This window comes from Pristiophorus japonicus, chromosome 1 (assembly GCF_044704955.1).
Source record: "Pristiophorus japonicus isolate sPriJap1 chromosome 1, sPriJap1.hap1, whole genome shotgun sequence".
NCBI lineage: Eukaryota > Metazoa > Chordata > Chondrichthyes > Pristiophoridae > Pristiophorus > Pristiophorus japonicus.
In genome coordinates this window covers 387245606-387367501 of record NC_091977.1, presented here as the reverse complement: position 1 = coordinate 387367501, position 121896 = coordinate 387245606, and the positions used below count along the sequence as shown (strand labels likewise).

The 121896-nt window shown below is 45.3% G+C and overlaps 1 long non-coding RNA gene across 1 annotated transcript; it reads right to left on the bottom strand.

Moving 5' to 3' along the window:
- Positions 1-4294: 4294 nt before the first annotated feature.
- LOC139259697 (uncharacterized) lies at positions 4295-67819 on the bottom strand. Its single transcript, XR_011592636.1, has 3 exons — positions 67705-67819; positions 60239-60294; positions 4295-4650 (listed from the first exon to the last, which is right to left on the bottom strand). It is a non-coding gene; the product is annotated as an uncharacterized lncRNA (long non-coding RNA).
- Between the last annotated feature and the right edge of the window lie 54077 nt (positions 67820-121896).

The following is a 121896-nucleotide window of genomic DNA, read 5'->3' as shown; positions in this document are numbered from 1 at the left end:
GTTCAGCGGGGGGAACCCCAGTGAGTGAGTGGGGTCTTGTGCGGTAATTAAGCAGGACTCGGGATAGGCGAATCTGCAGCGAGCCTTCAGTTACCCTCTTCAAGCTCTGCTTGATTGTTTGCACGCTGGTTTGAACGGGGCAGAAGTGACATGTTTGATCTCATTGCGGGTCATGAACTCTTTGAATTCGACACTGGTGAAGTACGACCTATTGTCACTCACAAGGACATCAGGCAGGCCGTGCGTGGCAAACATGGCCCGTAGGCTTTCAATGGTGGCAGCGGATGTGCTTGCCGACATTATCTCACATTCAATCCATTTGGAGTACGCATCTACAACCAACCACAAGGAACACTTTTCCCAAGAATGGACCTGCATAGTCGACATGGACCCTGGACCACGGTTTGGAGGGCCAGGATCATAAACTTAGTGGCGCCTCCCTGGGTGCATTGCTTAACCGAGAACATGTATTACATTTGTGCACGCAGGATACTGGGCCACCACACGTGGGATCTGGCTATCGCTTTCATCATTACATTGCCTGGGTGAGTACTGTGGAGGTCACTAATGAAAGTGTCCCTGTCCTTTTTTGGCACCACTACCCGATTACCCCATAGGAGGTAGTCTGCCAGTATGGACATTCCATTTCTGCACCGCTGGTACGGCTTTATTTTTTCCTGCATCTCTAACAGGACACTAGACCAACTCCCGTGGAGCACACAGTTTTTTATTAGGGACAGGAAGGGGTCCTGGCTCATCAAGGTTCTAATCTGTCGGGCGGTAACAGGTGATTGCTCACTCTCGAATGCTTCCATTATCATAACTAAATCTCCTGGCTGTGCCATCTCCACCCCTGTGGTGGGCAATGGAAGCCTAATGAGAGCATCGGCACAGTTTTCTGTGCCTGGCCTGCGGCGGATGGCATAGTTGTATAAGGACAACGTGAGCGCCCATCTCTGAATGCGGGCCGATGCATTCGTATTTATCTCCTTACTTTCAGAAAAGAGGGATATAAGTTGCTTATGGTCAGTTTCCAATTCAAATTTGAGCCCAAACAGATATTGATGCATTTTCTTTCCCCCATAAACACGCTATCGCTTCTTTTTCGATCATGCTGTAGGCTCTCTCAGCCTTAGACAGACTTCTGCATGCATAAGCAACCAGTTGCAATTTCCCAGATTCATTAGCTTGTTGCAATACACATCCAACACCGTATGACGACGCATCACATGCTAGTACCAAACGTTTACATGGATCGTACAACACAAGCAATTTGTTTGAGCGTAACAGCTTTCTAGTTTTCTCAAAGGCATTTTCTTGGCTTTTACTCCATACCCATTCATCTCCTTTACACAGTAAAGAGTGCAGTGTTTCTAACAGTGTGCTAAGACCCGGTAAGAAGTTACCAAAGTAGTTCAGGAGTCCTAGAAACGCCGGCAACTCCATCACGTTCTGTGGTCTCAGTGTGTTCTTGATTGCCTCCGTCTTCGAATCAGTGGGCCTGATGCCGTCCGCCGCGATTCTTCTCCCCAGGAACTCCACTTCAGGCGCCAGGAAATCGCACTTCCAGCGTTTTAACCTGAGCCCCACATGATTGAGCCGACTAAGAACCTCCTCCAGATTCTGCAGGTGCTTGACGGGGTCCAGACATGCAACCAAGATGTCGTCCTGGAAGACCACGGTGCGCGGGACCGACTTCAGCAAGCTTTCCATGTTCCTCTGGAATATCGCCGCGCTGATCGAATTCCAAACGGGGATCTGTTGTAAATGAAGAAACCTTTGTGCGAGTTGATGCAGGTGAGGCCCTTCGATGATTCCTCCAGCTCCTGCATCATGTAGACCGAAATCAAGTCCGGCTTCATGAAAGTTTTTGCTCCCGCCAGCGTCGCAAATAGGTCGTCTGCTTTTTGTAGCGGGTATTGATCCTGCAGGGAAAAACGATTGATACTTACTTTGTAATCACCACAGATTCTGACGATGTCGTCTTCCTTGAGGACTGGAACAATCGGACTGGCCCACTCGTTGAATTCGATCGGCGAAATGATGCCCTCTCGTTGCAGCCGGTCCAGCTCGATCTCCACCCTCTCTCTCATCATGTACGGTACCGCTCTCGTCTTGTGATGGATGGGTCGCACCCCGGAATCAAGTGGATCTGCACTTTTGCTCCTTGGAACTTCCCGATGCCTGGTTCGAACAGCGAGGGGAACTTGTTTAGGACCTGAGCACATGAAGTGTCGTCGAAGGATGAGAACGCTCGGACGTCGTCCCAATTCCAGCGTATCTTTCCCAGCCAGCTCCTGCCGAACAGCATGGGGCCATCGCCCAGTACCTCCCAGAGTGGTAATTTGTGCACCGCTCCATCGTAGGAGACCTTTTCGGTAGCACTGGCGATTACAGGAATAAGTTGCTTTGTGTACTTTCTCAGTTTAGTACGAATGGGAGTCAGGGCTGGCCTTGAGGCCTTGCTGCACCACAGTTTATCAAAAGTCTTTTCGCTCATTATGGACTGGCTCACCCCGTGTCCAGCTCCATTGACACCGGGAGTCCATTTAATTCAACCTTAAGCATTATCGGGGGACACTTTGTAGTAAATGTGTGCACCCCATATACCTCTGCCTCCTCAGTCTGAGGCTCTGGTTCGTCGTGATCCTCCGTGGATCTGTCCTCCTCTGCAACATGGTGGTTTGCAGGATTAGCAGGGTTTGCAGCTCGCCTGCTCATGCGTTGGAGGTGTCCCATTGTTCCACAGTCCTTGCAAATGTATCCTTTGAAGCGGCATGAATGGAAGTGATGATCACCTCCACAGCACCAACAAGGTGTTAATGGCCTTGCATTCACCACCCTTGATGGTGGACTCTGAAACATCTGCGGACGTGCAGCTGCAGGCATGTGGGTCCTGCCCTGTACGTTACGATTTGAAAACAACATTACTTTGTTCACAGTACTAGCCATTGCACTGGTGTGCTGAGAGATTTGTTTGGTATTGTCACTGGTGGCGATGACCGCCTGGGCTTTCGCTATGGCTTTACTCAGGGTTGGGATCTCTACAGTCAAAAGTTTGCGAAGTATCACTTCATGGCCAATGCCAAGTACAAAGAAGTCCCTGAGAATGTTCTCCAAGTATCCTTCAAATTCGCAATGTCCTGCAAGGCGTCTTAGCTCGGCGACGTAGCTCGCCACTTCCTGGCCTTCAGACCTCTTATACGTGTAGAACCGGTACCTCGCCATCAGAACACTTTCCTTCGAGTTCAAATGCTCCCAGACCACAAATCATCACACGACTTCTCTGTGGGTTTCGCTGGAGTGAGCAGATTTTTCATGAGGCCATAAGTTGGTGTCCCGCAAACGGCGAGGAGGATTGCCTTTCGTTTGGCAGTGTTCGCTTCTCCTTCCAGCTCATTGGCCACGAAGTATTGGTTGAGTCGCTCCACGAAGATTTCCCAATCATCTCCCTCTGAAAATTTCTCCAGGATGCCCATGATTCTCTGCATCGTTGCGGTGAATTTCATTATCTGTATCTAGTCACCAGTTGTTATGTCCTGAGTAAAGAATTTGGCCAGATACTGTAAGTTCAAAGTAACGTGTGATCGTAGTCCTTTATTACAGGTCTCCAGAGTGCCTCTCCAGCCTGTGAGGCCTCCTTATGTACAGGTGCTCTCAAGGGATTGTGAGATCCCTTGGGACTCCAGGGGATGAGCCCTCTGGTGGCTAAACATGGTATTTACAGGGAATCAAGGAATATGGAGACAGGGCAGGAAAGTGGAGTTGATGTAGAAGTTCAGCCATTATCTTATTGAATGGCAGAGCAAACTCGATGGGTCATATAGTCTACTCCTGCTCCCATTTCTTATGTTCTTATTTTACCTCAATATTTCTTCCTAACTCATCTCCTAAAAGACCTATAGGAAAGCAAAATACTGCGGATGCTGGAAATCTGAAATAAAAACAGAAAATGCTGGAACCACTCAGCAGCAGGTCAGGCAGCATCCATGGAACTGGCAAAAGGTCATCGACCTGAAACATTCATTCTGTTTCTCTCTCCACGGATTCTGCCTGATCTGCTGAGTGTTTCCAGCATTTTCTGTTTTTACTCCTAAATGATCCATCTGTTTTAACACATCATCTATTAAAGGGTCTTGGATCCCCGTTATGTTATCTATAATTTGCCTTTCTAATGTTCTACACACTTCTGTAATTAATTTTAATTTTTAAGAAACCATGGAGAAGGAACGTATGACTAGAAGTTGAAATAGAGATAGGGATGTGGACACCAAGCTGAATTTCTGCTCTGAACCGCATCATAATGAAAACTTTATTACATCAGTGTGTACAGCAATATACATTTATTATTTTTTGTAAGGTGCAGGTAAATATAAAATCCTGACCAGATAGCTTAGTTTGGCAAATTCAGTTGCTTCTACTGAGTTATATCCATCACATTTAGTTACTTCTTATTCAATATTGTTTTGTTTTAACATTGAAAAATGTGACTGGAAATGGCACAATTTAAATATCTTCAGCAGTCTGATCTCTTCTTCAGCTTGCGTGTTCTTTCTTGCCGAATAGTATTGCATTCCAAACTAGCTATTTCTGTCAGTCGATGAATGAACGCGACTGATGTATCTTGGAGAGGGTTCTGGTAACTCTGTACTGTATCAACAAAGAAAATGCAAATGAATTAAGATCACAGAATTCTTGAAAAGTTCTATATTCAGCTATATTTACAGCATAATTTGATGTTTCTAAATATTTCAAGCTGCTGTTTTTACAAGATAACCACAAACCTGCTATTGTAACAAAGGGATCCTGTTGTAGCTCGAAGAAAAACACAATTTCTATGCCAAGGTTACAATTTTCAACTTTAAATTACATTATGATTGGAAAAAAATGAATCCGTTTTAATGTTATTGAATCCATTTGTACATTCCTTTAAATCTATTTCAGTATTCGACATGTATAATTAATGCGGAAACCCATAATGGCATGTAATGAAGCATATAAACTAAAGAGGCCCCAGATTCATCCTCTGATCTGTGCTGATTTCAGTTGAGGGAGCATGAAAAAGCTATCATTGGCCTCGGTGTTTCCAGGTAGGGTGAGGAAAAAATAGCCAGGCTTTCCATACCTGTACAGTAACCCCTGCTAGAAAGTACATGTCAGGTTAGACTGTATCAAGCTTAGGTGTTAAGTCTCCTATGTCTCCTATGGCAAAGGCAGTTGGTGCTCATGGAACCAGCATCAGTTATTACTTTCAGAAGAAGAAGGAAGGAAAAAAGAGTATATTATCTCTGCTACAGATTATGTATTGAAACCTATTATGGGACATATAGTAACAACTATACTGATGTGCTGGTTCCTATCCAGGATATTCATATTTCAAATTTTGTCCCATCTCATCGTCATCATAAGCAGTCCTTCAGGGTTGAGGATGACTTGCTTCCATGCTAAAAATTAATACTCAGGTGACTGATGAACTCATTTTAAATGGTGGAAGATGCCTGTCCGTGAATTCTTTCAACATGGGGTGACCGTTGCATACCAGCCACCACATGGTCTTGACGGAGTACGGTCTTAGTCCAGTGGCAAGGGGATCCAAGACGACTGGAGACCAGGCTCCACCGCATGTGCCAGTACATACATACAAACTCAAACATACTCTTACTGTCCTCCTTCCTTCTCACAGGAATTCATGGAATTCATAGTACGTGTGATGTAGCAAATAAGCACCATCACTATAGAGGAGAAGCAAGAATCAACTTTGATAAACAGATGGAAAGGACCCACATAACATAATACCCACCAGTATATAATGATATAAATGGGTACCCTGCTCACTGCATGTTAATATAATTGGATGCTGTGAAATTGTGTGTATTGTTTCTTTTTATTGTTACAAATGGGCATTAAAATAGCACTTAGCAAACAAAGGTGAATAGACCTTCCTTTACGGAAGGACATCTGCCGTCCTTACCTGGTCTGGCCTAGATGTGACTATGTTAACTACCCTCTGAAATGGTTTCGGACATGACAACAGCACACCCAACCAAGTTGATGCTGCAAAGTCCTCACTAACATCTTATTGAATGGCAGAGCAGGCTCGAGGGGTCATATGGCCTAATCCTGCTCCTATTTCTTATGTTCTTAAACTGAGGCCCTATCTGCCCTCTCAGGTGGATGTAAAGGATCCCATGGCACTATTTCGAAGAAGAGCTGGGGAATTCACCCCAGTGATCTGGCCAATTTTTATCCATCAATTAACATCACTAAAAACAGATTATCTGGTTATTATCACGTGTTGTTTGTGGCAGTTTGCTGTGCCCAAATTGGTTGCTGCGTTTCTTGCGTTACAACAGTGACTACACTTCAAAAGTATTTCAGTGGCTGTAAAGTGCTTTGAGACATCCGGAGGTCATGAAAGGCGCTGTGGAAAAAGTCTTTATCTTTTTTTACCAGCATTCGCTTATTGATTCATTCCAACCACCAACCCACTGGGCCCAGCCAGTTGAAGGAACGAAAACATAAGGGAAAGTTTCTTGCTGCTGTCACAAAGTGAACAGGTTACAGTAGAATAGTAATTATGTTACTGTAATGTATGAAATGATACAATGAACTGTGAGCCAGTGACCAGGTGTAACAAAGGTGAAGTTCAGGTTATATACCGGGCCCAGCACGAGTGTACCTATGACCCTAGGACCTCCGACGGTAGTGCCCCCTAGTGGTGGGAAGACCTTCTGTACATAGATTACATCATTTCCCCCCAGTTCTTGGCACAAGTCCATATTACAAGTTCAGACGATCCAGAGCCCTTCGCTTCCTGGTTGACTGTCTCAATACAATCCCAGTGCTTTCCGGGTCTATCACGACTTGGAGCAGGGCGTTGACCACAGTGGGTTCTTCTGATGGCTGGACGTGAGTTGGTTGGTCGTCTAAGCTCGCGGTGTCTTCTTCCAACTGTTCCGGTTCGTCAGTGTGTCTTAGCTTGATTTGATCAATGTGTTTCCTGCACATCTGCCCATTCTTGAGCTTAACCATATACACCCAGTTACCCTCCTTATCCGTAACATTGCCCGGGAGCCACTTGGGCTCTTGACCATGTTTAAGTCATTTACAGATATGTCGCATGACACTGCGGTGTGGTCGTGATACCATTGCTGGCATTGACGTCAGGTTTCGACATGATCGTTAAGGTCAGGATGGACTAGAGAGAGCCTGGTTTTGAGGCCTCTCTTCAGCAATACTTCCACAGGCGGGACCCCGGTGTGTGTGTGTGGACTTGTTCTGTAACTGAGCAGTATGCGTGACAGGCATGTCTGCAAGGAACCATGAGTTACGCGTTTCAGGCTCTGCTTGATGGTTTCAACTGCCCGCTCCGCTTGACCATTGGACATAAAAACTTAAGAATTAGGAACAAGAGCAGGCCATCTAGCCCCTCGAGCCTGCTCCGCCACTGAACAAGATCATGGCTGATCTGGCCATGGACTCAGCTCCACTTACCTGCCTGCTCCCCATAACCCTTAATTCCCTTATTGGTTAAAAATCTATTTATCTGTGATTTGAATATGTTCAATGAGCTCGCCTCAACTGCTTCCCTGGGCAGAGAATTCCACAGATTCATAACCCTCTGGGAGAAGAAATTCCTTCTCAACTCGGTTTTAAATTGGCTTCCCCGTATTTTGAGACTGTACCCCCTAGTTCTAGTCTCCCCGACCAGTGGAAACAACCTCTCTGCCTCTATTTCGTCTATCTCTTTCATTATTTTAAATGTTTCTATAAGATCACCCCTCATCCTTCTGAACTCCAACGAGTAAAGACCCAGTCTACTCAATCTATCATCATAAGGTAACCCCCTCATCTCCGGAATCAGCCTAATGAATCGTCTCTTACCCCCTCCAAAGCTAGTATATTCTTCCTTAAGTAAAGTGACCAAAACTGCACGCAGTACTCCAGGTGCGGCCTCACCAATACCCTGTACAGTTGCAGCAGGACCTCCCTGCTTTTGTACTCCATCCCTCTCGCAATGAAGGCCAACATTCCATTCGCCTTTCTGATTACCTGTTGCACCTGCAAACTAACTTTTTGGGATTCATGCACAAGGACCCCCAGGTCCCTCTGCACCGCAGCATGTTGTAATTTCTCCTCATTCAAATAATATTCCCTTTTACTGTTTTTTTTTCCAAGGTGGATGACCTCACATTTTCCAACATTGTATTCCATCTGCCAAACCTTAGCCCATTCGCTTAACCTATCTAAATCTCTTTGCAGCCTCTCTGTGTCCTCTACACAGCCCACATTCCCACTAATCTTTGTGTCATCTGCAAATTTTGTTACACTGCACTCTGTCCCCTCTTCCAGGTCATCTATGTATATTGTAAACAGTTGTGGTCCCAGCACCGATCCCTGTGGCACTCCACTAACCACCGATTTCCAACCCGAAAAGGACCCATTTATCCCGACTCTCTGCTTTCTGTTAGCCAGCCAATTCTCTATCCATGCTAATACATTTCCTCTGACTCCGCGTACCTTTATCTTCTGCAGTAACCTTTTGTGTGGCACCTTATCGAATGCCTTTTGGAAATCCAAATACACCACATCCATCGGTACACCTCTATCCACCATGCTCGTTATATCCTCAAGAATTCCAATAAATTAGTTAAACATGATTTCCTCTTCATGAATCCGTGTTGCGTCTGCTTGATTGCACTATGTGGGTTTGAACGGGGCTGACCTCACGTATTTTATGCCATTGCGTTTCATGAACTCTTGAAACTCCAGACTCGTGAAACACGGTCTGTTGTCGCTGACAACGATGTCTGGCAGACTGTGAGTGGCAAACATGGTTCTCAATGGTGGCAGTGGAAGTGCTGGATGACATGATCACACATTCTATCCATTTAGAGTATGCATCCACCACCACAAAAAATATTTTATTGAGGAAGGGGCCCGCAAAGTCGATGTGGATTCTAGACCATGGTTTGGATGGCCATGACCACAGACTGAGCGGAGCTTCCTTTGGGACATTGCTTAACTGTATGCAAGTGCTGCACTGATACACACATGACTCTAAGTCCGAGTCAATGGCAGGCCACCAAACATGGGACCTGGCGATGGCCTTCATCATGACAATACCGGGATGCGTACTATATAACTCCCGTACAAATCTCGCCCTGCCTTTCATGGGCATTACAACACGATTACCCCACAGTAAACAGTCGTACTGGATGGAAAGCTCATCTTTGCGATGGCTGTACGGTTTGGTTTCATCGCCCATTTCCTTGGGGATGGTCGAGCAGTCTCCATTAAGAACACAACATTTTACAACCAATTGGGTCGGATCCTGGCTGGTCCAGGTCTTAACTTGTTGAGCAGTGACAGGCGACCCTTCACTCTCAAAGGCATCCATGACCATGAGTAGCTCTGCGGACATTAGCGTTTCCACCTCCGGTGTGGGCAACGGTAACCGGCTCAATGCATCAGCGCAGTTGTTGGTGCCTGGTCTACGGCAAATGACATAATCATAGGCAGATAATGTCAGTGCCCACCTCTGGATGCATGACGATGCGTTGGTATTGATACCTTTATGTTCCGAGAACAACGATATAAGTGGCTTGTGATCGGTTTCCAGCTCGAAGCGAAGCCTAAACAGGTACTGATGCATTTTTTTTACCCCATAAACACATGCTGAAGCCTCTTTCTCTACCATGCCGTAGGCTCTTTCTGCCTTGGACAGGCTTCGAGATGCGTATGCAACTGGTTGTGGTTTGTCTGACTCATTGGCTTGTTGGAGTACGCAGCCGACCCCATAGGACGACGCATCACAGGTCAAAACTAGATGCTTACATGGGTCATACAGTACCAGTAGCTTGTGGGAACACAACAGATTTCTAGCCTTCTCAAAGGCTCTGTCTTGAAGTTCACCCCACACCCAGTCATCTCCTTTCCTGAGCAGCTTGTGCAAAGGCTCGAATACTGTGCTCAATTTGGGTAAGAAGTTACCAAAGTAGTTGAGAAGACCCAAGAATGAACGAAGCTCCGTCACATTCTGGGGCCTGGGCGCATTTTTGATGGCCTCTGTTTTTGCATCTATAGGCCTGATTCCGTCTGCAGCAATCTTTCGTCCAAGGAATTCGACCTCTGGTGCCATGAAAACGCACTTTGAACGTTTCAGCCTGAGTCCCACTTTGTCCAGACATTGCAGAACCTCTTCCAGATTGTGCAGGTGCTCGGCGGTGTCACGACCTGTGACTGGGATGTCGTCTTGGAATACAACGATCCTGGGGATGAAATTTCAATAGGCTCTCCATGTTTCTCTGAAATATGGCTGTGGCGAACAAATGCATGTTGATGCACGTAAGTTTCTTTGATGGTTCAACCAGTTCCTGTGTCATGTAGGCCGCCATTAGATCCAATTTGCAAACAGGTCATCAGCTTTTGGTAGCGGGTACTGATCTTGTTTTGAAATTGGGTTGATTGTGATCTTATAGTCTCCACAAATCCTGACCATGCCGTCGCTCTTTAACATCAGAACAATAGGACTGGCCCATTCATTAAATTCGACCAGTGAGATGACCTTCTCGCATTGTAGCCTGTCCAATTCAAGCTTGACCTTTTCTCTAATCATGTGTGGAACCACCCTTGCTTTGTGATGGATGGGCTTTGCGTCTGGACTTAGGTGAATCTGCACTTTGGCTCCCTTGAAGCTGCCAAATCCCAGTTCAAACAGTGAGGGAAATTTGCTCAGCACTTAAGCACACAAATCATCATCCGCTGATGACAAAGCTTTGATATCATACCATTTCCATTTATTTTCTCGAGCCAACTCCTGCCAAATAACGATGGGCCATTGCCCGAGACAATCCATAATGGTAGATCATGAACCGCTCCCTCATATGACACCCTTACTGCTGCACTCCTGATCACTGGTATGAGCTCTTTGGTGTAGATACGCAACTTCGCATTTATTGGGTTCAGATTCGGTGTCTCTGCCTTGATTTCCCACAGCTTTTCGAAAGTCCAATGGCTCATTATCGATTGACTCGCACTCATGTCTAATTCAATTCATACCAACACGCCGTTTAATTTTGCCTCCATCATTATCGGTTGGCTCTTTGTTAGGAACGCACATATGCTATACACTTCCTCCTCGGAGCTCTCAAATGCCTCGGGCTGCATCACCAGATTCACACTGGATTGACCGTCATCCACGTGATGTGTCACAGCTCGCTTGCTCCGCTGCGGATATGTCCGCTGAAGATGCCCCGTCTTCGCACACCCTCTGCATACACACTGCCTGAAGCAGCACTGATGGGGTCAGTGATTGCCCCCGCAACGCCAACATGTTGAGCTCAGATTTGCGCCCGATGGCGGGCTTTGAGCGGCTCCCGTTCTCGCATACGCAGTCGAATAGGTCCTCGATGGCGAACTTTGAGTGGCTCCTGGTCTTGCAGACGCAGTTGAGTAGGCCCTACCATGTGCAGCTTTGCCGGCCGTCGATACAATTTTGTACACAGTACTTGCCGTGGAGTTCCTGTTTTGTCGCAATATCTGCTTCGTGCTTTTCTGCGTGGACATGCAAGCCTGAGCGATGGTGATGACCTTGCTGAGGTCCGGCGTCTCCGCAGGCAGCAGCTTACTTAAGATCGCCTCGTGGTTGACCCTGATCACGATAAAGTCACACAGCATGTCTTCCAACGCAGGCCCAAATTTGCAAGGCCCTGCAAGACGTCTCAGGTCAGCAACAAATGCTGCTACGTCCTGGCCTTCTGGACGAACGTGCGTATAGAAGCGATATTTGGATATGAGGATTCCTTCCATGGGTTTAATGTGTTCCTGCACTAGATAGAACACACAGTTCTTTGTAATCCTCTTCTGTAGGAAGAGTGGGTAAGAGCAAATTCTTGATGAGTGCATAGATCGTGAGGCCACAGACGATGAGAAGAACTGCCCTGCGCTTCTCTGCATCCTCGTCTTTGTTTAGGTTGTTTGCCACGAAATACTGGTCAAGACGATCCGTGAAATCTCCTCAATCCTCTCCCTCATTGGATCTCTCGAGAATTCCAACAGTACTTGATGTGTTGTGCTCGAAATACTTTTGCATGGGTTCGTATTTGCCTCGTCGCCAGTTGTAGTACATGAAATGATACAATGAACTCCATATTGTGAACCAGTGACCAGACCTGGTCAGTCTTTAATGGCTTCCAGAAGTGAAGATACAAAGGTGAAGTTCAAGTTATATATCGGGCCCAGCACAAGTGCACCTATGACCCTAGGACCTCCGATGGTAGTGCCCCCTAGTGATGGGCAGACCTTATGTACATAAATTACAGTTACTAGACAAGTAACCCAGAGGTTGTTAGTTCAAATCCCACTAATGAACATAAGAAATTGGAGCAGGAGTAGGCCATTTGGCCCCTCGAGCCTGTTCCGCCATTCAATAAGATCATGGCTAATCTGATCTGGCCTCAATTCCATTTTCCCACCTGTTCCCCACAACCCTCGACTCCTTTATCAATCAAAAATCTGTCTACCTCCGCCTTAAATATATTCAATGATCCAGCCTCCACAGCTCTCTGGGGTAGAGAATTCCACAGATTCATGACCCTCTGAGAGAAGAAATTCCTCCTCATTTCCATTTTAAATGGGATACCCATTATTCTGAAATTATGCCCCCTAGTTCTAGATTCCCCCACGAGAGGAACCATCTTTTCTGCATCTACCCTGTTGAGCCCCCTCAGAATCTTAAAAGTTTCAATAAGATCACCTCTCAGTTTTCTAAACTCCAATGAGCATAGGCCCAACCTGCCCAACCTTTCTTCATATGACAACCCCTTCATCTCAGGAAACAACCTCGTGAACCTTCTCTGAATAGGTAAAAAAACGGCATGAGGTCCTACAAGACGAATTTAGGGAGCTAGGAGCTAAATTAAAAAGTAGGACCTCAAAAGTAGTAATCTCAGGATTGCTACCAGTGCCACGTGCTAGTCAGAGTAGGAATCGCAGGATAGCTCAAATGAATACGTGGCTTGAGGAGTGGTGCAAAAGGGAGGGATTCAAATTCCTGGGTCATTGGAACCGGTTTTGGGGGAGGTGGGACCAGTACAAACCGGACAGTCTGCACCTGGGCAGGACCGGAATCAATGTCCTAGGGGGAGTGTTTGCTAGCGCTGTTGGGGAGGGGTTAAACTAATATGGCAGGGGGGTGGGAACCTATGCAGGGAGACAGAGAGAAGTAAAATGAGGGCAGAAGCAAAAGATAGAAAAAAGAAAAGTAAAAGTGGAGGGCAGAGAAATCCAAGGCAAAAATCAAAAAGGACCACGTTAGAGCAAAATTATAAAGGGGCAAAGTGTGCTAAAAAGACAAGCCTGAAGGCTCTGTGCCTCAATGTGAGGAGTATTCGTAATAAGGTGGACGAATTAACTGCGGAGATAGCAGTTAATGGATATGATGTAATTGGCATCACGGAGACATGGCTCCAGAGTGACCAAGGCTGGGAACTCAACATCCAGGGGTATTCAACATTCAGGAAGGATAGACAGAAAGGAAAAGGAGGTGGGGTGGCGTTGCTAGTTAAAGAGGAAATTAACGCAATAGTAAGGAAGGACATTAGCTTGGATGATGTGGAATCGGTATGGGTAGAGCTATTGTCGAAATCTCGACCTCCGAAAAGAATGACTCCGACACTTACAGCTCCGATGGAAGTTTCCCTTTTAATTTACTTGCTCGCAAGGGGTAAGTTTCACTCAGTCAAGGGCCAAATGAAACCTCCGCAATGGTACAGCTTCACAAGATATTTATACAGTAAAACCCAAGTTCTGGCCTCTCCCTGTGTATTGCTCTGTCTCACAGTCAGTGAATACAGATAAAGAGTTAATTACTATATCCTGGACTGAAATGGTGTCAAGATATTTCCTTTTGTGAGGGTTATCAGAAAGCCAAACGGCCATTACTCCATGAGTCATAGGTAATGGGCTATCACCTGTCTTGTATTGTATCAGGATTATCCAATTTCCTGGTCAGTTTACCTGTTTGCTTCAAATGGATGAGGTAAAGGAAAGAGATAATGGCTAGAAGATAAGGGTGGGGTGACATGGAACTCCTGTAGTGTAGACAATAGGAGAGCACCATGGGGGTTACTTGTCTCAGCATGACTTGTCTCCTAGCTGTCTGATAACCATCAGCCATCTAACAGCAGGTTTAGCTGTTTAAAATAAGCTGGCTGCTAAAATGCAGAAAGTTCTGGAAGGGCCAGGACTCCATTTTAATAAAAAGGCACACAAATACCGTTTGGTATCAGCTTAGATAAAAATACATTTCCACACTATGGAATACCAAAGGGCAGAAAAAACTAGTGGGAATTGTGTACAGACCACCAAACAGTAATAGTGAGGTTGGGGACAGCATCAAACAAGAAATTAGGGATGCGTGCAATAAAGATACAGCAGTTATCATGGGCGACTTTAATCTACATATTGATTGGACTAACCAAACTGGTAGCTATGTGGTGGAGAAGGATTTCTTGGAGTGTATTCGGGATGGTTTTCTAGACCAATATGTCGAGGAACCAACTAGAGGGCTGGCCATCCTAGACTGGGTGATGTGTAATGAGAAGGGACTAATTAGCAAACTTGTTGTGCGAGGCCCCTTGGGGAAGAGTGACCATAACATAGTAGAATTCTTTATTAAGATGGAGTGACACAGTTAATTCAGAGATTGGGGTCCTGAACTTAAGGAAAGGTAACTTAAAGGGTTGACGGTGAATAGGCAATGGCAAACATTTAAAGATCACATGGATGAACTTCAACAATTGTACATCCCTGTCTGGAGTAAAAAATACAACTGGGAAGGTGGCTCAACTGTGGCTAACAAGGGAAATTAAGGATAGTGTTAAATCCAAGGAAGAGGCATATAAATTGTCCAGAAAAAGCAGCAAACCTGAGGACTGGGAGAATTTTACAATACAGCAGAGGAGGACAAAGGGTTTAATTAGGAGGGGGAAAATAGAGTATGAGAGGAAGCTTGCTGGGAACATAAAAACTGACTGCAAAAGCTTCTTTAGCTATGTGAAGAGAAAAAGATTAGTGAAGAGAAACATAGGTCCCTTGCAGTCAGATTCAGGTGAATTTATAATGGGGAACAAAGAAATGGCGGACCAGTTAAACAAATACTTTGGTTCTGTCTTCACGAAGGAAGACACAAATAACCTTCCGGAAATACTAGGGGACATAGGGTCTAGTGAGAAGGAGAAACTGAAGGAAATCCTTATTAGGTGGCAAATTGTGTTCAGGAAATTGATGGGATTGAAGGCCAATAAATTCCCGGGGCCTGATAGTGTGCATCCCAGAGTACTTAAGGAAGTAGCCCGAGAAATAGTGGATGCATTGGTGAGCATTTTCCAACAGTCTATCAACTCTGGATCGGTTCCTATGGACTAGAGGGTAGCTAATGTAACTCCATTTTTTAAAAAGGGAGGGAGAGAGAAAACGGGTAATTATAGACCGGTTAGCCTGACATCAGTAGTGGGGAAATTGTTGGAATCAATTATTAAAGATGAAATAGCAGCGCATTTGGAAAGCAGTGACGGGTTCGGTCCAAATCAGCATAGATTTTTGAAAGTGAAATCATGCTTGACAAATCTTCTGGAATTTTTTGAGGCTGTAACTGGTAGAGTGGACAAGGGAGAACCAGTGGATGTGGTATATTTGGACTTTCAAAAAGCTTTTGACAAGGTCCCACACAGGAGATTGGTGCGCAAAATCAAAGCACATGGTATTGTGGGTAATGTACTTACGTGGATAGAGAACTGGTTGGCAGACAGGAAGCAGAGAGTCAGGATAAATGGGTCCTTTTCAGAATGGCAGACAGTGACTAGTGGGGTGCCGCAGGGCTCGGTGCTAGGACCCCAGCTATTTACAATATATATTAATGATTTAGATGAAGGAATTGAGTGTAATATCTCCAAGTTTGCAGATGACACTAAGCTGGGTGGTGGTGTGTGCTGTGAGGAGGACGTTAAGAGGCTGCAGGGTGACTTTGACAGGTTAGGTGAGTGGGCAAACGCATGGCAGATGCAGTATAATGTGGATAAATGTGAGGTTATCCACTTTGTTGGCAAAAACACGAAGGCAGAATATTATCTGAATGGGGGCAGATCAGGGAAAGGGGAGGTGCAATGAGACTGTGGTGTCATGGTACATCAGTCATTGAAAGTTGGCATGCAGGTACAGCAGGTGGTGAAGAAGGCAAATGTTATGTTGGCCTTCATAGCTAGGGGATTTGAGTATAGGAGCAGGGAGGTCTTATTGCAGTTGTACAGGGCCTTAGTGAGGCCTCACCTGGAATATAGTGTTCAGTTTTGGTCTCCTAATTTGAGGAAGGACGTCCTTGCTATTGAGGGAGTGCAGCGAAGGTTCACCCAACTGATTACCAGGATGGCAGAACTGACATATGAGGAGAGATTGGATCGACTGGGCCTGTATTCACTGGAGTTTAGAAGGATGAGAGGGGATCTTATAGAAACATATAAAATTCTGACGGGACTGGACAGGTTAGATGCAGGAAGAATGTTCCCGATGTTGGGGAAGTCCAGAACCAGTGGACATAGTTTAAGGACTATGGGTAAGCCATTTAGGACTCAGATGAGGAGAAACTTCTTCACTCAGATTGTTGTTAACCTGTGGAATTCCCTACCACAGAGAGTTGTTGATGCCAATTCATTGGATATATTTAAGAGGGAGTTAGATATGGCCCTTACGTTAAAGGGATCACAAGTTATGGAGAGAAAGCAGAAAGGGGGTACTGAGGTGAATGATCAGCCATGATCTTATTGAATGGTGGTGCAGACTCGAAGGGCCGAATAGCCAACTCAAGCACCTATTTTCTATGTTTCTATGTCTCCACTGATAGTATATCCCTCCTTAAATATCCATGCTTCCTTAAATAAGGAGACCAAAACTGTACACAGTACTCCAGGTGTGGTCTTACCAATGCCCTGTACATTTGTAGCAGGACTTCCCTACTTTTATACCCCAACTCCTTTGCAATAAAGGACAACATTTCATTTGCCTTCCTAATTATTGCTATACCTGCATGTTAACTTTTTGTGTTTCATGCCCAGATCTCTCTGTACCACAGCGTTTTGTAATTTCTCCCCATTTAAATAATAATTTGCTTTTTTATTTTTCCTACCAAAGCGGATAATCTCACATTTTCCCACATTATACTCCATCTGCCAAATGTTTGCCCACTCACTTAGCCTATCTATATCCCTTTGTAGATTCTCTGTGTCTTCCTCGCAACTTGCTTTCCTACCTATCTTTGTATCATCAGCAAATTTGGCTACATTACACTTGGTCCCTTCATCCAAGTCATTCATATAAATTATAAATCGTTGAGGCCCCAGCAAAGGCAAGTTGTGAAATCAAATATATAAATTATAAATCGTTGAGGCCCCAGCAAAGGCAAGTTGTGAAATCAAATTCATAAAATCTAGTAATTTGTGTACTTTGAAAGCTGCAACATTGTTGTAAAAACCCAATGAGTTCAGCAAAAGCCCTTCAGAGAAGTGAACCTGCTTCCATACTTGATTGGCCCAAACATGACTCCAGTCCGATACTATTGAGGGAAGTGCCTTAGCAAGCTATTCAGTTGTAAAACCAATTACTAGAAGATCTTTACCACCACCTTTTAAGGACAACCAGGGATGGACAATAAATGTGCAGCACAGCACACATCCAAGAACACATTTTCTAAAAAACATGTGTAAAAATTTTCTTCTCACCTCTTCATTGTTTTGATGATTTTCTATGTGCCCCCTCTAGTTACCAACTCACTTACCAGCTTATCCTGAGTTAACTTATCAAAACACTAGCATAAATTGGAACATCTCTTTTGGATCTCAACAACAGCAACTTGCATTTATGTAGTGCCTTTAAGGTAGTAAAACATCCCAAGGCACTTTACGGGAGCGTTAACAAACAAAATTTGACACTGAACCACATAGAGATATCAGGACAGGTGACCAAAAGCTTGCACAAAGGGGTAGGTTTTTGGGAGCGTCTTAAAGGAGGAGAGAGAGATAGAGAGGTGGAGAGTTTTGGGGAGAGAATTCCAGAACTAAGGGCCTAAGCAGCTGAAGGCGCGGCTGCCAATAGTGGAGCAATGAAAATTGGGGACGTGCAAGAGGCCAGAATTGGAAGAGCGCAGATATCTCGGAGGGTTGTAGTGCTGAAAGAGATTAACAGATATAGGGAGGAGCAAGGCCATGGAGGCGATTTGAAAACAAGGATGAGAATTTTAAAATCGAGGCGTTGCCGTACTGGGACTCAATGTAGGTCAGCAAGCACAGGGGTGATGGGTGAAAGGGATGGTGCGAGATAGAATACGGATGAGCTCAAGTTTATTGAGGGTGGAAGATGGGAGGCCAGCCAGGAGCGCATTAGAATAATTGAGTCTAGAAGTAATAGAGGCATGGATGAAGGTTCAAGCAACATCAGATGAACTGAGACAGGGTGGAGACAGGCGATGTTACAGAGGTGGAAGGAGACAATCTTGGTGATGGAGAGCCTATTTGTTTGGAATCTCATTTCAGGGTCAAATATGACACCGAGGTTGCAAACAGTCTGATTCAGCCTCAGGCAGTGGCCAGGGAAAGGGATGGAGTGGGTGGCTAGGGAACAGAGTTGTAGTGGGGAGTGAAGACAATGGCTTAGTTCTGCCCAATATTTAGTTCGAGGAAATTTCTGCTCATCCAGTATTGATTGTTGGACAAACATTGTGACCAATCAGAAGCAGTGATGAGGTCAAACTGGAGGCTGTCAATGTAGTGTCAGCTGTGGCTCAGTGTGTAGCACACTTGCCTCTGAAGGTTGTGGGTTCAAGTTCCACTCCAGGAACTTGAGCACATAAGTCTTGGCTGACACTGTAGTGCAGTGCTGAGGGAGTGCTACACTGTTGGAGGTGCCGTCTTTCGGATCAGATGTTGAACCGAGACCTCTCCTGATCTCTCACATGGACGTAAAAGATCCCCTGGCACTATTTGTACGGTGAACCTTTGTTGCACTCCCTCTATGCTAAGTATATCCTTCCTTAGGTAAGGAGACAAAAACTGTACACAATACTCCAGGTGTGGCCTCACCACAGTCCTATATAATTGCAGTAACATCTTTACTCTTATACTCAAATACTCTTGTAATAAAGGCCAACATTCCATTTGCTTTTTAATTGTTTGCTGTACCTGCATGTTAACTTTCAGTGATTCGTGTACAAGGACATCCAGATCCCTATGTAGGTAAAGTGGTGAACACGTTACTAGTGATCGATCAGGTGTCACAAACATTTAATGCATACCCTGGGTGTAAAGTCCTGTCCTCTCAGTACAGATTCACACGAGGCAAGTAGTGAAGTCAAGGTCACTCTGGACCTGCACCTTTATTTCACAGCTCTGGAATGCTGCACTTGCCTGAGACCTGTCCTTATATACCTGTCTCTTGCAAGTGCACCCCTGGTGGTAAGGTATGCTGGTGGTTACAGGTCATATCTTATTACAGTCATGTATAGCATGTTAGGATACAGTTATATATAATAATGTAAGATACATGACATGGGGGTTAAGTTATCCCTGTAGTATGATTTTGCTGTAGGTCAACTTACAGCAGAACTCTTGTGACATAATTAACAAAGACAGATGTCTAAGAAGATGTAGCAGAATCAGTAAGCAGTCCTGGAGTAGTGTGTGGATAAAATCACTCGAGCGTTATTCTAGTTGCATTTGTTGGCACCTCAAGAATTTCTCTTCCTCATCTAAATCAAGCAATAGCAAAGGTGTAACCATCCTCACCAGTCTTACACAATGTTATTTAAATGGCAGCAGCAATTACAGATTGTTTGGGATTCTTGAGATATGGGCATCACTAGTAAGGCCAGCGTCTATTGCCCATTCCTAGTTGCCCTCAAGGTGGTGATGGTGAGCTGCCTTCTTGAACTACTGCAGTCCGTGTGGTGAAGGTACTCCCACAGTGCTGCTGGCTAGGGTGTACCAGGATGTTGACCCAGCGACAATGAAGGAATCTCCTCCTCCTCCTCCTCCTCCCCGTCCTCGTCCTTGTCCTCCTCCGTCACAGGTGGGGCAGATGATGATTGGAGGGACGGGTGGGTGGGGTGCTTGATTTGTCATGCACTCCTTCTGTTGTTTGTATTTGGCTTCCACATGCTCCCGGTGAAAAGACTCCAAGTGTTCAGCGCCTTCTCGGATGCTTCTCCTCCACTTCGAGGGATCTTGGGCCAGGGATTCCCAAGAGTCGGTGGGGATGTTATATTTTTTCAAAGAGGCTTTTAGGGTGTCCTTAAAGTGTTTTCTCTGCCTTCCTGGGACTCGCCTGCCATGACATAGCTTGAAGTAGACTGCTTCTTTTGGGAGTCTAGAATCGGGCATGCGGACAATGTGACCTGTCCATCAGAGCTGATCGAGCGTCATCAATGCCTCAATGCTCAGGATGTTGGCCTGAAAGAGAACACTGACGCTGGTGCACCTATCTTGCCAATTAATTTGCAGGATTTTGCAGAGGCAGCATTGGTGGTATTTCTCCAGTGCTTTGCGGTGCCTACTGTGCACAGTCTATGTCTTTGAAGCATATAGGAGGGCAGGTATCACTACTGCTCTGTAGACCATGAGCTTGGTGCCAGGTTTGAGATCCTGGTCTTCGAACACTCTTTTCGTCAGGTGACCGAAGGCTGCACTGGCATGATAAAGGTGGTGTTGGACTTCGTCATTGATGTCTGTCCTTGATGATAGTAGGCTCCCAAGGTATGGGAAGTGGTCCACATTGTCAAAGATTTCAACATGGATCTTGATAATCGGGGAGCAGTACTGTGTGGAGGGGGCAGGTTGGTAGAGAACCTTTGTCTTACTGATGTTTCATTTAAGGTCCAGACTCTCGTATGCTTCAGTGAAGGTGTCAACGATGGTTTGGAGTTCGGCCTCCAAGTGTGCACAAACGCAAGCGCATCTGCATATTGTAATTCAGTGACAGAGGTTGGAACAACTTTGGATCTGGACTGGAGGCGTCGGAGGTTGAACAAATTCCCGTTTGTCTTGTAGATTAACTCCAATCCAGAGGGGAGTGTGTTAAAGGTGAGATGAAGCATTGCAGCGAGGAAGATTGAGAAGAGCGTTGGTGCGATGACACTTGTAGTGGGTCTGTGGTGGATCCGATGGTAAGAATCACAGCTTGCATATCATCGTGAAGCAGGCAGAGGTTGGTGACAAATTTTTGGGGTTGTCCATGAGAGTCCTGATGTTCCTTGTCCTGAATTTCAATTTAAAGGGTGGAAGATGCCTGTGCGTGAATTCTTTTAACATGGGGTGACCGTTGCACACCAACTACCACACGAACTTGACAAAGCAAGGTCTTGATCCAATGGCAAGGGGATCCAAGACAATTGGAAACCAGGCTCTGCTGCATGGGCTTAGCGCACACGCACACACGTTCCTACTGACCCTCTCCCTCCCTCCCTCCCTCCCTCCCTCCCTCAGGTCCTCTATCCCTGGTTTTCAGAGACCACAGTGTAGGTGAGCGCGTTAATCTTGGAGCAGCTTGCGAATTTATCCACAAAATACTGACACTGTACCCCTGGCTCCAGCTCCGGCTCCAGCTCCAGCTCCAGCATGCTGCTCTCCATGCGCAGGCTCTGCTGCACTTTTCCGCTCTCTCTCCAGTAGCTCACGCTTTGGTTGTTGCTTCTTTGCTAGTGACCATGCGGATTCTGGCCTCAGGTCCTGACCTCACTACTGGCCTCGTGTCCCGACCTCCCTGCTGGCCCGTGCTGTACCTTCCCTAGGTCCCGGCCTCGCTGCTAGCCTCATGTCCCGACCTCCCTGCTGGTCCGTGCTGTACCTTCCCTGGGTCCCGGCCTTGCTGCTGGTCTGTGCTGTACCTTCCCTGGGTCCCGACCTCCCTACTGGTCTGTGCTGTACCTTCCCTGGGTCCCGACCTCCCTGCTGGTCTGTGCTGTACCTTCCCTGAGTCCCGACCTCCCTGCTGGTCTGTGCTGTACCTTCCCTGGGTCCCGACCTCCCTGCTGGTCTGTGCTGTACCTTCCCTGAGTCCCGACCTCCCTGCTGGTCTGTGCTGTACCTTCCCTGCGTTCCGGCCTCGCTGTTGGTCCGTGCTGTACCTTTCTTGTTTTGTAGATTAACTCCACTCCAGAGGGGAGCATGTTAAAGGTGAGATGAAGCATTGCAGTGAGGAAGATTGAGAAGAGCGTTGGTGCGATGACACAGCCTTGCCGCCCGCCGATCCTCACCGGCCGCCGATTTTTGCCGATCTTCCGATTCTCGCCGCCCGCCGATTCTCACCGCCCACCGATCCTTCGGTTCTCGCTGCCCTGCAATTCTTGTCACCTGCGGCCCCCCGGCCTCTAGAGCAGCATTTATTACTGGTTTCCTTACCACTCGCCGCTCGATATCGTCAGATTGGAGATGCCCGGTGGCTGTGCCACCGCCATCTTGACCGCATGCTTGGACACCAAACTGACACCCGCAAAAATTATATAGACCGTATAACTTCATAAAACACCAGTTTATTTAATTAGTTACCAACAGATTTCACCTCTTTAGGTAGCTGATTTTGACTATTTCAAGTATCAATATTTGTCCATTACTTGAGCCCTTGTCAGGTCAGATATTTTTGAAGGGCTGTCATTCTGGCATTGTGTTAAATTCCCTTGGTGTCGTCTTTTCCTCCCTTTGAATGACCTCTGTAATCTGCTAGCTGTATCCTTGGAGAGACACGGAAAATTGTACTAGGAGTTGGTGTGTTTTTTTTAAGCTGGTTTACAATTGCAGCAAAAATACTCAGTGTTCGCCTAATTCTCTGAAGTTACCTGTTTATAAAGGAGTCGTTATCAACTGCCCCAGTCTCTATATATAATGAAGGAATAGCGATATATGTACGTCAGGATAGTATGTGATTTGGAGCAGAACTTGAAGGTGGTGGAGTTCCCATGTGCCTGCTTCCCTTGTCCTTCTAGGTGGTACAGGTCGTGGGTTTGGGAGGTGATGTTGAAGGAGTCTTGGAGAGTTGCAGTGCATCCTGTAGATAATGCACAATGCAGCCACAGTGCACCAGTGGTGGAGCTAGTGGATGTTTCAAGCAGACTGCTTTGTCCTGATTGGTGTCGAGCTTCTTGAGTTATTGTAGCTGCGCCTGTGCAGTTCAAATGGAGAGCATTCCATCACACTACTGACTTGTGCCTTGTAGGTGGTGGAAAGGCTTTGGGGTGACAGAAGGTGAGCCATTCACTGCAGAATACCCAGCCTCTGACCTGCTCTAGCACCTACATTTATGTGTGTGGTCCAGTTGCATTTCTGGTCAATAGTAATCCCCCCCCCCCGGCAGAATGTTGATCGTGTGGGATTCGGCAATGGTAATGCCATTGAATGTCAAAGGTCGGTGGTTGGACTCTCTCTTGTTGGAGATAGTCATTGCATAGCACTTGTGTGGCGCGAATTTACTTGCTATTTATCAGCCGAAGCCTGAACGTTGTCCAGGTCTTGTTTCATGCTGGCATAAAATGCTTCATTATATGAGGAGTTGGCAATGGAACTGAACACTGTGCAATCATCATCGAACAGCCCCACTCCTGACCTTATGATGGAGGGAATGTCATCGATGAAGCAAACAAAGATAGCTGGACCAAGGGACGCTGACTGAAGAACTCCTGAAGCAATGTCCTGAGGCTATGATTATTGGCCTCCAACGACTACAACTATCTTCCTTTGTACTAGGTATGAATCCAGCCTTCAGAGAGTTTTCCCCCTGATCCTAGTTTTATTAGGACTCCTTGGTGCCACATTCTGTCGAATGCTGCCTTGATGTCAAGGGCAGTCACTCACATCTTATCTCTGGAATTCATCACATCTGTCCATGTTTGGACCAACACTATAATGAGCTCTGGAGCCCAGTGGTCCTGGCGGAACCCAAACTGAGCATCAGCTAAGTGAGAACATTGTGAATAGCAATATTTCCTTTTATAAATTTCTTTAAAAAAAAAATCCCAGTATGGAGAAGTTTAATTAATGTATCTTCATTGTGAGCCATGTAACATGCTCAAAGTAATGTTTAAATGTTCTTTTATTTTATGTTTAAGTGTTTAAAAGTAGTAAAGTATTGAAGGTTTGTCATACCTGGTATAAAGCAAGATGGTTGTGGCCAATAATCATAGCCCCAGGACATTGCTTCAGGAGTTCTACAGGACACAGGCCTTGATCCAACTACCTTCATCATCATCATCATAGGCAGTCCCTCGGAATCGAGGAAGACTTACTTCCACTCTTAAACTGAGTCCTTAGGTGGCTGAACAGTCCAATATGAGAACCACAGTCCCCGTCACAGGTGGGACAGATAGTCGTCGAGGGTAAGGGAGGATGAGACAGGTTTGCCGCACGCTCTTTCCGCTGCCTGCGCTTGATTTCTGCATGCTCTCAGCGATGAGACTCGAGGTACTCAGCGCCCTCCCGGATGCACTTCCTCCACTTAGGGCGGTCTTTGGCCAGGGACTCCCAGGTATAAGTGGAGATGTTGCACTTTATCAGGGAGGCTTTGAGGGTGTACTTGTAACGTTTCCTCTGCCTACTTTTGGCTCATTTGCCGTGAAGGAGTTCCAAATAAAGCACTTGCTTTGGGAGTCTTCAATGCTTCAACTACCTTCAGCTGCTTTATCGATGACCTTCCCTCGATCATAAGTTCAGGAGTGGGGTTGTTAATGATACCTTCCATCACTTTGCTGATGACTGAAAGTAGGTTGATAGGTTGGTAATTAGCCAGGTTGGATTTGTCCTGCTTTTTGTGGACAGAACATACCAGAGCAATTTGGGTAGATGCCAATGTTGTAGCTGTACTGGAACAACTTGGCTCAGGACACAGCTAGTTCGGGAGCACAAGCCTTCAGCACTACAGCCGGGATGTTGTTGGGAGCCGTAGTCTTTGCTATGTTCAGTGCGCTCAGTTGTTTCTTGATATGTGGAGTGAATCAAATTGTCTAAAGTCTGGCATCAGTAGGGTGGGGATCGCAGGGGGTATCTGAGAAGGATCATCCACTCGGTACTTCTAGCAGAAGATGGTTGCTGTAATGTATGCACCTGTGAGTATGCTTACAGGTTTGTAGAGCTGTTGACCATCTTGCTGTCTGGCAGAGGCGGGGGTCCCCACGGAGGGCTCTCTATGCGGGAGTTCCTGCCTTTATCTATTAGGGACTTGGCTTGGAGGGAGTTGCATGGGGCAGTCCTGTGCAATAAGTTTTTAAGTCGGTTCACCTGATGGCTTGCAATCCAGGGTCTTAAGGGAAGTCGCGGCAGGGATTGTGGCTGCTTTGGTTATAATTTACTAAAATTCTCTAGATTCTGGGAAGGTCCCAGCAGATTGGAAAACTGCAATTGTAACACCCCTATTTAAAAAAGGAGACAGACAAAAAGCAGGAAACTATAGACCAGTTAGCCTAACATCTGTGATTGGGAAAATGTTGGAGTCCATTAATAAAGAAGCAGTAGCAGGACATTTGGATAAGCAAAATTCGGTCAGGCAGAGTCAGCATGCATTTATGAAGGGGAAATCATGTTTGACAAATTTGCTGGAGTTCTTTGAGGATGTAAAAGGGTGGATAAAGGGGAATGTGGTGTATTTGGACTTCCAGAAAGCATTTGACAAGGTGCCACATAAAAGGTGAATGGGCAAAAATTTGTCTGATGGAGTATAATGTTGGAAAGTGTGAGGTCATGCACTTTGGCAGAAAAAAATCAAAGAGCAAGTTATTATTTAAATGGAGAAAGATTGCAAAGTGCTGCAGTACAGCGGGACCTGGGAGTACTTGTGCATGAAACGCAAAAGGATAGTATGCAGGTACAGCAAGTGATCAGGAAGGCCAATGGTATCTTGGCCTTTATTGCAAAGGGGATGGAGTATAAAAGCAAGGAAATCTTGCTGCAGCTATATAAGGTATTGGTGAGGCCACACCTGGAATACTGTGTGCAGTTTTGGTTTCCATATTTATGAAAGGATATACTTGCTTTGGAGGCAGTTCAGAGAAGGTTCACTCGGTTGATTCCGGGGATGAGGGGGTTGACTTATGAGGAAAGGTTGAGTAGGTTGGGCGTCTGCTCATTGGAATTCAGAAGAATGAGAGGTGATCTTATTGAAACGTATAAGATTATGAGGGGGCTTGACAAGGTGGATGCAAAGAGGATGTTTCCACTGATGGGGGAGACTAGAACTAAAGGGCATGATCCTAGAATAAGGGGCCGCCCATTTAAAACAGAGATGAGGAGGAATTTCTTCTCTCAGAGGGTTATAAATCTGTGGAATTTCCTGCCCTGGAGAGCTGTGGAAGCTGGGACATTGAATAAATTTAAGACCGAAATAGAAAGTTTCTTGAGCGATAAGGGGTTATGGGGAGTGGGCTGGTAAGTGGAGCTGAGTCCATGATCAGATCAGCCACGATCTTATTGAATGGCAGAGCAGGCTCGAGAGGCCGTATGGCCTACTCGTTCCTATTTCTTATGTCCTTATGTTCACAGACTCCCAGGCTGCCTGCATTTTCTGTTGTCTGGAGAAGTCCATGTCCCATGTATATATTCAGTGTGTGAAGTTGCAGCCCCTCTTCCACTATTTGAAGGAGCTGCTCCTCAATTTCTGGCTGCACTTCAGTCCCACACTACTGATCTTTTGAGCACCCGGTACGGAGGGGAGCGGACAGGTCAGAGGGCCTACTTGTAGGACTACTCCTGGGTCTGGCCAAGGTGGCCACTAACAGGTTCAGGCAGTGGGCAGTCGAGGGTGTCGTTCAGCCTGACTGCCTGCCTCTCATCTGTCGCTACGTTCACGCCAGGGTGTCCCTGGAGATGGAACACATAATGTCTACTGGTATGCTCGCAGCCTTTCGCGAGAGATGGGCACCAGAGGGATTGGAGTGCATCATCACCCCTGGCAACCAAATTTTTATTTGATCTGTTACGGTTCCTTTAAAGTTTATTTGGTAATTCGTGGGTTCTAGTGTCCCTATAATAAGAAGCGTATGACAACCCAAGCACCCCGCCTACCCGTCCCTCCAACCACCATCTGCCCCACCTGTGACAGAGACTGTAGGTCCTGCATTGGACTCATCAATCACCTGAGAACCCATATTACTGTGGAAGCAAGTCATCCCCGATTCTGAGAGACTGCCGAAGAAGAAGAGAAGTAATAAGGGGGCATTTGGCTTTATCTGTTAATTAAAATAGTTGTAGAGCTGTTGAGTTGTGAGTGGCTTAGCCAGTCATGTAATGTTCACAAGACTCAATAAAACCCCAGCCAGTTGTGATTAGGGGATCCACAATGAGGCAGGTGGTTGTGAGCCTGGTGGATGAACTGGTAATGTGTAGTGTGAATGTTAAAACTTTGCTAATAAACCAACTAGTTCTTCATGGCAATGTGTTGCTATGAATTCTTAAGCAAAGAACCCTTGAAGAAAATACATTACAAAATGGCGACAAAGATAGGACTTTCTTCATGAAGATATTTTTGGTTGAATCTCCTTTTATGAGAAGGCAAGTGGAGCACAGCAAGGAGATATACCAGCAGTATGATTCCCAAATGAGAGTCTGGTAGTACCATTTTCTTTTTTGTGAGCACTGAACAGTGTTGAACTGACAAAAAGAGCTTGTGGAAAGCCAGTTAGAGTCATTGAAAAGCAATTCAAAATTATTGAGAGTGATTAATGGCTATTAAGCTAAGAAAGCAATATGGATGTGACAATGCGTTATGTCAGTAATTTGGGAGCCTTTGACAAGAATAAGGAATAGTTTAGTTCCTACAGTGAAAGATTGCAAATGTTCTTTTAGAGCTAATGATGTCAATGAAGTCCGAGCAGGTATGGCAAATTCACAAATGAGGAATCAAGCAGTGCATGAGAAGATGAAAACTATTCTGTTAGTTATGATTGATAGAGAGAATTATGGTATCTTCATGAATTTGTTAATTCCGAGAAAGGTTAAGGATGCTTCATTCTCAGATATACGACAGATATTGGAGAATCATTTTGATCCACACCTTTTAGAAGGTATAAGTTCACATTAATGATTTAGATGAGGGAATTGAGTGTAATGTCTCCAAGTTTGCAGATGAACTAAGCTGGGCGGCGGTGTGAGCTGTGAAGAGGACGCTAAGAGGCTGCCGGGTGACTTGGACAGGTTAGTGAATGGACAAATGCATGGCAGATGCAGTATAATGTGGATAGATGTGAGGTTATCCACTTTGGGGCAAAAACACGAAGGCAGAATATTATCTGAATGGCGGCAGATTAGGAAAAGGGGAGATGCAATGAGACTTGGGCGTCATGGTACATCAGTCCTTGAAAGTTGGATACAGGTACAGCAGGCGGTGAAGAAGGCAAATGGTATGTTGGCCTTCATAGCTAGGGGATTTGAATATAAGAGCAGGGAGGTCTTACTGCAGTTGTACAGGGCCTTGGTGAGGCCTCACCTGGAATATTGTGTTCAGTTTTGGTCTCCTAATCTGAGGAAGGACGTTCTTGCTATTGAGGGAATGCAGCGAAGGTTCACCAGACTGATTCCCGGGATGGCAGGACTGACATATGAGGAGAGACTGGATCGACTGGGCCTGTATTCACTGGAGTTTAGAAGGATGAGAGGGGATCTCATAGAAACATATAACATTCTGACGGGACTGGACAGATTAAATGCAGGAAGACTGTTCCTGATGTTGGGGAAATCCAGAACCAGAGGACTGTTAGATCTCTTAATTCTCAATGAGATGCGAATTCCGGTTGTAGGTTTAAAATAACTTTATTCCAGCAGCAGCAAACAAGCTTCTGGCTGAATGCCAGGTCTTTGTTATACTGGAGCACATGGCAAAAAATGGCTGTACTTAAACCTGGATCAATTTACAATAGTGAGCTCGCCCCCTTTGACCTTATTGGCTCAATCGATTCAACAGTATGTGTTGTTAACCCATGGTTGGCTTTCAGCCCAAAGTCCTGAGATGTCAAGTTGATTGATGGCCGAATGCATTGTGCCATTTCACAGTACACAATTCTCTATCAATCCCCCCTTTGATTCTTTCACAAACTGAATCATAAAACATCCGATATCACTGGTTAAACATTCTACAAAATAATTTCATACATTTTAATAGAGTTTCCTTCTAAAATTTGTTGGTGTTTTGCCACATGTCCGGACTAGTAGCTTCCACACAAATTTATACCAACCCAAATTCCATCGTGGCCACAATGGAAGTCTGGTTTTAGTAGGTTAATTAACCTCATTCCAATTTAATCCAAGTCAATATCTTAATTCAACCAGTAAACAACCTTCCCTTAAACATAACATACCCCTGTGCCACGTACAGATGGTCTGCTGGGACCTGCTAGGCGTCTCACCTGCAGGACAGCAGCTACAGCCGCCTGGTTGCAACAGCGTTTAATCAACATAAACAAACAATATAAAAGTAAAATAATGACAACGAATAGAATTAAACCTTCCACCAATGAAGTTCCTATTGAACCTAGCCATTCAGTAGCTCTGCTCCACAAAGTGAATGATGGGGGTTGCTTAAGTTTTTCTACCTCCTTTTGGATATGCGCCGCTAAGTGGGTAACTTTTTCGGAGCTATCTGGGATATATGTGCAACACTCAGTTCCGAGTAGGACGCAAGTACCTCCCTTTTCAGCCAGGATGTAACCAAGGGCCATTCTATTCTGCAGGGCTACTGTGCGGATTACTACCATTTCTGCATTGATTTTAACTAGGGCCTCTGAAGTATCATTGGCTACCCGTTCCACAACGGATGCCATGCCAGTTTGGCGGTCCCACACCCGGGGATCAGAATGGCAAAGAAACTCTCTGTTTCTGTGATAGCTCTCTTAGGACGGTGTAGATGTTCCGGCAGGGACTTTATAGGATACATCTATGGCACAAGATGGGCTAAATAGCAGGATCCCGTCCAATTCTGGGGCAGCCAAGGGTAGGCCTTGTGGCCACACACCCAATAGGTGCCATTATAGGCAATGAATGTTAGCTGTTTCTTTGTCAACAACACTCCAGGGTCTATCCGGGCTTTTCCATCTGTTTTATTCAGAATCCCCGTTATGTTAAGAACTCCCACATTGGCCCAGTTTTGATGGTTCTGTGGCTTGATTATATTATAATTCCGGGAGCAGTTACTATACCCCATATTTTGGTCCCCCATTATGTTTCCAATCGACAGACTGACTCCCCCGGTCTTCCTACCCCCGTTGTATTAGTGATAACAAAAAATGGGGGCCGTTTGGAATTATTGTAGCACGGTTGGTACCCCCCTTCAAAAGTAGTCAGGTTGTAACCTGCTGACTTCCATTTATGTGCCCAGTCTTCCGTATCCTGAAACGTATTGCCTGTTTTGTTTTGATTAATTATCCATTCAGCCATTTCCGAGATATTCAAGGGAATTGGCCTCAAGGGAATCCCTCCCTTTGAGTGAATAGGAATATGCGTACACACCCAACAACTAGAAATGTTACCTTGTTTGGCCTAAACGTATGATATATGTAAAAAAAAGTATTTACATGTAATTCCCTGGGTACTCTACTATTTCCCTTTGGTGCAGAGGGTCGGCTCGTAAGAAGTAGGCAAATGTCTAGAATACCTGCAGTCAGTAGTACAGTAAATTTATACATTTTGGCAAGAAGTAATTGTCCTTATCAGATTTCAGCTTCAGTTACGAGTGTTCGTTTAACATGTGAGGCGTGGGTCCAGGCTTTCTTTCCTTGGACTTTAACAACTGCCTGGGTGGTCAATAACACTTGGTAAGGTCCCTCCCACTTGGCACCCAAAGGTTCTTTATGCAACTTTTTTACATAAACCCAGACTCTCTGGATGATGTTGTGTCCTCCTTCGGGTGGATTACCCCAAGCTGCTGATACCTGTCGAGAAACAGAACTAACAGCATTGGTTCGGTTCTGATAGTATGATAACAAAGTGTCACTCATTAAGTGAACATCAGCTTTCCGTAAATCGATAGTTCCTGGCAGTGACATGGGTCTTCCTGTTGTAATTTCAAATGGGATTAGTTCTGTTTGGGGTTGTCCTAATGCTACATAGCACTATTGCTAGTGCCTGGGGCCATGGTGTTCCTTCTTGGTGATATTTGGCAAGCCGTTGTTTCAGAGTTCGATTCATTCGCTCTACTTGTCCTGATGATTGTGGGTGATGAGGACAGTGTAAATCCCACGTAATGTTCAGTAACCTACAGACTTCTTGGCAGACAGCACCTGTGAAGTGTGTTCCCTGATCTGAGTCAATGCTACTCGGGACTCCCTATCGGGGAATGTAATCCTTACACAAGACCTTTGCAGTGTGATTGGCTGTGGCTCTTTTAGTTGGGACAGCTTCTACCCATCTAGAGAATCTGTCGACCATGACAAGAATATTAGTGTATCCTTGGCATGGAGGGAGAGATATATAATCGACCTGCAGATGCTGGAATGATCTGGCAGGGGGCCTCAGTTGGGGCATTACCGTGATGGGTCCAGAATTATTTTTCTGGCAGACCACACAGCGGTCTGCTACCAGCTGGGCATGTTTTTTAAATCCCCGACCCACCAGCCTTTCTGGAACCGTGCCGTCATCTGTTGTGCCCACGAGTGGATCTGTTGGGCTAAAAAAGGCATAAGCGCTTGTGGCACGACTGGCTTGTCGGTAACTCTTTGTCTCCAGACACCATCTTCGCATAGCTTAATTCCTGCCTCAATTCATGTCCATTTTTCCTCTCTGGAGCACTCGCCTTGCATTGTTTGAAGGTCTCGTGTCAGAGTCCTGAGTGCTTTCAATCTGCACATCTGTGTTGGTTCTTCTGGGGGAGCGCCCTGTGAAGCGGCATCTTTAGCTGCCTGGTCGGCTAGGGCATTTCCCTGTGCTTCCATGGAATTTTCCTTGGTATGGGCCTTACACTTCAGGATGGACACTTCCTGAGGTAATTGTATGGCCTCTTGTAAGTCTCGGACTTCTTTTCCATTTCGGATAGGTGTACCAGCAGCAGCGAGGAATCCTCTTCTCCGCCATAACAGATCAAAGTTGTGAACGACTCCAAAAGCATAACGCGAATCAGTGTAGACATTAGTTGTCTGTCCTTCTGCTATTCGACATGCTTCTGACAGGGCCCGTAACTCGGCCTGTTGTGCTGACGTTCCTGAGGGTAAACATCCTTTTGCCACTACCTCATATAAGGTTGTAACTGCCCATCCTGCTTTTCTGGTATCATTGTCAACAAAGGAGGAACCATCTGTAAACAGGATGAGGTCTGGGTTGTGCAGAGGCTCCTCTGCTGCTAAGGCTGCTTCTTCTGTTTCTTTTAAAATCTCCACGTCCAGTCATGCTCTTCACATTCTCCCCCCCTCTTGCTCCCTCGATTCTGACATCGGGAGCATAATTGTGGGATTAACCAGGCTGGCCCGGACGATATGGAGATTAGGAGCTTCCAAAACTGCTGTCCAGCGGGTCCATCTAGCTGCCGTCATCTGAAACATTCTATTCATAGACAGCAAAGCGTGTACAGTGTGGGGACACTTGACAATCAGCTTTTGGTCGAGGACTAGACCCGCAGTGATCATTACCGCTCGACATGTAGCTTACATGGCCCTTAGGCAACTTCCCCATCTGCGGGCTACCGCATCCAGTTTTGCCGAATAATAGCCAATAGGTCTTTGCCAATCCCCATATTCTTGTGTCAGTATAGCTATCATATATCCTTCTTTCTCATGGACAAACAGGGTAAATGGCTTACCACTGTCGGGGATTCCCAGAGCTGGTGCCAAACACAAGGCCTTTTTCAAACTCAGGAAGGCCTCTTGCTGTTCCTTCGTGAGGGTGATGGCTTCTTTATAGGCACGTTTCCCCTTTAAGATGTCATTCAATGGCTGAGCAAGCTGTGTGAAGGAGCCAATCCCAAAAAAGACCTTAGTTCCTGAATAGTGGTGTTTTTTTTTAGCAGCCCGAATGGCTGCAGTTCTATCCTGGGTAAGTTTTCTCTTTCCTTGTGAAATCTTTTGTACCAGGTATACAACCTCTTCTTAGGATATTTACGCTTTGCAGATGCTGGCTTTATGTCCTTTCAGCCAAAGGTGGTCCAGCAGAGCTCGTAGATCTTGTTCATGCTGTTTTTCAGTGTTTGAAGCTAGCAGGATATCATCTACATATTGGATGACTGTGGATAACAGGGGAGGTAATTCTCGCAAATGGCTTTGTAACGCCATGTGGAATACCGTAGGACTGTTGTGGAAACCCTGCGGTAACCGGGTCCAAGTATACTGTTGTCCTTGGACAGTGAAAGCAAACCACTGTCGAACCTCCGGTGCCAGAGGCATTGACCAAAATCCGTTGGCCATATCTATAACCGAGAAATATTTATGTTCCGATTTGAGGGCATTAAAAATGGTGGAAGGATCTGCGACCAAAGGAGCTTTTTGATCAATACACTGGTTAGCTTTCCTATAATCGACGGTCAAACGCCAAGTCTCATTAGATTTCTGTACCGGCCACACGGGGCTATTGGAGGAGCTATGCGTTTTAATAAGCACCCCTTGTTTCTCCAATTGCTGAATAACCGGTAAGATTCCCGCGATGGCAGTTGGACTGATGGGATACTGTTTAGTGCATGGAGGCTTGGTCCCAGTAAATGACGCAGGCTCCATCTGGAATAGGCCACAATCGTTCTTATCTTTAGCCCATATCGGGTGTTCCTTAAATTCTTCTTTCTTCACAGTTCTAATTGACCATGTCACCCGACAATCCTCGAAATGCAACGATGAATCTACTTGGATTAGGACGTCCATTCCCAAAAGGGGTTGATCTACTGGGCCTATCCAAATCGGCGTGGTTAGTTCATGTGGACCCAGCCCTATAAGTATCGGTGTTGTCCTTTTAATTTCCATTTTATGGCCCCCAACTCCATAGGCTGTATGTGCCCTCCCATCCAACGGCAAAGAGTCTCCATATTGTAGGGGTAAGCATGTTAATTCCACCCCGTGCCTAAAAGACAGTCCACATCCTTATCGCTGACCCTCACAGTTATATATAGCCCATCTCCCCTTTGTTGTATTAGCGCGAGGAGAGGGGCCAGGGCGGGTTCTAATCGTTTTTTGCTATCTCAAGTGACTCTGTTGTTGTATTGTCAATTGCTTAAATGCTTCTATGTGGTCGTTATCTTGTGACAAGCCTGGTTTGTTGGCTGAATTGTATTCCTGGCTGCATCCTCTTCCCCGGCCGTGACCTTGCTGTTTCACCCTGCACATCTTGGCCCAGTGACCTTCTTTCCCACAATAATGACATTTTCCGGGTAATTTTCCTAATGACTGTTTATCGGAATCCAGGGATTTCCATCCCACAGCCTGCAGGCTTCGGACTTTAGCTCCCATATCCCTGTCCAATTGGTTACATCGATCCACCAACTCTGCAAAGGTAGTTCCTCCAGCTTCCCAGTCCGGTAACGCTACCTTAAGCATTTTGGACAGTTCTGGCTTTAGACCTGCCACGAAAGTTGCTCTCAGGGGTCCAAACATTTATCCATCCATTTCCTCATCCGTATGATTCGTACTCGAATGTTCTAACCACGTGCATCTAAACCGCTCGTCATATTCCAGGACCTCCTCTGTTCCTTTCTGTTGGCAGGCCGCAATTTTTCCCCAGTCTGTCTTAGCTGGACTGAAGGCTTGCAGCCAGTGTTTAATCGCATCCCACCCTGCGTTTAATTCTTGCTCATACTGTCCCAAAGCTGCTTGTCATACAATTTTCTTCCTTGTGTTTTTGGCACCATTATGGTCAAAATTTGCACTCCATCCCAGGGATGAAGTTGATATATATTTCTTAAGCGGTCCAATTGTTCCCACATTTTCACTCCCCTTTTCTTGGGATTGGGCAACTCCTTGGACCATTTATCAATTTTCTCTGGGTCTGCCGGATCATGAACTACATAGACCCTTTTCTTTGTTTTTTTTGTTCCCCCCTCATCCGCAGTCTCTTCTGATTTGACTACAACTCGTCTTTTTTTAAACGGGGCAAATTGCACCCCTAATTCTTCATCCTCCGACCCTATATCGTCGGAGGACTCAGAATCCGTATCTATTCCTTGGTCGTGTCTTCGGGTTTGCGCTTTTAATTTATCCAAACATGGGTACCCTGGGAATTGACCGATACATTTTCCTTTTCCTATTACTGTCTCTTGACCTAATGATTTTTTCCATTCTTTAATTTCACCTTTAAGATCTTAAACTTCCGCTTTCAACTTTTCAAGTTCAAGTTTTTTCTGTCTTAGTTGTTCACAAACCGCTTGCAATTGGTCCTTTGTACTGGTTATGTCCCTATCATGTTGTGACCGAGTCATGATTTCATTCCGCTGTCGGATCTGTCTCAGCGGCTAGGGACCATCTGGTTCATTCTTTATTTTTCATACGGGTGGTTTTTCTCCAGACCCTTTTGATCTCGTCCAAGGACCATTGTCCTTTGGAGGTTCCGTACTTTTGTTCAATCTTGATAAGGTTTTAGATAAGTCGAATTGTTGCTCTATGTATTCTTTCAACTGTTGGAGGATTTCATCTATCGAATCCTCTGGTGGGGCCCGCCCGCCTTTAACAGTTGTCGGCAATTCTTTGCTCTTATCTTCTGCTGCCATAGTACTGATTTCTTTACTGGGGTCTCGAGTCGTAGGCTTTCCAGCCGGGTCAGTAATTAATTAACACACCGCCGAAATTAGACGTCTATATGGGACCTCGAGCCGACTACTAACCGGAGGGTTTGCAAACTGGAGGCTTTCGGAATCGCGTGGGAGGGGGGGTTGAATTTAGACTTTTGACCAAGGACTTTTATAAAGAGGAGTCCTTACCTCAGTATGTAGGTCCGATTTCCAAAATTCAGTTTCTTTCCTCAGCGATCCTATTCGTGACGCCAAAATTGTTAGATCTCTTAATTCTCAATGAGATGCGTATTCCGGTTGTAGGTTTAAAATAACTTTATTCCAGCAGCAGCAAACAAGTTTCTGGCTGAATGCCAGGTCTTTGTTATACTGGAGCACATGGCAAAAAATGGCTGTACTTATACCTGGATCAATTTACAATAGTGAGCTCGCCCCCTTTGACATTATTGGCTCAATCGATTCAACAGTATGTGTTGTTAACCCATGGTTGGCTCTCAGCCCAAAGTCCTGAGATGTCAAGTTGATTGATGGCCTAATGCATCGTGCCATTTCACAGCACACAATCTAACTGCTATCAGTGTGTTCTCCCAACTTTGCAGCCTGCTTGAATTCTCTATCAGTCTAAGGATAAGGGATAAACCATTTAGGACTGAGATAAGGAGAAACTTCTTCACACAAAGAGTTGTTAACCTGTGGAATTCCCTACCGCAGAGAGTCGTTGATGCCAGTTCATTGGATATATTCAAGAGGGAGTTAGATATGGCCCTTACGGCTAAAGGAATCAAGGGGTATGGAGAGAAAGCAGAAAAGGGGTATTGAGGTGAATGATCGATCAGCCATGATCTTATTGAATGGTGGTGCAGGCTCGACGGGCCTACTCCTGCACCTATTTTCTATGTTTCTAGGGGCTAGACTTTCCACTTTCAGGCTAAGGCCAAAAAAAATGGGTCTTGTTCCAGCGATGTGGGATCTATCGCCCGTGCTGATTGCCAGCTCAAGGCCCATTTTTTTTTTGCGATTTTCCACTCGGCCTTATCCCAGTGATGTCAAATGGGTGATGTGATTTCTCGGCGATCTCACAAACGCCCAAAGAAAACGGAAATGAATGAAAAAAAAAGCTTCCCTAGCAACGTATTACTGTGCATGTGCAGGTTGATTTTTTTTTTCAGGTTGATGCTCCTTCCTGCGTTTTTGGAGATCAGGGGTCATCACACATGCTCAGAAGCTCTGAGGGTTGGGGAGAGAGAGGAGAAAGCATTTTGTGTTCTGAATAATCTCATATTAATTGATAATGGAGGCATCATTTGAAAGAAGTAGGGCCAAGCCTTTCAGCGAGGAGGCTAATGAGGCCCTGGTGAATGTTGTCAGCACCAGGTGGGAGGATCTGACACGGGGTGGGCATGGGAAACCTCCGCCCCATGCATATCGGAAGATTTGGGCAGAGATTGCCGACGTGACAAGCCCGGACACCGGACTAGTGCTGCAAGCATTGGAACAGCCTACTGGCAGCTGCGAGAGTAAGTTGAAATTTATATTTATGTATCATATAATAATCTAAATAGTAACTAGAATCTGCAATGTTATTTGGTTACATTTAAACATAACTAAATTATGAATAATTTTATGCAACCCAGCATAAAGTTAAATGTTGTAATGTGAAATATGCAACGTAATGCTAATTTGCAATAGAACATTTTAATCTGTCAGTCTTAAATGTCTTCAATGTCTTAAATCGCCTGATCCATTTGCTTATGCCGTGCAATGTTATCGTATCATTTACAGAAGAAGATTGCGATCAATAATCGGGAGCAGTGCAGGACGGGTGGGGGCTCTGCCATGTTTCACACTCTGACTGCCTACGAGGAGCTCGCGGTGGCCTTGGTGGGGCCAGAAAGTCGTTCGGTCACATCCCGTGGTGTGGCCAAACCCACCCTTGAGACATGTGAGTAATGAGAAATGTGCATTGTTCAATGTGTGAATCATTAGTAAATAATATCGTAGTTACACATGTAATGTTATGCAATTAAAATGTAATTTGATGTTATGCAATTACAATGTAATGTTATGCACTTATAATATAATCTGATATATACTGGTGATGTACTATAGATGCTCGAATGAGGTCATGTTAGGTCATGTTAAAGCTTGTGATCACCTGTGCATATGGGGTAATGGAAAGCATTGCAATGTTTTGAGTTTAAGAAAAATTGCAATGCAATGATTTGAATAGTTAATCGTTGTTTATCAAATTAAAGGTCAAGTGGTCGTCGAGTCCTTGGAGTCCACTACCACTGAACCGTCTCCTACATCGCAGGAGGCTGAAGAAGAAGAGGAGCCACTGCAAACTCCTGCTGCTGTGCTTCAGCAGGAGGAGGAGATGGAGACGGAAGAAGAGGAGATTTTTTTTGCGGGGGGGGGGGGGGAACAACCTGTGGCCATCTCGGTTGAGATGGAAGAAGCACCGGGACCAAGTGGTGTGCAGGTGGCAACGCCAAGGCGCGTCATATTGCAAACGCCGACCCCACGGAGGTCTGGTCAACGGAGCGAGCAATCGCCTGCCTTAGAGGGCCAGACAGAGAGCTTGATTTCCATGTGCAGGGAGAAGGTCGCGATTGGTCGCGACCTTATCCAGGGGTTCGAGGGATTCTCTGCGAACTGGAGCCAGTTCTCTGCGAACTCGAGTCAGTTTCCAGCATCCTGGAGCGAGTTCTGCCAGAACTTCTCCAACTGGTCTTCTGAGCAGTCACTGACTGCAAGGGAGACCTTGGCGGCTATTCGGCAGCAGACAGCCGCAACCAATGCCCTATAGCATGCGTTGCTGCTGGCTGGACACGGCGCTGCACCCCAAGGTGTCGTGTCTGCTCGCAGCGAGACCCCGAGCACGCAAGCGAGTACAGAGGGTACAGTTCCTCCGGACTCAGAAGAAGAGCCTCAGGCTTCCGCTTCCTCTCCGTCACCTCCACAACGGCAGGAAGTCTTGACATCCCACTCTGCACGATGCCTTGGTGTCGGTCTGCGTAGACTAAAACGTCTGGGTGGGGTGCGAACACGGGGTGGGACAGGATCTGGAGGGAAACGAACGTGGCCGCAGGTAGGGAGGGTGGAGTCCTTCTCTATAGTTCACTTGTTTTAAAATGTTCACTTGCTGTTATCAATTTATTATACTATTATTGTTATTGTTACTAAATTGGCCAATTGTATTCAATAGTTAAATGTTCACTTGTTCACTTGTTATCATTACTTAACTGTTCACTTTCCATTCTTTCTGAAATGGTCAGTTGTTATCGTTACTGAAATGGTCACTTGTTATCATTACTTAAATGGTCACTTGTTATCATTACTTAAATGGTCACTTGTTCCATAAAATGTTCAATTTCTTCTTCTAACGTTTTGGGGATTTTGAGGGAAGGGTGGGTTGGTGCGGGGGGTGGGGGGTTGGTGGGAGGGTGTTGTTCATGAGTTCTTTTTAAAAAATGTTGTTACTTAATAAAAAAAAAAAATTATTCTACAACTTTTGTACCTTCTCTCTTAGTTACATAAATTTTACAATGTAACAGTTTTTCATGCATATTTGTTTGTTTATTCTGTTTCCCCACGGAAATGAAACTTTTGATTAACCGTAACTGTAATTGAATGTTTGAATATCAATAATAATTCATGCGAAGCATTCATTAATGAACTGCTGACGCAAAAGCTTAGTGGCCGTGTAACTGCCCCTGGCTCCTGGTCTTCGGGAAAGGTGTGATGGTACCGGTGCAGGATCACCAGGCTGATTAAGCTCCCCTGTGTCCTCGCCCACTTCCTCTCCCGCCTGTTCCTCCTCTTCAACTTCGCCGGCTGCCTCATCTGTCTCATCTCCTTCTGGAGGTGGACCTGCAGCATGATCTGGCATTATTTGTCCTCTCTTTATAGCTAGGTTATGCAGCATGCAACACACCACAATAAACTCTGCTACCTGATCAGGGTGGTACTGGAGGCTGCCTCCGCAATAATCCAGACATCTGAAGCCTTGCTTTAGGACTCCAATTGTCTTTTCAACAATGTTGCGAGTCGCTATGTGACTTTCATTATACTGTCTCTGTGCTTCAGTGACAGGATTAAGCAGAGGGGTCATGAGCCAACTGGCAAGGCCATATCCTTTATCCCCCAGCATCCAACCGTCATCTTGTGGCTGATTGGCAAACAGGTCAGGGATAGCACTTTCACGCAAGATGTGCGCATCATGGATGCTGTCAGGAAATGTAGCATTTACTGTCAGAATTGTTTGATTGTGGTCGACAACAAGCTGCACATTTAGTGAGTGGAACCCCTTTCTGTTACGAAACACCTCCGCGTTCTTTAAGGGTGCTTTCAGGGCAATGTGCTTGCAGTCTATTGCTCCCTGCACCTTGGGGAAGTCTGCTATTCTCGAGAAACCCAAAGCCCTCTCGGTCTGTGCCTCCCTGGTCATTGGGAAGCTTATGAAGTCCTTCCTGCGAGCGTAAAGGGCTTCAGTCACCTGTCGAATGTAGCAGTGTGTAGCGTGCTGAGAGATATGGCAGATGTCGCCAGCTGAAGCCTGAAAAGATCCCGATGCTAGGGCAGCAGTAACCTTCACCTCAACGGACAGTGCGGTTCTGATGGTGCTGGAAGGCTGCAGATCATCCTTGACGAGTTGACATATCTCATCGATGACCTCCTTCCGGAATTGCAACCTCTTAAGACAAGCATTTTCAGACAAGCTTCAGGTAGGATTGCTTCTCCAAGTACCTTCGTTGGCTGTACGGTCACCTCCTCTGTCTTCGTCTCTGTCTACACATTACAGTGCCACCTCTTCGATTGATCCTTTCAGTAACCAGTGTGTGAGCAGTTGCAATTAAAGGCAGGGAAAGCATAGGCTCCATAATCACTATCAATAATTACTTTCACTAATTTTAATAATCTCTCTACTCTATACTCTCTAATCACTGTAGTCTGCTATCTCTGTACTCTCTAAGCAGTATACCAGTCAGTTTGATAGGACCCAACAATATCATTAAATAACTTCACTATGTAAAAGCTATTTACTAAATAATTCCAATATATGAGATCTATTTAGCATAAATAAGTTGATAATATCTATTAATATTCCCTGTTCCAAATTTCTGAGTACAATTTTCTTCAATTTTACTCTTTAAATGACTCACAGCTAATTTTCCACCCTTCCTCCGAAGTTCAAAATGGCATCCGTAGTGCCCATTTCCCTCTGTAAGGCCCTGAAAAAGCAACTATTTTTCAGCACTCTTTTGGGCCTTGCATCGGCCCAGCAAAGTGCATGCTAGGTGCCGAACTTGGGATGGGCCTTGTGTGGGCGATTATCTCGGCGATCAAAGTGCAAATTGGGGGCCTATTTTTCCGGTGATATTTTGGGCCTAGTTTCCACTTTTTGCTCAAAATGGGTGAAAGAAGTCTATTTTGGGCGATAGATGGGTGATGTGAAGTGGAAAGTCTAGCCCTATGTTTCTATGGGCTAGACTTTCCACTTTCAGGCTAAGGCCGAAAAAAATGGGCCTTGTTCCAGCGATGTGGGACCTATCGCCCATGCTGATTGCCGGCTGAAGGCCCATTTTTTTTTTGGCGATTTTCCACTCGGCCTTACCCCAGCGATGTCAAATGGGCGATGTGATTTCTTGGTGATTTCTTGGCGATCTCACGATCGCCAAAAGAAAACAGAAGTGAATGGAAAAAAAAAGCTTCCCTAGCAACGCATCACTGTGCTTGTGCAGGTTGATTTTTTTTTCAGGTTGATGCTCCTTCCTGTGTTTTGGGAGGTCAGGGGTCATCATACATGCTCAGAAGCTCTGTGAGGGTCGGAGAGAGAGAGAGAGAGAGAGAGAGGACAAGGTATTTTGTGGTCTGAATCAACTCATAATAATCGACATGGAGGCAATACTTGAGAGGCGTAGGGCCAAGCCTTTCAGCGAGGAGGCCAATGAGGCCCTGGTGAATGTTGTCAGTACCAAGTGGGAGGATCTGACACGGGGTGGGCATGGGAAACCTCCACCCAGTGCATATCGGAGGATTTGGGCAGAGATTCACGTTGACATCTCATGAAGCTGGAACACCAGACCAATGCCGCAAATGTTGGAACAGCCTACTGGCAGCTGCGAGAGTCAGTTGAAATTTATAATGATCTAAATAGTAACAAGAATCTGCAATGTTATTTGGTTACATTTAAACATAACTAAATTATGAATAAATTTATGCAACCCAGCATAAAGTTAAATGTTGTAATGTGAAATATGCAACGTAATGCTAATTTGTAATAGAACATTTTAATCTGTCAGTCTTAAATGTCTTCAATGTCTTAAATCGCCTGATCCATTTGCTTATGCCGTGCAATGTTATCGTATCATTTACAGAAGAAGATCGCGATCAATAATCGGGAGCAACGCAGGACGGGCGGGGGTTCTGCCATGATGCACAGTTTAAGTGCTTACGAGGAGCTCGCGGTGGCCTTGGCGGGGCCAGAAAGCCGTTCGGTCACATCCCGAACCCACCCTTGAGACATGTGAGTAATGAGAAATGTGCATTGTTCAATGTGTGAATCATTAGTAAATACTGAAAATATCGTAGTTACACATGTAATGTTATGCAATTAAAATGTAATTTGATGTTATGCAATGTTATGCAATTACAATGTAATGTTATGCAATTATAATATAATCTGATATATAATGGTTATGTACTATAGATGTTCGAATGAGGTCATGTTAGGTCATGTTAAAGCTGTGATCACCTGTGCATATGGGGTACATGAAAGCATTGCAATGTTTTGACTTCGAGAAATATTGCAATGCAATGAATTGAATAGTTAATCGTTGTTTATCAAATTAAAGGTCAAGTGGTCATCGAGTCCTTGGAGTCGACTGCCACTGAACCGTCTCCTACATCGCAGGAGGCTGAAGAAGAAGAGGAGCCACTGCAGACTCCTGCTGCTGTGCTTCAGCAGGAGGAGGAGGAGGAGGAGGAGGCGGAGACGGAGATGGAAGAATAAGAGATTTTTTTTGCAGGGGGGGGGGGGGGGGGGGGAGAACAACCTGCGGCCATCTCGGTTGAGATGGAAGCAGCACCGGGACCAGGCTGTGTGCAGGTGGCAACGCCAAGGTGCGTCACATTGCAAACGCCAATCCCACAGAGGTCTGGTCAACGTAGCGAGCAATCGCCTGCCTTGGAGGGCCAGACGGAGAGCTTGATTTCCCTGTGCAGGGAGACGGTCGCGATTGGTCGCGATCTTATCCACGGATTCGAGGGATTCTCTGCGAACTGGTGCCAGTTTCCAGCATCCTGGAGCGAGTTCTGCCAGAACTTCTCCAACTGGTCTTCTGAGCAGTCACTGACTGCAAGGGAGACCTTGGAGGCTATTCGGCAGCAGACAGCCACAACCAATGCCCTACGGCATGCGTTGCTGGCTGGACACGTGCTGCACCCCAAGGTGTCGTGTCTGCTCGCAGCGAAACCCCGAGCACGCAAGCGAGTACAGAGGGCACAGTTCCTCCGGACTTGGAAGTAGAGCCTCAGACTTCCGCTTCCTCTCCGTCACCTCCACCACGGCAGGAAGTCTTGACTTCCCACTCTGCACAACGTCTTGGTGTTGGTCTGCGCAGACTAAAACGGGCGGGTGGGGTGTGAACACTGGGTGGGACAGGATCTGGAGGGAAATGTGGCCGCAGGTAGGGAGGGGGGAGTCCTTTTCTATAGTTCACTTGTTTTAAAATGTTCACTTGCTGTTATCAATTTATTATACTCTTGTTATTGTTACTAAATTGACCAATTGTATTAAATAGTTAAATGTTCACTTGTTCAGTTTTTATCATAACTTAACTGTTCACTTTCCATTCTTTCTGAAATGGTCACTTTTTAGCGTTACTGAAATAGTCACTTGTCATGACTGAAATGGTCATTTGTTATCATGACTGAAATGGTCACTTGTTGTCATGACTGAAATGGTCACTTGTTGTCATGACTGAAATGGTCACTTGTTGGCATGACTGAAATGGTCACTTGTTGGCATGACTGAAATGGTCACTTGTTGGCATGACTGAAATGGTCACTTGTTGGCATGACTGAAATGGTCACTTGTTGGCATGACTGAAATGGTCACTTGTTGGCATGACTGAAATGGTCACTTGTTGGCATGACTGAAATGGTCACTTGTTCTTTAAAATGTTCAATTTATTATTCTTCTAACGTTTTGGGGATTTTGAGGGAAGGGTGGGGTGGTTGGAGGGAGGGTGTTGTTCATTAGTTCTTAAAAAAATATATATATTTTTGTTAATAAAAAAAAACTTTACTTTTGTACCTTCTCTATTATTTACATAAGTTTTACAATATACAGTTCTTCATGCAGATTTGTTTGTTTATTCTGTTTCACCATGGAATATCATTACATGACTTCAGTGTGTAAAAACTGTTTATCAATAAATTACAATATATCATGAGATCTATTTAGCATAGATAATGTGATAATACCTATTTATATTCCCTGTCCCAAATTTATGAGTACAATTGGCTTCAATTTTACTCTCTAAATAACACACAATTCTCCACCCTTCCTCAGAGGCTAAAAACTCCGTCCATTGTGCCCATTTCCCTCACTAAGGCCCTGATAAAGCAACTATTTTTGAGCACTCTTTTGGGCCCAGCGAAGTGCATGCTAAGTGCTGAAATTTTGGATGGCCTTGTGTGGGCGATCATTTGGGTGATCATCTCAGCGATCAAAGTGAAAACTTGGGAGCCTATTTTTCCGGCGCTATTTTGGGCCGAGTTTCCACTTTTTGCTCAAAATGGGCGATAGAGGTCCATTTTGGGCGATAGGTGGGCCATAGATGGGCGATGTGAAGTGGAAAGTCTAGTCCATAGTTTCACAATGAGAAACCATAGACCTGATGAAACCATCAGTGAATACATTGTTGCCATGGGAAATTATCTCTACATTGCAATTTTGGAGGATTCCTAGATCGGGCTCTTCGAGATAGATTTGTATGTGGACTAACGAATGAACGCATTCAATCAAATTTGTTAGGTATGGATGATCTCTCTTTTGAGAAAGCTTGCAAGATAGCCAGCTCTATGGAGATGGCAGAGAAAAATGTTAAGGAATTTCACCCATTACCAGCAGTAGTAGCAGTTCACAGGCTGTAGAAATGCAGAAGAGGGTGAGCCCGAGTCGGAGGGAGAGTTATAAGAACATAACATAAGAAATAGGAGCAGGAGTAGGCCATTTGGCCCCTCGAGTCTGCTCCGCCATTCAATAAGATCATGGCTGATCTGATCAAATACTCAGCACCACTCCCCTGCCCACTCCCCATAATCCTTTATTCCCTTATCTCTCAAAAATCTGTCTATCTCCGCCTTAAATATATTCAATGACCCAGCCTCCACAGCTCTCTGGGGCAGAGAATTCCATAGATTTACAACCTTCTGAGAGAAGAAATTCCTCCTCATCTCAGTTTTAAATGGGCGGCCCCTTATTCTGAGACTATGTTCCCTAGTTTTAGTTTCCCCTATGATTGGAAATATCCTCTCTGCATCCACCTTGTCGAGCCCCTCATTATGTTATATAGCTGAGAGAGGGAAAAAAAGAGAAAAATGTGAAAGTGGGTGTGTTTGTTTGGAAATTTTCCTGACTGTGGAATGTTTGGGGTGGGAGTTAATGATTTTTTTATTTGTCTGAAAGCATTTTTAACCCTTTGTAATGTTGTCCTGGAAATGGGAAAGTATGAATAAATGTTCATTGTGTACTTAGAATTGAACTAGATTTTAAGTTAAAAACGCAGGTACAGATTTATCAATTTGAACATTAAAAAGCACCGTTTGCTTTAGTGTCCCTTTGTAAAAAGCCTGCATAAATTTCTCGGAGTTACAAACTAAGGGAAACTCCACCCTCTTTTTCCCTTTGTGTAAAATGTGTGAAGTTTGTTAAAAACAAAAACTAATTCAGTATTTTTATAGTTCATTTTTGCTAGGAAAAATAAAAGTTGCCGTTTGGTTGTTTAGAAATTTTATTCTAAATTACGGGAAAATTTCTTGTTCAGTAAAAGAAATTTAAATTTCGGGTTTGGAAACCTTTATAAAATGCTAGAATATTTAGAGGCAATCTAAAATATCATATTCCCTGATGAGAGACAGTCATTGTGAGCATATGTCTCTCATATCAGGGAAGGTTTTTAAAAAAAAAGGAATTACGCAAAGTCATGTAATGACATCATGCCTTCTTACAAAGCTGCAAAGGAGTTAACCCTTTCCGCTGAAAGCTGTTTTATTTAGTTCACCAAACAACTCTAGCATTGCCGCATGAAATTTTACAAAAGTACATTATTAATTTAAGTTCTTAATTGGAAACCAGATGACCCATCCGCTGAACAAAGATAATGGTGGGAGTCGGAAAAGAAAGCTGGAGGAGGAAAATAAAAGGTTAAGACGAGGTAACCAGTTTCGAGAAAGAAAGGCAGGACACAGGAACAACTGCCAGCAGCCCCCATTAATTAGAAACAAAGGGGGAGGGAGGACACCCGAGGTCTGTTATAACTGCAAAAGACTCTGACAAACATGATGTGAAAGTAGAGAGAAAGGGCCTCTTTGAAATGCAAAAAATAAGGGTCGAAGTTAGTTGCTATGGTGACCGTTTTAAAAAAGCATGGAGGAATTTTAAACAAGAGATGTTCAGTGGGAATCCAAACCATGAATTGTAGGCATACAGCAGAGGAAAGTGCTAAAAGCTACAGGGGGCAACAGATTATAAAACAAACATTAAATGGTACAACACTGAAAAGTGTAGGGGAACAAAGGGACTTTGGAGTGCAGGTCCACAGATCACTGAAAGTTGCAGGCCAGGTAGATAAGGTGACTAAGAAGGCATATGGAATATTTGCATTTATTAGTCGAGGCATGGCATACAGGAGCAGGGACATCATGCTTGAACAGTAGAGAACTCTAGTTAGGTCACAACTGGTGTGTGATTCTGTTCATCACAAGGCAGGAAAGATGTGATTGGACTGGAAAGGGTGGGGAGGAGACTGAGAGTGTGGCCTGGACTGGAGAATTTTGGCTGTGGCTTCTCCCCGTTTTCCAAGTGGCATTGGGTAGTTTAAGATGGGAGTTATTGAGGTTAATTAACCTATTACAAACCAAACTTTTAAAATTCTCTACTATTGTGTGTAAAGTTGCTTGTCTGAATGTTTATTTTGAGAATAAAAACACAGAGACCTTACAAAAGTAAGATTTTTAACTGCAAGGTTTAAACTGAAAAAGGCTATAGGCTGAAGTCGACATTGATTGATGGTGTCTGTGTTTGTCAGCTTTCAAAACTAAGGAAGTTAATTCTTTCACAGGCAGCTGTGAACTCTGTTTTAACTCAGAAGGTGATACCTTTTGAATATTGGAAATCTTCTTAATTTGAAGAGAACCAGAGATTCTCTGTTTCTTTTGTTTTAAGTAGGTGACTATCGGGAAGCCCATAAAGGAAAGAATGGGACACCAGTTAAGGCCCACAGGACCATGGGAAAATCTGATTTTACTGGATCCCCCCCCGAATTCTAGGGGAAAAATATATTGTGTCGTGGTGAGTGATCATTTTACACGATGGGTGGAAGCGTTTGCTACAAGGGATTGCACCGCAAGAATATTTGCAGAAGAAATAATCCCTCGCTGGAGTATTCCGCTCCAGCTAGATTCAGAACAGGGGACACACTTCACCAGGAAGGTAATCCAACATACATGCGCCTTGCTAGGGATTAAGCAATGATTCCATATCCCATACCACCCGCAAAGCTCAGGGATGGTGAAAAGAATAAACCGAACTCTTAAATTGTCCTTAGCTAAAGCAAAAGAGGAGGGATGGGATGGGCAGATTTGCTCCCCGGTATTCTAATGACTTAGGGCCACCCAGAATAGTACGACAGGACTGACTCCCTTTGAATTGATGATGGGTAGAGTTATGAGACTACCGGAGGGAATAATAACAGGAGAGGAGGATGTAGGACCGGCAAGGGATAGAGTCAGAACATTTATTAAACAATTATGCAAGCAATTGCATACCTTAAAGCAAGAAGCACGGGGTACGGGACTTCGGCTGACATGTGAAGGCCCAGTAACCCTATATTTAAGGAAAGATCGGTCTCACGACCTCTTCTTCCACACCAATGGAGAATCCATTGTGGTGAGGTAGAACAAGGATGGCAGCCAAATGACCTACAGCACGATGGGTAGTTGTCACTCGCAGATAGCACAGACTCATCAGGCCCGGGTGAAATGCGAACCTAAGACCACACCAATGAGACGGCGTAAAAGGAATGTAGTCTCGGGCTCCTCGTCCTGTGTTAACCCACAAGGGGCAAATGAGCCATGGGGAACTATATATTATGATAATACGCCCGTTAACACATATAATAGCCAAACAAAATGGCAAGAGACGACCGTAAGAAACTGTACCATGAGACATAGAGGTGTTGGGATAGAATGGTGGAGAAATAGTAAGAAAACAGAATGTGTAACATGTTCAGGGACATCTGTTCCAGTTATAATGGCATATGATACCAAAAAGCAGCAAGAGACAAGCCAGGGGAAGTGTGACCCGGGAACGCCAAAGCGAGAGACATCTGATTGCCCCGACAATGCTGATCCACCGACTAAGACAATGACTAAGTTTAAAATAACTGGAATGATACTGTCAAGAACGTCACAAGGGTGAATATTAAAGGGGAAAGAGGGAATTGTCCTGTGCATAAAGCAGGAACAGTGCCCACAACCACCAGGTATAACAGTGGTAACAAGGGACGAGCCTACCACCACATCCCCAACAACCACGTCACAGACAGCTGAACTAGATACACCGACAGTACTTGATAGGTGGGTTCAGTGCCCAGAACACACACCCGGGCCACAAAATGGATTAGTGTTAGTAAAACGTGAAGAGATATTATATGATAATGTATACCATGAGTTGGTACCCATTGTGTTGAATTTGACTAATCTGGAACTCCCTGAATGGTGTTCTAAAGGATCACAGCAGTTGTACCGAAGATTGGTACAACAAATCCTCAGACAAAGTAACTATGCCAATGGGGGACCAATTAGGTCCCGTTCACATAGACGACATAAATGAGGCCTGATAAATGATGCAGCTACAGTCTTTAACACCAGAACCTCGGTGGCTAACACCACTGATTTGGCAACTATTGATAATAAAGAACGAGATTTATCTTCTCATATTAAGGAAATTTTGCAGGAACAAAATCAGAATCAAGATTCACAATTAACAGAAGACCAAGTGCTGACAATTAGATTACAGGACATAGCAATTGTCCTCGAGGCCCACGTACGGACCATTAATAAGTTAATCAAGGAAGAGCATGTAGCTTCTGACCAGGCAGCTAAGAATGATGTATGTAGTACAATCGGGACCTGGGTAGTAGAACAGACAAGGGAAAATTTGGCACAGATCCACCAAGGGGCAGTTCCCCTGTGGATCAGCAATGACCAATTGGTCAATTTGGCCATGCATTCAAAGGAAATACAAGGATGCCAACTCAGGAGAATGATGCACGTTTATCCCATACAAGTGGAATGTAATAATGATACAGGGGGTCTAATAGGTTTGGTACTCGCCATTCCAGTAATTATGGAAGGAGATAGCCCAAAGGAAGTGTATGATGTACAAGACATAGGGATTATTAGAGAAGGTGCGTATGTAGCTTATCACAGGATGTTACCATATGCTGTAATGTACGGAGACAGTTTGATTGGAACAAAATTGGAAGGATGTGTTACTCATCAGGGCACCACGATATGCCCTCGTAAAATTAGTTATGATCCTGAGACGGCTTGCGGATTTAATATTACTAGTACGCAGGTAAATTGTACCATGGAAACCGTGGGCGCACAATGGGGAAAGACACACGTGGCGTATGTAAGCAATGGGGAATACTGCGTAACGACTAATCAGAAATCCTTTAAGTACAATCAGCAAGAATGCCAGATCCCCAATTTTGCTTTGTTCTGGAAATACCTGAGAATCGGAAAGGAGGAATTGGTACACATACATCGACAAGAGTCAACATCGATACAGGTGTAGGAGACATAAAAGAGGAACTCGCCAAGTACGTGAACATGTTTGGGTATGAGGTGCCCCCGTTACCAGAACATCTCATTAAACTGCGAGAAACAGTCGCCAAGAGTCAGAGGGTCTACTATACTCTCAGGCAGAACAATCAGAACATTCGGAAGGATATCGAGGACATTAAGGGATGACCTATGGAACTGGGGACTGAACATTCAAATCCATTCTTGGATAAGAATAATATCCCATGTACTTATCATGATTCAATTACTGATTGTGTTATATTTGTTATGTTTGCAATGTGCGGCAGCAAGAAAACGGAAGGCCCGACGATTAGTAAAGGCAATTAAGGCTAGGTCAACCTCGGGGCAGGAAAATCTTTATGAACAGAAGATGGACAAGGGGCGTACTGTTTGAGGTTTGGTGAGACACGTGATGGTACTCCAGGCTAGATTGCTACTAACAAGGAAACCCAGAAGGTGTTCTTCAACAAATCTCAACAGTATGGCCTATTTGTTTATAGCCAATGGCCATAAGGCGTGATTGTTGTAGGTTAAGGAATTATCGGAATTATATGTAAAACTATGATAGGAAAATGAATCTTAGATTTTGAAGGAATACATAAAACGGGTTATGTGTTTAACTCTTAAAGAATGTGGAGCTCGCTGAGGAGAGCCCATAAAATAAAACCTGTAGAAACAAACACATTCCGAGAGGCAGAGATAACACATTCAAAGAAGTCAAGAGGGGAACCAAATGCTCGAGAAGCTGAAGGGATCAGCTCACACAGCAGGTAGTCTGATAAGGGTTAATAAATGTTTTAAACCAATGTTTCAGTGCTGAGATCAAACTAAATTCCCACCTTTCATGTTAACAAATGTGTTAACAAATAATTCTGTGTTGTGACAGAACAAAGTTCCCGTTTTTCATGTTAACAAATGTTTCTGTGCTTTGTGAATTGAATGTTTTCTTTGACCGAACCAAATGCAGTAACAAATTCCGTTATTTGTCTTTGCCTTACATCTGTGTTATTTGTGGCTGTTAAATTGTCATTTCAAAGATTGTAGAGACATCTGTGTTTTTGTCACGGGTAGCATTCTCGATCACTGTCACTTCAAAAGATTCGTTATAGACCGGCCCACTAAAATCTGTATAAAGGCCAGTGAGACTTTTGGGTTTTTGAAGAATTCTGTCTTGGACAACTAAGACCAGACCTTCCCCTGTATTTGCCGGAATAAATCATTTCGAACCTCTCTCTTTGAGTCTGTCGTACATCAAGAGCGCCGATCCATTATCTCAGTGGATCCGCTAGGGAGAAAGGAAGATTTCTCCTCAACATCCAACCATCTCGCCTAGTCAAACAGTCTTGTTTCCCCATCTCCAGTATCTTTAGAACTAATAATCAAAAATGTTCACAGAAAATGAAAAAAATTAAACATTGTTTTTAATGCTCCAGTGTTTTTTCTCCTGGTTGCTCCAGTGTCCAGGAGATTAATTTTAATTCCTGGCGATTCTAGGACAATCCTGGAGGGTTGGGAATCCTAACTCCACCACAAGGTTTTAGAATGAAAAGTCAAACAATGTGGTTCAATCTTCATAACCACTTCTTGCACTGCAAACTATGTTGCAAAGAATGTAGGTTCAACCTCTTAAATATTTTCTAGGACATGAAATACATGCCATGACACACACAGGACAGTTTCCTTGTACCTGACAAAGGCCACACTTCTCTTGCCCACTTACTACATAATCTATGTTTTACTAATTATAGGTTAACCTTCCATTCAGAATGGTTGAAAATGGGTATCATATAATTAGAAGCAGTCATAACCTGTGTTTATGCTATAAATTACTTTTTGGGCAAACTTGTTTTCCTATTTCCATTTCTTCTGAAAGATTATTGGCTGGGATTTTCCTACCCAGTTTGATCACTAATGGAGGTGCAGTGGAATGTCACCACTCTCCACTGTCACTGGCTAGTTCCTTGGAAATAGGACCTAAAAAAATTGTCAGGATAAGTTAATTAAAATATTTTGGGTGGGCTTCTGGTGGTATTTGGACTGGCAATTGGGAGCTTTCTACTTGGGGGGGCGGGGGGGTAAGTAGGAAATAATTTGCTGCTGTAGGGTTTAAAGGGCAAGGCATCTTCAGGATCATTTTGCATTGCAGAGTAGGGAAAGCCTTCTGACAATGGCACAGAAGGTGGTTCTGCACAGAGAGCTGCCAAAGTTTAATGGCAGCCAGAGATCCTATTGCAGAAAATGAGCATCCTTTGACACATCATGAGATTCAGTAGGACTCAATTGTGAATATACAACTCATAATGTGTGTGATGACAGGTTATACATTAAGCAAGCAGCGTGCTGTAGACAAAGCTAAGCGATTCCACAATCAGCTGATCAGATCAAAGCTCTGCAGTCCTGCCACATCCAGTCGTGAATGGTGCTGGACAATTAAACAATTAACAGGAGGAGGAGGCTCCATGAATATCCCCATCCTCAACAATGACGGAGCCCAGCACACGAGTGCAAAAGACAAGGCTGAAGGGTTTGCAACCATCTTCAGCCAGAAATGCACAGAGTGGATGATCCATATCGGCCTCCTCCTGAGGTCCCCAACATCACAGAAGCCAGTCTTCAGCCAATTTGATTCACTCCACATCATAACAAGAAATGACTGAGTGCACTGGGTACAGCAAAGGCTACGGCCCTGACAACAACCTGGCTGTCATGCTGAAGACTAACCAGAACTAGCTACACCTCTAGCCAAGCTGTTCCAGTACAGCTACAATACTGGCATCTACCCGATAATGTGGAAAATTGCTCAGGTATGTCCTTGCCGCAAAAAGCAGGACAAATCCAATCCGGCCAATTACCATCCATCAGTCTCCTCTCAATCATCAGCAAAGTGATGGAAGGTGACATTGATAGTGCTATCAAGTGACACTTACTCACCAATAACCTACTCACCGATACTCAGTTTGGGTTCCTTCAGGACCACTCGGCTTCAGACCTCATTACAGCCGTGGTCCAAACATGGACAAAAGAACTTGTCCCATTACCATCTCCTTTTGCCTTGCATCAGCGTCCCTTTTGTCTCAATCTCTTCTGCCTTCCATCCTATCACAGACCTTCCCTTTTGTTCTTTCCTCCCCTCCCCACTTTCCCTGCCCCTACACTTGCTTAAAAATCTGTTACATCTCTAACTTTTTCCAGTTCTGATGAAGGGTTATCGACCTGAAACGTTAATTCTGTTTCTCTCCCCACAGATGCTGAGTATTTCGAGCATTTTCTGTTTTTATTTCAGACTTCAGCATCCACAGTATTATGCTTTTGTATCAACATCCAAGGGGTCACTATTGATCAAAAACTTAACTGGACCAGCCACATAAATACTACAAGAGCAGGTCAGAGGCTGGGTATTTTGCAATAAATGACTCACCTCCTGACTCCCCAAAGCCCTTCCACCATCTACAAGGCACAAGACAGGAGTGTGATGGAATATTCTCCACTTGCCTGGATGAGTGCAGCTCCAACAACACTCAAGAAGCTTGACACTATACAGGACAAAACAGCAAGCTTGATTGGTGTAATGTCTGTAATGTTTGTAGCTCCACACTGTGGATGTGGACGTATTGTGTACTGGAATTGCAGAGTTAATCATTAAACAGAACCAGGCAATTCCAGAGACTTCCGAGAGAGCTGCCTGCCATGTTAGGAAGCTGTGTGTGCTGTGCTCTGTGAATATATCACATTTGGCGACGGAAGATGGGATTTTTCGGATGATTTAAAACTTAAATTTTGTTGGTGAAGAATTGAGCCAGCCAACAAAGAGACTTTGGAAGTTTCTGTCTTTGAAAAAAGCTACAAAATCTGAGGTAAAATACAGCACATGGTGTGAACAGTTAGAGATTAAAATGGCAGGTGTATTGGAATATCTGGGGGAATATAGACATGACCGGGAACGTTTTAAAACGTATGTGGATAGGCTAGAAATGTATTTCACTGCAAATAACATAATCGAAGCTCCAGACAATGCAATCCAGAACCGGGCTGTGTTGGAACGTAAGAAAGCGATCTTCTTATCGGAGGCAAGTCCGGCATTATATGAAACCCTTGTAAATCTGCTTGTGCCTGACGAGCCAAAGGACACAACGCTGAAAGCGATTTTAATGAAGCTGGAGCAGCACTATAACCCCAAACCATTAGAAATTGCTGAAAGCTATTGTTTTGGGATTCAGAATCAAAAGGCTGATGAAAGTATCAGTGATTAAATCGTAGCATTAAAAAAGCTATCGATGCACTGTAATTTTGGAAACTTTCAAAACCGAGCATTATGGGATTGTTTTGTTTGTGGGGTGAAAAATGATGCGATCAGAAGGAAGTTATTGACGACGGATGACTTGACTTTTGAGATTGCTTGTCAGACAGCAAGGTCGATGGGCATGGCCGAACAATATTCCCGAGAATTAAATAATGATTACGGTCATCAGGCAACCGAGGTAAATCACCTGCAGGTTCAAAGTAAAAGACGGTGGGGGCCCAAAGTCTCAGAAACTGGAAATTCTAACAGAGCGTCGACGTCATGCTATAGGTGCCTGGGACAACACATTGCTTAAAGTTGTCCATACGTGAAGGCAGAGTATTTCATCTGCAGAAAGGCTGGGCATCTTGCGAAGGCATGCCAACTGAAGGGTAAACCAGCTTTCAAAGCTATGAGTCCAGCGTTCAAAACTACGAGTAGAAATTCCAAGAGGCTACATAGCATGGAAGAACAACAACAGGACGAGGAGATGTTAGAGTTACACGTCATCAGGAGCACAAGGTTAACGGACAGCGATTCGGAAAGCATCAAAATCCACATAGATGTTGCGGGATTCAAGATCCCAAAGGAAATTGACACAGGTGCATCCGTGAGTGTAGTACTGGAGTCACTGTACCGCGACAAATTGCGTGATTTCCAACTGGAGAAATCCAAGATAGAGCTGCGAGGCTACTCGGGAGAGAAAATTCCTGTGGTAGGTCGTATCACCGTACCGGTGAAATCTAAAGATGAATTTCAGAACTTGCCTCTAATAGTAGTGAAAGGAGACAAGCCTGCCTTACTAGGAAGAAATTAGTTGAGCTCACTGAAGCTGGATTGGAGTGAGATTTTCTGTGTGGAAGCGAGATTTTCGACAACGGATGAGGTTATCAAGAAGTATCCGAAGGTGTTCTGCGAAATGGGCAGTCCGATCCAAGGCTTCAAGGCAAATGTCAGGGTACAGAAGGACGCCAGATCGGTTTACTACAAGCCACGTTCCGTACCATATGCACTAAAGGAGAAAGTTGAGCAAGAACTCAAAAGACTAGATACTGAGAACATTATTTGTAAGATAGATCGATGTAATTGGGCTACACCCATTGTTGTTGTACCTAAGTCTGATGGTAAGGTAAGATTGTGTGGTGATTATAAGGTAACTGTAAACCAGGTTCTAGAGGGTAATGTCCCCAATACATTGCCGAATATAGAAGATTTGTTAATAACACTGACAGGTGATCTTCTCAAAACTGGAACTTATGAATGCCTACTTACAACTTGAACTAGATGAGGAGTCCAAGTCATGTTTGACTATAAATACTCATCTAGGCCTATATCAATTTAATAGGCTACCGTTTGGAGTGTCTTTCGCCCCAGCCATACTCCAAGGGGTGATGAACCAGATTTTGCAAGGTATTGAAGGGGTAGTATGTTATTTGGATGACATACTAATTTCAGCACCAAATAGGCAAATTCATAATAACATTTTGAATGGCTAGAGAAGCACAGAGTACAAGTGTCTGCTCGTAAGTGTGAGTTATTTAAAAACTCCGTGGAGTACTTAGGGTACAGAGTAGACAAAGATGGTTTACATTCAACCATTGAAAAATTGGATGCAATTAGAAATGCACCCACTCCCAGTAATGTCACTGAACTTCATTTATTCTTGGGTCTTTTGAACTATTATGGGAAGTTCCTACTAAATTTGGCTACAGTATTACATCCACTGAATGAACTTTTGAAAAAACAGGTCCATTGGAAGTGGTCAAAAGAATACGATACAGCATTCAAGGCGTGTAAAAGCAAATTGGTCGAGAGCACCATGTTAGTTCACTATGACATATCTAAGGAGATTAAGCTAGCATGTGATGCCTCTCCTTATGGAGTTGGGGCAGTAATCTCTCATGTATTAAGTAGTGGGGAGGAGAGACCAATTGCTTTTGCTTCATGTACTCTCAGTGCCAGTGAGAGTAATTATGCGCAAATTGAAAGGGAAGCTTTGGCATTAATTTTTGGGGTCAAGAAGTTTCATAAATACTTGTATGGTCGTAAGTTTACCATCGTTACGGACCATAAGCTCCTGACAGCAATCCTCCATCCAAAGTCCCCAGTTCTAACATTAGCTGCAGCCCGAATGCAGAGATGGGTTTTGATTTTGTCAGCATATACATATGATATTGAATACAGACGATCAGCTGATCACAGTAATGCTGATACAATGTCTAGACTGCCTTCCCCATCACAAGTTACACCCGATAGGGAAGAAGTGTTTTATTTTTCATACATTGATGAACTGCCAGTCACAACTGAAGAGATTGGTAGAGCAACCAAACGTGACCCAGTGATGTCAAAGGTGTATGAGTATATTGCAAATGGATGGCCAAACCAGGTAAGACAAAGATACACATCCATTCTTCATTCGTAGGAATGAATTATCAGTCGATAAAGATTGTATCATGTGGGGTGCAAGAGTGGTTATACCAAATAAATTCAGGTGCAAATTATTAGGAGACCTTCATGACCAGCATCTGGGAATGTGCTTGACCAAGAGTTTTGCACGCAGTTATTTATGGTGGCCAGGTCTTGATAAAGATATAGAGTACATCGTGAGTCAGTGTACGACATGTCAATCGGTAAGCAAGCAACCACAACCAGTACCATTACAGCCATGGAATTGGCCTCCCAGGGTGTGGCAAAGGCTACATATTGATTTTGCTGAGTTAGAAGAACAACAATTGTTCATTGTGATTGATAGCCATTCGAAGTGGGTTGAGGTGTTTCCAATGTGGAAAATAACAACAAGTAAAACATTGGACATTTTGCAAAAATTATTTTCTTCATTTGGCCTCCCTGAAGAAATTGTTTCGGATAATGGACCACAATTTCATTCAGAAGAATTTGCACAATTCACAAGCAAAAATGATGTGAAACATACCAAGGTTCCACCATACCATCCTGCTTCGAATGGTGCAGCAGAGCGCACTGTACAAATTGTAAAATGTGCCCTCATAAAACAAATGTTAGATCCAAATCCAAGGAAACGACAGTTGTCATTGGATCACAAATTGGCTAATTTTTTGATTACATATCGAAATACTCCTCATACAACTACTGGTAGAACACCAGCCGAGTTGTTTCTCAAACGACAGCCACGAACCAGATTCTTGTTGTCAAAGCCAAATTTGGCATAGTCTGTAGAAGAGACACAATTGAGACAGAAAGAGAATCAGGATAGAGGTAGAGTAAAAGAGAGAAGAGTGAAATTAAACCAGAAGGTGAGAGTGAAGAACCATCACCATAAATGGTTAAAGTGGTTACCAGGAAGAGTGGTGAAGATATGTGGTCCTTGCACATATTTGGTCAAGATGTTTGATAATGGACAGGTTAGGTTTGTTCATATTGATCATATTTTACCTACAGACATGGAAGTAGTTGAAGGTGTGAATGATTCAATTATTTCTGACTCATCAGATAATTTCGATATACCAGTAGCAAATCCTAAATCCAATGTGCTGGAAACAAATCCAGGAGAGAATCAGAATGAAAGTCTGAGTCCGAGTCAGGAAAACAAAGAGCCTGAAGTTAGAATGAATTCAAATGAAAATCAAGGAAATTCCGTGGAGGAAAACGTTCCTCAGGATGAGCCTCGACTGAGTTTAGATTCGACACCATGTTTGGAAGGTTCTGTTCGAGAGTGAAGGTATCCTCTTCGAAACAGAAAACAAGTGGTAAAGTTAAATTTGCAAACATGGGAAAAAATAAGTCTATATCCTGTGTTATGTATAAATATGGAAGTTATGTATGATGTTTGTTATGATGGTTTCTTCATTAAGGAGGGAGAAGTGTAATGTCTGTAAGCTTGTAATGTTTGTAGCTCGACGCCGTGGATATGGACGTATTGTGTACTGCAACTGCAGAGTTAATCATTAAACAGAACCAGGCAATTCCGGAGACTTCCGAGAGAGCTGCCTGCCATGTTAGGAAGCTGTGTGTGCTGTGCTCTGTGAATATATCACAATTTGCACCCCATTCACCACCTTAAACATTCACTCCCTGCACCACTGGCGTACTGTGGCTGCAGAGTGTACCATCTGCAAGATGCACTGCAGCAACTCACCAAGGCTTCTTCGGCAGCATCTCCCAAACCCGCGACCTCTACCACTTAGATGGTCAAGGGCAGCAGGTGAATAGGAACACCATCACCTGCAAGTTCCCCTTCAAGTTACACACCATCCTGACTTGGAAATATATCACCATTCCTTCACTGTCGCTGGGTCAAAATCCTGGAACTTCCTCCCTAACAGAACTGTGGCAGTACCTTCACCAAATGGACTGCAGCTGTTTAAGAAGGTGGCTTACCACCAGCTTCTCAAGGGCAATTAGGGATGGGCAATATATGTTGGCCTTACCATTGATGCCCACCTTCCAGGAATAATTTTTTTTTAAATGAAGGAACACTTCCAAGTGAAGGCTGCAGTTATAAAGAGCACTACGCAACCTCTTGGCATTGATGGTAAGCAATTCAATTATCTTAAAATTATTCAGAGGAAGTTTCTGCAAGTGGCTGTCATGCTTAGTGCAATTCATTCTTGGAAGATGCGGGTCACTTCTCTTAGCTTGCTTGCTGTGGTAAAATGATGAAACTTTTTTTTTGCACTGAGTTTTCAGGTGTTGTCATGTTGGCAGTCACTGCCCTGGCCATTTCCTGCCACAGCTGTTTAGCTCCTCTCCCTGGGGGCATACATCACTCAAACCCGACCAATGCCTCCCTCTTCTGCCTTACTTTTTGTAGAAATACTTGAACTGCTGTTTTTGTACTGTCACAATCTATGATTCATCGCGGAATCGTGGGACTCAATGTCAACCTGCAGAACTTGCATAGTTCAGGAACATTTGTTAATTGGACATGCTTTCAAACTACTGTCCAAACAATTATGAGTTTTGTGTCTCCTTTAAGCTACGAATGGCCTTTATATGCTGCAGTAGCACACTAGTTCCAAGCCCCTATATTGTGAGCTCTCAATCAGGAGCTCGGCATGAATACTGCAATTAGGCTGACCCAGTCAGTCCATTATCCATCATGCAGGTGCAAATTATACTCAGCCATAATTCTCCCCAGTATTTGCCCAAGTAAAAAATATAGATAATCCCCTGATCTAGCCAAACCAAGGGACTGTGATCCCATTATTCCATCTCTTCTCAATACCATGTGACTTAACAAATATATGTATGAATTGGAAAATAAAAATAAATGGTAGTATGCTGTCAGCCATGCCTCAGTGGGTAGCCTATAAGTCAGAAGGTTGTGGTTTCAAGTCCTACTCCAGGGATTTGAGCGCACAAATCTAGGCTGACACTCCAATGTAGTACTGAGGGAGTGCTGCAGTGTTGGAGGTGCCGCCTTTTGGATGAGACATTAAACCGAGACTCTGTCTGCTCTCTCAAGTGGATGTAAGAAGATCCCATGGCACTATTTCGAAGAAGAACAGGGCCATTATCCCCGGAGTCCTGCCCAATATTTCTCCCTCAATCAACAATACAAAAACACAGATTATCTGGTCAGTATCACATTGCTGTTTGTGGGAGCTTGCTGTGAGCAAATTGTCTGCCACGTTTCCTACATTACAACAGTGACTACACTCCAAAAATTGGCTGTAAAGCGTTTTGAGATGTCGGGTGGTCATGAAAGGCGCTATATAAATCCAAGTCTTTCTCTTTACCATAGGTGAAGTTACAAAGCTAATAAAAGAAATCTTTTAAATCTTTTAAACTTTTTCTGACATTATTTGGGGTGTCAATACATTTTAATACAAAATAAAGTCCCCAAAATTGTTATATTGTAGCTTAAAAGTACATTAGCTTTGTAAAAATCCATTTGCCAAAAGTTGTTATGCAATTTGCATCAAGATTTGTCACTGCATTATGAAAACATCATTTTGATAATTGTGCATAATGTCATTATGAAAATATTGTATAGCTATCGATTCTTGCAATAAAAACTTCTCAAACTGCAGCAATACAATAAATGTTGAATGATCAAAGTTTCAGATTTGGAAAATCTTTTGATAAATTACAAGAAAAGTGAAAGACACCAAATCATACTATGCCTTGCATAAATTAATTTAATATGGTAATAAAGAAGATATCCCGACTTACATTTTTGACAAGAGGAAATAGATAGTGAACAACAGAGTCCATTATGTGTCTTTGAGCTGAGTGAAATAAAAGGAGAGTTTAATTTAAAGAGATTTACTTTAATCATCTTAAACAGGTAAAAAAATTATTGAACATCAAGTTTACCTTGAAAGAACAAAGTCTAACAAACTTTTCAGTGGGCAGCAATGTTTAGAAAAATTCCATGCTTGCTTGCATAAAAATAGTTTTTGCAAGGTGATTTTTACAATCCAATAATAACAACCTGATAGTTTCTAATAGTTTTATAGATCACTTGGCTGGATTAAGGAATGGATCCATGAAGGGCTTTGTCACACGCCTGTAGAGTTATATCTGCATCTTGAGTTTCTTGGCAAAGGCTGCTGATTGGTGGAGATGCCTTATATGGCCTTCTAAAGGCTTTCTGAAATGTTGTCCCCCTATTATGGCTTTCCCCTTTACTGTCCCCATCCCTTTAAATTTGACATAATGTAATTTTTCTCTCTCACCACTAGGCCCTGAATTTCCACAAGGTGCTCCCAATCTTCTGAAGTAACTCCGGCAAAAGATCAGCAGAACCACTGCCCCTCCCCCCCCACCCCACCCCCCGCACCGGCCCGCCATCCACCCCCCTCCCACCCCACCCCCACAGCACATGTTCCCAAAGTGGGGGGCGGGGGAGGAGAAGGCATGATGAGGTTATCGGGGAAGCATACTAGGATGCCGAGCAGAGGAGCCAGGAAATTATTCGGATAGTGAGTTTCAATTGTACGATTGGACTTCATATGAATGCCCAAATATGTAAGGAGGCAGAATTAAACAGTCCAGTGACAACACTGCTGAAATATTCTGGGTTACCAGCTGGGTCTTTAGAAAGGGGGAGGGGAAGGCGCATGGGACATAAATCTCTGAAGTGGGCTCAGCAAAAAACGTTTCTGAACCTTTGCCCCAGAGTCATGGCATAAACGGTTGGGTTTAGCAGTCCATTCAATTTCTATGGAGAATCTCCCACTGCAGAACCCATGTGGAAATTTCAAGCACTAGCGTCCTCCCTAGATTCATCTGACTCTGCCCCTGTTGTTGTGAATAGTTATGCAAATGAGATTGATCAAAGAATTAAATGCTATTTGTACTTAACCTTTCAGGTCGAGACTTGCACCTGTCATAAACCATTTAGTAGACGTGGCATAAACCTAGAGATGAAAATCAGTAATGGTATACCTAGAATTCCAGAATCCTTCAATAAAGTACCATATGAATGGACACAAAGAAAATAAGTGCAGGAGTAGGCCATTTGGCCCTTCGAGCCTGCATCACCATTCAATATGATCATGGTTGATCATGCAACTTTAGTACACCATTCCTGCTTTCTCTCCATACCCCTTGATCCCTTTAGCTGTAAGGGCCATGTCTAACTCCCTTTTGAATATATCTAATGAACTGGCCTCAACAACATTCTGTGGTAGAGAATTCCACAGATTCACAATTCTCTGAGTGAAGAAGTTTCCCCTCATCTCGGTCCTAAATGGCTTACCCCTTATCCTTAGACTGTGACCCCTGGTTCTGGACTTCCTCAACATCGGGAACATTCTTCCTGCAATTAACCTGTCCAATCCCCTCTCATTCTTCTAAATTCCAGTGAATATAAGCCTAGTCGATCCAGTGTCAGTCCTGCCATCCCGGGAATCAGTCTGGTGAACCTTCGCTGCACACCCTTAATAGCAAGAATGTCCTTCCTCAGATTAGGAGACCAAAACTGTACACGATATTCAAGGTGTGGCCTCACCAAGGCCCTGTACAATTGCAGTAAGAACTCCCTGCTCCTATACTCACATCCTCTCGCTATGAAGGCCAACATGCCATTTGCCTTCTTCACCGTCTGCTGTACGTGCATGCCAACTTTCAATGACTGATGTACCATGACACCCAGGTCTCGTTGCACCTCCCCTTTTCCTAATCTGTCACCATTCAGATAATATTCTGCCTTCCTGTTTTTGCCACCAAAGTGGATAACCTCACAATTATTTACATTATACTGCATTTGCCCACTCACTTAACCTGTCCAGGTCACCCTGCAGCCGCTTAGTATCCTCCTCACAGCACACACAGCTTAGTGTCATCTGCAAACTTGGCGATATTACATTCAATTCCTTCTTCTAAATCACTAATATATATTGTAAATAGCTGGGGTCCCAGCACTGTACCTTGCGGTACCCAACTAGTCACCACTGCCTGCCATTCTGAAAAGAATGCGTTTATTCCTACTATTTACTTCCTGTCTGCCAACCAGTTCTCTATCCATGTCAATACATTACCCCCAATACCATGTGCTTTAATTTTGCACACTAATCTCTTGTGTGGGACTTTGTCAAAAGCCTTTTTGAAAGTCTAAATATACCATATTCACTTGTTCTCCCTTGTCCACTCTACTAGTTACATCCTCAAAAAATTCGAGAAGATTTGTCAAGCAGGATTTCCCTTTCATAAATCCATACTGACTTAGACTGATCCTGTCCCTGCTTTCCAAATGCGCTGTTATTACATCTTTAATAATTGTTTCCAACATTTTCTCCACTACCGATGTCAGGCTAACCGGTCTATAATTCCCTGTTTTCTCTCTCCCTCCTTTTTTAAAAAGTGGTGTTACATTAGCTACCCTCCAATCCATAGGAACTGATCCAGAGTCGATGGAAAATGATCATCAATGCATCCACTATTTCTAGGGCCACTTCCTTAAGTACTCTGGGATGCAGACTATCAGGCCCTGGGGATTTATCAGCCTTCAATCCCATCAATTTCCTGACTAATAAGGATTTGCTTCAGTTCCTCCTTCTCGCTAGACCCCCGGTCCCCTAATATTTCCGGAAGGTTATTTGTGTCTTCCTTAGTGAAGACAGAAACAAGTATTTGTTCAATTGGTCTGCCATTTCTTTGTTCCCCATTATAAATTCACCTGATTCTGACTGCAAGGGACCTACGTTTGTCTTCACTAATCTTTTTCTCTTCACGTCTCTTTTGAAGCTTTTGCAGTCAGTTTTTATGATCCCTGCAAGCTTACTCTCATACTCTATTTTCCCCCTCCTAATTAAACCTTTTGTCCTCCTCTGCTGAATTCTAAATTTCTCTGGGTCCTCAGTTTTGCTGCTTTTTCTGGCCAATTTATATGCCTCTTCCTTGGATTTAACACTATCCCTAATTTCCCTTGTTAGTGACGGTTGAGCCACCTTCCCCGTTTTATTTTTACGATCAGACAGGGATGTACAATTGTTGAAGTTCATCCATGTGATCCTTAAATGTCTGCCATTGCCTATCCACCATCAACCCTTTAAGTATCATTCACCAATCTATCCTAGCCAATTCACATCTCATACCATCGAAGTTACCTTTCTTTAAGTTCAGGACCCTAGTCTCTGCATTAATTGTGTCACTCTCGGTCTTAATGAAGAATTCGACCATATTATGGTCACTCTTCCCCAAGGGGCCTCGCACAATAAGATTGCTAATTAATCCTCTCTCATTACACATCACCCAGCTCTCTAGTTGGTTCCATATTGGTCTAGAAAACCATCCCTTATACACTCCAGGAAATCCTCCTCCACCGTATTGCTACCAGTTTCATTAGCCCAACCTAATATGTAGATTAAAGTAACCCATGATAACTGTTGTACTTTTATTGCACGCATCCATAATTTCCTGTTTAATGCCAACCCCAACCTCACTACTACTGTTTGGTGGTCTGTACACAACTCCCACTCGCGTTTTCTGCCCTTTGGTGTTCCACAGCTCTACCCATACAGATTCCACATCATCCAAGCTAATATCCTTCCTTACTATTGCGTTAATCTCCTCTTTAACCAGCAAGGCTACCCCACCTCCTTTTCCTTTCTGTCTATCCTTCCTGAATATTGAATACCCCTGGATGTTGAGTTCCCAGCCATGTCACCTTGGAGCCATGTCTCCGTAATCCCAATTACATCATATCCGTTAACAGCTATCTGCGCAGTTAATTCATCCAACTTATTATGAATGCTCCTCATATAGAAACATAGAAAATAGGTGCAGGAGTGGGCCATTCGGCCCTTTCGAGCCTGCACCACCATTCAATAAGATCATGGCTGATTATTCACCTCAGTACCCCTTACCTGCTTTCTCTCCATACCGCTTGATCCCTTCAGCCATAAGGGCCATATCTAACTCCCTCTTGAATATATCTAGCGAACTGGCATCAACAACTCTCTGCGGTAGAGAATTCCACAGGTTCACAATTCTCTGAGTGAAGAAGTTTCTCCTCATCTCGGTCCTAAATGGCTTACCCCTTATCCTTAAACTGTGACCCCTGGTTCTGGACTTCCCCAACATCGGGAACATTCTTCCTGCGTCTAACCTGTCCAGTCCCATCAGAATTTTATCTGTTTCAATGAGATCCCCTTTCATTCTTCTAAACTCCAGTGAATACAGTCCCAGTCGATCCAGTCTCTCCTCATATGTCAGCCATCCCGGGAATCAGTCTGGTGAACCTTCGCTGCACTCCCTCAATAGTAAGAACGTCCTTCCTCAGATTAGGGGACCAAAACTGTACACAATACTCCAGGTGAGGCCTCACCAAGGCCATATACAACTGCAGTAAGTCCTCCCTGCTCCTATACTCAAATCCCCTAGCTATGAAGGCCAACATGCCATTTGCCTTCTTCACTGCCTGCTGTACCTGCATGCCAACATTCAATGACTGATATACCATGACACCCAGGTCTCGTTGCACCTTCCCTTTTCCTAATCTGCCGCCATTCAGGTAATATTCTGCCTTCATGTTTTTGCTTCATATGGTGCGCACAGGCCTCAAATCGGACAGGACACCCAGGCTGGAAGTGGACGGCCAGTCAAGCTCAACGGCCGAACCTTATTTCCATAAATTTTCACGGTGGTCCGTCCAACCCAGCTAGATCCACGACTTGGCCGGCAGGCAGGAGTGGGAATACTGCAGGAGGATGCTGCTGTGGTCCCTAGTAGATGTTAAAGGGGACTCTGGACACGATTGATGGGGGAGCCAGTGGAAAAGAGATGCCCAAGGCTTCCTTGTGAGGCCTGAAAGAAAACTCCAATCCATTCTAGTCTACCTGGGTTTCTTCTGGCCCACGATCCACCTTCTGGCAGGACTGGCCTGAGAGGGAAGTACTCACTGCTCCCCTGCTTAGGCCTCTGAAATAATTGCACTTGGATGCCGATAACATCATCGAGCCCAATCTGCATCTTTAAAGAAGGGCCCTACTGTCTTCCTGCGGGTGTCCCGCTTGCTTAATAAAAAGTGCAGGTTAACATCGGGACATGGCGGGTAGGCAGCGGGATCAGAGGTGGTAAGTTGCTGCCCTCATTTTAACTGACCCCCACCCAATTTCCGCCAGGCTGGGTAGTTAAAATCTGAGCCATAGGGCTAGACTTTTGGCTTCATTGTCGGCGTTAGAGCTGGTTTTCCGCCCAGCGAGAGTTTCTACTTAAGTTTTTTCCTTGATATCGCTCACATCTGAAGTCGCCCGCCGGGACCAAACCGCCCACGTGCAATGCTGAGAACAACCGCCAGGGTGTAGGTTTGGCCTCAACCGCTGACGTCCAGATCGCCGCGAGAACTGCCCTGTAAAAGCTGCTTAAACAGGGCGGTAATGGGGGACCCTGCAAAGAAAGGTAAGTTAAAGGTTATTTAATTATTTTTTTTTAATTTTAAAACAGTGATTAGTTTTAAAACTGTCTTGCGAATGCTTTGTACAGTTTTTTTTTAAATGACATTTGTTTTTAAGTTTTCCTCCCTCCCTAGACCCAACCGCAGCCTTGGACTAAATTTTACTCCTTACCGTCCATTCCGGTATTGACCGCCCATGTTGCTAACTTACCACTTACCCGCCGAGAAAACCGCTGACAATGAGTATGCAACGCCCATTTTCTCGCCGGGCGATTAGTTTTACTTACTTTAATCATAAAAATGGAAATTCTCACCAGATTTTCTTGCCGAACGTTAGCGGTTCTTCTCAGTGGGCAATCGGGCGTTGAGGGCCTTTAGGGAAAGTCTAGCCCATAGAACCTTACAGCACATAAGGAGCTCATTTGGCCCATCATGCCTATACTGGCTCTTTGAAAGAGCTATACAGTTAGTCTCATTCCGCCTGCCTTTTACCCATAGCACTACAAATGTTTCCTTTTCAATCCAATTTCCTTTTGAATGTTACTATTAAATTTGCTTCCGCCACCCTTTCAGACAGTGCTTTCCGGATCATAACAAATCGCTAAAATAAAGGTTATATGGAAACAGAACAGTCACATGAGATTAGGACTACTGTTTGTGTGGAGGATAAATGCCAAGACAGACTAGTTGGGCCAAACGGTTTGTTTCTGTGTTGTAGCTATCTTCAGCAAAACTTGGGGATGAATAAAGAAATGGCTGAAACATAGAAACATAAAAAGAGAGGAAGCAGCACGTGCTAGTTAGGGGCGTAATATCAGCTAGAATCAATCATCAGGGACAGAATGACTGAGCACTTGGACAAGTGTGACCTGATCAAAGAGAGTCACCATGGATTTATGAAGGGAAGGCCATGCTTTACTAATCTAAATAATTTTTTTGAGAAATCATGGAGATGATGTGACAAGCGGTATTCCCCAGGGATCTGGACTGGAGCCTGAACTTACCATATACATTAATGACTTAGATGAAGGAATAGTTGTATAATCTAAGTTTGCACTAGATGAGGAGACACACCAAGTTGTATAGATGAGAGCAGGAAGTTACAAAGGAGCATAATTGAGTGAGGAAAAACTAACATATTGAGTTCAATGTGGGAAAGTGCAAGGTCATTCAATTTGGGTCCGAAAAAGAAAATTGGAACATTTTGTTAATGGTGAGAGACTAAGGGGGAGAAATTCCGTCGCGCCTCTGTTGCGGCGTTAACCCAGGCGGAGCGGTCATTTTAGCACCTTAAAAATAGTTTGCGCTTCCCGCTGACAAATTTGTCGGAATCGGATGAAGAACTGAAGGTGGCGCAAAATTAGCCATTACCATTACACACCTGACCTAGAGGGACGCTAACAAAAATACTGGCGCTCCATTTATCCGAATCATTGCACATGCACTGATCTCCGATTGCGATCCCTGTAAAAGCCGAGTCTTAAAGACACATTAAGTATGTGCATTAAGTATTCTCACTGACCTTAGAGCGATAAAATGGAGGAGCAGGGAGGAAGGCAAAGAGTGCACCGCTTCACAGCCACAGCGCTTGAGGTCTTTTTGGAGGCTGTGAAGAGGCGCAACAATGCTCTGCATCCTGGAGGGGGATGAAGGCCATCTCAACGGGTGTACAGGAGGCAATGGGGGGAGGTGATCCAGCATGTCTCTGCCCACGACACGGTGGTCAGGACAGCGACTCAATGTCGCAAGAAATACAATGGGCTCAATTTTGACCGAGCTCGTTTTTTAGCGTACTTACCCAAGTCACGGCGCTTGAATACGTCCAACTTTGGCTGCTGTCTGGCCTCTCCACTGCAGCCGCGCAGCATGGCTAGTCGCCTCAGGGTGGAGCCTACGTTCTGTGCTGGAAAATGTGCTGGGACATCTGCACATGCGCAGTGGAGAATAGTGATGGCCGCGCATGCACAGTAGCGCTGCGAGTTGGCAATCGGCCATTTGTAAGTTGATGCTATTGTACGGGAGCAACTCCAAGGTAACTCCTGCCTTACAGCTCTTTATAAAAGTCTTTTTCTTGAAGTTTCAATTGAAATGTTTGTTTGTTTACTTGAAAGGTTCAAGTTCATCAACATCAAATGAGAAATACAACAGTTTGTGTCGTAAAACATCTTGCAATATTCTTTGCCATGTTTATGGGAATGAAGGACTGTACAATGTCAAAATCTTTATAAAAGTATTTTTCTTGAAGTTTCCTCTCACTTAAAAAAAAACTAACAGCTGGTCACCAGTGTAATCTCTCTTTAATTTAACTTGCAAGACAAATCAATGGAGTGGGTTTAAGTGCTTCCTATTTTTACTTCCAATGTTCATTTGTCCCCATTGAACTTTATTTGCCACAAAGAGCCCAACTATAAACACCATCAAGCTTTCTGTAAGATCCTGGCTGCCTCCTCAAAGCCCACAGCCCCATTAGTTTGGTGTCATCTTTGAATTTAGTTACCTTGGACTGAGACTGCAATTTTACATATACCAGGAACAGGGAAGCGTGAACCCCTGATCACCCACCCTATCCCTATCCCTATCCCTGCCCTATTTCAACCTTGCTTCCTTTTGTGCCCCGATGCCAGCCAGTTCGATCGCTCCCGCCCCTAGCCCAGGCTGAGTGGCCTCCCTGTTCGTTCTTCCACCCCGAGCCCAGGCCGAGTGGCCTCCCGCACCGGCCTGCTGCCTTCCCGGGCCAAGTGCAGAAAGGTAAATTGCAGTTTGATGTTGAAGGTAGGACTTTAATTTTGAGAGGACTAATTTTTTATTTCTTCTTATTTTAATTGTGCAAAGGAAGGATGGTTTTGCAAGTCTGTTCCCTAAGGCTTGGTTGGTTCAGGTCCAGGTTCTCTCCACTTCCCGCCCCTACCCCAGGCCGAATGGCCTCCGATATACCGAACTGCGCCGATTTCTTTAACTCTCCGCAAGGGTTTTCTCAAATGGCCACATACGCTGGCCTAAGTAGAAATGGAGTAACTATTAGCTGGCCAAAGTTGCCTATGTTATGTATGTTAATGTATGTACTGTAGCACTAGACCATTGAATGTACCTTCACACTGTATACACCATACCTGTACCACCAGAGGGTGCTACTGGTGGAGACCTATGGGTCACCTGCACACTGCAGGTAACCAAGTATAAAAGCGAGCTCACCTCATTGTGTCCTCACTCAAGGAGCTGCAATAAACAGACGAAGGTCACTACAGTTCAAGTACAATACCCTTATCTCGTGGAGTCGTTATTAGAATGCTTGCATATACTACAACTGGTGACGAGGTTACGCACAACATGTCTAACCTTAGCAACCTCCAACAATTCACTGATGGGGAAGATTGGGATGCCTTTGTGGAAAGGCTCGAACACTTTTTCATCACCAACGACCTGGCCAGAGACACACCGACCTCTCGCTGGCTGATAAACGCAGAGCCATCCTGCTCAGCAGTTGTGAGCCCAATGTCCACAGCCTCGTCAGGGACCTGCTAGCCCCAGCGAAGATGACAGCCAAGACTTATGTGGAGCTCGTAACTTTAATACAAGAACAACTCAAACCTAAAGAGAGTATCCTCACAGCCAGACACCGGTTCTACACCCACTGGCTGCCCGAAAGCCAAGAAATTGCTAAATATGTTGCAGACCTGAGAAGATTGGCTGTATCGTGTGATGTTGGTGACCACCTCACTGAAGCACTAAGGGACACCTTTGTTATCGGAATCGGCCACGAGGGTCTCCTCCATAAGCTGCTCTCTGCGGACACTACGGTCACCCTGCAGAAGGCAATCAAAGTGAGCCAGGCATTCATGATTCCGGCCTGCGAATCCAAGATGATGATGACTCACCCCCAGGACTCTAACCCAACGAGTACAGTGAACCGAATGGCACCTTTCAGAGGCAAGGCTACTGCCCCGAGTCCCGCAACTCTGAGTCCGCCACATGGGGCCAACCAGCTAGCCCCGTGCTGGCACTGTGGAGGAAACCACAGGGCCCACCACTGCCAATACAAAGACTATACTTGCAAAGGCTGTAACACTAAAGGTCATCTCCAGCGAATGTGTAGAAGAAATTTTACTCACTGAGTCGCTGATGAGTTGGCTGATCACCCGGGCTCCAGTGCTGATGAAGACGAAGTGGCTCAGCCCCTGGAAGAGGTGTACCGAGTGTATACCTGCTCCACCGAGAGTTCCCCGTGGAAAATGGAAGTAGAAATCAACGGTGTTCCAGTCTCGATAGAGATCGACACAGGGGTGAGCCAATCGCTGATGAATCAGACGGTCTTCGAGAAACTCTGGGACAATCCCACCAAATGATCCAAAATGTTCCCAGTCCAGGTGAAGCTGCTCACTTACACAAAAGACACAATCCCAGTCATTGGCAGCGTAGATGTCCATGTGTCCCATGGCGGCGCGATGCACAAGCTACCTTTGTGGATCGTTGCCGGTGATGGTCCAATGCTGCTGGGAAGAAGATGGATGAAACAAATCCAAATCTGTTGGAGTGGGGAAAGCCTCCAGGCCCCGGCGATCGACGTCCTACGTGGCCCCAAATTTGGACCCATCGCAGCACCTGGAAATCCTCCCGTCCAGCTCGACTGCGTGGTGACGACACAGACTGCACAACTCAATGGCGAGATGATCCATCCTAAATGACCAGACATCACCTTCCGGGCCGTGGCAGGACTCCGAGGGAAGAAGATCGGCGCAGAAGGTAGATTCCCGGCTGCTGTGGCAGAACCTGAGGAGAAAAGGATCACCGCAGCCTACCTCGTGGAGAGAAAGAAGATGGCGCCTGCACCACGAGGTGAAGCACCTGAAATCAAGATGGCTGCGACCAGACCACGAGGGGCAGCATTAAGGGAGCAACATGTGATGCCGAGCAGCGGACCGGATTGGGGTAAAGATTGCAAGGCCCTCTTAAAGGAGACCGGCAACCCAAAACAATTAAAGGGACAGTTCCACTCTTGGTACAGCGATGCGGTGACACTAATGATAAAGGTATAATTAACGAATGCAAGTATATAAATGTACTGTTGAACAGTGATGCCGGTAATGTTAATGAGAAAAATGTAACTAACAAAGGCAGGTATCCAAATGTAACCTTGCACAGAGATACTGATAGTACACAGGAAAGTGTTGTAATACTCAAATGTGAAAGTGTAAAGACAAATAATAATGTCGAGTCGGCTGGTTGCGATCGGAGCCAATGTATCATGTATGCTAATGATAAAATGAGAAATGATGCCGGGTTCTACATGTATGTCGACAATGCCAAAGGCAACCTCCTGTGGGAAACACCTAGGTCCAGCGGGCTACCCGATCATGTAGCCTGCACCTCTGGGACCAATGTGATGCCCCAGGGAGGGTGCAAACACACACACAGTGGGAGCATACCCACTGCAGGGCCAGCGATCAATGGACGGCATAGCCACCACCACTGGCAACCTGCCCCAGATCAGCCCTACCCCCCTGGCCACCAGGGCCAGCACCGGGAGCAAGAGGCCAGTACCCTCCAGCTTTCCCGGCGGGACCTGGGATGACCAGACTTCCATCACCAATGAAGGGCAACAGTGTGACCCTGCAGCCCTCAATGGAGGACAGGGAGGTCACACCACCCTGTGGCTCTGCCCACCACTAAACGTCCTTACCCACCCAGACAATATAATGTATGTACCTTACCGATAACATGTACTTGCTCCACCACTGCTGAACTCAAAAACAGTGACATAACCAACCTGATCCCATAATCACTCTACATGTATGCCAATGCAAGTGTTGAACCACACACATGGCCTATGTATGGGGGGGGGGGGGGGGATGGATGTATGTAGCCATGAACACATGGATCACACCCAGAACCCACACAACCCTCACGGCAACCTCCAACCGTCCACTGCCGACCACTTCCCAATGTCATGGCAATAAGGATTTGAGGGTCATAGAAACATAGAAAATAGGTGCAGGAGTAGGCCATTCGGCCCTTCTAGCCTGCACCGCCATTCAATGAGTTCATGGCTGAACATGGGTCCACAGGGAGAGAGCCATTCCCAAGCAAAGACAATGTGCAAGGGCTTTGGGCACGCAAGTCGAGGGCCAGAGAACACAGTGCAAAAGCCTGTGGCACAAGACTTAGGGGGTAGTGTTGTTATGTATGTTAATGTGTATACTAGACCACTGAATATATCTTCACACTGTATACACCATACCTGTACCACCAGAGGGTGCTACTGGTGGAGACCTTGGTTACACACTGCAGGTAACCAAGTATAAAAGGGAGCTCACCTCATTATGTCCTCACTCAAGGAGCTGCAATAAATAAACTAAGGTCACTACAGTTCAAGTACAATACCCTACCATTTAGGACTGAGATGAGAAGAAACTTCTTCACTCAGAGAGTTGTTAACCTGTGGAATTCCCTACCGCAGAGAGTTGTTGATGCCAGTTCATTGGATATATTCAAGAGGGAGTTAGATATGGTTCTTACAGCTAAAGGGATCAAGGGGTATGGAGAGAAATCAGGAAAGGAGTTCTGAGGTGAATGATCAGCCATGATCTTATTGAATGGTGGTGCAGGCTCGAAGGGCCAAGTTTGCTGATGATACAAAGATGGGTGGGAAAGCAAATTGTGAGGAGGACACACAAAATCTGCAAAGGGATATAGACAGGCTAAGTGAATGGGCAAAAATTTGGCAGATGGAGTATAATGTGGAAAAATGTGAGGTGATCCACTTTGGCAGAAAAAATAGAAAAGCAAATTATAATTTAAATGAAGAAAAATTGCAAAGACCTGCAGTACAGAGTAGGCCAGTCCAATTGTTCCAGTCCTCAAGGGAGATGGCACCGTCAGAATCTGTATTGATTGCAAAGTAACTATCAATCGTTTCTCACTGCAGGATCAATACCCACTACCGAAGGCAGACGACCTATTTGTGATGCTGGCGAGAGGGAAAACGTTCACAAAGCTGTACTTGACCTCGGCTTACATGACGCAGGAGCTGGAGGAATCGTCGAAAGGCCTCACCTGCATCAACACGCACAAAGGTCTCTTCATTTACAACAGATGCCCGTTTGGGATTCAATCGGCCGTGGCGATATTCCAGAGGAATATGGAAAGCTTGCTGAAGTCGGTCCCGCGCACCGTGGTCTTCCAGGACGACATCTTGGTTACAGGTTGGGACACGGTCAAGCATCTGCAGAACCTGGAGGAGGTTCTTAGTCAGCTTAATCGTGTGGGGCTCAGGCTAAAACGCTAAAATGCTCGAAGTGCGTTTTCCTGGCGCCTGAAGTGGAGTTCCTGGGGAGAAGAATCGCGGCGGACGCCATCAGGCCCACCGATTCGAAGACGGAGGCAATCAAAAAGAATGTGATGGAGCTGCGGTCATTTCTAGGACTCCTGAACTATTTTGGTAACTTCTTACCGGGTCTTAGCACATTGTTAGAACCCCTGCACTCTTTACTGCGTAAAGGAAATGAATGGGTATGGGGAAAAGGCCAAGAAAATGCCTTTGAGAAAACTAGGAAGCTGTTATGTTCAAACAAATTGCTTGTGTTGTACGATCCATGAAAGAGTTTGGTATTGGCATGTGATGTGTCGTCGTACGGGGTCAGGTGTGTATTGCAACAAGCTAATGAATTTGGGAAATTGCAAACGGTTGCTTATGCATACAGAAGTCTGTCTAAGGCCGCGAGGGCCTACAATATGATTGAAAAAGAAGTGTTAGCATGTGTTTACTGGGTAAAGAATATGCATCAATATCTGTTCAGGCTAAAATTTGAATTGGAAACCGACCATAAGCCGCTTATATCCCTCTTTTCTGAAAGCAAGGGGATAAATACGAATGCATCGGCCCACATCCAGAGATGTCCACATACAACTACGCCATCTGCCACAGGCCAGGCACAGAAAACTGGATGAGCCAGGACCCCTTACTGTCCTTAGTAAAAACTGTGTGCTGCATAGGAGTTGGTCTAGTGTCCCTTTAGAGATACAGGAAGAATTAAAGCCGCACCAGCGACACAAAGACGAAATGTCTATACAGGCTGACTGCCTCCTATGGGGTAATCGGGTAGTGGTGCCAAAAAAGGGCACGGACACTTTCATTAGTGATCTCCACAGCACTCACCCAGGCATTGTAATAATGAAAGCGATAGCCAGATCCCATGTGTGGTGGCCCGGTATCGATGCAGATTTAGAGTCCTGCATGCACAAATGTAATACATGTTCACAATTAAGCAATGCAACTAGGGAGGCGCCACTAAGTTTATGGTCCTGGCCTTCAAAACCGTGGTCCAGGGTCCATGTCGACTATGCAGGCTCATTCTTGGGAAAAATGTTCTTAGTGGCTGTAGATGCATACTCCAAATGGATTGAATGTGAGATAATGTCGGCAAGCACGTCCAGTGCCACCATTGAAAACCTACGGGCCATGTTTGCCACGCACGGCCTGCCTGATATCCTTGTAAGTGACAATGGGCCGTGCTTTACCGGTGCCGAGTTCAAGGAGTTCATGACCCGCAATGGCATCAAACATGTCACATCTGCCCCGTTTAAACCAGCGTCCAACGGTCAGGCAGAACGAGCAGTTCAAACAATCAAGCAGAGCTTGAAAAGGGTAACTGAAGGCTCTCTGCACACTCGCTTATCCCGAGTCCTGCTCAGTTACCGCACAAGACCCCACTCGCTCACTGGGGTCCCTCTCGCTGAACTGCTCATGAAAAGTGCACTTAATACAAGGCTCTCGTTAGTCCACCCTGATCTACATGAACAGGTAGAGAGCAGGCGGCTTCAACAGAATACATATGATCGCGCAAATGTGTCACGCGAAATCGAGATAAATGATCCTGTATTTGTGTTGAACTATGGACAAGATCCTAAGTGGCTTCCTGGCACTGTTCTGGCCAAAGAGGGGAGTTGGGTGTCTGTGGCCAAACTCTCGAATGTACTCACCTGCAGGAAACACTTGGACCAAACCAAACTCAGATTTACGGACTATCCAGAACAACCAACAATAGACTCCACCTTTTTCGACCCTCCAACACACACACAAGTGGCAACCGACCCAGCAGTTGACCACAAAGCAGAACCCATCACCCGCAGCAGCCCAGCAGGACTCACCACTTCCAACAGCCCAGCAAGGCCAGCTGCGTAGCAGCCCAGCAATGGCCCAACAAATGACTCACCAAAACCAGCATTTGCACTGAGATGATCAACCATGGAAAGGAAGGCCCCAGATCGACTCACATTGTAAATAGTTACACTCTTGACTTTTGCGGGGGAGTGTTGTTATGTATGTAAACCTGTAAATACCATGTCTAACCACCAGAGAGCTTATCCCCTGGAGTCCCAAGCGATGCCACAATCCCTTGGGAGCACCTGTATATAAGGAGGCCTCACAGGCTGGAGAGGCACTCTGAGATCTGTAATAAAGGACTATGGTTACACCTTACTTTGAGCTTGCAGTATCTAGTCTGATTCTTTATTCAAGACATAACAGGGCCATTTAAAACTGAGATGAGGAAGAATTTCTTCTCTCAGAGGGTTGTAAATTTATGGAATTGTCTGCCCCAGAGAGCTGCTGTGGCTGGGTCATTGAATATCTTTAAGGCAGAGATAGATAGATTTTTGAGCGATTAGGGAATAAAGGTTTATCGGGAATGGGCAGGGAAGTGGAGCTGACTCCATGATCAGATCAGCCATGATCTTAATAAAAGGCAGAGCAGGCTCGAGGGGCCAGTTGGCCTACTCCTGCTCCTATTTCTTATGTTCTTATGTTATTATAACTAAAGAAAGAGCAGGGCCTTTTAGAGACCAAAAAAGTAACCTGTGTGTGGAGGTGGAAGATGTGGGTATGGTTCACAATGAATACTTTGCGTCTGTCTTCACAAAAGGAGAAGGAACATGAAATATTAAATGAGATAATCATAGTGAGAGAGGAAGTATATAGGGGTTTTGTATCTTTGAAAGTAGATAAATTGCCATGCCTGGATGAAACGTATCCCAGGCTGCTAAGAGAAGCAAGGGAGAAAACAGCAGAGGCTCTGACCATCATTTTTCAATCCTCTCTGGCTACAGGTGTGGTGCCAGAAGACTGGAGGACTGGTAATGTTGTACCATTCTTTAAAAAGTAATAGACCGAGTAAATACAGGCCAGTCAGCCTAACCTCGATGGTGAGCAAATTATTGGAAAATATTCTGAGGGACAATATAGTATTTAGAAAGGCACGGATTAATCAAGGACAGTCAGCATGGATTTGTTAAGGGAAGGTCGTGTCTGACTAACTTGGTTGGATTTTTTGGGGAGGTAACAAGGAGGGTCGATGAGGGTAGTGCATTTGATGTAGTCTACATGGATTTTAGCAAGGCTCTTGACAAGGTCCCACATGGCAAACTTGTCAGAAAAATAAAAGCCTATGGGATCCAAAGGAAAGTGGCAAATTGGATCCAAAATTGGATCAGTGACCGGAAGCAAAGGGTAATGGTCGACTGATGTTTTTGTGACCGAAAAGCTGTTTCCAGTGGGGTTTTGCAGGCTCAATACTAGAGGCTAGATTTTCCATGTTTTTTGCATGCTTAATGCCTACGTAACATCCATTTTACCGCTGAAATGGCGTATATCGCCCATTTAGCCACAAAATTGAAACTGACGGGCATTTCTCGGAAACTTATCGCCGAGCGTTACTTTCCCCATGTGTTTAACGGCAGGAAAAAATAATACCACCCCACCCAGTTTTTATGGGTGGAATCATCAGAATGGACAAAATCTACACCCATAATATCGCCCAGCGTTAGTTTCCGCACGGAATTAACGCCGAGATTCAATAAAACCGCCTGCCCATTTTTTTTGTCGTAAAGGGCACATTTGGAAAAACTAACGCCCAGGAGATCGCCCACCATCACTTTCACCACCTCCCACACATAGCGCCCGCAATATCGCTCGCCCAAAATAACACCCGGAAAAAGTGGAACTGTTCTGAGCTAAAGCCAGCAGTGTGGCTGCCATTTTTAAAATCGCAGGTCGCTTCATTCAAAAGGCTGCTTCTACTTCAGGGGAGTTTGGATTGACTCTGGAGTTCTTCTCAGGTGAAGTGACCATCTCAAAAGGCATATTTTCAGACTCTGGATTATTGGGGGTTTACTCGAGGTGTATTTTAATGAGGAAATTATTGTTTCTGATCAAACGCTATTATACTTTCATTACAATGGGGCCAGCCATTTCTCAGCCTGCATCGATTAATACGCAGATGCTGCAGAGTGCAGATGGCTCAATGTGTGATGCACTTCATTATATCCCCAATTTAAGACGTGCAAGAATGAGGAGGAGGGCCAGCCCATACACACCCCGCACATACAAGGAAACGAGGTCTTACCTCGATGTCTCTGACCACACCTGCCTTTGGAGACTGCGCTTCCACAAGGTGGTGATCAATGAAGTAAGTGAGCTCATCAGGCCACAGCAGGACATCAGTGTTGATCGAGGTCAAGGTCACTGCGGCACTATCTTTCTACGCGTCCGGTTCGTTTTGGGCCTCCGTGGTCAAGATTTACCCTCTATCTCACCATGCCACCCATCGCTGCATTAGACAGGTCGCGGAGGCCCTGTATACATGAAGGATGGAGTTTATCAGCTTCCCCATGATCACGGAGGCTCAGACTGACAGGGCTGGAGCATTCTACTGCATTGCTAAGTTCCCCAGGGTGCAGGAAGCAATACAGTGCACTAACATCGCCATGTGGGCACCTTCTCAGGACCCAGAGCTTTTTCATAACAGAAAAGGATTTCACTCCCTGTAGGTCCAACTAGTTGTCAACCACAACCAGATCACAATGGCAGTGAATGCCAAATGTCCGGGCAGCTTCGATGAGGCTCACATCCTGCATGAGGGTGCAGTCTATGACATCTTTAAGAGTCAGCCACAAGGACAATGCTGGATGCTTGGTGATAACCAATATGGCCTAGCCACCTGGCTGATGACCCCCCTGTGTGACACCCACATCGAGGCCGAGAAGCGATACAACCAGAGCCACTTTAATAACACGCAATGTGGTCCACAAAACAATAACTGTGCTTAAGCAGCACTTCAGATGTCTGGACCACTCTGGCGGGGAGCTACAAAACAACCCTGAGCAAGTAGGTACATTTGTGGTCATGTGCTCCATGCTGCACAACCTGGCTATCAGGAGGGGCTAAGAATTTCCAGCAAGGACTGATGCTGCACCTCAGGAGAGAGGAAGAGGACGATGAGGGGCTGGACGCTGACCTAAGGCCAGACAATCAGGCTGGCTATGCAACCATGCTCACGACCCCCTCCAGGCCACAGGAAAGGGCCCATGGTGGCTACATAGCTGTAAAACTCTTACGTGAGGAGCTGATATCTAATTGATTTGCCTGAAAGAACGTTTCTGTGAGTGACAACGCTGACACACTGCTGTGTGTGTGCAGCTCAGACATTAATGTTGCCCATCACCTTGGTGCCAGTTAAAGTTTACGTTGATTGAAGTTAAGTTTTATTTAACCCTTTCATGTTAAGGAATCACCAGTGTGTAACGGTCCCGCTATCTGAGACAATGCGCAACAAGGTTATGTTGAATAACAAAGATTTTACACCAACATTGGTCTGAAATCATAAGTATCACAGGCAAAAACACCCCACCCCTGCCCACACCCCACTTTTTCCACCATTGACATCAATCAAATGTTCAACATGTCCAGCAACACAGAATAAAAATGCAAAGCAGGAGAGTGGTCCCCTCCCCCATACATTACAACAAATTGAATACACCTAGGTGGAGATATAACACAGCCATCACCTGCAGACATGCACCTCACTTTCCTTCCCTGCTCCCCTTCCTCTCCCCACCTCTATCCCTTATCCTCCTCGCTCCACGGCGCCTGGTCGAGGAGCTCCTCAGGCGGTGTCTCATTGGAGGGGATCAAAGCAGAGGCAGTGGTTGCACGGGTAACAGGAGTGGGGGGTTCCGAGGGGGCAACATTCTCTGATGCAGAAGCAGGATCTTGGACCTTCGTCTCATCTGTCATTTGCAGTGGTGGTGCGGAAGCTAGGGGTGGAGTGCCGCGCTTTGGGACCACTGGGAGGCCTGAGGCAGCAGTGTTCCTGGCTATCGCATCCAGGGCCTCTGTCATCTGTGGAACATACTCAGTCATGATAGCCAGCTGTCAGGATATGCCCCCCAATGCTTTGATGAGCTGGTCACCAATGTCTACAGTCCTCCTGGACAACGGTACCAACTCTCCGCTCTCATGTGGCGCTCATGGACCAGACCCGCTGCGTCCAAATGCCTCCGCGGGGTCGGTGCCATCCTGGGGACAAATGGGGTGCCCTGAGGTGAGGTGCTTGGGGCCAGTACCTCCAGAGTGGAAGAGGGAATAACCGGAGGAGCACTAGATGGCCTTGGGGTGGAATAGCTTCTGGAGCGTGGCGATGCAGGTTCCTCGAAGTCCACTCTCTCATCCGTAGAGAACAGACCCAGCAGATTGACGAGCGAGAATCTGAGCTCCTCAGCACCAGATGTAGGATCGTCCGGAGAGTCTGGCCCCGCGCCCCCACCTTCTGGCCTCTGTGGTCTTGCCTGGGGCCTCACTGCTGGCTGAGCTGCAAAACACAAATGAGGTTATTAGAGGAGAAGGGGGTGCTAGGGTGACAAGGTGAGTCCAATGCTACACACAGCATATGTACGACAAAAGCACCACCACTATCAAAATCATCACAGACATCACATTTCATGACCATCAACACATTTGCATTGCAAAGATTTTCATTAGGCCAGCATTATTTCTAGGACAATTTTAGAAATCATCTATGATATATGATTGTTCGGATATGAGTGGGTGTGGCTGTATTGACATTACATCACGCAATGGTGTAAACATTACTCACGTGGCATCACTTTAGGGTCTGTAGGTACTTCCGTGGCTGTCCGGGGGTGCTTCCCCACGAGGGCGAGCACCCGCTCCTCCATCTCAGTGATGTCGCTGGTGACTGGTGGCACCCCACCCGTTCGCCTCTGCACGGACCTCATCGTCGATTGCTCCTTCTGTAAAAGGTGACAGGACAATATGGCACGAGATCATTGTGTGATATCATTGCTAGGTACTGTCACAGAGACTGATACAACACATAACCGACAGATGTAATCATGATTATTATGATAATTATCATTCTTTATCTAAAGACGTGCACCGTGACCGCAGGCTTTGAGTAAAACATTCCCGGTAAAAGTGAAAGACTTCACATCTGCTGATAGTCACTCATGACTGTTTCAAATCAAATTATATAAATACATGTAAATAAATGTAATACTTACTCTTGCAGATCCCACAAGATCGTTCCATCGTTTGCGGCATTGGTTGCCCTCACGCACCTCGTTGGTCGCCGAAGAGACCACCTCTGCTATCTCGGTCCATATCTTTTGGTAGGCCTTTGGGGTGGGCTTCCCACGCCCTCCCTGTGTGAAATCACTCCAGCGTAACTCGACCTTGTGCAGGAGGAAGGCATTTGCCTCATCTGAGAACCTCCTCACTCTTTTGCGCCCACCAATGTGCTCCTCTCCCAGCTCACTGCTCTCTTCAGCATCAGTCTCCACAGCGTGCTGTGATGCCTCCTCCTCTCCCTCCATTATAGGCCAAATTCAGGCAAATATGTGGATGGTAACAACTAATTTGTGTTTCCCTATTTGCTCTCAAGCTTTAACCTCTCCCTCCTTCCTCCCAAAGCAACCACACCCACCCGTCTCAGCTCCCTCTCTCTCTGTTTCCTCTTCTGCGCATGTCATGATGACCCTTGACCTCTTGAATCACCGGAATCGAGTATTGCCTTGCCGCTGCTAAGGACGGCGACACTTTACTGCAGAAGGTCAGCGAGACTTAATGTTACTGCCCATTTCATATCGCTCGCGGTAATGCCCAATTTCAAAACTGGAGACTAGGTGCTTTGAGAATGGGCGAGAAGCCGTGATCTGAAAACCCATTTTTACTGCCCACGCTGGAAATAACACCCATTTTGGGACAAATGTACAAAAGTGTAAAATCTAGCCCTAGGTCCCTTGCTTTTTGTGGTATACATCAATGATTTAGACTTCAGTGTAAGGGGCATGATTAAGAAATCTGCAGATGATACAAAAATTGGCACAGTGATTGATAGTGAGGAAGAAAGCTGTAGACTGCAGGAAGATATTAGAGGACTGGTCAGGTGGGCAGAAAAGTGGCAAATGAATTTCAATCCGGAGAAGTCTGTGGTAATGCGGTTACAGCTATAGAGTACTGTGTACAGTTCTGGTCATCACATGACATGAAAGATGTGATTGCACTAGATAGGGTAGGGGAGGATTACGAGGATGTTGCCAGGACTGGAGAGTTTTAGCTATGAGGAAAGATTGGATAGGCTGTTTTCTTTGGAACAGAGGAGGCTGAGGGGAGACTTGATTGAGGTGTTTAAAATTATGAGAGGCCTAGGTAGAGTGGATAGGAAGGATCTATTTCCCCTCGCAGAAAGGTCAAAAACCAGGGGGCATAGATTTAAAGTAATTGGTAGAAGGATTAGAGGGGCGTTGAGGATAACTTTTTTCACCCAGAGGATGGTGAGGGTCTGGAACTCGCTGCCTGAAAGGGTGGTAGCGGCGGAAATGCTCATCACCTTTAAAAAGTACTCAGATATGTAATTGCAATTGAAGTGCTGTAACTGACAAGGCTACGGATCAAGATCTGGAAAGTGGGATTCGGCTGGATAGCTCTTTTTCAGCCGGCACAGACATGATGCGTCGAATGCCTTCCTTTGGCGCTGTCAATTTCTACGATTTCTATGATGATATAAGGACATTAGTGAGAAAGGATCTTGGCTCAGAAGATCAGGAAGTAGAATCAGTATGAATGGAGCTAAAAAATAACAAAGGACAGATAACACTGCTTAGTTTATACGCCCCCTAACAGTAGCTTTAGCTGTGGACAGAGTATTAATCAACAAATAATAGGAGCTTGTAACAAAGGTAATCCAATAATTGTGGGGGACTTTAATCTTTATATAGACTGGGCAAATCAAATTGGCAAAGGTAATCTGGAGGACAAGTTGATGGAATGCATTTGAACCAGTTTTGTATAATAATACATCATGGAACCAAGCTGGGTACAAGCTATTTTAGATCTTGTACTGTGGAATAAGAACGGGTTAATTAGTAATCTCATAGTAAAGAATTGGGTTTGAGAGTGAAATAAAGTCCAAAACCAGTGTCTTAAACTTAAATAAAGTCAATTACATAGGTATGAAGGGCAAGTTTGCTAAGATAGATTGGGAAATTAAATTAAAAGGTATGACAGTAGATAAGCAGTAGAAAGGTTGTTACGCAAGGTAAGGGCACATGGGGTTGGGGATAATATATTAGCATGGATAGAAGACTGGTTAACAGACAGAAAACAAAGATTAGGGATAAACGGGTCATTTTCAGGTTGGCAGTCTGTAACGAGTGGGATGCCACAAGGATCAGTGCTTGGGCCTCAGCTATTTAAAATCTATATTAATGACTTAGATGAAGGGACCAAGTGTAATGTATCCAAATTTGCTGATGATAAAAAGCTAGTTGTGAAAGTAAGCTGTGAGGAGGACTTAAAGTGCCTACAAAGTGATATAGAAGGTGAAGTGGGCAATAAGGTGGCAGATGGAGTACAATGTGGGGAAATGTGAGGTTAGTCACTTTGGTAGGAAGAATAGAAAACCAGAATATTTTTTAATTTGTGATACGCTATTAAATATTGGTGTTCAGAGAGATTTAGGAATCCTTGATGATGATGATAACAGGAAGCACAGTGAGTGAGCATACAGGTACAGCAAGCAATTTGGAAGACAAATGGCATGTTGGCCTTTATTGCAAGGAGGTTGGACTACAAGAGTAAGGATGTCATGCTACAATTGTACAGGGCTTTGGTGAGATCACTCCTGGAGTACTGTGCATAGTTTTGGTCTCCTTATCTGAGGAAGGTATACTTGCCTGAGAGGCGATGCAACAAAGGTTCACTAGATTGATTCCTGGGATGAGAGGGTTGTCCTATGAGGAGAGATTATATAGATTGGGCCTATACTCTATGTAGGTTTAAAAGAATGATATACATGATTCTGAGGGGGATTGACAGGGTGGATGCTGAGGGGTTGCTTCCCCTGGCTGGAGATACTAGAACTATGGAGCAAGGACTCAGGATATGGGGTCAGCCATTTAAGACTGAGATGAGAAGAAATTTCTTCACTCAGAGGGTTGTGCATCTTTGGAATTCCCAATCCCAAAGAAATGTGGATGCTGAATCATTGAATATATTCAAGGCTGAGGTAGATACATTTTTGGACTCTAGGGGAATCAAGGGAAATGGAGATCAGGCAAGAAAGTGGAGTTGTCAAAGATCAGCCATGATCTTATTGAATTGTGCAGTAGGTTTGAGGGACCGTATTACATAGGATATAGGATATACAACATAGAAACAGGCCATTCGACCCAACCAATCCATGCCGGACCTGCGCCTATTTCTTATGTTCTTAAACAAAAGAGGAAGAGACTGAAGAGGAGGAAGCTGCAGCCCAGACTGTCCCTTTCTGGCCGGCATATCCGTGATTGAATCATCCACCTGCGATTTACAAAGCAAACTTTAAAATTCAACTTTATCCATATATGCATCCAATACTACATCAATAATGTAACTCATCACCTTTGTGCATTCCCTTTGTGACTATCTTGAGTGTGTCTTTGCCTAACCTAGTGATGTCATGCAGTGCTACTTCAGTGGTTGTAGCATGGCTGGTGGAAGGCAGTTGACTTTCAGTGGGGGACACTGAAGATGACCTTACAAGATAACCTTGAGGAGCTGTTGGCTGGGAGTGTGAAATTGAGTGGCAATTCTTCTTCTTCCGTTCCTCCTTCTTCTCCTCTCTACTTGGTCAGCCACTGGCTGGGTAGGCTGGATTTCCTGGTTTTCTGAAATAAGGAAAGCACAAGGGTAGGGTGTGCTGAGGGGCGGGCAGGAAAGCAAGAGCTGCATGCTTACAACATGATCAGCTTGTACATCAGAAAATATTTTGGAATGAGGTGGAAATGGGATGTGAGAAGGCGGGTAACAATTAAGGATACCAGCATCTTGTATTCTTTCAGCCCCGCCACTGGCCAAGCACTCAGCCAGGCCCCTGCTAAGAATGGCCAGCACCATCTCCTCCAAGGGGGTGAAGTGAAGCCAGGAATAGGAGTTGTGCCTCATGTTTGGTAGACATTGTTGGTAGGTGAGTGATTGGTGGGGGCAGTCATGCATTGAGCAGTGAGGCTAGTGGTGCAGTTGGTAGAAAATGGCTGTTGAAGATGCATTCACTGACCTTGACCTTGACCAGTGGTTTGAGGTCATGAAACGTCTTTGGGCATTGGAGCCAGGACCTGTGAGCAACACTGCTGGCAGTGATGGCCTCGGCAATCTGGTCCCAAATCCTTCCTTCTGGAAGGCCTCCTGGCCCCTTGTGGGTTGAGGACCTCACTTCCAGTGTTGACCTCCTGTAAAAAGCTGGAGTGCTGCATGTAAGATCCTGGATGCCTTTTCCCTGACCTGTTGAGCCACTGAAGCAGTTTTACCATTTTCTATGTGTAGAAGGCAGTTCAGCTTTAAGAGCTGAAGACTACCTAGTTTGGTAAGATTTTTTATTTTTTGTTCAGATGGCAATTGAGCTTTAAAGGCTGGAGACTGCCTATTTTTGAATGATTTAAATTTTTTCTCCAGAAGGCAGTTCCCCTTTAAGGGCTCGAGACTTGCTTTACGAACACAGCCTCACTCTGGGGATGCGACATTGGGCCACCTGCTGAGCGCACATCCTGAAGCAACACCATTCTTCACTTAGCTGTACGTTGAAATCATTCAAATCAGCAGGTAGCACCAAAATAACGTGCTGCCTGCAATTGTTTTTATGGGCGAAAGAAAATCTCACCCCCCGGTGCTACTACCCGTTTTCAGGCCTTATCGAATTTCTAGGCCTAGATGTCTATGTACACAAATCACTAAAAGCTAGTGGACAGGTACAAAATGCAATCAAAAAGGCAAATTGAATGCTGGCTTTTATCTCTCAGGAGTTGTAATACAAAAATGAGGAAGTTAAGCTACAGCTGTACAGAGCCTTAGTCAGAGACCATTTGGAGAACTGTGTTCCATTTTGGGCACTGCACCTTATGAAAGGTTTATTAACCTTGAAGGGGGTAAAGTGCAGATTCATTAGAATTATACTAGGACTTAAAGTATTACATTATGAGGATAAGTTGCATAAACTTGGTTTGTATTTCCTTGCATTTAGAATGTTGAGGGGTGATCTAATTGAGGTCTTTAAAATGATAGAGGGATTTAATAGGGTAGCTCCTAAACCCACAACCTCTAACACATGGAAGGGCAAGGTCAACAGGTACATGGGAACACCATGGCCTCCAAGCTTCCTTCCAAGTCACACACCATACTGACTTGGGCATATATCACTGTTCCTTCATCATCGCTGGTTCAAAATTCTAGAAATCCCTACCTAACAGCATTGTAGGAGTATCTTCACCACATGGAATGCAGCGATTTAAGAAGTTCCGCCATTTCCTTTTCAAGGACAGCTAGGGATGGACAATAAGTGTGCCCACGTCCCGAGAATAAATAAATAATTCTCTCTGGTGAAAGAATTCAGAACAAAGGGGCATAATCTTAAAATTAGAGTTAGGCTATTCAGGAGTGTAATCAGGCAGCATTCTTTCCACACGGAAGAAAGTGGAAATATGGAACCCTCTCCTCAAAGGGCTGTGAATTGAATTGATATTTCAAGATGGAGATTGATAGATTTTTGTTAAGTTAGGATATCAAGGGATATGGTGCAAAGGGAGGTAAATGGAATTAAGATACAGATCATCCATGTTCTAATTTAATGGCAGAACAGGTTTGTGGGGCTAAAAACCTTACTCCTGTTCCAGTGTATTGAATAGAGTGCCCCAAGCATTGATGTTGGGATCCCTGCTGTTTATAATCTACATACAGGATCTGAATTTAGAAACACAAGGCAAGTTAGTCAAATCCACAGATAATACTAAACTAGGGGGAACACAGTACAGTCTGACAAAGCAGTGGAGGAACTACAAAAGGACCAAGACAATATTTGCAAGTGGGCACAACTATGGCAGATTAAATTAAATGCAAATAAATGCAAGGGGACATCAGAAATGACATCAAAGTAGCAAGGGAAGAAGCTAAAAGAGACTAAACTCTGACCATTTCCAGTCATTGCAGAGCAGCAATTAACAAAGCAAACAAAATTTTGAGCTATATTACCAAATCAATAGAGTATAGGACAAATACTGGCACTGTACGGTGCTGGATTGTGGGTTATTTCTCCTGCTCTTAGGACTCCCCGCATCATGTATCATTCATTGTCTGACAGGAAAACCTTGTAGGTACTATGCTCCTATGCTCCTGGCTCCTCTGGAGCCAGTTCCTTCTCTTCTTCTTCTTAGGCAATCCCTCGGAGTCAAGGATGACTTGCTTCCACACTAATATGAGTTCTCAGGTGACTGATGCAGGACCTACAGTCTCTGTCACAGGTGGGGCAGACGGTGGTTGGAGGGATGGGTGGGTGGGGTGCTTGGGTTGTCATGCGCTCCTTCCGCTGTTTGCACTTGGCTTCCGCCTGCTCCCGGATGAAGCACAGATGCTTCTCCTCCATTTTGAGTGATCTTGGCCAAGGATTCCCAGGAGTCGGTGGGGATGTTGCACTTTTTCAGGGAGGCTGTGAGGATGTCCTTGAAGCTTTTCCTCTGCCCACCTGGGGCTCACTTACCATGTCAGAGCTCTGAGTAGAGCGTTTGTTTTGGGAGTCTAGTGTCGGGCATGCGGATGATGTGGCCCATCCATCGGATCTGATCGAGCGTGGTCAATGCTTTGATGCTGGGCTTGTTGGCCTGAGCAAGAACACTGACATTGGTGCGCTTATCCTGCCAATGGATTTGCGGAATCTTGCGGAAGCAGCAATGGTGGTACTTCCCCAGTGCTTTGAGGTGCCTGCTGTACACAGTCCATGTCTCTGAAGCATATAGGAGGGCGGGTATCACTACTGCTCTGTAGCCTGTGAGCTTGATGCCGGGGTTGAGGACCTGGTCTTCAAACACCCTCTTCCTCAGATGACTGAAGGCTGCACTGGCTACTGAAGGCGGTGTTGGACTTTGTCATCGACGTCTGCCCTTGTTGACAGTAGGCTCCTGAGGTATGGAAAATGGTCCACGTTGTCCAAGGCCTCATCATGGATCTTGATAATCGGGGGGGCAGTACTGTGTGGCGGGGGCAGGTTGGTAGAGAACAGATGTTTAGTGTAAGGCCCATTTTCTCGTATGCTTCAGTGAAGGTGTTGACAATGGTTTGGAGTTCGACCTCCGAGTGTGCGCAAATGAAAGCCTTGTCTGCATTCTGTAATTCAATGACAGAGGATGGGACGACCTTGGAACTGGACTGGGGGTGACGGAGGTTGAACAGTTTCCCGTTTGTTCTGTAGCTTAGCTCCACTCCAGCGGGGAGCTTATTGAGGGTGAGATGGAGCATTGCAGCAAGGAAGATCGAGAAAAATGTTGGTGCGATGACAAAGCCTTGCTTGACCCGGGTCCACATGTGCATTGGATCTGCGGTGGATCCGTTGGTCAGGATCATGGCTTGCATCGAGTCATCGTGAAGCAGGCGGAGAATTGTGACAAACTTTTGAAGGCAGCCAAATTTGAGGAAGACACTCCATAATCCTTCCCGGTTGACCGTGTCGAAGGCCTTTGTGAGGTCAAAGAAGGCCATGTACAGAGGGTAGTGCTGCTCCCTGCATTTTTCTTGAATTTGATGTGTGGTGAAGATCATGTTCATTGTGCCCCTTAGTGGGCGGAATCCGCATTGCCACATTGGAAGGAGCTCTTCAGCTACTGGGAGTAGGCGATTGAAAAGGATTCTTGTGATGACTTTCCTTGTGGCAGACAGCAGGGAAACTCCTCTGTAATTACCGCAATCAGACTCATCACCTTTCTTGAAGATGGTCATGATTACAACATCTCTGAGATCCCCTAGCATGCTCTCCTTCCAAATAAGAGAAATGAGTTCATGGATTTGCGTCAATAGTGCTTCTCGGCCATGCTTTAGTGCTTCGGCGGAGATTCCATCTGCTCCTGAGGCCTTGTTGTTCTTCAGTTGTCAGATGGCCTTTTCAACCTCATGCCGGGATGGGGTTGTGCTGAGGTGGTGGCAGATAGCATGCTGCGGGATGGAGTCGAGGACACTCGTGTCGAAGACAGTCTTGGTTAAGGAGATCTTCGAAGTGCTCCTTTCAGTGGGCACTGACTGCCTCTCTGTCCTTGATGAGTACCTGTCCATTCTTGGCCCTCAGTGGGGTAGGATCTTGGGTGTTTGGCCCATAGGTGGTCTTGACTGCGCTAAAGAATCCACGCACGTCATGATTGTCAGCTAGTTGCTGGATCTCCTGCGCTTTTTCCACCCACCACTTGTTCTTTCGGTCGCGGGTTTTATGTTGGACCTCGCCTTCAGATGTCTATAGAGCTGCTTTCTTGCTCTCGAGTTGTGCTGCTGTTTTCAGTTCAAGAATGCTTTGCGCTTGCGGCTTATCAGTTCCTGGATCTCCTGGTCGTTCTTCTCAAACCAGTTTTGATGTTTCCTGGTGGAGTGACCAAGCGTCTCTTCACAGGTACTAATTATGGAGGCCTTGAGGGCGACCCAGTCACAGTGGACACTCTACATCTCCGGTTCACTGGAAGTCATCAAGTTGGTTGTGAGGCGCTGGCTGAATAGGGCTTTCTTAGCGGGGTCTTTGAGTGCTCCAGCATTCATTTTCTGCGGCAGCGTTTCTGTTGCTGCCGCTGTTTTGGGGCTAGCTACATTGATGGAAATGACAGAGCGGATTAGGCGGTGGTCAGTCCAGCAGTCGTCAGCTCCTGTCATGGCGCGGGTGATGCATCGTCCTTACGGTCCCTCGCTCGGATGATGACGTCTAGCAGATGCCAGTGCTTGGAGCAAGGGTGTTGCCATGAGGCCTTGTACTTGTCTCTCTGATGAAAAAAGGTGTTGGTTTTGTCAAGACCATGTTCTAAGCATTTCGGCAGGAGGAGGGTACCATTGATGTTGGCTTTCCCTACCCCCTCTCTGCCAATTACACCTCCCCAGAGGTCTGTGTCCTTTCCAACTCTAGTGTTAAAGTCGCCGAGGAGGATCAGCTTGTCGCCTGGTGGGGCTCGGGTCAGGGATTGTTCAAGGGGTAGAACTCCCCTTTTGTCTCGTCTGTAGCTTCCAGTGTTGCGGCGTACACACTGATGACTGTAGCGCACTAGTTCTGGGCTAAGGTGAGCCGAGGCATTCGTTTATTCCTCAAGGGCAGTCTCTGAGACACCCAACTAGCTTATTTTTTTACAGCGAAGCCTACATCATGGAGGTGCCGTTCTTCTTCTGGTTTACTCTTGCAGAAGAAGGTGTAACCACCACCTTGTTCCTTGAGCTGGCCTTTCCCTGCCCACCGGGTCTTGCTTAGGGTGTTGATGTCTATGTCGAATCGTCTGAGTTCCCGGGCAACGATAGCAATACGTTGGAATTAAAATATAGATAAAATAAGCAGTAAATGGGAATTAAGATACAGATCATCCATGATCTAATTTAATGGCAGAACAGGTTTGTGGGGCTAAATAATCTACTCCTGTTCAAGTGTATTGAATGGAGTGCCCAAGGCATTGATGTTGAAATCCCTTGTGTTTATAATCTACATACATGATCTGAATTTAGAAACACAAGGCAAGTTGGTCAAATTCACAGATGATACTAAACTAGGGGGAACACAGTACAGTCTGACAAAGCACTAAAGGAACTACAAAAGGACCTAGACAATATTTGCAAATAGGCACAACTATGGCAGATGAAATTAAATGCAAATAAATGCAAGGGGACATCAGAAATGGCATCAAAGTAGCAAGGGAAGAAGCTAAAAGAGACTAAACTCTGACCATTTCCAGTCATTGCGGAATAGCAATTAACAAAGCAAACAAAATTCTGAGCTATATTACCATTCAGTAGAGTATAGGACAAATACTGGTCTTGCACATGTGCTGGATTGTGGGTTATTTCTCCTGTTCTTGGATCTCCCCGCATCATGTATCATTCATTGTCTGACAGGAAAGGCTTGTCGGTACCATGCTCCTAACTCTTTGTAAAGGCTCCTCTGGAGCCTGTACCTACAAGTTGTGTGAGAGTATAGGGAAATATGTCTTCAACTAATTCAACATGGAAGCACAAAGATGCAAAAAGACAGTATTTACATGCTAAACAGGTGCAATGTTATCATCTTGATTTTCACACAGTCCACAACAGTATGGGCCCAAGTTTCCACATGATTTGCGCCTGATTTTTAGGAGCAACTGGTGGAGAACGGACTATCTTAGAAATTGCAATTCTCCACATTTTTTTTTCTGCAGTTCTAGTCAGGTAGAACAGTTCTACTTTGGAACAGAATTTTTTCTTCAAAAGGGGGCGTGTCCGGCCACTGACGCCTGATTTGAAAGTTTCCACAGTGAAAACGTACTCCAAACTAAAGTAGAATGGAGCAAGTGAAGATTTTTGTAGAACTGAAAAAACCTGTTCTACACATTAAAAAATCAGGCGCAGGTTACAAATTAGGCGTCCAGAACGAGGTGGGGGAGAGGGGGGAGGGAAGGGAAGTCATTAAATTCTATAATAAATCCTTATTTATACTTATACAAATATTATACAAATAAATCCAACCTGAATAAACATTTATAAGCAAAGAAAAGATTAAATAAACCATCTTCCTACCTGTGTGAAAGTGCTTCAGGCAGGCCTTTCGGGACCGAAGGCTGAACGGGCCGGCCCGAGACTTCGGGCAGGGCCCATCCCCAGCACCAGATTTACAGGTAGGTGGTGTTGGGTTGGGTTGGGTCAGGTCGGGGAGGTTCGGGTCGGGTCGGGAGAGGGAGGGAGAGGGAGGGAGAGAGAGGGAGAGAGAGAGAGAGGGAGGGAGGGGAGAGAGAGAGGGAGGGAGGGGAGAGAGAGAGGGAGGGAGGGGAGAGAGAGAGGGAGGGAGGGGAGAGAGAGAGGGAGGGAGGGGAGAGAGAGAGGGAGGGAGGGGAGAGAGGGAGGGAGGGGAGAGAGAGGGAGGGGAGAGAGAGGGGGGGAGGGAGGGGAGAGAGAGAGGGAGGGAGGGGAGAGGGAGGGAGGGAGGGGAGAGGGAGGGAGGGGAGAGAGAGGGAGGGAGGGGAGGGAGGGGAGAGGGAGGGAGGGGAGGGGGAGGGAGGGAGGGGAGGGGGAGGGAGAGGGACGGAGGGGGGGGAGGTCAGGTCGGATCCAGTCCGGGAGCGGGAGTCGGGTCGGGTCCAGTGGGGGGGGGTCGGGTCGGGGGGGCGGGAGCGCGGGTCGGGTTGGGTCCAGTCGGGGGGGTCGGGAGCGGGAACAGGAGCGCGAGTCGGGTCGGGTCCAGTCGGGGGGGCAGGGAGCGGGAACAGGAGCGCGGGTCGGGTCGGGTCCAGTCGGGGGGGCGGGGAGCGGGAACAGGAGCGCGGGTCGAGTCGGGGAGGTGGGGAGCGGGAACAGGAGCGCAGGTCGGGTCGGGTCCAGTCGGGGGGGCGGGGAGCGGGAACAGGAGCGCGGGTCGGGTCGGGTCCAGTCGGGGGGGCGGGGAGCGGGAACAGGAGCGCGGGTCGAGTCGGGGAGGTGGGGAGCGGGAACAGGAGCGCGGGTCGGGTCGGGTCAGTCGCGGGGGGGGGGCGGGTGTCGGGTCTGGTCCGGAGGCAGGGGGGGGGGGGGCGGGGAGCGGGTGTCGGGTCTGGTCTGGTCCGGAGGCGGGGGGCGGGGGGGGGGGGAGCGGGTGTCGGGTCTGGTCCGGAAGCAGGGCGGGGGCGGGGAGCGAGTGCCGGGTCTGGTCGGCGGGGGGGAGCAGGAGCTGGCCGTGGGAGGAGCCTTATTCACGCAGCCCCAGTGAGGCCATTGGGCCAGGGCTAGGGGCTGCGTGCTTCGGGCCCCTCCCACACAGTTCGGCGCCTGGAGCTACTGCACTTGCGTGCCCACTGTAGCGCGCATGTGCAGAGGTCCCGGCACAGTTTTCAGCGCAGGGACCTGGCTCCGCCCCCCCACAGCTCGTGCTGGCTGCGCCAAGGGCCAGAGGACCTGCAAGTAGGTGGAGAATACCGAGAATTTTTTTCGGCGCACTTTGTGGCGCGAAAAACGGGCATCCAGGTCGGGACTGCGCCGTTCTAGGCGCGTGTGGAAACTTGGGCCCTATGAAACTATTTAGGAGCAAAACTATGGAAAGTCAATTTAGTAATTAGGGTAAAGTTTCATCTTATTAAAATTGTTAGTAAGTTTCTGTCTAAATGCATATAGGTGTCCAAAGCATTGTAACTAATCATACCACAACTTGTGTATTTGAATGTGAAATGGCTATTTTTTATCATGAGACAAGACAAAAACTTGCTATCCCCATTGCCAGATTTGCAATACCTAAGTAATTACAATCATTTAGTTCGTAACCAGTAGACAGAAAATAGACATAAATAGGCATAAACAGCAACATGCCATATATAGGTATTCATTCAGTTGTCATTAGGACTAATCATCTTTCACTACATAATGTTGCCAATAATGTTTATTAATACAGCATCTGATTAATCCATTCAGTCATAAATTTCCTTAATTCACTTTGAGATTGTTTGGATACTGTTTCATTGATACTTGGTTTTAAATTTAGCCAGTACTTTTTTTCTTTTTGAATCCACCAGCGTCAGCATGGATTTGTGAAGGGGAAGTCATGTTTGACAAATTTGCTAGAATTTGTCAAACAGGGTGGATAAAGGGGAACCAGAGGATGTGGTGTATTTGGACTTCCAGAAGGCATAAGACAAGGTGCCACATAAAAGGTTACTACACAAGATAAAAGTTCACGGGGTTGGGGGTAATATATTAGAATGGATAGAGGATTGGCTAACGAACAGAAAACAGAGAGTAGGGATAAATGGTTCATTCTCAGGTTGGCAATCAGTAACCAGTGGGGTGCCGCAGGGATCAGTGCTGGGACCCCAACTATTTACAATCTATATTAATGACTTTGAAAAAGGGACTGAGTGTAACATAGCCAAGTTTGCCGACAATACAAAGATGGGAGGAAAAGCAATGTGTGAGGAGGACACACAAAATCTGCAAAAGGACATAGACAGGCGAAGTGAGTAGGCAAAAATTTGGCAGATGGCGTAAAATGTTGGAAAGTGTGAGATCATGCACTTCGGCAGAAAAAATCAAAGAGCAAGTTATTATTTAAATGGAGAAAGATTGCAAAGTGCTGCAGTATTGCGGGACCTGGGGGTACTTGTGCATGAAACACAAAAGGTTAGTATGCAGGTATAGCAAGTGATCAGGAAGACCAATGGAATCTTGGCCTTTATTGCAAAGGGGATGGAGTATAAAAGCAAGGAAGTCTTGTTACAGTTGTACAGGCTATTGGTGAGGCCACACCTGGACTACTGCGTGCAGTTTTGATTTCCATATTTACGAAAGGATATATTTGCTTTAGAGGCAGTTCAAAGAAGGTTCACGAGGTTGATTCTGGAGATGAGGGGGTTGACTTATGAGGAAAGGTTGAGTAGGTTGGGCTTCTACTCATTGGAATTCAGAAGACTGAGAGGTGATCTTATCGAAACGTATCAGATTATGAGGGGGCTTGACAAGGTGGATGCAGAGAGAATGTTTCCACTGATGGGGGAAGACTAGAACGAGAGGGCATAATCTTAGAATAAGGGACCGCCCATTTAAAACTGAGATGAGGAAAAATTTCTCAGAGGGTTGTGGATTTGTGGAATTTGCTGCCTCAGAGAGCTGTGGAAGCTGGGACATTGAATAAATTTAAGACAGAAATCAACAGTTACTTAAATGATAAGGGAATAAGGGGTTATGGAGAGCGGGCAGGGAAGTGGACCTGAGTCCATGATCGGATCAGCCATGATCGTATTAAATGGCGGTGCAGGCTCGAGGGGTCATTTGGCCTACTCCTGCTCCTATTTCTTCTGTCTTATGTTCTTATGTTATGTAATATTATGTAATTAATGATGGGATCATGAAAATCATTGTAATGCAGATTTTGTACTATCATGATGTTCATCAAATGTGATGTCTGTCATCATTCTTATAGCAGTAGTGTTGCTCTTGTGCATATGCCTGTGTAGCGTTTGGATTCCCATGTGACCCTAGCACCCTCATCTCCTCTAATTATCTCTTTTATGTTTTCTAGCTCAACCAAGAGCGCAGACCATCGAAAATGAACCACCGCGTCAACCACATCAACCTATGGATCCGGTCTTACTTATTTCTGGGGATGAGGAGCCCCGAATCTCGCCCGTTCTGCTGCAGGTCCTCTTCTCCACTGAGGACAGTGAGGAAGTGGAGGAGGAGCCTGCAGCAACAGTACCTTCCAGTGTTCCTGCGGCCACGTCCTCTTCGACCAATGAGGTAGCGGGGCCAAGCGCTTTGCCGCAGGGCACCTCAAGTGATTCCATACCTGTGACAACCCCTCGGAAGTTGGTTCGTCACAGTAGGTCTGCTCCATGAACGGGAGATCTTAGCGTGGACATGGTTAACTTGTCCAGGAGGAGCGTTGAGATAGGTCAAGAGGTCCTCCAGGCAATGGGAGGCATATCTCAGCAGACGGCCAGCTTATCCGCGAACATGAACGAGAAAATGACGTGGATTGCGGTGGCCCTAGAGGTACTAGCCAGGAACACTGGTGCCAGAGGACTATCAGTGTTCCCGGAATACGGCACTGCACCCCAAGGTGTCGCACCCCCATTGCCCGAGACTCATGCGAGCCAGGAGGAAGCTCTTGCTTCTGGCTCGAAGGACGTTTCTGTGGAAATGCCCTCTCCATCATCACCCCAATCAGAAGATCTGCTGTCACTCCACCCCCCCCTCCCCCTCTTCCACCGAAGCAACGCTTGAGGAGCACTGCGGCAAAGTGGCCTAGCATTGGTTGGGGTAAAGGAAGAGATGGTGTTCAGACCCATGGGGTGCGGGGGGGGAGGGGGGAAGGGAAGGAGGGGCATGGCTGCAGGTAGGAAAGGAGGGAGGAAGTGATTTTCGTTATACGTTAAAATTGTTGCCTGTGGGGTGGGTGTGTGTTTGGGTTTTGTATTAGTTGTTTAATTATTGCTTTTTTAAATGTTTCATTGTTGGGATGGTTTGGGGGAGGGGGTTTCATGTGTTTTTATTAAAATCTGTTGTTATTGTGTTGTTAAAATGTTCAAAGTTTGGGTTGGGGGTGGGTGAGGGGGGTACTGTTGTGTTGTGTTGTGTTATGTTTCTTTCTGATTATTAAAAATGATCAATACTAACATTACATTTTCTTAATTTAAATTAACATTGTTGTGCATTGTCTTCAAATAGTTGTAACGTTAAACCCTGGCGAGTCCATGAAAGGCGAACATCAAATGTAACATAAATCAACCGTAACTGTAACTGTCACCAACTTAATTCAAACCTTTAATTTATGAGCTGCAGACACAACAGTCTTACAACTGCGTAAATAACACCAACGTTATTTCAAGCAAAGCGTTCATTTATGAGCTGCTGACGCAATAGTCTTGCAGCTGTGTAGCCACCATGGGCCTTTTCCTGCAGTCTAGAGGGGGGGTTGCATGGTTTCAACGTCAGCCTGAGTGTCTTCCCCGAGGTCATCATCCACCTCATCTTCTTCCTCTTCTCCTCTCTCCTGAGATGGACCGGCAGTCTCATCTAGCATTTCTTGTCCTCTCTTGATTGCCAACTTATGCAGCATGCAGCACACCATAATGAATTGAGCAATCTGCTCAGGGTGGTATTGCAATTTGCCTCCTGAGTGGTCCAGGCATCTGAAGCGCTGCTTAAGCACTCCAAATGCCTTTTTGACGATATTGCGTGTGGCTATGTGGCTTTCGTTGTATCGCTTCTCGGCTTCCGTCTGGGACTTACACAGGGGGGTCATCAGCCAGATGGCAAGGCCATATCCTTTATCCCCCAGCATCCAACTGTGTACTTGTGGCTGACTCTTAAACAGGTCAGAAACAGTGCTCTCACACAAGATGTGCGCATCATGGATGTTGCCTGGAAATTTTGCATTGACTGCCATGAGTATTTGCTTGTGGTCGACAATGAGTTGCACATTCAAGGAGTGGAATTCCTATCAGTTCTGAAACACCTCTGCATCCTGAAAAGGTGCTCACATGGCGATGTGCGTGCAGTCTATTGCTCCCTGCACCTTGGGGAAGTTTGCTATTCTCGCGTAACCTAGACCCCTCTCACTCTGTGCCTTCCTGGTCATAGGGAAGCTTATAAAGTCCATCCTCCGAGCGTAAAGGGCTTCAGTCACCTATCGAATGCAGCAATGTGTGGCATGCTGAGAGATAGCGCAAATGGCGCCAGCTGAGGCCCGAAAGGAACCTGATGCATAGAAGAAAAGTGCTGCAGTAACCTCGACCTCAACAGACAATGCGGTCATGATGGTGCTGTTAGGCGGCAGATCTCCTCTAATGAGCTGGTATATCTCACTGATGACCTCCTTTCGGAAGTGCAGTCTCCTAAGACATGTGTGTTCTCAGACAAGTTCAGGTAAGACCGCTTCTCCCTGTAAGTGCATCGGGCGTAATTTCTCCTCCTCCCCCTCAGTCTGCCACCTCCTTGATTGGGCACATAATGCTCCCCAACATACCTTCTCCCATCTCTAGTCTGCAGCATTTGAGTAGTCATCAATACTGGCTGAAAAATTACAGGCCCCATTACAATTACTATTATACGTATTCTTCAGAAATAATACATTTTCGTCCGAAATCTCATAAAATAATGACAATTCGTCCACAATATGATAAGATGTTTCTTCAGATTTTATATTCACCTTAAAGGAGCTCACAGAGTAAATCTAAGCTCCCCAGAACTTGAAGCAGCCTTTTATATGAAAAGTCCTTCAATATACAAAATGGATTCCATATCGCTGGGTTAAGGTCAGGTGAGTGCAGCTTTTTTTCAGCGTTTTTTTGGGTGAGCGATCTTTTCGACGACATATGGGCGAGATACCAAAAGAATAACGGTAATAATCTGGGTGGTTTCTGGGTGTTAGTTTCCTTTAAAAACTGTATTCTGGGCATTGACGTCATAAAAATATGGACGGGCAGTTTAATTAATTCTCGGCATTAACTTGATGCCGAAACTTCATGCCACTGTTGTATCATGTACAAAGTGCCATATATGCATGGCATGACAAACTGCTGTAAGGTCAAAGAAGGCCATGTACAAGGGTTGGTGCTGTTCCCTGCATTTCTCTTGTAGTTGTCACGCCGTAAAGACCATGTCCGTTGTACCCCGTAGTGGACGGAATCCGCACTGTGACTCTGGGAAGAGCTCCTCAGCCACAGGGAGAAGACGGTTGAGGAGGGTTCTAGTGATGACTTTCCCAGTGGCTGACAACAGAGAGATTCCTCTGTAGTTGCCGCAGTCGGACTTGTCCACCTTTTTAAAGATGGTCACGATTACTGCAACTCTGAGATCTCCCGGCATGCTCTCCTCCTTCCAAATGAGAGAGATGGGGTCATGCATTCGTGCCAATAGTGCCTCTCCACCATACTTTAGTGCCTCAGCGGGGATTTCATCTGCTCCCAATGCCTTGCTTTTGAGCTGATGGATGGCATTTTCTACCTCGTGTAGGGCTGGAGTTTTGCTGAGATGATGGCGGGTAGTATGCTGCGGGATGGAGTCGAGGACACTCGTGTCAAAGGCAGAGTCTCGATTAAGAAGATCTTCAAAGTGTTCCTTCCAGCGGGTCATGACTGCCTTGGTGTCCTTGATGAGTGTCTCCCCGCTCTTGGCCAGCAGTGGGGTGGGGCCTTGGGTGTTTGGGACGTAGGTGGACTTGGCTGCGATGAAGAATCCTCTCACATCATGGCTGTCGGCCAGCTGCTGAATCTCCTGTGCTTTCTCCACCCACCATCTATTCTTTAGGTTGTGGGTTTTTTGTTGGACCTCGGCCTTAAGCCGTCAGTAAAGCTGCTTTGCTGCTCCCGAGTTGGGTTGTTGTTTTAAGTGCAGAAATGCCCTGCGCTTGCGATTTATTAGCTCTTGGATCTCCGAGTCATTTTCATCAAACCGGTCCTGGTGTTTCCTGGTTGAGTGACCAAGTGCCTCTTTGCAGGCACTGGTTATGGTAGCTTGGAGGGCAGATCAAGTGCTGTGGGCGCTCTGCGTCTGCTTAACTGAGAGCCAATGTAGGTCAGCAACACAGGGTTGATGGATGAGCAAGACTTGGTATGAGACAGGACAAGGGCAGCCGACTTTTGAATGACCTCAAGTTTACGGAAAATGGGAGACTGGCCAGGAGTGAGTTGAAATAGTCAAATTTAGAGGTAACAAAGGCATGGATGAGGATTTCAGAGGCAAATGAGCTGAGGCACGGTGATGCGGCAATGTTACGGAGGTGGAAATAGGCGGTCTTCTTGAAGGTGCGGATATGTAATCAGATATGTGGTCAGAAGCTCATCTCAGGGTCAAATATGACACTAAGATTGCGAACGGTCTGGTTCAGCCTCAGACAGTTGCCAGGGAGAGGGATAGAATTGATGGCTAGAGAACCATGTTTGTGGCGAGGACTGATGTCAGTGGCTTCGGTCTTCATAATATTTAGTTGGAGGAAATTTCTGCTCATCCAGTACTGGATGTTGAGCAAGCAGTCTGATAATTTAAAGACAGTGGAGGGGTTGAGAAATTGTGCTGAGGTAGAGCTGGGTGTCATCTGTGTGCATGTGGAAACTAATGCTGTGTTATTGAATGATGTCGCCGAAGGGCACCATGTAGAAGAGAAATAGGAAGGGGCTCAGCATAGATCCTTGGGGGACACCAGAGATAACTGCGGGAACAGGAAGAGAAGGCATTGCAGGTGATTCTCTCGCTACGGCGCATGTTAATAAGGCCATTGAAAAAGCAAACCAGGGTTTATTTATAGAGGGATAGAATTGAAAAGTAGCGAAGTTATGCAAAACTTATATCGAACCTTGGTTAGATCACACTTGAAGTACTGTTGCCATATTATAAAAAGGATATAGAGGCACTGGAGAGGGTGCAAAGAATGATACCAGAAATGCAAGGTTATAACTATCAGGAAAGATGGATGAAGGGTGACCTAATAGAGGTCTTTAAAATTATGAAAAGTTTTGATAGAGTAGACACAGAGAGTGTGTTTCCACTTGTGTGGAAGAGCAAAACTAGAGGCTATCAATATAAGATTGTCACCAAGAAATCAAATATGGAATTCAGAAGAAACTTCTTTACCCAGAGAGTGGTGAGAATGTGGAACTCGCTACCACAGGGAGTAGTTGAGGTGAATAGTATAGATGCATTTAGGGGAAAGCTAGATAAGCAGATGAGGGCAAAGGGAATTGAAGGTTGTGCTGATAGAGTTAGATGAGGAAAGATGGGAGGAGGCCTGAGTGCAGCATAAACGTGGCATGGACTTGTTTCTGTGCTGTAATTCTATGTAAAGTAAACATGAGAAAATAACTTAAAATTGAGGGAGGGCAAGGATTTTTTATTTATTTACATCTGCGCTTACCTGAAAGCACGTGTTTCAAGTGCACCATATGTGAATTCATTGTGTAGCAGCTGAACATTTTTGGCCTTACACTCCTGAATTCCATTTGCTTGAGCCACTGTTGGTATCCTAACATTTTTGTCATTTCTTTTCAACTCGGAGGAAAGAACTGCAAATGAAAGCAAACAAGTCTTTGGGGATGAGAATCCAGAACAGAGCATTCATGAGACAGGAGGAGTATGGATATCTATAATCTCTTTCACCTTTGATGATCAAAAATGTTAAAATATCGGACAAATGAGAGCAATATACGATACTGCCCAGGTGATTACTATAGATGTCACAGTACTTAAAGGAGTAGAATGCAGCCAACATCTGTGAGTATCACATTTCCAACCTAAAGGAGGAAAAATTAGCCACTTGAAACTGAGGGCATTTTTCCACAGTTGGGAATTAAACATTTTAAAAAATCTCTACAAATGCCTATCCATATCAATACACAATAAGGAACCATGACCGACATTCCCATAAATTGCTCAGCATAAATCACAAAAATAAATTAATTTTTCATTTTCTGAAAACAAGGTAGTGAGTGGAAAAACATAAATAACTTTTTTAAATTGCAATGGTTTTTCAGTTACAGCAGTTTGTCATGTGTTGTATTTATGGTATACGGCATATATGGCACTGTGTACATGATACAACAGTGGCATGAAGTGAACCTTACAGATTGACTTGTGGACGCCCTTGGTCAACTGTGGTAACTATTGTAATTTTCTGAAGTTCCATCTAGCCATATGGTAAATCGATGTCCTCATGGACTGGTTAAATAGGGATTGTTATCGGTATGATAGACAGCCATTAGCAATTGAGCAAGCACGAAAACCAGCTTTTAAAGAAAGGTTCGTGATTCAACCTCAGTTTGAATTTTTTTATTTTTAAAAAGACTAAGATATTTTCAACTCCCACTGATGGGATTTAGGAACAGGCCACCAGCACCACCACTGCACTGGAATATACTACTGGGGCTGCAATTAGGAGGAAACCAAGGAGCTTGCCTTCGCTCATTTGTCTGGATACCTTTATCCAATTTTGTATGATAGTTCTTTCTCCATAGAACAAGAATTGCAGTCCGTAGCAATTCACAGTACATCAGTAGTTCTTCTGTACACAGACATTTGTGATGTTTCCAAAGTAGAATTTAAACAAAAGAGTTATCCCACTGAAAAACAATTATTTGCAAGCATAAGCCTACAGAACTCTTTCATCTAAGACTGATTATGGGGTTGGACCAGCAGGTAATTCTTTTATAAGTACAATGCAACCGATGGCCGGTAAAAACAGTTGATCAATTATTTCAGAAAAATAAGAGATTGCTAAATATCTGTTCAAAAATGGGACTGAAGAGTATAGGGATAGCCACTGATACAGATGATTAAGAATGCTCCAGAACTACAGGTGTGTCTAACATAGATATTTGTTTGTGCTGAATTTTGAAACTTACATTTTGTATTGCAAGAAATAGCATGGTTACTATCCAAAGCACTTCTGAATAAAAACGGCATCAGCAGGAAGTAATACATTCCAGTAGCCAGGGTACAGACCATCCTAAGCATTTCTCAACGAAAATGCCGTCAGCAGGACTTGATACATTCCAGTAACCAGAGCACAGAGTAACAGTTCTCTTATGATCCCTAGATCTCACTATAATTTACTTTGGTATTGGGAGGAAAAGGTGCACTCTGGTTCACAGTGGGATTGAGGCCTGCTTACTGGATGAATCAGAGAAATTATCTAAAATTAAAACCAAAACATGATATCCTGGTTCCAGTGATTCTGAGCATGGATGTGTTATTTGTACAATGTAACTGGTCAGAATTTAATAGTGCATGTTGTAAGGTTAGATTGGCATCCTCAAATTCTGCTTAATTATATTTGGTAAGAGAGAACATTTTAAGTTCTATCTTTCAAAATTTACCCAGAATTGGTCACATGATTTAGAAAGCTGAGTAAGTTAGATATATAGCTTTAAATTGCCATCGCTGCACTATTCGGAAGTTAATAATACATTATCTAAAGGGAGAACATTCAATTGCCTGTTAATTCCCCCAACACAGTTGTTCAGACAAGTATGTGCAAATGCCCACATAGCAGGTTGACCAATGGAGCACAGCATTGATTAAGCAATTCAGCAGTACTTAAGTGATTTAAGCAGCCACTTATGGGCAAAATTATCATTGTGTGTGATGCATGAATAGAGAAATGTTGTAGACTTTTCCTTAGAAACTAAAATCCCCCAATTTTCAGGAAGAATAAACTGAAAGATGGTCAGTGGACTGGAAGTGCGCAAACTCTTCAAGCCCAATGAACACATTCAGACCCCCAAATTGCCGACAGCAATATCTAGGCTTATACAATTATCATGATGGTGCAGTATCTAATTCCTGTCATAGGCTAATACTCTTCTACACTGAAACATCTTAGAGTGGAAATGCCAGCAGCGACATTGCCCCACTTGAGTTGTGGCAGGCGAACCTGCCACTTTAGTTCCATTATGACCCCATCCCAAATCCTGGGGATGAAGTGTTTACCAAAACTGGTGAGGGTGTCTCCTCCAGTAGCAATGCAGCATGGCATCTACTGAACCACTCAGAGAGAGAGCCATAGCCCAGTCTGGCCAAATATTTTTCCATCAACTACTTTTGAATCATCAGCTCCCTCGTTGGTAGGCCCCATATTGAAATGACAAGTACTATACAGTGGGGCCTATATGTGGAGTGCAACCACACTAGCAAGCAACATGATTAGACACTTTCAAAAGTTATTTAAATTATACTTTACATATTATCGAGAATAATTCACCCTTTCTAAAATACATTTCAACATAAATGTTTGATTCAGTTCCAAGCAGTAATGACAATCAGGTACCAACAGAAATTACTGCTAGACAAAGGAATATTCTGTTACTGATCAGGAAAAACAGAAATGGGGAAATATAAAGAATTTTTAGCAAGGCAGCTGATGTGCAGAAACCCTTTAGTATGCTTAAAATTCACCAATCCACTCAGGTAACAATTTCTATATTCCCAATGTGGAACAGAACAATGTCTTCCCTGGGAACACAACCCATTTACCCAACTTCTGTGAGCTCAGGAACAATTTGGCAAAACTTGTCTAAGGCTTAGGACCTCAAATGTATGTAAGGGTAAGGTGCACAGAATACTGGTTAGATTCCTGATTCTCATCAGACTAGGACAACCCAATACACTACAAATTGGATTAATTTTAGCTAAATAAGAAGTCCAGCCTGGCTGATCAATCATCAACAGTTGTGTTATATATTTAAACTTGTATTTACTCTGTGCAGCCACCAAAGGGCTCATCCCCTGGAGTCCTAAGGGATCCCATAAACCCTTGGGAGCACAGGTATTTAAGGAGGCCTCACAGGTTGGATAGGCACTCTGGAGACCTACAATATAAGACTAAGGTCACACTTTACTTTGAGCTCACAGTGTTCAATCTGACTCTTTCTACATCCATAACAAGTTGCATGGAGTATTGTTGACCTGCCTGACTCAGTTATTGGCATACTGAGCCTGACAGGGAAAGTTAGCATTTCCAATCTTCCACCACCGGGCATATCATGGTGAAGACAACTTGACCCTTCCCCTTAAGGACAACAGTGACTAGTTATGACTCGCCAATAGACACAGGTTCAAACTTTCACTAGGCAGACAGCAGATAGAAGAAGCTCTTTATGTGCAGCATAGTGAGCAGCACAAATTCACAATAAAATGGTTGAGTATATAGCTAACATCCTTCTAATAACAGCATGGGCAAATACCTCATTGAATGTAGGTTCACCAGTTGGAGATGTTTCAGTAGAAACGACTTGTCCCGCTACAACATAATCATTATGGATACCAGAATCTGGATATGTTAGCACATGTTCTGCGACTCAGCCTCCAGGTAACACTTTCCAAAATCTGTTGTTCCAAAGTTTCCTGATCAGCTATACAACAAACATCTGCCTTGAAAATGGTGGAACAACTGCAGTAGAGTTGCCCAGGAAATTGCCTGAGATGTGTCTTCAAAATGGAGTTTAGCTTAAAGGTGTCCTCAAAATGGAGTCAATAGTTAAACTGAATGCTGGGAAATTAAAAGAGACTATAACTAATTAAAACCACCAAGACTTGTATATAAACAAAACATGCCTTACCAGCGATAGAAAACCAGCATCAAGGACATTGGCGAGATAATAAATACATCATGCCTTATCTGTATCTATGCAAGACCCTTTGTTTGAGAAAGATTGAGGAGTTAGGGAGTAAGTGGGCAATCTAGCATGTCTAGGTACCGATCACTCATTAACTTGGAGGTTTTCAAGGGCATTTACATGATTGTGATTGACACGTCATTCAGATTGGTCAATTGAATGGAAAGGGATTTTTCTATTACAATCAAGGTATATAAGAGGGTTTTTAGCGCATCTAATTAGCAAAATTAGTTTTGCTAAACATTTTTTATGTCTTTAACATAGATCAAAGGGTGCCTCAAAAAGGGCAAAAATGCATCCAGGACATAAAAAGAGATTATAGAAGTCAGATTGTATGGCTATACTTGCCAGTTACAGGCAGAGATAAGCGTGCCATTGAATTGTACTGAGATTAAGTAAAATTTCAGCCAGCTATTTCAGATACAGTTCCCAATGCATAACATAGAATCAGCGCAATCATGAAGCTCATAAGGATGAGGTCATATAAATTTGGAAACAATGTTAACCACATAGGGCTAAAAATTCGGATGTTTTACACCACCCATTACCGCCATGAATTGGCGGGAAAAAAATGACCGCACGTGCTCTCCCACCAGCTGGTGCAGGGTCCCGCAGCGGTTGACATTTTGCGAGGATCAGTAGCGCTGCCGATAAATGTGATTGCTGAAGGGATTTAAATTAATGAGTTCGTGACATCAGTGAGTATGCAACGCTCACTTGATGCCCAATTTGCAGCCTTGGGTTTTGCCGTTCAACTTACTAACATGCCTAAGCAATGTCAGGGAGAGCAAGCGTTCAACAGCAGGAAGGAGGCTCCAGCAGTAGTATTTAAAAGGATCATCGGCAATCAGTTGCACCAGGCATGCTTCTGCAGTTTGACTGGCTCTGTACAACTTTCTGAAACTCCAACAACTTTATTAACTTATTTGAATATTCCAAGATAACAGGGAATGTTGTTGCGAGTACAGAACCCCCTCATTATTTTTTTAAAGGCTTTGACTCACAACCCTTGCTCACAGTCATGGGGCTATACTGGCAGTCAACATCATGCTCCAGGATCTTCGGCAGAGGGAGTAGAAGCAGCGAGGAAGATGGAACATCTGCGCAGAGGGAGGAGAAGGAGGGCCATGAGGGCTTTCAACAGGAAACGTTACCCACCTAGGCTCTTCCAACAGCACTTCTCCTACTCCACTTAAACGAGGAGTAGTGTCTTAGAAGACTGCCTCACCAAGGAAGTGGTCAAGGAACACTGCCACCTCCTTCAACCAGACCTGCAGCCTGAGAGCAGGGTGACCACGGCCCTCCCATTGGCAGTGAAGGTCCTTCCAGTCTGCTGCAGGAGACATGGCTAACATCTCCCAGTTCACTGTCCATTGCTGCATCCGGGAGGTCACATAGGCTCTCTACTGCATTGTCTTCTCTCTCAGTAGACAGAAGCAGGACAATCTCAGTAAGATAATGGGACTAAAGGCAGATAAATCTCCTGGACCTGATGGCTTTGATCCTCGGGCCTTAAGAGAAGTAGGGCAGGGATTGTGGAAGCATTGGTTGTAATTTACCAAAATTACCTGGATTCTGGGGAGGTCCCAGCAGATTGAAAAACTGCAAATGTAACGCCCCTATTTAAAAAAGGAGGCAGACAAAAAGCAGGAAGCTATAGACCAGTTAGTCTAACATCTGTGGTTGGGAAAATGTTGGAGTCCATTATTAAAGAAGCAGCAGCAGGACATTTGGAAAAGCAAAATTCGGTCAGGCAGGGTCAGCATGGATTTATGAAGGGGAAGTCATGTTTGCCAAATTTGCTGGAATTCTTTGAGGATGTAACGAACATGGTAGATAAAGGGGAACCAGTGGATGTGGTGTATTTGGACTTCCAGAAGGCATTTGACAAAGTGCCACATAAAAGGTTATGGCACAAGATAAAAATTCATGGAGTTGGGGGTAATATATTAGCATGGATAGAGGATTGGCTAACTAACAGAAAACAGAGAGTTGGGATAAATGGTTCATTCTTGGATTGTCAACCAGTAACTAGGGGGGTGCCGCAGGGATCAGTGCTGGGACCCCAACTATTTACAATCTATATTAACGACTTGAAAGAAGGGACTGAGTGTAACATAGCCAAGTTTGCTGACAATACAAAGATGGGAGGAAAAGCAGTGTGTGAGGAGGACACAAAAAATCTGTAAAATGACATAGACAGGCTAAGTGAGTGGGCAAAAAATTGTCAGATGGAGTATAATGTTGGAAAGTGTGAGGTCATGCACTTTGGCAGAAAAAATCAAAGAGCAAGTTATTATTTAAATGGAGAAAGATTGCAAAGTGCTGCAGTACAGCGGGACCTGGAAATACTTGTGCATGAAACACAAAAGGTTAGTGTAAAGTCCTTACTTTACAGCATGAAACCACACGAGGCACATTCCAGGGACAAGACCACTCCGTGACCTTAACTCTTTATTACAGGACTCCAGAAGTGATGACCCTGTGTAGGATCTACCTTTATATACCTGTGTGATCAGGTACGGAGTGTCTCCCACAAGTTCACCCACTGTGGTCAAGGTGTGCATCTAAGTTAAGTGTATACAGTAATACAGTGGTGTTACATTGTAGTTACAAACATGACATCACCTTCTCCCCCCCAAAGTCTTACTGGGATCATAGGTTCAGTCTTTCAGGTGGTATACGCTCCCTCGTGGAGCGCCGCAGTTGGGGCTCTGGTTGTTGGACGTGATTTGAGTGTCTGTCACCTGTGGTGATTCCGGCCTGTCCGGGATAACCTCAGGGACTGTGCATCCTTCTGATTGCTTTTGTTGCACGTTCGCTGGCGGTAGTGTGAGCTCCATCTCATGGTCTTCTTCAGGTTCCTCCGTGTCGATGCTGAACTTTTTTTTACTTGGTCCAGATGCTTACGGCATATCTGGCCATTGTTGAGTTTTACCATGATGATCCTGTTCCCCTCTTTGCCAATTACAGTACCCTCAAGCCATTTGGGCCCCATGGCATGATTGAGGACGAATACAGGATAATTTATTCCTATACATCTCCCCCTTGAATTTCGGTCATGGTACTTGTTTTGTGACTTGCCCTCAACTATGTCGGTCAGGACTGGGTGGATGAGAGACAACTGAGTTTTGAGTGTCCGTTTCATGAGTAGCCCTGCGGGCGGGACCCCTGTGAGCGAGTGCAGGCGGGATCTATAGGCCAGCAGGAGGCACGATAGGCGGCATTGTAGGGAGGGTCCCTGAATCCTGAGCATATCTTGCTTAATGATTTGGACTGCCCGTTCCGCCTGGCCATTGGAGGCCGGCTTGAATGACGTGGTTGATGCCATTGCCCGACATAAACTCCCGGAATTCATAGCTCATGAAACATGGGCCATTGTCACTAACCAGGATGTCCGGCAAGCCATGGGTTGCAAAGATCGCACGTAGGCTTTCCACGGTGGTGGATGACGTGCATGAATTCAGGATGATGCACTCGATCCATTTCAAGTACGCATCTACTACAATGAGGAACATCTTCCCCATGAACGGACCTGCGTAGTCAACGTGAATGCGTGACCATGGCTTGGTGGTCCAGGGCCACGGGCTGAGCGGGGCCTCCCTGGGGGCATTACCCAGCTGGGCACACGTCGTGCACCTGCGAACACAGTGTTCCAGGTCTGAATCAATTCCAGGCCACCAAACATGTGACCGGGCAATGGCCTTCATCATCACAATGCCTGGGTGCTCGCTGTGGAGTTCCCTGATGAATGCCTCCCTGCCCTTCTGGGGCATGACTACCCCAGCTGCCCCATAGTAGGCAGTCGGCTTGGATGGAGAGCTCATCCATCTGCCTATGGAACGGTCTGACCTCCTCAGGGCATGCTCCGTGTGCGGGCGCCCAATCCTCGGTCAGGACACATTTCTTAATCAAGGATAGGAGGGGATCTCTGTTTGTTCAGATTCTGATCTGGTGGGCTGTGATGGGGGAGCCTGCACTGTCAAAGGCATTGACAGCCATGACCATCTCAGCGCTTTGCTCAGCTGCCCCCTCGGTGGTGGCCAGTGGGAGCCTGCTGAGTGCGTCAGCGCAGTTATCAGTGCCGGGCCGGTGCCGGATGGAGTAGTCATAAGCAGCTAACGTGAGAGCCCACCGCTGTATGCGAGCTGATGCGTTGGCATTGACAGCCTTGCTGTCTGACAACAGAGACGTCAGTGGCTTGTGGTCCGTCTCTAATTCAAACTTCCTACCGAAGAGGTACTGATGCATTTTTTTTACACCATAGACCCATGCAAGCGCTTCCTTCTCGACCATGCCATATCCCCGTTCTGCTTGAGAGAGCAACCTGGAGGCATAAGCCACAGGTTGTAGCTGACCCTCAGCATTACCCTGCTGCAACACGCATCCAACCCCATAGGACGATGCATCACATGTCAGAACTAAACGTTTACAGGGGTCGTACAGGGTCAACAATTTGTTTGAACAAAGTAGGTTTCACGCCCGATCAAAAGCCCGTTCCTGACAGTTCCCCAAAACCAATCGCAACCCTTACGCAGGAGCATGTGTAGCGGCTCCAACAACGTGCTCAAGTTCGGCAGAAAGTTCCCGAAATAGTTCAACAGTCCCAGGAATGAACGCAGCTCTGATGTGTTGCAGGGCCTGGGTGCTCGTCGAATCGCCTCTGTCTTGGATTCGGTGGGCCAAATCCCATCTGCAGCAACCTTCCTGCCCAGAAACTCAACCTCAGGAGCTAAAAACACACATTTAGACTTCTTGAGTCGCAGGCCTACCCGGTCCAGTCGGTGTAGCACCTCCTCCAGGTTGTGGAGGTGTTCCTCAGTATCTCGACCCGTGATGAGGATGTCGTCCTGGAATACGATCGTTCCAGGAATGGATTTAAGCAGGCTTTCCATGTTACGTTGAAAAATCGCAGCCGTTGATCAAATGCCAAACGGACAACTGTTATACGCAAACAGTCCCTTGTGCGTGGTGATGGTGGTCAGTAGTTTGGATTCGTCGGCCAGTTCCTGGGTCATATAGGCTGAAGTGAGGTCCAACTTGGTGAACAGCTTGCCGCCTGCCAGCGTGGCGAAAAGGTCCTCCGCTCTTGGGAGTGGGTATTGGTCTTGTAGGGACACCCGATTGATGGTGGCCTTGTATCGCCACAGATCCTGACAGAGACATTCGCTTTTAGAACGGGAACGATGGGGCTCGCCCAGTTGCTGAATTCAACAGGCGAGATGATGCCCTCTCGCAACAACCGGTCCAATTCGCTCTCAATTTTTTTCCCGCATCACATACGGCACCGCTCTGGCTTTGTGGTGCACTGGCCAGGCATCCGGGGTGATGTGTATCACTACTTTAGTGCCTTTGAAAGTCCCGACGCCCAGTTGGAATAGTGACTTGAATTGTTGTAGGACTTGTGAGCACGAACTTCGCTCCACCGAGGACATTGCGTGAACATCCCCCCATTTCCAGTTCATCTCGGCTAACCAACTCCTCCCCAACAGAGCGGGACCATTGCCCGGGACAATCCAGAGTGGCAGCTGGTTCACCAACCCATTGTGTGTGACAGCCAAAATTGCACTGCCTAGCACCAGAATGATTTCCTTGGTGTAAGTCCGTAATTGTGTCTCAATATGTTCTAATTTGGGTCTATCGGCTTTGAGTGGCCATAGCTTCTCGAATTGCTGAACGCCCATGAGTGACTGGCTGGCCCTAGTGTCCAGCTCCATTTGTACTGGGATGCCGTTCAACAAAACCCTCATCATCATTGGTGCCGTTTTGGTGTATGAACTGTGAATATTCGCCGCATGGACCCGCTGAACCTCGGAGTCCATCGATTTGCCCCAAAAGTCATCCTGCCTCACAGAACCCTCTTCTGGTCCCTCTGTCTCATATATCAGTCTGGTTGCAGGTTTTCTACACATTCGATCTAAATGGCCACTGAGATTGCATTTGTGCAGACACAATGTTGGAATCTGCAAGATCTGGCTGAGTGTTTTCCCCCACACCTCCAGCATGAGTTAAAGTTTCCATTGTTATGGACAAAGGGACTATGGCCAGGAATTCCGCGCTGACTGTCCCTTTGACTGCTCTTAAGTGCTCTATTAGTGGGTCTCAATGGCCCCATCCCGGCCCGCATTGTCCACTGTGATGGCGTGAACGTCCGTTCAGCCTGTCATTGTCTCTGTTGAGATCCTGCTCTGGGATCTATTGCTGCCTGGTAAATGTTGGACTGCCCCTGCCTACCTGCGGGGTTCTGAGTAGCATTTATGATGTTGACTCCCTGATCCATCGCCGCGTTAGAGGCAGAATTGCACGCGTAAATCATTTTCGTCTCTTCCTCCACCGCCATGAAAGTTTGAGCTAACAATGCTGCCACTTCCAAGGTCAAGTCCTTGGTCTCAATTAACTTACAAAAAATTCCCGCATGACCGATACCCTCGATGAAGAAGTCCCTTAGCATTTCCCCTCTGCAGGCGTCTGTGAACTTACAGAGGCTGGCCAAACGCCGGAGGTCCGCTACAAAGCCCGGTATGCTCTGTCCTTCACGACGTCGGTGGGTATAGAATCTGTGTCGAGCCATGTGTATGCTGCTCGCCGGTTTGAAGTGCTCCACGATTAGTTTCCTGAGCTCTTCAAAGGTTTTGTCCGACGGCTTTTCGGGTGCCAGTAAGTCCTTCATGAGCTCATAAATCTTTGGCCCGCAGCTGATCAGGAGATGAGCCTGTCTCTTGTCGGCCACTGCATCCCCCAACCAGTCTTTAGTAACGAAGCTTTGCTGAAGCCTCTCGACAAAATCATCTCAGTCTTCCCCAACACAGTACCATTCCTCTGTGCTACCGGTGGCCATTCTGATGGGTCGTGAATTCCCGTTTCTCGTCGCCAATGTAAAGTCCTTACTCTACAGCATGAAACCACACGAGGCACATTCCAAGGACAAGGCCACTCTGTGACTTTAACTCTTTATTACAGGACTCCAGAAGTGATGACCCTGCGTGGGACCTCCCTTTATATACCTGTATGATCAGGTAAGGAGTGTCTCCCACAAGTTTACCCCTTGTGGTCAAGGTGTGCATCTAAGTTGAGTGTATACAGTAATACAGTGGTGTTACATTGTAGTTACAAACATGACAGTTAGTATGCAGGTACAGCAAGTGATCAAGAAGGCCAATGGAATCTTGGCCTTTATTGTAAAGGGGATGGAGTATAAAAGCAGGGAAGTCTTACTACTATATAAGGTATTGATAAGGCCACATCTGGAATTCTGCGTGCAGTATTGGTTTCTATATTTACGAAAGGATATATTTGCTTTGGAGGCAGTTCAGAGAAGGTTCACGAGGTTGATTCCGGAGATGAGGGGGTTGACTTATGAGGAAAGGTTGACTAGGTTGGGCCTCTACTCTTTGGAATTCAGAAGAATGAGAGGTGATCTTATCGAAACGTATAAGATTATGAGGGGGCTTGACAAGGTGGATGCAGAGAGGATGGGGGAGACTAGAACTAGAAGGCACAATCTTAGAATAAGGGGTCGCCCATTTAAATCTGAGATGAGGACAAATTTCTTCTCTCAGAGGGTTGCAAATCTGTGGAATTCGCTGCCTCAGAGAGCTGTAGAAGCTGGGACATTGAATAAATTTAAGACAGAAATAAACAGTTTCTTAAACGATAAGGCGATAAGGGGTTATGGGGAGCAGGCGGGAAAGTGGAGCTGAGCCCATGATCAGATCAGCCATGATCTCATTGAATGGCGGAGCAGGCTCGAGGGGCGGTATGGCCTACTTCTGTTCTTATTTCTTATGTTCTTATGAATGCGTATGTGGCTTTGCCAGGATAGCGGGCTTCCCCAAGATGCAGGGCACCATCAACTGTACACATGTGGCTTTGCAGGTACCCCATAATAATCCTGAGATCGTCCATAATCGCAATGGCTACCACTCACTTAATGTGCAGTTGTTGTGCGACCACACACAGCGATTCCAAAATGACAATGCCCACTATCCTGGCAGTAGCCATGATACCATCATCCTATGCCAGCTCAGTGTGCCAGCAATCCTGCAGGCACCACAGAAAACTCAAGGGTGGCTACTCAGAGGCAAGGGCTGTCCGCTCTTCTCCTGGCTCATGACTGCCCTCCTCAACCCCAAACCTCGTGCCCAGCACTCATATAATGAGAGCCATGCTTCCACCATGAACATTATCGAGCAGACCATCAGGCTACAGAAGCAACGATTCCACTGCCTTGACTACTTGGGAGGAGCCCTGCAGTACTCGACAGAGCGGGTGTCCCATTTCGTGGTGGTCTGCTGCATGCTTCACAACTTGGCCATCATGAGGAAACAGCCCTTGCCAGCAGGGATTGTGGCACCACCTCAGGAGGATGACAAGCATGAGAAAGAGGAGGAGGAGTTGGATGATGATGAGGCGTTAGCCTCGGGAATGTCAGAGCGCTACGCGGCCTCTCTGCGTAGCGCTGATACGATCACAGGGTTCTCTGCTTCCATTAAAAGGGAGGGCACGCTGTGAGTTCTGCAGTAGTTCTGAGGGGCCTCCAATACGCCACTGGGGATACAAGTGGCGTGGCCACAGTCCAGCACATAAACGGAGTGCCGGGCAGCACCATCCCCATGAAAAATATCATGAAAGGCCGAAAAATCAAAATGGCACCACACACCTCCCCTTTAAATTTCACCCCGAGAGCGAAGTGCGGCCCATGGGGTGAAAACGGGCCACACGGGAAAAAAACAGGACATTGCGCACGACGATGATGTCATCGCAGGAGGCGCAGCGGCCCGGACCGTTTCCGTTGGGAGCGGGAAGCTACTGGTTTTGCGCCTCCGCTAACTCCCGCGCAATTTCGCGGGAGCCGGTAGGGCCCCCTTCCCCCCCGGTGAGAAATGGTCTGTGCCCCACGGAAGTGCTAATGGCAGTCGCAAACCATGCAAATTTCTCCCCCTTGGTTGATAATTAGCAATCCAATTAATGCTGATTTACTGTGATACCACTGAACTGCCTTTACATCTGATATTTAAATTGCTAGGTGATCTTGTCTACAACTATTTGCTGCTTAAGTTTAAGTATTGCTAATCATGGTTTGATTGTTAGTGCATAACTTTTTGTCTGACTTCTTATTTGATGATTTGACAAGAAAGGGTCAATTAATTCATTCAGCACCTTGTGGGTATCCTAATTGAGGGTTCGTGAGGTAAACATTAATTCAATCTGAACTCACTGATGTAAGACAGTTTGCTGAGCCAAATTCATGTCTCATTCACTTCTAGGCATAAGCTGGGCTGTTGACCTTTGCTGGGTCTTTAGCAAGGAGTTAAGGTGCAGAGGTTAAGTACTCATCTGGTTCCTAGATGACTATTTGTTATACCGAGCCCAGTATTCTTACAGGACCTAATCAGGACATATTGCAATGTGCAAGCCTCCTTGGTGTTCTAGATGTCCAAGTTCAAAGATTCGGAGAACACATACCCTTCACTAAATGTTTAATCCTAGTGTGATGGGTAAAGATGATACCTTCCCACTCGGGTGCAGAGCGATAGCTAGGAACAGACTGGTACCTTCCTTCTCTGTAGCCGTTTCTTTTTGCCAAAAATTCACCTCATAGGTTGGTCCTGGATCTCAGAGAAGTGTTTAAAGAAGCCATTTCATTACATGCCTGTTAGTTTTGTATGGCATAATCTTAACTTTGCTGACATTAAAGAAGACAAGAAATATGAATGTGCCCTTTTATCCCTTTCCCAGCACAGTCCCAAAGAACCATGTTCAGGCATAGCTGACAGCCCCAAGAACGCTCAATTACCTATAGGAATCAATAATTAGGACAGAACCCATATGTCTCACAATTAATACTTTTGTGATTTCCTCATACCACCACACTTCAAGACATTCACCACCATATTCTACTGTGCAAGCTGGCAAGTAGAGTACACTTGATCTCCAGACAAATCCACCAATAACACGGTGTCGTCGAGAAAAAAAGTATTGAAATTCTTTCAAAAATGCCTGGAACGGATAAATCTGAGACAACACCGTTATGATGTCACCCAACAAATTGCTGATGAAGACGTTGAATAGGTTGGGTAAGAAAGTAAAGCCTTTCCTTAGTTCTTTTTGAGAGAAATAGCTCAATGAGTCTCACATCTACTCTTACATTGATCTTGGAAAGCACATCCAATATAAAATCCAAGATGTGGCTGTGTATTCCTTCAGCTTCCAGTTTCTTCATGATGGCTGTGTGAGGCTAGGTTCCAAGACTTACAAAATGGATCAAAGTAACCCAAGTAGATTTTCTCTGAACTATACAACATTCAGTGATCTGAATAAATCTTCAAACTTCTCTACACATTCCATGAAAGCAAAATCCAGATAGTTTCTTTCTGATTAATCCGCAGGCCTCCAAAGAATTTGACACCAGTGCCACATATAAGAAGACAGGCAAGATATCAGACCATTGTTGAACCTCGCCTCCGTAAAGGAAATAATTCCACAATTTGTCCGGCTTAGTCCGACACTACATCATAAATATCATGTATGTATGCTTGGGTTTACTAGCCACTAGGTTGCATGCAAAAATGAGCTCAATTGGAATTCTGGAGAGATTCGTGGAGGGAGAGGACTAGACAGATTTTGTAGATCGCCTAGACCAGTACTTCGTGGCAAACAAAATGGAGAAACCCACTGACGCAGTTAGGCGCAGGGCGGTCTTCCTCACAATTTGCGGTCTGAAAATCTATGGACTCATCAAGAATCTTCTCTCGCCTGCAAGTCCAACGGACAAGGACTATGAGGAATTGAGTGCTAGAAACATAGAAACATAGAAATATAGAAAATAGGTGCAAGAGCAGGCCATTCGGCCCTTTGAACCTGCACCGCCATTCAATATGATCATGGCTGATCATTCAACCTCAGTACCCCACCCCAACCTTCTCTCCATACCCCCGGATCCGTTTAGCCGTAAGGGCCACATCTAACTCCCTTTTGAATATGTCCAACAAACTGGACTCAACAACTTTCTGTGGCAGAGAATTCCACAGGTTCACAACTCTCTGGGTGAAAAAGTTTCTCCTCATCTCGGTCCTATATGGCTTATCCCTTATCCTTAGCCTGTGTCCCCTGGTTCTGGACTTCCCCAACATCGGGAACATTCTTCCTGCATCTAACCTGTCCAGTCCCATCAGAATTTTATACGTTTCTATGAGATCCCCTCTCATTCTTCTAAATTCCAATGGGTATAAGCCTAGCCGATCCAGTCTTTCCGCATATGTCAGTCCGGCAATCCCAGGAATCAGTCTGGTGAACCTTCGCTGCACTCCCTCAGCAGCAAACATGTCCTTCGTCAGATTCGGAGACCAAAAACTGCACACAATACTCAAGGTGTGGTCTCACCAAGGCCCTGTACAACTGCAGCAAAACCTCCCTGCTCCTATTCTCAAATCCCGCTATGAAGGCCAGCATGCCATTTGCTTTCTTTACTGCCTGCTGTACCTGCATGCCTACCTTCAATGACTGATGTACCACGACACCCAGGTCTCGTGGCACCTCCCCTTTTACTAACCTGTCACCATTCAGATAATAATCTGCCTTTCTGTTTTTGCCACCAAAGTGGATAACCTCACATTTATCTACATTATACTGCATCTGCCATGCATTTCCCCATTCATCTAACCTGTCCAAGTCTCCCTGCAGCCTCTTAGCATCCTCCTCACAGCTCGCACTGCTACCCAGCTTAGTGTCATCTGCAAACTTGGAGATATTACACTCAATTCCTGCATCTAAATCATTAATGTATATTGGGTCTCAGCATTGAACCCTGCGGCACCCCACTAGTCACTGCCTGCCATTCTGAAAAGGACCTGTTTATTCCCACTCTTTGTTTCCTGTCTGCCAACCATTTCTCTATCCACGTTAATACATTACCCCCAATACCATGTGCCTTAATTTTACACACTAATCTCTTGTGTGGGACCTTGTCAAAAGCCTTTTGAAATTTCAAATACACCACATCCGCTGGTTCTCCCTTGTCCACTCTACTAGTTACATCCTCACAAAACTCTAGAAGATTTGTCAAGCATGATTTCCGATTCATAAATCCATGCTGACTTGGACCGATCCTGTCACTGCTTTCCAAATGCGCTGCGATTGCATTTTTAATAATTGACTCCAGCATTTTTCCCACCACCGATGTCAGGCTAACCTGTCAATAATTCCCTGTTTTCTCTCTCCCTCCTTTTTTAAAAAGTAGGGTTACATTAGCTACCCTCCAATCCATAGGAACTGATCCAGAGTCCATGGAATGTTGAAAAATGACCATCAATGCATCCACTATTTCTAGGCCACTTCCTTAAGTACTCTGGGATGCAGACTGTCAGGCTCATGGGATTTATCGGCCTTCAGTCCCTTCAATTTCCCTGACACCATTTCCTGACTAATAAGGATTTTCCTCAGTTCCCCCTTCTCGCTCGATCCTCGGTCCCCTAGTATTTTCGGGAGGTTATTCGTGTCTTCCTTAGTGAAGACAGAACCAAAGTATTTGTTCAATTGGTCTGCCATTTCCTTGTTCCCCATTATGAATTCACCTGATTCTGACTGCAAGGGATCTACATTAGTCTTCACTAATCTTTTTCTCTTCACATATCTATAGAAGCTTTTGCAGTCAGTTTTTCTGTTCGCTGCAAGCTTACTCTCATACTCTATTTTCCCCTTCCTAATTAAACCCTTAGTCCTCCTCTGCTGAATTCTAATTTTCTCCCAGTCCTCAGGTTTGCTGCTTTTTCTGGCCAATTTATATGTCTCTTCCTTGGATTAACACTATCCCTAATTTCCCTTGTTAGCCACGGTTGAGCCACCTTCCCTTTTTTATTTTTACGCCAGACAGGGATGTACAATTGTTGTAGTTAATCCATGTGATCTTTAAATGTCTGCCATTACCTATCTGCCGTCAACCCCTTAAGTATCATTTGCCAGTCTATCCTAACCAATTCACGTCGTAGTTTCCTTTCTTTAAGTTTAGGATCCTAGTCTCTGAATTAACTGTGTCACTCTCCATCTTAATAAAGAATTCTACCATATTATGGTCACTCTTCCCCAAGGGGCCTCGCACGACCAGATTGCTAATTAATCTCCTCTCGTTAAACAAGACCCAGTCTAAGATGGCCTGCTCTCTAGTTGGTTCCTTGACATATTGGTCTAGAAAACCATCCCTTATACACTCCAGGAACTTCTCCTCCGCAGTATTGCTACCAGTTTGGTTAGCCCAATCAATATGTAGATTAATATGCAATATGTGCTCTGGTACGTGACCATCTCAAACCAGAAGAAGGCATCATCATCTCACGATATCGATTCTACAAGCACGTTCGTTCTGAGGGCCAGGGTGTGTCGGAATTCGTTGCCGACCTAAGACGTCTAGCTGGACCGTGTAAGTTCAAAAACGTATTGGGAGACATGCTGCGGGACTTCTTTGTAATCAGCATCAACCATGAGGTGATCCTGCGTAAGGTACTGGTGGCGGAAATGCTGGACTTGAGCAAGGCCATCACAATTGCCTTTGCATGCATGACGACGGACAACCACTAAAAGCAGATATCATCGGAAAATCGGAACTCGACAAGTACTGTAAACAAGACTGTATCGTCGTTTGGCTGAGCTGCATATGGCAGGGCCTACTCGACTGCGAATGCGAAACCTGCGGCTGCTCAATGTTCGCCAACGGGAATGAATCCGATTTTACTGTGTTGGCATTGTGGGGGCAATCATCGGCCTCATCAGTATATTTGTAAAGGCTATTTGAGACGGGGGCATCTCCAGCGCATATGTCCACAACTGAGCAAGTGTGCTGCGATGCACCACATGGAGGATGCTGACCAGTAGAGCATGGATCCGGATATGCAATCCGAGATACCAGAGGAGGAAGTGTATGGACTGTATTCGTTCCTAACAAAGAGCCAACCGATAATGATTAATGTGAAACATAATGGTGTGCCGGTACCAATGGAATTGAACATGAGTGCGAATCAATCAATAATGAGCCAGAGAACATTCGACAAGCTGTGGGATACTAAGGCTGTGTGCGTACTTTAAAGAACTCATAACTGTGATTGGCAGTGCAGTAGTCAAGGTGTCGTATGATGGTGCGGCTCATGATTTACCATTATGGATTGTTCCAGACAATGGTCCAATGCTGTTTGGCAGGAATTGGCTCGAAAAAATCAAATGTAATTGAAACGATATCAAAATATTGTCGTTGGAGGATGATACCCCATGTGCTCAAGTACTGAGCAGTTCCCCTCACTGTTTGAACCAGGCTTCAGCAAATTCACGGGAGCCAAGATGCAGATCTGATTTGTATAGGGTTAATCACATAGGGTTAATTATGATATTTAGTCATTTACAGTTTGTATCTGTCCCATGCCCCGTAGAATGTTGTTGCTATAGAGAGAGAGGGAAGCAACCTTGGGACGCACACCAGCTTGTTATGAGACAACCTTGGGCGCCTCAAGATCTCATGCTTTGTGGACAAACAGTTGGGGCCTCACAGATTAGGAGTTGGCCATAAGCCACATGCACCCATGTTTTGTTCAATAGTATAAAGGAGCTGCACTGTCCCGTAGCTCTTTGAACTTCACCTTGGACCGTGATTCGCGAGCAGTGCCGGGACCCCCAAGGCTCCAGACCAGCCGTCGCTGCTGAGTTCCCGACAGGCCGAAGGCCGTGAGCGTTGTTGCATCTTATCATCCTTCTCTTTTCTTCGTAAACTGTATTAATATGTTTCTTTTTTTTCGGTAAACGGTATCGTATTCTTTACTTCATTTGCCTTGTCCCTTATTTAACATTCATCCAGAGCCCGAACCTGGGTCTATTATTATCGATCCAAAACAAGATCCACATGGACTCGGATGCAAGACCCGTCCATCATAAAGCTCGGGCAGTTCCGTACATGATGAGGGAGAAGGTTGAAATCGAACTGGACAAACTCCAGCGTGAAGGGGTCATATCAATGGTCGAATTTAACGAATGGGCCAGCCCCATTATTCCTGTGTTGAAGAATGATGGCACTGTCAGGATTTGTGGAGACGACAAGGTTACGATCAACCGAGTTTTGAAACAGGATCAATACCCATTACCAAAGGCTGATGATCTGTTTGCAACGCTAGCCGGTGGGAAGTCGTTCACTAAACTGGATCTGACGTTGGCCTACATGACACAGGAGCTGGTCGAGACATCTAAGAAACTTACGTGCATCAACACTCATAAAGGACTGTTTATCTACAACAGGTGTCCTTTCGGAATTCGCTCGACTGCAGCCATATTTCAGAAGAACATGGAGAATCTACTGAAATCCGTCCCTAGGACCGTCGTGTTTCAAGATGACATCCTGGTCACAGGTCGTGACACCGCCGAACATCTAAACAACCTGGAAGCGGTTCTACATCATCTGGACAAAGTGGAACTCAGACTGAAATGTTCGAAGTGTGTTTTCTTGGCACTGGAAGTCGAATTCCTGGGGCGGAAAATTGCTGCTGACGGCATCAGGCCTATGGACTCAAAAACCAAGGCCATCGAAAATGCACCCAAGCCTGAGAATGTGATGAAGCTGCATTCGTTCCTTGGTCTACTCAACTACTTTGGTCATTTCCTACCTAGATTGAGCACGTTATTCGAGCCACTGCATATGTTGCTAAGAAAAGGCGACAACTGGATTTGGGGTGTGTCTCAGGACAGAGCTTTTGAGAAAGCTACTAATCTACTTTGCTTTAACAACCTACTGGTACATTAAGATCCGTGTAAGCATCTAGTATTGGCGTGTGATGCTTTGTCATATGGAGTTGGTTGTGTGCTCCAACAATCTAATGAGTCGGGTAAACTACAACCTGTTGCGTATGCTTCTAAAAGTTTGTCAAAGGCGGAAAGAGCCGACAGCATGGTAGAAAAAGAAGCATTAGCTTGTGTGTATGGGGTTAAAAAGATGCATCAGTACTTGTTTGGTCTTCAGTTTGAACTGGAAACAGATCATAAGCCACTCATTTCATTGTTTTCAGAAAACAAAGGTATCAATAACAATGCATCGTCCCGCATCCAGAGGTGGGCACTGACATTATCTACCTATGATTATATGTCATTCCCCATAGACCTGGCATCGAGAATTGTGCCGATGCACTGAGCCGTCTGCCGTTGCCCACACCAGAGGTGGAGATGCCACAACCTGCAGACCTACTGTTAGTCATGGATGTTTTTGAAAGTGAAGGAACCCCTGTCACGGTTCAGTAAGTTAAGACCTGGACCAGCCAGGACCTGATATTATCGGTTGTGAAACGTTGTGTCCTTAGTGGTGATTGTTCTGCCATACCCAAGCAAATGGGTGATGAGACCAAACCTTACAACTGTCACAAAGACAAACTATCCATTCAGTCAGATTGTTTACTGTGGGGTAATCATGTTGTTATGCCTAAGAAAGGCAGAGAGAAGTTTGTACATGACCTACATAGCACTCATCCTGGTATTGTCATGATGAAAGCCATTGCCAGATCTCATGTATGGTGACCTGGAATTGACTTTGACCTGGAATCATGTGTGCATCAGTGCAACACTTGCATGCAGCTAAGTAAAGCACCAGCGGAATCACCACTGAGTCTATGGCCGTGGCCATCTAAACCATGGTCCAGGATTCACATCGACTTTGCCGGTCCCTTCCTGGAAAATATGTTTTTAGTTGTGGTGGATGCATATTCCATGTGGATAGAGTGTATAATCAGGTCACTCAGTACATCCACAGCTACCATTGAGAGCCTTCGTGTCATGTTTGCCACTCATTGTCTGCCCGACATCGTTTTAAGTGACAACGGACCTTGCTTCACAAGTCTGGTGTTTCAAGAGTTCATGAAACTCAATGGTATCAAACATGTGAGGTCAGCATCATTCAAACCCGCATCTAATGGTCAAGCAGAGCGTGCTGTCCAAACCATCAAGCAGAGTATGAAACGTGTAACTCAAGGTTCACTTCAGACTTGCTTGTCACGCATATTGCTTAGTTACAGGACAAGACCCCACATGCTTACCGGGGTCGCCCCTGCTGAACTATTGATGAAGAGACGTCTCAAGACCAGGTCCTCTCTTGTCCACCCTGACTTGAATGATCATGTTGAATACAGACGTCAAAGTCAGCAGTGGTATCATGATCGCTCTGCCGTGTCACGCGACATTTCTGTAAATGATCCTGTGTATGTACTAAATTATGATCAAGGTCCCAAGAGGATCGCCGGTTCTGTTATGGCCAAGGAGGGTAACAGAGTGTTTATCGTCAAGCTCAAAAATGGGCAAACATGCAGAAAACATGTTAATCAGAAAAAGCTGCGGCACACAGATGAACCGGAACAGTCTGAGGAAGACACAATCAGAGACCAACCAACCTACACTCAGTCATCAGAGGACTCCGCTGTCATCAATGAATCTGGACTTTCAATCCCTGACATGGTCATTACCACTCCCATCAGATCAGCTACCCAGCCCCCAGTCATAACAGACTCAGAACGTTCGCCCAAGGCTGGAGTTGAACTGAGCTCGTGAGTGGAAAGCCCCAGAGCGTCTCAATTTGTAAAAAGACTGTTATTAATATCTTAAAGGGGGATATTGTCATATATGTATGCTTGGGGTTACTAGCCACTAGGTGGCGCGACTGTCGGAGGTCATTGGGCTGTACGCACGTGTGTGCAGCCCAGATATAAAAGGCAAGCCATCTTGTAATGTAATCACTTTGGACCCTAATATAGCACAGCCAGGTTTGTACTGTATTAGTTTACAATATTCAGTCTATCGAGTTATTACATACATAACAATAAAGTGGATACATGAATTCATAAAAAATGTAGATATATATCTGCAATTAGTGGTAGGATATCTCTAACCCCTTTTCACACAATTATCAAAGTGAACTCTAGAATTCGGTAGTAACCCATTTACAACCCAACTGTTACTAATGTAACTTTACAGACTAAAGAATTGGGGAAAGTTGGCAATTGCTAATTTTAGTGAAAACTATGGGGGAGAAATTCAGTAATGCCCCACTTTGAAAAAT